This window comes from Eufriesea mexicana, unplaced genomic scaffold (assembly GCF_001483705.2).
Source record: "Eufriesea mexicana isolate 0111107269 unplaced genomic scaffold, ASM148370v2 scaffold1864, whole genome shotgun sequence".
NCBI lineage: Eukaryota > Metazoa > Arthropoda > Insecta > Hymenoptera > Apidae > Eufriesea > Eufriesea mexicana.
Window position 1 is genome coordinate 220534 of NW_016910005.1, and position 144179 is coordinate 364712.

Consider the following 144179-nt stretch of genomic DNA (forward strand, 5'->3'; position numbering starts at 1 on the left):
TTGGTTAGATTTTGCTAGATTAAGTATATTTGTGTTTGTTGGGGATATCTTCGACTTTTGTGCTATACAGTGCTATTCGGTGGATTTCTGCGCTCTTCGCTGCTCTACTACATTCTGCTCGACTCTCGGGCAGAGGTTTGTTATTCTACGTTTTGTTAGGTTAGGCTAAGCCTGGTTTGGTTGGGATGGCATTGGCTTTTGTGCTATAATCTGCTAGTCGGTGGACGCCTGCGCCCTGCTGATATCTGATATTTCCTGCTTTGCTCTGGAGAGGCCAGCAATATTGGTCTCGTCACGTTATGTTCGGTTACACTACGTTTGGGTTGGTTAGGTAGGGTCAAGTTAGGTCAGGATATGTTAAACTCCTGTACTCCACACTGCGATTCTATGGGCTCCTGCGCTCTACTGTCCTCTGGTGAGTTCTGCCAAAATCTGTGGAGGCCAGCAATAGTGGACGTGGCACGTCATGTTGTGCTATGTTACGCTTGGTTAGATTTGGCTAGGCTAAGAATGATCAGGATAACTTTGTCTTTCATGCCATACACTGTTATTCGGCGGATTTCTGTGATCTAGTGTGCTCTACTACATGCCGCTTGGCTCTGAGGAGGCCAGGAGCAGTGGGCGCGGCACGATATGTTGAGCTACGCTACGTTTTCTTAGGTTAGGTTAGGACAGGATATATTGGGTTATCTTCTGCTTCTGCGCTATACACTGCTATTCGGTGGATTTCTGCGCTCTAGATTGCTCTACTATACTCTTCTCGATTCTGGGGGCGAGAAATGGTGGCCATGGCACGTTAAGTTGTGTTATATTATGATTTGTTAATTAAGGTTAGCCTACGTATGGTTAGTGTTATTTCGACTTGCGTGCTATACACTAGCATTCGGTGGATATCTGTGATGTACTGTGCTCTACTAAATTCTGCTTGGCTCTGTGGAGGGCAGCAATATCGGCCTCGTCACGTTATGTTGGGTTACACTACCTTTGGATAGGCTAGGTATCTGCAATGCGGTGGACTTCTGCGCCCTTCTGTGCTCTAGTATACTCTGCCAGGCTCTCGGGATGCCAGCAGTAGTGGTCTCGGCACATTAGTTGTAGTTAGGTTACTATTGGCTTGGCTAGGTTATGATAGGTTTGGTTAGGATACCTTTGACTTTTAAGCTACACACTGCTATACAGTGTATTTCTGCTCTCTACATCGTCCTACTAAACTATACTCGACACTTGAGAGGCCAGCAATGGTGGTTGCTGCACGTTAGGCTGTGTTAGATTACGTTCGGCTATGTGAGGTTACGGTATGTCAGGTTAGAGTAGCTTTGACTTTTGCGCTACACGCTACTGTTATATGGACTCCTGAACGTGCGCCGTCGCACTCTGCTTGTCTCTGCGGACGCCAGGGTTACTGTTCTCGGCCTGTCAGGTTGAGATATGTTACGTTCGGTTATGTTACGTTTGGCTACGTTCGGATAGGGTAACTTTGTCCTTTGTGCTGTACACTGCTGTTCGGTGGATTTCTGTGATCTAATGTGATCTAATATTCCCCGCTTTACTCTGTCTATACCAGAAATAGTGGCTACGGATCGTTACGATGTATTAGGTTACATTTGGTTTGGTTAGGTTTGTCTTGGATAGGTTGGGATATCATTGACTTTCGTAGCATACAATTCCGTTCTATGGACATCTGCGTCCTATTATCCTCTAATACGCCCCGCTTTGCGACGTGGAGGCCAGGAGTGGTGGGCTAGGCACTTTAGGTTTTGATTGGTTGCTTTTGGTTTCGTTAGGTTAGGTTAGGTTAGATTAGGATATCTTTTACTTTTCCGCTTTACACTCCTATGCGGCGGTTTTCTACGGTCTACTGCGCTCTAGCATATTCTGTTTGGTTCTATGGAGTGCAGCAATAGTGGTGTAGGTAAGTTAGTTTGAGTTTGGTTACGTTTGCATTTCTTATGTGTGGATCGGTTAGGATAGGATAGCTTTAAATTTTGCTCTGTACGCTGCTGTTCGGTGGATTCCTGCGCTCTACTCTGATCCAATATTCCCTGCCCTGCTCTGGGATTTCCAGAAATAGCGGCCGCGGCGCGTTTGGTGGAGTTAGGTTGCTCTTGGTTAGGTTAGATTTGTTTGTGCGTACCTGGGACAACTTTGACTTTCGTACTATAAACTGACGTCCTATGGACCACTGCGTTCTACTCTCCTCTGGTATACCCTGTTTGGCGATTGGGAGGCCAGCAATAGTGTGCTAGGCACGTTAGGTTGGGATGGGTTACGTTTGGTTGTGTCTGATTAGGCGAGGTTAGGTTGGGATGCCTTCCGCTTTCCTGCTTTACACTTCAATGCGGCAGATTCCTACGCTCTACTGTTCTCTAATATATTCCGCTTTGCTCTGGGGAGGCCACCAATATTGGGTTAGGCTCGTTACGTTTAGCTATTCTACGTTTTGTTAGGATAGGTCAAGGCAGGTTAGTTTGGGGCATCTTCGACTCTTGTGCTATGCACTGCTATTTGGTGGCTTTCTGCGCACTACTATGCTATAGTATCTTATGGTTAGCTCTGGGGAGGCCAGCAATAGTGTTCTCAGCACGTTAGGCAATGTTAGGTTGCGTTTGGTTATACTTTGTTCGGATAGGGTGGGATAGAGTACCATTGACTTTTGTGATATACACTGCTATTCGGCGGATTCATACGCTGTGCGTTGTTCTACTATGCTCTGCTCGACTCTGCGAAGCCAGTAATAGTTGCCTCGGCCCGTCACTTTGTGTTAGGTTACGATTGGTTACGTTGCGTTGGGTTGGGTTAGGTTTGGATAGATTTGACTTTCGTGGCATACACTGCCTTTCGATGGACTTCTATGCTCTCCTGTGCTCCAGTATTTTCTGCCTGACTCTGGGGGAGCCAGTAATTGTGGCCTCGACACGTTTGGTTTTCGAATTAATCCTCCCCTAACCTGATCATACGTGGCATAACCAAACGTAATGTAACTCAACGTGGGGTGCCACGACCTCTTTCGCTGGCCTCTCGAGAGCCAAGCTGCGTATAGCAGTGCAATGTAGGACGCTGAAGTCGACAGAATAGCAGCGTATAGCACAAAAGCCATAGCCAGCCCAAACAAGCCTAACCAAGCTAACCAAACCAAACGTTACATAACTCAAACCAACATGCCGAGAGCATTGTTCCTGGCGTCCACAGAGACGAGCAGTGTGTGAAAGCGAACTGAAGAACGCAGAAGCACATAGAATAGCATTGTGTAGGACAAAAGTGGAAGCAATCCTTACCTAAGACATCCTAACCGAACCAAACCAAACGTAACATATCCCTACCTGACGTGCTGCGACCAACATTGCTGGCCTCGTGGGAGTCGAGCAGAGTTTGGTAGAGCAACGTAGAGCGCAGAGGTCCACCGAATTGCAGCTTACAGCGCAAAATTCTAAGCTATGTTATCCTAACCTAATAAATCGTGACATAACTAAACGCAACATAGCTCGGACCAGCGAGCCGAGACCTGTAATTCTGGCCTCCACGTAGCCGAGCAGGATATACTGGAGCGCAGTAGAGCGCAGAAATCCTCCGAATAGCGGTGTATAGTACAGTGGTCAAAGATATCCTAACCTTACCCAAACAAACCAAACCTAACGAAACGTAACATAAATCAACCTAACGCGCGGCGGCCAGCATTTCTGGTCTCGTCAGATAAAATCAGGGCATATTAGATTACAGGAGTGAGCAGAAATCCGCCGAATAGCTGTCTACAGCGCAAAAGTGAATGTTATCCTAGACTAACCTATCCAAACCTAACGTAAGCAAACGTAACATAGCCAAACGTAACTTAACCAAACGGAGCATACCTAGACCAATATTGCTTACAACCCTAGAGCAAAGCAGAATGTACTAGAACACAGTAGTGCGCAGAAAACCGCCCCATTGCTGCGCCAAGCACAAAAGTCAAGGATATCCTAACCTAACCTGTAGGAACCTAATCTAACAGAATGTAGCCTAACTGATCGTAACGTGCCGAGACCACTATTCCTGGCTTTCTCTGGGCCAAGCTGAACATATTAGAGCTCACTAGAGCGCAGAAATCCATCGAATAGCCGTGTATAGCTCAAAAGTTAAGGCTACCCTATCCTACCTTAACCAAACATAACAAAACCGAACGTAGCCTATCTCGAAATAATGTGACGAGACTACCATTGCTGGCCTCTCCAGAGCCACGCAGAGCATATTAGAGCAGAGCGGAGCTCAGAAGTCCACCGAAGAATAATGTATGGCAGGAAAGACAAAGTGTATCCAAATCTAACCCAAATTAACGTAACCTAACCGAACGCAGCATGTCCCAACATAAAGTGTCGCGACCACCATTCCTGGCGTCACCGGGGACTAGCAGTGTGTGGTAACACACAGTAGAGCGCACAAGTCCATTGAATACAGTGTGTAGCACAAAAGTCATAGCTATCCCAACCTAACGAAACATAGCCCAACATAACCAAACGTAATCAAACTCAACCTAACGTGACCAGACAACTATTAGCTGCCTCCCAAACGCCAAGCTTAACATATTAGAAAAGAGTAGAGTGCAGGTGTGCATAGAATGGCAGCGTATAGCTCAAAAGTCAATGATACCCTAACCTAACTCAAACAAACATAACCAAACCAAACGTAACATAACTAAACCTAACGCGCGGCAGCTACTATTTCTGGCCTCCCCTGAGCAAGGCAGAGAATATTAGATCACAGTAGAGCGCAGAAATCCACAGAACAGCAGTGTATAGCACAAAAGTCGAAGACATCCTAACAAAACGACACCTAACATAACCAGCCGAGACATCCATTGCTGACCTCCCCAGAGCAGAGCAGAGCATATCAGAACACAGTAGGGCGCAGAAATACACCGAAGAGCAAGCTACAGCACGTAAGTCTAAGCTACCCTATCATATCGCAACAAAACGTAACATAACCGATCGCAACCTAACTCAGACTATCGTGCCACGGCCGCAGTTGCTGGCCTCCGCAGAGACAAGCAGAGGCTTGTAGGGCAATGCAGGTCGCAGATACCGACCGAACAGCAGTGAATAGCGCAAAAGTGAAAGCAATCCTAACCAGACCTTGCCTTACCTAGCCAAGCCGAACGTAACATGTCCGAACCTAACGTGCGGAGCCCGCTATTGCTGGCCTCCCCAGTCACAAGCAGAACACATGAGATCACAGTAGAGCGCAGAAATTGACCGTATAGCATTTTGCAGCACAAAAGTCAAAGCTATACTTCCAAACCTTACCAAACATGGCGTAAACAAGCGTAACATAACTCAACCTAAGGTGCCAAGACCACTATTGTTGGCCACCCCATCGCAAAGTGCATATCAGAGGAGAGTTGGGCGCAGTTGTCTATAGAATGTATGTGCATGGCACAAAGGTCAAAGATTTCCGAAACGAACCCAAAGAAGTCTTACCTAACCAAACGTAACTCAACCCAATCAAACGCGCCGCAGCCACAACTACTGGCCTCCCGAGGGCAAAGAGGAGAATATTTGACCACAGTAGAGCGTAGAAATCCACCAAGTAGCAGCGTATTGCACAAAAGTAAAAGCTATCCCAACCAGACAAAACCAAACCAAGCCTAACCAAGCGTAGCATGACTCAACTCTACGTGCCGCGACCACCATATCTGGCGTCCCCAGTGACAAGCAGAGCGTGAAAGCACACAGTGGGGCGCAGGGGTCGAGAGAATAGCAGTGTATAGCACAAAAGTCAACGTTATCCCAGCCTAACCTAGCATCACCCGACCTATCCAAACGCAATCGAACCCAACCTATCGTGCAGCGACCACTATTGCTGGCCTCCCCATGGCCAATCAGAATATGCTAGTGCACAGTAGAGCTCATAAGTGTACCGAATAGCAGTGTATAGCACAAACGTCAAAGCCACCCTAACCAAACTTAACCTACCCTAACCAAACCAAACTTTACCTAACTCAGCCAAATGTTCCACGACCACTATTGCTGGCCTCCACACAGGCAAGCAGAGTCCAGAAGAGCAATGCGGAGCGCAGAAATTGCCCGAATAGCAGCGTATAGCACAAATGTCATAGACATCCTAGCCAAACCTAACCCAGCCCAGCCAAGCCAAACCAAACGTAACTCAACCTCACGTGCCGAGACTGCAATTGCCGGCCTACCCAGAGAAATGCAGAACATATTAGAGTACGGTATATCGCCGAAATCATCGGGACAGCGGTGTAAATTGCGAAAGTCAATGCTATTCTATCCTAACCAGGCCAAACGTAACATAACTCAGCTTAACGTCACGTGACCACTATTGCTGCCCTCACCTGAGCCGAGCGGAACATATTACAAGGGAGTAGTGCGCAGAAATCGATAGAATCGCAGTGCGTAGCACAATAGTCGAAGCTACCCTATCCGAACATGGCCGCACGTAACGTAACCGAACGCAGCTCAACTCAACCTAACATGCCGAGACCACAACTGCTGGCCCCACAGGTCCAAGCAGAGCATACTAGAGGAGAGTAGAGCGCAGAAATCCATAGAATCGCAGTATATAGCGGAAATGTCAGAGCTATACAGGCCCAACCTGTAGTAACCTATCATAACCTATCGTAGCCTGACTCAACATAACGCGCCGGGGGCGCTACTGCTGTAGTCCCTAGAGCCAAGCAGAACATACTAGATCAGATTAGAGCGCAGAAGTCCAAAGAATAGCAGTGTACAGCTCAAAAGTCAAAGCTGCCCTAGACTAACCTCACCACGCATAGCATAATCAGACGTAACCCATCTCCACCTAACCGTCCTACACCACTATTGCTGACCTCTTCTGCGCCAAGCAGAATCCACTAGAGTACAGTGGAGCGCAGACATCCGCCGCATTGCAGTTTATAGCGCAAAAGTAGTTGCTAGCCCCTCCTAACCTGACAAAGCGTAACATACCCAAACGTAAGCTATCTCAGCCTAACGTGCAGCGACCACTATTGCTGGCCTCCCCAGAGTCCAGCAGCGTGTAAGAGAGCAGAGTAGAGCGTAGAAGTCCATCGAATAGCAGTCTATGCAGGAAAGTCAAAGCTATCCGTACCTAACCCAAACACAGATTACCAAACCAAACGTAACCTAATTCAAACTGACGTGCGAAGAACAATATTTCACGCCTCCACAGATCCGAGCAAAGCATACCAGAGCACAGAGGAGCACAGAAATCAAACGTACAGCAGTTGATATCACGAAAGACATAGCTACCGTAGCCTAAACTAACCAACCATAGCATGACCATACATAATCTAACTCAACGTAACGTGCATCGACCACGATTGCTGGCTTCCCAAGGGTCGAATAGAGTATAGTAAAGCAGAGTAGAGCGCAGAGATCCACCAAATACCTGTCTTTGCCATGAAAGTCAAAGCTATCCAAACCTAACCCAATCAAACGTAACCTAACCAAACGTAACTTAACCCTGGCTATCTTGTCGATACCACTATTGCTGGCCACCTGGAGCCACGCAGAGCACATTGTAGCACGGAGGAGTGCAGAGATCCACTGAGTGTCAGTGTATAGTGGAAAGGTCAGATCTATCCGGCCCTAAACTACCCATGCGTAACATAGCCAAACGTAACATAACTCAACCAAACGTACCGAGACCACTATTTCTGGCCAACGTAGGACCACGAAGAATATATATGAAAACAGTAGAGCATAGAAATCTACCGCATTGCGGTGAATAGCACAAAGGTCAAAGGTATCCCATCCAAACCTAACCTAACCTGACTTTACCATATGTAACAGTGCTCAACCTAACGTCTCGTGACCGCTGCTCCTGGCGAACCAAGAGACCAGCGGAATATGATAGAGCACAGTAGAGTACAGAAGTCCATAGGATATCTATGTTGAGCACAAAGGTCAAAACTGTCCTATCCAGACCAAACTGAACCTAAGGCATCCGAACGTAATCTAACTCATCCTAACGTGCCGAGAACACTGCTGCTGGCCTTGACAGAGTCAAGCTGAGCATATTATGGTAGAGCAGAGCGCAGAAATCCATGGAATCGCTGTGTAGAGCAGAAAAGCCTGAACTATCCAATCTCAACCAAAACTAACAAAACATATCCAAACTTACCCTATCTCAACCTAATTCGCCGAGACCGCTATTACTGGCCTCCCCAGAGTAGATCAGAGTATAGTAGAGCAAGGTAGAGGGTAGAAATCCAGCGAATAGCAGTGTATAGCGCAAAAGTCAAAGTTATGCTTTCCTAACCTAACCAAACGAAACACAGCCAAACGTACATAACACAACCTAACCGGCCTAAGCCACCATTGCTGACCTCCCCAGATCAAAGCAGAACATATAAGGTGACAGTAGAGCATAGAAATTCACCGAATAGCGGTGTAGAACGCAAAAGTCATAGCCATCCTAACCAAACGTGAACTAACCTTACCTATTCGAACGGACCTAACTCAACATATCGTGCCGCGACCGCTACAGCTGTTCTCCCCTGAGTCGGGCAGAGTACAGTACAGCTATGCAGCGCATACAGGTCCACCGAATAGCAGTGTATAGCACACATGTCAAATCATTCCTATCCTAACCTAGCCGAACGTAATATAAGCCAACGTAACATAGCTAAACCTATCGCTCCGAGACAACTATTGCTAGCCCCCCCCCCCCCAAACCAAAGGAGAATATACCAGAGCAGAGCAGAGCGCTGTAATCCACCGAATCGCTGCGCTTAGCGCGAAAGTCAGAGATATCGAGACCAAATATATCTTCACCTAGCCTAACCAAACGTAACGTAGCCCAACCAAACGTTCCGCTGCCACTACTGCTGGCATTCCCAGAGACTAGCAGAGTATGGTAGAGCACAGTAGGGCACAGAAGTCCTTAGAAGACGAGTGCTCAGCGCATAAGTCAAAGCTAACCTAACCTAGCCCTACCTAACCTAACATAACCGAAGCAATTAAACCCAGTCTAACGTGCCGAGAGCACTATTGCTTGCCCCCCCAGAGTGAAGCAGAGCATATTAGTGCAACGTTACGCTCTTTCGGGTTAGGTTTGGATATCATTAACTTTCTTGCCATAGACTGTTGTTCGGTTGATTTCTGAGCCGTACTGTGCTCTACTGTACTCTGGTCGACTCTGGGGATGCCAGAAATAGTGGTCGCAGCAAGTTAGGTTGAGATGGACAATGTTTGGTTCTGACAGGTAAGCTTGGGTTAGGTTAGGACAGCTTTGACCTTTGTGCTCCACCCTGCTATCCTTTTGATTTCCGCGCTGCACTGGAGTTTATCATACTCTGCATGTCTGTGGGGACGCAGGCAATTGCGGTCGCGGCACGTTATGTTTTGTTACGTTATGCCTGGTTAGATTAGGTTGGGACATGCTTGGTCAGTATAGCGCAGGCTATTGCTCCATACGCTGCTATTCCGTCGATTTCGGCGGTCTGCATTGGTATATTATGCTCTGCATGGTACTGCGGATGCCAGCAAGAGTGGACTCGGCTCGTTAGGTTGAGTTATGTTACGTTCGTTTGTGTCAGGTTCGTTTGAGATAGGTTAGGATAGCTTTGACTCTAGCGCCGTACACGGCTTTCTCATGTATTTCTGCGCTCTACTTCCCTCTATCGTATTCAGCATGCCCCTTAGGACGCCAACAATATCGGTTGCGGCGCGTTATGATGGGTTACGTTATTTTCGGTTTAGTTAGGTTAGTTTGGGTTAGGTTAGGATAGCCTCGACTTTATGCATTATACTGCCATTCTATGGATTTCTGCACACTGCACTACTCTAATATATTCTGCCTGGCTCTGGCGAGGCCACCAGTAGTGGTCGTGGTACGTTATGTTTAGTCAGATTACGTTCTGGGTGCTGCGTTTGGGCTGGGTTAGGTAAGGACAGCTTTGACCTTTGTCCTTTACAATGCCATTGTATTCATCTCTGCCGTCTACTGTCCTCTAACATGTTCTGCTTGGCTCCGGGAGGCCAGAAGTAGTTATCGTGGCGCGCCAGGACGGGTTACGTTACGTTTGGCTATGCTCCGCTTGGTTGAGTTCGGTTAGGATAGCTTTGAGTTTTGTTCTAAATACTGCTACTATATTAACTTCTGCGCACCACTCTTGTCTAACATATCCTGCATATCTGTGGGTACGCCAGCAATAGTGGTCGCGACAAGTTAGGTTGTGTTATGTTACGTTTGGTTAGACTAAGTTAGGACCGGTTTGGTAACTACGGCTACGGTATTTTTGCTTTACGCTGCTATTCGGTCGATTTCTGCGCTCCACGTTGCTCTAGCATATTCTGCTTCGTACTGCTGAGGTCAACGTCAGTGGTCTCGGCACGTTACGTTGTGCTTGGTTATGTTTGGTTGGGTTAGGTAGTTTTTGGTTAGGTGAGGATACCTTCGGCGTTCGTGCCGTACGCTGCTATTCTATGTATGTCTGCGCTCTACCCTCCTCTATTCTGCTGTGCTTGGCTCCCCGGATGCCAGCAATAGTGGTCGCGTCACGTTAGGTTGAGTTAGACCACGTTTGGCTTTGATAGGTTAGGCTGGGTTAGGATAACATAGCTTTGACTTTCGTGCTTCATACTGCTATTCTACTGATTCCTACACTCCGCTGTGTTATATCATATTCTGCATACCTGTATGGACACCAGCAGTGGTGGTCGCGGCACGTCAGGTTGAGTTGGGTTACGCTTTGTTAGGTAGGCTAGGATAGGTTTGGGCATTACAGCTGTAAATTTTGTGCTGTACGCAACTATCAGGTCGATTCTTGCGCTCTGCATTGATCTAATATATTCTGCTTGCCTCTGGCGACGCCAGGAACAGTGGTCGCGGCACGTTAGGTTGGGTTAGGTTACTTTTGGCTACGTTACGTTTGGTAAATTTTGGGACAGGATGGATGTGACTTTTGTGTTAGACACTGCTATTCGGTGGATTGCTGCGATCCAATGTGCTATAATATGCTCTTGTTGGCTCTGAGGAGAACAGAAATTGTGGTCTCGTCACGTTAGGTGGAGTCAGGTTACGCTTGGTTAGGTAAAGTTAGCTGTGTTTGGACAAGATAGCTATGACTTTCTACTATACACAGCAAAGCTATGGATTCCAGTGTTCTACTCTTCTCTAACATGTTCTGTATGTCTCTGGAGACGTCAGCAGTATCGGTGGCGGCGCGTTAAGATGAGTTATGTTACGTTCGGGTAGGTTTAGTTAGCTTGGGCTAGGTCAGCGTAGCTTTGACTTTTCTCCTGTATACTGCTACTATATGGATTTGCGCGCTCTGCTCTCCTCTAATATGTTCTGCTTGGTTCCGGCGAGGGTAGAAATAGTGGTCGCGGCACGGTTGAGTAAGACAGATTACGTTCGGCTCTGATAGGTCAGCTTGGGTTAAGATAGGATAGCTAAGACTAGAGTGCCGCGCTGAATGTCGTGCGAGACGGACGTGTCCTCGACGCTCCAAAAATTGGGAGGTATTTTCGGCGGAAGAGTGCGTTTTCTGGCGCGTGGGTTAGTGCCATCCTGTGCGTGTGGTGCGTGGATATAGGTAGCCGGGCACTTGCGTCGCGGAGTGTGTCGTGGTGCTGTTAAAAAGTGATTTTGTTTGGAACCTTTCTTTTCCTGTCGTCGACGAAATTGTGGACGCCGCTACGGCGCAGGTAGGAGAACGACGGCGCTCATTGCCTTCCGCGGCGCCGCGCGCCTGCCCAGCGAGGTGTACCTGGGCCGCGGGTCACGTCGCAATGCAAGCGGCGGAGCAGGGGCTACCAACACGCGCAGTGGCACTCATTCCGCGGAACCCGGACAATTTAACAGAGGTAACAGGTGCTGTTATTGTTAGTGGCGTCGACGCGGCTCCAGTAGAACCTTCCTCATTGAATGACAGGGCACTTAGCCCTGCTGCATTTGCTACGAGGCGCGTGACTGCTAGCACCGAATTGCGTATGGCGTTGCCGGCGGCCCCCGAGAGGGAGTGCTTCTCCTCCGTTGGTGCCGTCAGCAGCACGGGTAATGGAGAAACGTCGTTTTCGTGGCTGTCCTCCGCGAAGACGGCGAAGCGCCCGCGGAGGAAGGTCGTGCGGGAAACTGACCCGCTCGAATGTTTGGAGGATATTGAACTCGCCCCGAGACCCACAAGCATAAGTCGGGAGAAGGCGACCGTCCCCACCCGGGAGGAGATCGCCATTGTGCACATTCCGCTGTCCGTTGTGTAACTGCCTGCCGTCATATCCGAGAATTGCGCGAGGATAGAGACGGTGGCAGACAAATGTAAAAATCTGCATGGCCCCTACGTCCGCGCATTCCGTATGTGCGCCAGGGTGGAGGACTTGGCCGGCTGGGAGATGAGTCTCCAAGTAACAGCCGGTCGTGCAGGAGACGATGGCGGAGGTGGTCCTCGTGCTTATGGCGGAGATCGCCAGCCTGCGGGAGAAGGATGCCTCCCAGCATGAGGTGATAGACCGCTTGCGGGAGAAGGATGCCTCCGAGCAGGTGGTGGTCGCCTCCTTGCCCGCGGAGCTGGCTCTGGAGCGGAGGCCGGTAATCGTCGACCCCGCGGCCGCCAGACATGTGCATGCGACCGCGGGCGCGGGAGCAGCGGCACTGGCGCCCGTGTTCGGTGTTTAGGCAGCCCTCGCGGCACTCAGCCTCCGAATCGACGCAAAGATCGGGGAGATCGTGCGGTCGCACCCCGTGACGGCCGGGCGGGATGCGCCTGCTTGCACGCTGGTGCAAGCGAGCTCCACCGCCGTCCTGCGCGCGCGGCCTGGACCGGTGGAATCGGCGGAAACTGTCGCAGGCGCTTCCCGAGGCGAACCCGTTGACGTCCCGGCGATGGCGCCGGTCACGACACCGGTCGTAGCCGGGAAGTTCGCAGTGGCCAGCTGGTCCCTCGTCATCGCTAGGCGCGGGAAGCGAACGCAGCGGTAGGCGGCCGCTGCCCCGCGACTGCCCGAGATAGTGCCCGCAAGTGCGCCGAAGAGAGCCGGCGGTAAGACGGGGGCGCCGCACACCGGGACGAGCTCGGCTCGCGTTGCTCCCGCGACCGCCGCGAAGAACGGAGCGATGCACGGTCACGACAAGAAGAAGAGAGGCGACAAGCAGGGACCCACCCTTAAGCGGCCGCCGTCGCGGGCTGCCGTCGCGGTTTGGGTACACGAGGGCTCGAGGCTCTCTTGCGCGGAGGCAATCTCCGCAATAAGAGGAAGAATAAATCTCGCCGACCTCGGGACCGAGGACTTGCGCCCCCGCAGTGCCGCTTCCGGTGGTCTCCTGCTGGAGATAGCTGTACCCGAGGGCGCACAGTGAGCCCCTGCTCTCGCCCGGCGAATGAGCGAAGCCTTGGATGTATACGGCATGCGGGTTACGGTTCCCACCAAAAAAGCGGAACTGAGGGTGACAGGTCTCGACGACTCCGTCACTCCCCGCATGGAGGCCGCTGCCCTCGCCACGGTCGGTGATTGCACCGGGGCGGAAATAAGAACCGGAGTGATCCCTTCTTCCGTGTCGGTGCTGGGCTGTGTATGGGCCCAGTGGCACCTCGCGACAGCGAGAGAGGCCGTCGATTGCGAGCGGATCCGCGCCGGCTAGACATCGGCCCGTGTCGTAGCTTTGGATGCACGGCGCCACCAGTGCTGCGTTGCCTTGCGCCCGGTCAAGCTAGGAGCGGATGCTCTAGCGCGCTGGACCGCAGAGACACCTATTTCTTGTCTGGCGCGGCGGGCCACCGTGCCGGTGGGTGTAGTGGTCCTGCACCCATGTGCCCGCTTTGCGCCGCGATCGGCCGCTCTACCAAGCACCAGCTGGGCAGCAAGGCGTGCTTCCCGCCAATGGCGAAATGCTCGGCTCGCCAGGCGCCTGCATGCGCCGCGTTCGCCTTGGTGCCCGCGAGCGCCAATTCGAAAGCTGCGTCCGGGAATACCGTCTCCGCGACCGCTACCGCGATGGGCCCGCCGCCCGGCGGAACACACGGCCCGCAGTCGGCCCGAAAGTAGGGCGGCCCGGAGTAGGCCATGGACGCGGCCTAAGGAAAACGTCGTCCATGGTGCTGCAGGCCTACCTGAACCACTCGCGGGCGTCGCCCGACCTGCTCATGTAGACGCTCGTTGAGCTCGGTGTCGGGCTGGCAGTTACCGCAGAGCCGTACCGTCTCCTCGATCAAGACTGTTGCTTCGGGGATCGGGACGGCTTCGTGGTGATCAGCGCAAGGGCGCTACAGTCGACACCCGCACCAATGCTGCTTCACAGCGGTGAGGGATTCGAGGCGGTCTCCTGGAACGACGTAGTCGTGGAGGGTGTTACGTCTCCGACAACCGTGGCATCTCGTCTTGCGAGAGGTACCTGGACGAGCTCAGAAGTACCCATAGCGGACACATGGCTCGTCCGGTTCTCTTCCTGGGGGACAACAACGCCCACTCCGTGGTGTGCGGTTCTCCGCGAACAGACGCTCGGGGCGAGGTCCTGCAAGATTGGTAGGCGTGGTTGGATCTCCGGTTGCTCAACCGGGGATCCGTAAGCACGTGCTTCCGGTGGAACGGCACGTCCATCGTGGACATGTCGTTCGCATCGCCGGCAGCTTTTCGGCGGGTCTCCGGCTGGAGGGTGGCGGTGGATGTGGAAACGCTAAGCGACCACCGCCACATCACAACGATGCCTGCCGTCACTCCTCGCACCGATCTGGAGCCACCCAGCGGGAAGCACGCCATCGCGGTGCGATGGGCGCTCGGGCACCTAGACCGCGACCTCTTGGCCGCGGTCGTCGATGTCGTCGCCTGGACGGATAGCGCCGTCGGGCGCAAAAACGACGAAGCGGGGTTAGGGGTGGAGCTGCTAAGGGCGGCGATGACGAGCGCTTGCAACGTCGTCATGCCGCGGGTGAGGGAGCCACCTTCGAGGGGTGCAGTGCACAGGTGGTCGGCCGAAATCGCGCAGCTCCGCGAGCCCTGCGTGCTCGCCCGGCGCCAGTACACCAAGGCGCGACGTCGACGACGCGCGGTGTCAGCCGAGAATATCGCGCGCCACTATCGCGAGTACCGGTCCGCGGTGGGCAATCTCCGGATGGAGATTCGCGGAGCCGAATCTCGGCAATGGGACGAGCTCCTCGCGACGCTCGAAGTTGATCTGTTCGGACACGCCTACAAATTAGTAATGGGCACGTTAAGAGCATGGGCGCATCGCGTGAACGATCGTATGGACCCCGAGCTCCTGCGGCGGGTGGTCGACACCCTCTTCCCGACGGTGGTGGAGGAGGGGGTGCAACCCGTTGTAGTGCGATCGGTACTGGTTGGATGGTCCGTCGAGCTGGGGGATCTCGCGCGAGGAGTTGACCTGTGCGGTCGGAGTGTTCCGCTTTCGAAGTGCAAGCGCTGTGGGAGGCCTGTATCTACGGACTGCTACACTCCGGCGGAGGCGGTTTTCCTGAAGAAGGGGCCGTTTCGTGGAGGCGAAGGGTCCGACAGTCTCTGATGATCGCCCGGAGAGCTCGGCTGAGGAAGCCGAGCAGCCGGCGGCACCTGGCGATCGAGGATGTGCTCCCTGTGCTGGATGCATGGGCGCGCAGCGGCAGCCGGCACACTTTCCTACACAGGTGCTAATCTGGCACTGGTGCTTCGGGGAGTACCTGTGTCGTATTGGGCGGGAATGTGAGACGCGGTGTCATCACTGCGGGGAAGGGCGTGACCTGGCGCAGCACACGCTGGAGGAATGTCCGGCGGGGCTCGCGAGCGTCGAGTACTTTGTCGCGTGGTTGGCCGGGACCCTTCACTCTCAGTCGTCGTGGCGCGGCTGACGGAGAGCTTAGGTGCGTGGCGTGCGGTGGCCTCCTCCTGCGTGGCAGTTATGTTACAAAAGGAGGCCGCGGAGAGAGCCCGCCAGCGTAGTGCGTGCTCCTCGCGCGTAGGGCGACGGAGGCTGCAAGCGCGGCGCCAGGGGGCGCCGCGCGCACTGCCGGATGTGTTAACTTGTTAGACCTCCGCCTGCCCGAGCGACCATGCACCTACGGCCGGGGAGACCGTCTCTCTCTCCCGTTGTAACCTAGGTCAGGGTGACCACGGGCTGGCGAGTGGCGGCCCGTCTGTTCGAGAGATCGTGGCCCGGGCGTGCGGCGCCGCGTGATGGTCTCGCGCCGTCCGCAGGGTATGCGTGCGTTGCGGTGCGGTGGTATGCGTGTTGTGTATGTCTGTAATCGACTAGTCTCGCGTGCATGGACATGGACGTTTCGGGTGCGATTTCCCGCCGCGCCTGGAGGGAACTGCGGTTGCCTGGCGGCGGCTTCCTGGCAATTGCTTCGCCGCGAAGTCCAGGGCGTACCGAAATGCTTTGGGCTGGACATCGTGGGGGTTTTAGTGCGTAAGAATCCCGCATAACTCCGTCCCCACCCCTGAGGTTGCGGGTATCTTTGGAAGACTTCCCCCAAGTGAAAAAAAGGTAGTGTAGCTTTGAATTTTGTGCTGTACACTGCGATTGTATGGATTCCTGCGTTGTACCCTCCTTTCATATGTTGTGCTTTGCTCCGGGGAGGGTAGCAATAGTGGTCTCGGCACGCTAGGATGCAACACGTTTCGCTAGGATACGTTACGCTTGGCTTGGTTAGGACAGGAAGGCTTTGACTTTTCTGCTATACACTGCATGTGCTCCAATATCTTCTGCTTGACTCTGTGGAGGCTAGCGATATTTGTCTCGGCACGTTACGTTGAGTTCTGTTACGTTTGGTTAGGTGTTGTTTTATTTATTTCGGTTAGTCTAGCTCTGGCTTTCGTGTTATACACTGCTATTCGGCGGAATTCTGCGCTCTGCTGTGCTCTACTTCATTCTGCTTGGCCCTGGGGAAGCCAGTAATCGTGTTCGCGTCACGTTATGTTGAGTTATGCTTCGTTTTGGTAGGTTATATTAATTTATGTAAGGTCTGTATAGCTTTGGCTCTTTTCCTGTACACTCGGATTCTATGGATTTCTGTGCTCTACTCTCCTCTAATATTTTCTGCTCGGTTCTGCGGTTGCAAGCAGTACTGGTCGCGGCACGTTAAGTTCAGTTACATTACGTCTGGTCATGTTCCGATTTGTCATTTTAGGAGAGGGTAGCTTTGACTTTTTTGCTACACTCTGCTATGCGGCGCACTTCTGCGCTCTACTCGGCTCTAGTACGTTCCGCTTGGCCCTGCGAAGACCGGCAATAGCGGTCTCGGCACGTTGTGATGAGTTAGGCTACGTTTGGTTATGTTATGTTTGCCTGGGTCAGTTTTGGAGAGCTTCGTCTCCTCCACTATACAATGCGGTTCAATGGTTTTCTGCGCTCTACTGCCCTCTAATATGTTGGGCTAAGTCCTGGGGTGGTCAGCAGTAGTGACCGCGTCACGTTAGGCTTTGCTAGGTTTCGTTATGTTGTGCTACGCTTGGCTAGATTAGGAGAGGATATCTATGGGGCCTGTGGTGCACAATGCTGTTCGGTGGATACCTGCAATCTTAGGTGCTCCAATATGTACAGCTTGTCTCTGCGATTGCCAGCAATAGTGGTATCGGCACTTTATTTTGGCCTAGGCTACGTTTGGATGGGATAAGTTAGGTCAGGTTAGACTAATGTATGCTTGACTCTTGTGCTCTATACTGCTACAAGGCAGATATCTGTACTCTACTGAGCTCTAATTTGTTTAGCCTGCCTCTGGGAAGGGTAGCAATAACGGTATCGGCATGTTATGTTGAATTATGCTACGTTTGGTTAGGTTAAGCTAAGTCAGGTTAGGTTAGGATATCATGGGCTTCTGTGCATTATACTGCAATGCGGCGAACTTCTGCTCTCTACTGTGCTCTAGTATAGTCTGCTTTGATCTATGGAGTTCAGCAATAGTGGCCTAGGCACGTCAGGTTTAGTTTGCTTACGGTTGGATATGCTACCTTTGGTCTGGTTAGGCGAGGGCAGCCTCTCCTTTTGTTCTATACACTACTATTCGTTGGATTCCTGCGTTCTACTGTTATCTAGAATGCTCAGATTGGCAGGAGGAATGTCAGCAATAGAGCTCTCGGCATGATATATTATGTTTGCTAACGCTCGGTTAGTTAAGGTTAGGCTATGCTTAGTTAATACAGCTTCTACTTCTGAGCTATGCACAGCAATTCTATGCATTTCTGCGCTCTCCTCTGCTCTAATATGCTCTGCTTGGCTCTGGGGTGGGCAGCAGTAGTGGTTTAGGTACATTAGGATGAGACTTGTTACGTTTGGATACGTTACGCTTGGACAGGATAGTGTAGAAAAGCTTTGGCTATTGCCCAGTACCCTGCGACACGGTTGATCTCTGCGCTCTACTGTGCTCGAATGTGTTCTGCTCGGCCCAGCGGAGTCCAGCAGTAGTGGTCTCCGCACGTTAGTTATAGTTACGTTACGTTTGGCATGGCTGGGTTATGCTAGGTTTTGCTAGGGTGGCTTTGACCTTTGCGCTATACACAGGTATACGATCGATACCTGCGCTCGGCATTGCTCTACTAGCCTCTGCTTGTCTCTGGGGTGGCCAGCAATTGTGGTCGTGGCACGTTCGTCTGAGTTAGGATAGGCTTGGTTTGGTTAGGGTAGGTTAAGTTCGGTAAGAATGGCTCTATCGTTTGTGCTATATACTGCTATTCGGTGTATTTCTGAGCTCCACTGTGCTCCAGTGCATTCTGCTTGGCTATGGGGAGGCCAGTGGTAGTGCTCTCGGCTCGTTAGGCTGAGTTATGCTGTGTCTGGTTATGTTAAGCTTGGTTAGGTTAGGATAGAATAGCTTAGACTTTTGTGCTATAGACTGCCCTTCGGTGGATTCCTACGCTCCACTGTGCTCTAGTATGTTGTGCTTGGTTCTGCGGAGGCCTGCAATACTTGTCTCGGTACGTTACGTTTTGATAGGCTACGTTTGGTTACGTTAGGTTAGGTCAGGTTAGGCTAAGATATGCCTGACTTTTGTGCCATACACTGCTCTTCGGCGGATATCTACCCTCTACTGTGACCTCATATGTTCCGCTATTCTCTGGGAGGCAAGCAGCAGCGGTGTCGCTGTGTCATTTGTGCAACGCTATGTTTGGCTTTGATGGGTTTGGAAGGGTAAGGTCAGGGTACCTTCGGCTTTTGTACTACACACTGCAATGCGTCGGGCTACTGCGCACTACTGTGCTGTAGTATATTCTGTTTGTCTCTGTGGTGGCTAGCAATAGTGGTCTCTGCACGTCAGTTTGAGTTATGCTACGTTTGTGTATGTTACGTTTGGCTAGCTTAGGATATCCTAGAACGACTTTTGTGCTCTACACTGCTATTCGTTGGATTTCTGTGATCTACTGTGCTCTACTGTATTCTGCTTGGCTCATGGGATGCCGGAAGGAGTAGTCCTGGCTCGTTATGTTGAGTTATGCTACCTTCGGTTAGGTTGGTTTAAGTTAGGTTAAGTTAGGTTTCCCTCGACTTGTGTGTTATACGCTGCATTTCAGTGGACTTCTGAGCTCTGCTGTGCTCTAGTAAAATCTGGTTGCATCTGTAGAAGCCAGCAATAGTGGCCCCGTCATGTTAGGTTCGGTTAGGCCACATTTGGTTACGTTACGATTGGTTATGTTTGGATAGGGAATCTTTGACCTTTGTGCTGTGCACTACAATGTGGCGGATTTTGCGCTGTACTGTGATTCAATATTTTCAGCCGGGCTCTTGGGAGACTAGCAATTGTTGTCTCGGCACGTTAGCTCAAGCTATGTTATGTTATGCAAGGCTAGGTTTGATTAAGCTCAGACAGGTTACTTCCAACTTTCGTGCTGTACATTTCTATTCGGAGGATTTCTGCGATCTACTCTGCTCCATTATATTCTGCATGGCCCTGAGCATGCCAGCAATATTGGTCTTGGCACGTTAGGTTGAGTTAGATTACGTATGGTTAGTTTAGGTTAGGCTAGGTTCTGTAAGGGTAGCTATGACTTTCGTGCTGTATACTATTGTTCGTTGGACTTCTGCGCTCGACTGTGCCTTATTATATTCTCCATCGCTCTGCGGAGGCCAGCAATGGCGGTCGCGGTACGTTAGGCTGAGTTATGTTAGGTTTGTTTATATTATGGCTCTATATATTGGGTCAGAGTAGCTCCGACCCTTTAGCTATACACTGCTGTTCGCTGGATTTCTGCGCTCTGCGCTCCTCTAATATGCCCTCCTTGGCAGCGGGGAGGCCAGCAATTGTGGACTAGGCACGTTAGGTTGGGATTGGTTGCGTTTGATTATGTTATGTTTGGTCAGATTAGGTTAGGACATTCATTACTTTTCTGCTATACACTGCTACTCGGTGGGTGTCTGCGCTCTTCATTGCTCTTCTATACTCTACCCGACTGTGGGGAGACCAGCAATAGCGGTCATGGCAAAACAGGTTGCGTTAGGTTACGTTTGGTTAGATTAGGTTATGGTACGTTTGGATAGGATGGCTTTTGCTTTTGGGTTACACTCTGCATTCGGTGGATTTCTGCGCTCTACTGCTCCCTAATATATCCTGCTGTGCTCCGGGGAGGCCAGCAATGTAAGTCTCGGCTCGTTACGTATAGATATTCTACGTTTGGTTAGGTTAGGTTAGATCAGGTTACGTTATTATAATTTTTACTTTTGTGCTGTACATTGATATTTGGTGCCTTTCTGTCCTATACTGTGCTCTACCATACCCTGCTCGACTCTGTGCAGACCAGCGTTAGTGGTCATGGCTCGATAGGTTGCGTCAGCATACGTTCAGTATTGTTGCGATCGGTTAAGTTAGGATAGGGTAGCCTTGACTTTTGTGCTATACTTTGCTATTCGGAGTGTTTCTACGCTCTACATTGCTCTACTGTACTCTGCTCGACTCTTGGGAGGCCAGCAATAGTGGTCTCGGCGCGTTGGGTTGAGTTAGGTTACGTTTCGTTCTGTCAGGTTAGGAAGGTCTGGTCAGGGTTCCTACGTGTTTTGTGCTGTACTCTGTTATTCGGTATATTTCCGCCGTCTACATTGCTCTAGAATACTCTACTCGACATTGGGGACGAGAGAAATGTTAGTCGTGGCAATTTGGGTCGAGTTATGTTATGTTCGGTTAGGTTAGGTTAGGTTAAGCTCGGTCAGGTTTCCTCTGATTTTCGTGCTATGCACTTCTATTCGGAGGATATCTGCGCTCTACTATGCTGCACTATATTCTGCGTGGCCCTGAGAGTGCCAGCAGTATTGGCCTTGGCACGTTAGGTTGGGTTATATTAAGGTTTTATATATTGCGACGGGGTAGCTTCGACTTTTGTGCCATTCACTGCAATGCGGTGGATTTCTGCGCGATACTGCGCCCTAGTACGTGCGGCTTGTCCCTGCGGAGGCCAGCTGTAGTGCCCTCATCATGTTAGGTTGAGATATGTTGCGCATGGTTGTTACGTTTCTTTATGTTAGGGTAAGCTACTTTAACTTCTGTGCTGTACACTGCTATTCGGTGGATTTCTGCGCTGTAATGTGCTCTAACATGCTCTGGTTGGTTCTGTGAAGGCCACCAATAATTGTCGCTCCTCGTTATGTTGAGTAAGACTACGTTTGGTTAGTTTAGATTATGTCAGTTTGAGTTGGGTTATCTTTGACTTTTTCACTATACATTTCAATGCGTTGGATTTCTGAACACAACTGTGCTCTGGTATATTCCGCATGGCTCCGTGGACGCCAGCAATATTGGTCTTGGCACGTTAGGTTGAGTTATGCAACGTCAGCTTATGTCACGTTTGGACAGGCTAGGATAGATTGTATTAGAATTTTGTGCCATACACTGCCACTCGGCGAATACTTGCACCCTACTGTACCCTAGTATGTCCTGCCTGGTTCTGGAGTGGAGAGTAATGGTTGTCTAGGCACGTTACGTTGAGTTAGGCTTCGTTTCGTTAAGTTAGGTATGGAAGGCTTGGTTAGGATTTCTTCGACGTTCGTGCTCTACACTGCTATTCGGTGGATTTCTACGCTCCACATTGCTCTACTAAACCCTGCTCGACTCTGGGGAGTCCTGTAATAGTGGTCTCGGTCCGTTGGGTTAAGTTAGGTTACGTTTGGTTAGGTTACTTCAGTTTGGGTTTGGCTTGGATAGATTTGACGTTCGTGATATACGCTTCTATTCGGTGCATTCGTGTGCTCTACTGTATTCTACCATGTTTTGCTTCGTTCTGGGGATGCCAGCGATCGTGTTCTCGACACGTTAGGTAGGATTGAATAGTGTTTGTTTGTGTAACGTTTCGTAAGGTTAGGGTATGATAGCGTTGACTTTTACGAAACAAACCGCTATTCGGCGGAATTCTGCGCTCTACTGTGCTCTAGAATATTCTGCTAGGTTATGCGGAGGCCAGCAGTATTGGTCTCGGCACGTCAGTCTGTGTTAGGTTTCGCTTGGTTATGTTACGTTTGGTTAGGTTAGGATAGGATACCTTTGACTTTTGTGCCATACGCGGCTAATCGGTGGATTTCTGCGCGCTGCGTTACTCTACCGTACTCTGCTGGATCCTGGAGAGACCAGCAATAGCGGTCGCGGCGAGATAGGTTGCGTTAGGTTACGTTTGGTATGGTCATGGCAGGCTACGTTCGGCAATGATGGCATTGGCTTTTGTGTTATGCACTGCTTTTCGGGGATTTCTGCGCTCTATTGTTCTCTAATGTTTGCCGCATTTCTCTGTGAGGCCTGCGATAGGGGTCCCGGCTCGTTAGGTCTAGTTATTCTACGCCTGGTTAGGTTAGGTTGGGTCATGTTAGGTTAGGATAGCTTTGACTGTTGTGCTATCCTCCGCTATTTTGTGGCTTTCTACGTTCTACTGCGCTCTAGTATATTCCGCTTGGCTTTTGGGAGGCAAGCAATAGTGGCCTCGGCACGTTAGGTTGCGCTATGCTGCGTACGGTTGTGTTACGTATGGTTACGTTAAGGCAGCGTAGCTTCCACTATTGTGCTGGGAACTGCGATTCTATGGATTTCAGCGCTCTACTAGCGTCTAATGTGTTTTACTTTGCTATGGGGTCACGTTTGGTCAGGTTACGATAGGGTAGACATAGCTTTTATGCTATACACTGATGTTCGGTCGACATCTGCGCTCTGCGTTGCTCTACTAGCCCCTGCTTCTCTCTTGGGGACAGAAATAGTGGTTGCGGCACGTTTGGTTGCGATAGGTTACGCTTGGCTTGGCAAGGGTGGGCTATGCATGGTTAGGATGGCTTTGACGTCTGCGCTTTACACTGCTATTCGGTTCACTCCTGCGCACCACTGTGCTCTAGCATATTCGGCATGCCTATGGTGGGGCAAGCAGTAGTGCTCTCGGCACGTTGGACTGAATTAAATGGCTTTTGGTTACATTAAGTTTGGTTAGTGTAGGATAGGATAGATTCGACACCTGTGCTGTGCACTGCTATTCGGCGGACTTGTACGCTCTACATAGCTCTACTATACTCTGTTCCACTCAATGGAGGCCAGTAATTGTGGTCTCGTCATGTTGGTTTGAGCTTGGCTACGTTTGGTTTCTTCATGTTTGCAAGGGTTAGGTTTGGATGGCCTTGTCTTTCGTGGTGTACACCGCTCATCGGAGTACTTCTGCGCACTACTGCGCTATACTATACTATGCTTGGCCCCATGGGGATCAGCAATAGTGGTAGCGGTGCGTTATGTTGAGCTACGCCTCGTTTGGATAGGATACGTTGGTTTGGGCTAGGTGTGTATAGATTTGACTTTTCTGCTATACATGGCGATTCTATGGATTACTGCGCTATGCGCACTGTAATATGTTCTGCTTGACCCTGCGGTGGCCTGCAATATTGGTCGCGTCACGTTAGGCTGAGTTATGTTGCATTTGTTAACGTCACGATTGGTTAGGTTAGGAGAGTATAGCTTTGCCTTTTGCGATATGCACTGCTGTTCGGTGGGATCCTGCGCTCTACAGTGCTGTACCATGTTCTGCTTGTCTCTGGGGAGGCCAAAAGGAGTGGTCTCGTTATGTTATGTAAAGTTATGCCGAGTTTGGTCATGTTATGTTGGTATGGTTTAGGTTTGGATACCTTTGACTCTTCTGCCATACACTCAGATTCTATTGATTTCTGCACTCTACTACCCCCTAGTATGCTCTGCATGGCCCTGGGGAGGCCAGCATATAGTGGCCTCGGCACTTTAGTTTGAGTTAGGTTACGTTCGGTTAGGTTAGGTTAGCTTTGGTTTGTCAATGGTGGCTATGACTATTGTGCTATACACTGCTATTCGGTGGATTTCTGCGTCATACACTGCGCTTTTATACTCTGCTTGACTCTGCGGAGTCCGACAATAATGGTCGCTGCACGCTGGTTGAGTTAGGTTAGGTGTGGTTATGTTGCGATTGGTTAGGTTAGGAGAGGAGGTCTTTGCCTTTTGTGCTGTACGCCGCCATACGGCGGATTGCTGCACTCTACTGTGGACTAATATGTTCGGCTTGGCTCTGGGAAAGCCAGAAATACTGGTCGCGGCACGTTAGGTATAGTTAGATTACGTGTGCCTATGCAAGGCTAGGTTCTGCTGGGTTAGGACAGCATTGACTTTTGTTCCCAACACTGATATTCTATGGACATCTGCCCTTCACTCTGCCCTGTCATTCGCCGCTTGTCCCTGGGGACGCCAGCAATAGCGATCTCTATTGTTTTACGTAACACAACTCAATCCAACGAGTGAGACCACTGTTGCTGGCATTCCCAGGTCTAAGCAGAAAACAGTAGAGCAAAGTGGAACGCAGAAATCCACCTAATAGCAGTGTATAGCACGAAAGTTAGAGCTATCCTTACCGAACATAGCCTTACCTACCCCAACCGAACGTAACATGTCACAACCTAATGTGCCGAGGCATCTATTGCTGGCCTCTCCAGAGCCAAGCAGAAAATATTGGAGGACAGTAGTGCATTGAAATCCACCGAATAGCAGTGTATAGCACAAAAGTCAAAGATATCCAAACCATACCTGGTCTAGCCTAACAAAGCCAAGCGTAACATAACAGAGCAAAACGCGCCGAGGCCACTTTTTTGGCCTCCACAGAGCCAAGCATAACACACTGGAGCACTGTAGGGCGCAGAAATCCACCGGAGAGCAGTGTATAGCACGAAAGTCAATGCTAACCTGTCCTAACGTATCCAAACGTAACATAACCAAACGCAGCCTAACTCAGGCAAACGTGCCGAGACCAATACTGCTGGCCTCCCCATAGTCAAGCAGGGTATACAGGAGCCCAGAAGAGCGCAGCCATCCTAACCTGACTTAACCCAACCTAAACTAACCGAACGTGTCCTAACTGAAGCAAATCTGCCACGACCGCTATTTCTGGCCTTCCCAGGGACAAGCAGATGCTAGTAGAGCAATGCAGGGCGCAGATACCCACCGAATAGAAGTGTTCTGCACAAGAGTCAAAGCTATCTTAACCAAACCTATCCTAACCTAGCCAAGCAAAACGTAACCTATCTCAACCTAACGTACCACGAACATTACTTATGCCCCCCCACCCAGAGACAAGCAGAACACATTAGAGCACAGTAGATCGCGGAAATCCGACGAATGGAAGTGTATAGCACTAAACTTAAAGCTATCCTTTCCTAACTTATCCGTTCGTAACATAACCAAACGTAACATATCACATCCAATCGTGCCACGACCGCTACCGCTGGTGTCCCTGGGGTCGAGCAGGGTATAGTAGAGCTATGAGGAGCGCAGAAATCCAACGTATCGCAGTGTATAGTACCAAAGATAAAGCCGTCCTTTCCTGATATAACAAGTCGCGACATAAACAAACGTAACATGGCTCAAAATAACCTGCCGGGAACACTACTACTGTCGCCCCAGAGACAAGCAGAAAATACTACAGCACTGTAGAGCGCAGAAATGCACTGAATAGCAGTGTATGGCACAGAAGCCTAAACTATACGGCCCCAACTTAACCATACGTAACATAAACGAGCGCATCCACACTCAGGCAAACGTGACGAGGCCAATACTGGTGTCCTCCCCATAGCAAAGCAGAATGTAGTAGAGCACAGTAGAGCGCAGAAAGCCGCAGAATTGAAGCGTATATCACAAAGGTCAAAGGTAACCTAACCAAACTTGTTGTACCCTAACCAAGCCAAACGTAACGTAACTGAACAAAACGAGCCACGAGTACTATTGCTGGCCTCCCGGCAGACAAGCAGCGGCTAGTAGACTAATGCAGATCGCAGATAGCGACCGAAACGCAGTGCATAGAGCAAAAGTCGCTGCTATCCTAACCATACCTAACCAGACATAGCCGAGCCATACGCAACCTAACAAAACCTACCGTGCCGCGACCACCATTGCAGGCCTCCCCAGAGCCAAGCGGAACATTTTTGTGTGCAGTAGGACGTAGAAATCCATAGAATCGCCGTGTACACCACTGAAGTCCGAGCTACCTGACCCTAACCAACTGGACCTAAACATAGCCTAAATCAACATAACGTGCCGCGACCGCTATTGCTGGAATCCAGGGGGCCAAGGGGAGTATAGGACAGCACAGTAGAGAGTAGAAATGCACCCAATGACAGTGTATACCACGAAAGTCTAATCTATCCATTCTTAACCCGAACCAACGTAACGTCACCAAACGTAGCGTAACACAACCTAACGGGACGAGACGACTATTAGTGGCTACCACAGAGTCGAGCAGGGTATGGTAGTGTATTGGAGGGCGCAGAAATCCATACAATAGTTGCGTATATCAGAAAAGCGAAAGCTACACATACATCACCTAAACCTATAGTACCTTGCCGAACATAGTGTAGCACAGCGTAACGTGCAGCAACAACTATTGCTGGGCTCCCCAGATCCAAACAGAAGGTAGTAGAGCACAGTAGAGCGTAGAAGTCCGCCGACTACCGATGTATAGCGCAAAGGTCACAGCTATCCTATCCTAACCTATCCAATCGTAACACTACCACACGTAGCCTAACAAAACCTATCGTGCCACGACCCCCATTGCTGGCCACCCGATAGACAAACAGAATATGATAGTGCGCATTAGAGCACAATGGTCCATAGAATATCAGTGTTGAGCACATATATCAAGGATATCCTAACCGAACCCAACAAAGCCTAACCTAACCAAACGCAATCTAGCTAAACCTAACGAGCCGCGACCAGTATTCCTGGACTCCACAGAGCTAAGCAGAGGATAATAATGAAGAGCAGGGCGCAGAAATCCATAGAATCGCAGTGTATAGCAGAAAAGCTGAAGCTAACCAAATCTAGCCAAAGCAAACATAACCTATCAAAACGTCACCTGCCTCAACGTAACGTGCCGAGTCCACAATTGCTTGCCTTCCCAGGGCGTGCAGAGAATACTAGAGCACACTAGAGCCCTGAAATCCACCGAACAGCAGTGTATAGCACAAAAGTCATAGCCATCCTGGCCAAACGTGACCCAACCTAACCTAACCAAACGTAACTAACTCAACCTATCGTTCGACGACCGATATTGCTGGCCTACCCAGAGTCGAACAGCGTATAGGAAAAGCAATGGAGAGCGCACACGTCCGCCGAAAAGCTGTGTATAGCGCAACAGTGAAACATATGCTATTGTAACCTTACCAAACGCAACATAAGCGAACGTAACATAACCGAACCTAACGTGCCTACAACACAATTGCTGACCTCCACAGATCCAAGAAAAATGTACTGGATCACAGTAGAGGGCAGAAGTGCGCCGCATTGGCGCGTAAAGCAGAATAGTAAATGAAATCCTAGCCTAACCGGACCTAACCTCACCTAACCAAGCTTAACCAATCCCAACCTTACGTATCTAGCCAATTATTGCTGGTCTCCCCCTCACCAAGCGTGGCGTACTAGGGAAGAGCAGAGCTCGGAGGTCCATAGAATGCGACTTTATAGCACGAAAGTCAAAGACAACCTAACCCAACACAAACAACCTTACCTAAATAATCGTAACCGAGCGCAACCTAACGCACCGCGGCCGCTATTTCTGGAGCTCCCATAGCAAACCAGGGAGATTAGATTACACTATAGCGCAGAATTCCAACGAATAGGAGCGTACAACACAAAATTCATAGTTATTCCAGCTGAACCTAACCAAACATAAGACAGCCAAATGTATCCTGACCAAACCTAACTTGCCTAAACCACTATTGCTGACCTCGGCAGAGCAAAGCCGAATATACTACAGCACTGTAGAGCACAGAAATCCGCCGCATTGAAGTGCAAAGCAGAAAAGTAAGAAATATCCTAACCTAACCTCACCTAACCTAACAAAACCAAACGTAGCCAATCCCATCCTAACGTGCCTAGCCAACTATTGCAGTACCCCCCATCGCCAAACAGGGCATATTAGGGGTGAGTAGAGGGTAGAGGTGCACAGAATGGCAGTGTGTCGCACGAGAGTCAAAGATATCCTAACATATCCCAAATAAACCTAATATAACCAAGCGTCACTTACGAGCTTAAAGCGGCGCCGCCACTATTTGTGGAATTCCCAAAGAAATCGACCTCATAACAGTGTATACCACGAAAGTCAAAGCTACCCAAACTTCACCCAAACAAACATTACCCAATCAAACGTATCATAGCCCAACCTATCGCTCCGAGACCAGTACTGCTGTCCGCCCCAGAGCCAAGCAGACCATATTAGAGCACAGCAGAGAGCAGGAATCCAACAAAGAGCAGTGTATAGCATACGAGTTATAGCAACCATATCCTAACCGAACCAAACGTGACACAACCGAACGTAACATAACTCAACACAATATTCCGAGACCGCTATTGCTGGCATTCCCATTGTCAAGCTGCACTTGCTAGAACACTGCAGAGCGCCGATAGCCACCGAATTGCAGTCTATAGCACGAAAGTCGAGACTATCACTAATCAGACTAACGTGCCGAGACCGATACTGCTGGCGTCCCGTAAGCCAAGCAGAATATACTAGAGCACAAGACAGCGCAGGTATCCACGTAATAGCAGTGTATAGCACAGAAGTCAAAGCAATCCCGTCCTAATATTACAAAACTTAACGCAACCAAACGTAACCTAAACCATCCTGATGTGCCGCGTCTGCTAATGCTGCCCTCCCCAGAGCCAGGTAGGACATATTAGAGGAGTGTAGATCACAGAAATCTATAGAATCGAAGTTCATAACGCAACAGTCGAAGTTACCCTGTCCTAACGTAACCATACGTAACACAACCGAACGAAGCTTAGCTCAGCCTAATGTGCCGAGACCACTATTGCTGGCCTCCACAGAGCCAAGCAGAATATACGAGAGCACAGTAGAACGGAGTAGTCCACCGCATTGTTGTGTATAGCACAAAAGTGTGCGGTATCCTAACACAACCTATCATAAACTAACCTAGCCGAACGTAGCCTAACTCAATACAAAGTGACGAGACTAGTGTGGCTGGCATTCGCAGAGTCAAGCAGGGCATATTAGATCAATGTAGGGCGCAGAAATCTAACGAATGGCGGTGTGTCGCACAAAGGTCAAAGATTTCCTATTCTAACCCAACCAACCGAAACAGAACCATACGTAATCTATCTCATACTGACGTGCCGAGGGTGCAATTGCTGGCCTCCCGCGAGTCGAGCTGATTATAGTAGAGCACAGCAGAGGGCAGAAACCCAACGAACAACAGCGTAAACCACGAAAGTCGTAGCATTCCATACCTAACTCAGACTAACACAGTCTAACCGAACGTGGCATATCTAACCTATCGTGCCAAGAGCACTATTACTGGACACCACATAGTCGAGCGGAGTATAGTAGAGCAGCGTAGGGCGTATAAATCCACCGAATAGCAGTGTATAACACGAAAGGCAAAGCAAACTGTACCTATACCAAACTAATGTAACGTAACTAAACGTAGCATAACTCAACCTAACGTGCCATATCAGCTATTGCTGGCCTCACGGAAGCTAAGCAGAGTACAGTAGAGCAACGTAGAGTGCAGAAACGCACAGAAGATCAGTGTACCGCACAAGAGTCAAAGATACCCTAACCTGGCCCGACCTAACATAACGTAATCAAACGTACAACATCTAAACCTAACGAGCAGAGACCTCTATCGCTGGCGTCCTCAGAGCAAAGCAGAACATATTAGAGCACAGTAGAGCGCAGAAATCCACCGAATATAATTGCATAGCACAAAAGTCACAACTATCATATCCTAACCTATCCAAACCTACCCTAACCACACGCAGCCTAACAGAACCTAACGCGCCGAGACCGCTATTGCTGGCCTCTACAGAGTCGAGCAGAGTGTGGTAGAGCAATGGAGAGCGCAGGAACCCACGGAATTGCAGTGTATAGCGCAAAATTCAAGGTTACCCTATCCTAACCTAACCAAATGTAAGATAAACGAACGTAACGTAACGTAGCCTAACGTGCGTACACCAGTACTGCCGACCACCGCACAGCCAAGCAGAATAAACAACAGCAGAGTAGAGCGCAGAAGACCGCCGCACTGATGTGCAAAGCGGGAAAGTAGTAGAAACCCTGACCAAACCTGACCTATCTTAACGTAACCAAACGTAACCCACCCCAACCTAACGTGCCTAGCCATGTATTGCTGGAGTCCACATCGCAAAGCAGGGCATGCTTCGGGAAAGTAGAGCGCAGAGGTCCATACGATGGCAGTGTATGGCACGAAGGTCGAAGATATCCTAACATAATACAAACAGTCCCAGCCTAACCAAACGTAACCTAACACAGCCCAACGCGCCACGGCCACTATTTCTGGAATTTCGGGAGCGAAGCAGGGAATTTTAGATCACAGTAGAGCGCAGAAATCCACCGAATAGCAGTGTACAGCACAGAAGCCACAGCTATCCTAGCCTAACGTAACAAAGCTTAATAGAGCCAAACGTAGCATATCTCAACCTAACGTGCCTGTACCACAACTGCTGACATCCACAGAGCAAAGCAGAAGAGACTAGAGCGCAGGAGAACACACAAAACCGACGCACTGTAGTGCAAAGCGCAAAAGTCAAAGATATCCGGACCTTACATGGCTTAACATGACCTAGCCGAACGAAGTCTAACTCAACATAACGTGCAGAGAACACCATTGCTGGCATCCACAGCGCCAAGCGGAGCATATTAGAGGAGGGTAGAGCGCAGTGGTCTATAGAAACGCAGTGCATAGCACAATAGTCGAAGCTACCCAATCCGAACATAGCCAAAGGTAATAAAGCCGAGCGTTGCTTAACTCAACCTAACGCGCCGAGACCACTATTCCTTGCTTCCCCAGAGCGAAGCAGAGTATGCTAGAGCACAGTAGAGCGCAGTAATCCACAGCATTGCAGTGTTTAGCACAAAAGTCAAAGGTATCCTAATATAATCTGTCCTAACCTAACATAAGCGAACGTAGCCTAACTGAACATGACGCGCCGAGACCACAATTACTTGCCTCTCCAGAGCCAGACCGAAGACATTGGAGCAATGTAGAGCGTAGAAATACAGCGAACTTTAGTGTATACTACAAAAGTCAAAGCCATCCTAACCAAACGTAGCCTAAAGTAACCAAACCAAGCGTAACCTAAATCAACCTATCGTGCAACGACCTATATTGCTGGTTTCCCCAGAGTAGGGCAGAGCATAGTAGAGCAATGAAAAGCGCAGGAATCCACCGAAAGTCTGTGTATAACACCAAAGTCAAAGCTACCTTATCATTGCCTATCCAAACGCAATATAACCAAACGCAACGTAACGTAACCTTGCGTGCAGAGACCACTATCGCTGGCATGCCCAAATCCAAGCAGAACATATCAGAGCACAGTAGCGTGCAGAAGTTCATAGAATATCAGTGTATAGCTCAAAAGTTGCAGCCATTCTTTAATAACCTAACAAATCGTAACATAACTCAAAATAACGTGCCGCGACCACTACTGCTGCGTTCCACAGATTCGTGCAGAGTATAGTAGTGCACAGTAGGGCCCAGAATTCCACCTAATAACATCTTATATCGGAAAAGTCAGAGCTACCCTAACTTAACGCAACGAAACCTAACGTAACCGAACGTACTCTAACTCAACCTGACGTGCCGCGAACACTATTGCGGCACTACCGAGGGTTCAGTATAGTTTGGTAGACAAATTTATTGCGCAGGTATCCACCGAAGAGCAGGCTATAGCACAAAGGACTAAGCTGCCACATACTAACATTACAGAACTTAACCTGACCAAACGTATCCTATCTGAAACTAACGTCCGAGACCAGCACAACTGGCTTCCACCGTGCCAAGCAGAACATACTAGAGCACAGCAGAATGCAGAAATCCACCGAAGCGCAGTGTATACCGCGAAAGTCAAAGCTGTCCGAACCTAACCCAAACTAACATGACCCAACCAAACGTAGCATAGCTCAACCTAACGTACCGAAAGCAGTATTGCTGGCCTCCACAGAGAGAAGCAGAACATATTAGAGCGCAGTAGAGCGCAGGAATACACCGAACGGCAGTGTACAAGCACATAAGATATAGGCACCGTTTCCTAACCTAACAAACTGTGACATAACAGAACGTAACGTGACCCAAGATAACGGGCCGCGAACACTATTGCTGGCCTCCCGGGACTCCAGCAGAGTATAGTAGAGAGCAGTAGAGCGCAGGATTCTACCAAACAGCAGTGTATAACTCGAAAGACGGGGATATCCATGCCTAACCTAAACAAACATGTCCTAACCAAACGAAGCACAACTCAACCTAACGTGCCGGGACCACTATTGCTGGCATCCCCATAGCTAGGCAGGATATACTAGAGCACAGTAGAGCGCAGAAATATGCCGCACTCTAGTGCAAAGCACAAAAGTCGGAGGTATCGTAACATAACCAGACATAACCTAACCTATCCAAACGAAGCATAACTCAAACTACCGTGCCGAGACCACCATTGCTTTAATCCACAGCGACAAGCAGAGCATATTAGAGGAGGGTAGGGTGCAGAAGTCCATAGAATCGCAGGACACAGCACAAAAGTTGAAGGTACCCCATCCTAACTTAGTCAATCGTAGCACTACCGAACGATTCATAACTCAACCTAACGCGACGAGACAATTACTGCTTGACTCCTCAGAGTAAAGCAGAATACTCTAAAACACAGTAGAGCGCAGAAATCCACCGCATTGCAGTGTGTTGCACAAAAGCCAAAGATATCCTAGCCTAACATGTCCAAGCCTAACCTAACCGATCGTAGCCTGACTAAACATAACGTACCGAGAATAATATTCCTGGCCTCCCCAGAGACAAGCAGAATATTCTGATGCACAGTAGAACGCAGGAAGCCACCGAATGGCGGCGTATAGCAAAAAAGTCAAAGCCAATCTTACCAAACATACACAAACCTTACCTTACCGTACATAACCTTACAAAACCAAACGTGCCGCAACTACTATTGACGGCCTCCGCGGAGAAACGCGTATGCTAGTAGAGAAACGCGGATCGCAGGTATCAACCGAACAGCTGTGTATAGCACGAGAGTCAAAGCTAACCTAAGTAAACACATCCTAACGCAGCCAAGCCAAACGTAGCTTTTCGCAAACAAACGTGCGTCGAACATCATTGCTGGCCTCCCCAGAGCCAAGCAAAATATACTAGAGCACAGCAGGGCGCAGAAAGCCACCAAATAGCAGTTGATTGGTTAAAAGTCAAAGATATCTTGACCTAACATAACCGTAGGTGGCCTAACTGAACGGAACCTGCCGAGAGTGCAGTTGCTGGTCTCCCCAGAGCCAAGCAGAGCATATTATGGCAATGTACAGCGCTGGAATCCATCGAATAGCGGTGTAAGGCATAAAAGCCGGGGCTATCCTATCCTAACCTAACCTAGCGTCACATAACCAAACGCACGTTTTCTATTTCAACCTTACGTGCCGTGACCACTATTGCTATCCTCCCCAGACCCAAGCAGAACATGCTACAGCACGGAAGAGCGCAAAAGACCACCGAACAACAGCTTATACCACGAAAGTCGAGGCAATCCGAACCTAACCCAGACTAATATAGACTAACCGAACGTAGCCTAACACAAACAAACGTGCCACGACCGCTGTTGCTGTCCTCCTCGGAGGCACGCAGATGCTAGTGGAGCAATGCAGTGTACATATAACGACCGAATAGCATTGCAAAGCACAGGAATCAAAGCTAACCTAACCGAAGCTATCCTAACCTAGTCAAGGCAAGAGTAACCGAAATCAACCTAACGTGCCGACACCACTGCTGCTGGCCTCCCCAGCGCCAAGCAGCGCATATTAGGGCGCAGTAGAGCGCAGAAATACATCGAAAAGCAGTGTACAGCACAAAAGTCAGGGCTATCCTAACCAAACATAACTAAACCTTACCTAACCGAACGTAACCTAACTCAACCAAACGTTCCACGACCACCATTGCTGGCCTCCTGAAAGACAAGCGGAAGATAGTAGAGCAACGCATACCACGGATATAAACCGAATAGCAGTGTACAGCGCAAAAGTCAACGCTATCCTGTTCTAACATAACCAAACGTAACACAAACCTTCCTAACGTACCGACACCACTATTGCTGCGCTCCTCAGAGCCAGGCAGAGCATGTTAGAGGAGAGTAGAGCGCAGATGTCTATAGAACCTCACTGCACAGTGCAATAGACGAAGCTACACTATCCTAAAGTAGCCAAACGTAGCATAACCGAAGGTTGCTTATCCCAACCTAACACGCCGCGGCCACTATTGCTTTCATCCGCAGAGCCAAAAAGAATACACTAGAGCAGAGCAGAGCGCGGTTATCCAACTAATTGCTAAGTGTACCACAAGGGCCAAAGATATCCTGGCCTGACATGTCTTAACCCAACATTACCGAACGTTGCCTAACAAAACGTAACGTGCCGAGACTACTATTACTGGCCTCTCCAGCGTTTAGGAGATTATTGCAGAGCAATGTATTGCGTAGATATCCACCGAATAGCAGTCTACAGCGCAAAAGTAAATTCCATCCTGTAATAATATATATTAGCATAGTATAAACGAACGCATCCTAACTTAACCTAACGTGCCGAGACCACTGCTTCTGGCCTCCCCAGAGTCGAGCTGAGTATAGTATAGCAATGAAGAGCGCTGAAATCCGCCGGATAGCAGTGTATAGCGTAAAGGTGAAAGTTGTCCTATACTAACCTAGGCAAACGTAACATAGCTCAACCCAACGTGCCTACACCACTATTGCTGACATCCCCAGAGCAAAGCAGAATATACAGGAGCGCAGGAGGTCGCATAGTACCTCCGCACTCTAGTTCAAAGCACAGAGGTCAAGGATATTCTGACATAGGCTGACATAACCTAACCCAGACGAACAAAGCGTAGCTCAGCATAGCGTGCCGTGACCACCACTGCTGGCACCCACAACGACAAGCGGTGCACATCAGAGGACAACAAAGCGCAGAAATCTACCGAACAGCAGTGTATAGCACAAAAGTCAAAGCTCTCGTGTCCAAACCTAACCAAATATAACATAGATAGACGCAACGTAACCCAACCGTTCGTGTCACGAACGCTGTTGCTGGCCTCACGAAAGCTAACCAGAGTACAGTAGAGCAATGTAGGGCACAGAAATCAACCGAATATCAGTGTACAGCACAAAGTTCTATGCCATCCTGTCCCAACCTAACCAAACGTAACATTACAAAGCGCAACCTAACCAAGACTAACGAGCAGAGGCCAGTACTGCTGGCCCCAACATAGCCAAGCAGGGCATACTAGAGAACAGTAAAGCAAAAGAAAGCCTCCTCATGGCAGTGTATAGCATAAAAGTCAAAGCCGCCCCAACCAAACTTATCCTAACCATACTAAACCACACGTAACCTAACTCAACGAAACGGGCCACGACCTCACCTACTGGCCTCCCCGGAGACAAGCAGATGATAGTAGAGCAGTGCAATGTACAGGTACCTACCGAAGAGCAGTGTAGAGCACAATTATCAAAGCTATCCTAACCAAACCTATCCTAACCCAGCCAAGCCAAGCGTAAACGAACTCAGCCTAGTGTGCCGAGCCAAACGTTGCTGGCCTCTCCAGAGATAAGCAGAACATATTAGAGCAGAGTGGAGCGCGGAAATCCACCGTAAAGCAGTTTATAACACAAATGTCGAAGTACCCTATCCTAACTTGACCAACTTTGACATTAGCAAACGTAGCATAAAAAAATCTATTGTGCCACGAACACTATTGCTTGCCTACCTAGAGGCTAACGGAGTATAGTAGAGAACCGTAGAGCGCAGAAAGCCTCCAAATAGCAATGTGTATCAGAGAGGTCAAAGAAGTCCCAACCTGACATGGCATAACCTAGCGCAACCAAGCCTAGACTAACTAATCCTTCCGAGTCGAGTCCACTGTTGCTGGCCTCGCCACATATACGCAGTGGCCAGTAGAGCAATACAGAGCGCGGGTATCGACCGAGTAGCAGCATATAGCTCAAAAGTCAACGCTAACCTAACCAAACTCAGCCAAACCTCACCAAACCGAACGCAACCTAAGTCAACGTACCGTGCCGAGACGACTATTGCTGTGCTTCCCAGTGCTAAGCTGAACACACCAGAGGACTGTAGAGCGCTGATATACGCAGAATACCAGTGTATGGCACAAAAGTCATAGCTATCACCTAACTTAGCCGATCGTTACCTAACAAAGCGTTACGTAACGGAACATGTCGTGCCACGACCGACATTGCTGGCCTCCTAGGGTCGAGTATGGTATAGTAGAGCAATGAGGAGGGCAGAAATCCCCCACATAGCTCTGTATAGCAGAAGAGCCAAAGCTATCCTAACCTGCGATAACCAAACGTAGCACAACCGCAGGCAACGTAACCCAAACCAACGTGCCTAGAGAACTGTTACTGAGATCCCCACAGCAAAGCAGAACATATTAGAGCACAGTAGAGCGCTGAAATACACCGTCATAGTAGTGTATAGCACAAAAGTTCAAGGCGTCGCCTCCTAACCTAACAAATCTTGAAATAACCAAACGTAACATAACTCAAAACCACGTGCTGCGGCAACTACAGCTGTGCTCCCCAGATACGAGCAGAGAATATTAGAGGGCAGTAGGCTGCAGAAATCCACCGAAAAGCAGTCTACAGCACAGAAGTCAAAGCTATGCTCTACCAACCTAACCGAAGATAACATAACCGAGCGTAGCATAGCTCAAACGGACGCGGTGAGGCCACTGCTGCCGTCCTCCCAAGCGTCAAGTAGAACATACTAGGGAAAAGTGCAGGGCAGATACCCGCCGCATTGCGGTGCATAGCACAAAAGTCAAAGATATCCAAGCCTTACCTGAGCTAACCTAAACTAACCAAATGTAGCACAGCTCAACGTAACGTGCCTGGACCACTACCGTTGGCCTACCCAGAGCCAAGCAGAGCATATTATAGGCCAGTGGAGAGCAGAATTCCACAGAATTGCAGTGTACAGCACAAAAGCCAAAGCTATTCCTTCCTGACCCAACCAAACGTTACAAAACCAAACGTAACCAAAGTCAAATTATTGTGACGAGGCCCATATTGCTGCCCTACACAGAGCCAAGCAGACAGGTTGGAGAAGAGGAGAGCACCGAAGTAAATAGCATCGCAGTGTATAACAGAAAGGTCAAAGAGTCCCGAACCCAATGCAACCAAATGTAACCTAACCAGACGTATCCTAACACAACATAACATACCTCAACAACTATTACTGGGCTCGCCAGGGCTAAGCAGAACATATCAAAGCACAGTAGGGCGCCGAAATCCACCGAACTGCGATGTATAGCACAAAAGTCGAAGCTACACAATCTTAACCAACCCAAACGTAACGTAACCAGACGTCACCTGGCACAACCCTCGTGCGAGACGTCTATTGCTGCCCTCCCTGTAGCCAAGCATTACATAATAGCGGAGAGTATAGCGCAGAAATCCATAGAATCGCAGTGTGTAGCACGAAAGTCAAAGATGTCCTATCCTAACGTAGCCAAACATCACATATCCAAGCTAACGTAGCAAAACCCAACGTGCCGAGACAGCCATTTCTGTCCTCCTCGTAGCCAAGGAGAACATACTAGGGAACAGTAGAGAGCAGAAATCCACTGAATAGAAGCGTACAACGCAAAAGTCAAAGCTCTACTGTCCTAACATAACCAATCGTATCACAACCGGACGTAACGTAACACAATCTAACGTGCCGCGACAGCTGTTGCTGGCTTCACCAGCGCCAAGCGGGGCATATTAGAGCAGAGTAGAGCGCAGAAATACACTTAATAGCAGTGTATAGCACGAAAGTCAAAGCTATCCTAACCAAACCTAACCAAGCGTAACCTAACCGAACCTAACTATCCGAGGCCACTATTTCTGGCCTCCCCAGTGCCAAGCAGGAAGTATTAGGGCACAGTAGAACGCAGTAGTCTACCGAATAGCAGTGTAAAGCAGAAAAGTCAAAGCTACCCTGTCCAAACATGACAAGGTGTAACGCAACCGAACGTAGCATAACTGAAAATTACGTGACGAGTCCTTTAATGCTGCCATCGTCAAAGCCAGTCAGAACATGTTAGGTGAGAGTGGAGCGCAGGGATCCTTAGATTCGCAGTGTACAGCACAAAATTCAAAGCTATCCAATCCTAACCTAACTAATGATACCACAGTCAGACGTAACCCAAGTCTACCTAACGTGCGGCGGCCAATATTGCTGGCCTCCCCAGAGCAGTGCAGAACATAGTAGAGGAGAGTGTTGTGTCGAACTTCAAAGAATCGCCGTGAATAGCAGGTAATTAAAAGCTATACGAACCTAAGACAATAGAGCATAACGTAACCAAACGTAGCACATCTCAACATAACGTGCCGCGACTACTATTGCCGGCCTCGCCAGAGCCAAGCAGAGTATAGTAGAGCCCAGTGGGTCGCAGATACCCGCCAAAACGGTGTGTACAGTACGAAAGTCAAAGCTACCCTGACCGAATACAGCAAAGCCTAACCTAACAGTACGTACCATAACTCAACCTAACTTGCCGACACAACTATTGCTGGCCTCACCAGGGCCAGCAGAACATACTAGATCACAGCGGAGCGTGCAAATCCGCCGCAATACAGTGTATTGCGCAAAAGTGAAAGGTATCCACACCTAACCAGAGCAAAGCTAAACTAACCAAACTCAGCTTGTCACAAGGTAACAGGCCTAGACCACTATAGCTGGCCTGCCCAGGCCCTAGCAGAACATAATAGGTCACAGCAGGGCGCAGAAGTCCACCGAATAGTATTGTACGGCAAAAAAGTCAAAGCTATCCTACCTTGGCCTAACCAATCGTAACATAGCCAAACGCAACCTAACTCAACCTAACGTGCCGCGAACACCATTTCCGGCCCTCTAAGCGCCGAGCAGAACATTTTAGAGGCGCGTAGAGCGCAGGGATCCGTAGAATCGCAGTGTACAGCAGAAAAGCCGAAGCTATCTAAACCTAGCACAAGCAAACGTATCCTATCCAAACGAAGCCTAACTCAACATAACGCGCTGCCACAACTACTGCTGGACCCCCAGCGCCATGCAGTGTATAGTAGAGCACAGTAGAGCGCAGAAATACACGGAATAACCGTGTATACCACGAAAGTGGGAGATATCCACGCCTAACATAAACAAGCATAATCAAACCAAACGAAGCCTAAACCATCCTAACGTGCCGTGACCGCCATTGCTGCACACGCCAGAGCCATGCAGCAGATATCAGAAGAGTGTAGAGCGCAGAAATCCGTCGAATCGCAGTGCACAGCGCAACAGTCCAAGCTACCCTATCCTAAAATTCCCAAACGCGACATTAGCCTAACCATAGCTGACGTGCCGAGACCACTATTGCTGGCCTCACCAGAGTAAAGCAGAATATATTAGATCACAGTATAGTGCTGATATCCTTCGTATAGCAGTGTATAACACTAAAGTCAAAGCCACCCTAGCCAAACGTAACCAAATTTAAACAAACCGAACGAATCCTAACTCAATCTATCGTGCCACGACCGCTATTGTTGGTCTTACCAGAGTCGAGTAGAGTATAGTAGAGCAATAAAGAGCGCAGAAATCCACCGAATAGCAGCGTACAGCACAAAAGTCCATGTTACCCTATCCTATCCTAACCAAACGTAACCTAAACAAACGTAACATAACTAAATCCAAAGTGCCGAGAGCAATATTGCCGGCCTCCCCAGCGCCAAGCAGATTATATTGGAGCAGAGTAGAGCGCAGTAATCCACCGAATATCAGTTTATGCCACAAAAGTCAATGCTATCCTCTATTAACCTAACCTAACGTAACAAAGCGTAACATAACTCAATCTATCGAGCCGAGACCCCTATTCCTGGCCACCCCAGGGCGAAGCAGGGCATATTAGAGCGCAGTAGAGCGCTGAAGCCCACCGCATTGCAGTGAATAGCACAAAAGTCGAACATAGCCTGACCTAACTTTGTCTAACCTAACCTACCCAAACGCAGTGTAATTCAACATATCGTGACGAGACCATCATTGCTGCCCTTCCAGAGCCAAGCAGAGTATATTAGAACACATTAGAGAGCAGAAATCCGCCGAATAGCAGTGAATAGCGCAAAAGTCAAAGCAGCCTATCCTAACCTAGCGAAACGTAACACATCCAAACGTAACAGAACTCAACCCGACAGGACGAAACCACTATGGCAGGCCTCCACAGAGACAAGCAGTATGTACTAGAGCACAGTAGAGTGCTGATATCCACCGTATTTCAGTGAATAGCGAAAAAGCCGTAGATATCCTAGTACAACCTGTCCTAACCGGACCCAACCAATCGTAGCATATCTCAACATAACGTACAGCGACCACTGCTCCTGGCCTCCACAGAGCCAAGCAGAATGCAGTAGAGCACAGTAGATCACAGAAATCCACAGAAAAGCAGTGTACAACACGAAAGTCAAAGTCATCCTAACCGAAATTAGCCTATCCTAACCGAACCAAACATAACCTAACTCAACATAACGTTTCACGAACACTATTGCTCGCCTAGCCTGGGTCCAGCAGAGTATAGTAGAGCAATGTAGAGCGCGGGAATCCACCGAATAGCAGTGTACAGTACAAAAGTCGAGGATACCCTAACCTAACCTGGCATAACCTACCCTAACCAGACGTAGTCTAACCAAACATTACGTGCCGGCACCGCTATTGGTGGCCTTCGTAGAGCCAACCAGAGCACATTAGAGCACATTAGAACACATTAGAGCGCAGAATTCCACCGAACAGCTGTGTGCAGCACAAAAGTCTAAGTAGCATATCCCAACAATGCCAAGCGTGGTATAACCAAACGTAACTTAACTCAACCTATCATGACGGGACCACAGTCGCTGGCCTCCACAGAGGCAAGCCGAATGTCCTTGGGCGAATTAGTGCCCTGAATTCCACCGCATTATGATGAAAGCGCAAACGTCGCAGTCCTCCTGACCAAACCTGATCTCACCTGACCGAACCGAACGTAGCATAACCTAACATGACGTGCCGCGACCACTGCCGCTGGCGTTCCCAGAGCCATGCGGAATATAATAAAGCGCAGTATGTCACAGCAATCCACCGGACAACAGTGTATAGCACGAAAGTCAAAGCTATCTTGAACAATCATAACCCAACCTAATCAAACCAACGTAGCTTAACTCAAACTATCTTGCAACGACCACGAATGATCACCTTCCCATAGTCGAGCCGAGTATAGTAGAGAAATGTAGAGCGCACGAATCAACCGGGAAGCAGTGTACATCGCAATAGTTAAAGTAATTCTGACCAAACCTTCCTTACCAATCATAACGAATCGAAATTTAACTCAAACAAACGTGTCGAGGCAACTATCGCTGGCCACCCCAGAGCCAAGCAGAACAGATCACTGCAGAATAGAACGCAGGAAAGCATAGACTCGCAGCGTATATCAGAAAAGTCAATGCTACACAAGCCTAACCCAAAACAATAGAACATAGCCGAACATATCCTAAATCAAACTAACGTGCCGAGACCGCCTTTGCTGAGCTCCCCAGAGCCACAGCGGGCATAATAGAGCACAGTGGAGCGCAAAAATCCACCGGATAGCAGTGTACATCACAGAAGTTGAAGCAACCCTATCCAAACTTAGCCTAACCCTACCTAACCGAACGTAGCCTGACTCATCATAACGTGCAGATACCACTATTTCTGGCCTTCCCAAAGCCAAGATGATCTTATTAGAGCAATGTAGGCCGCAGAGATCCACCTAATAGCAGGACATGGCGCTACAAACCAAGCTAACCGTCCCTAGCCTAACCAAGCGTAACATAACCTAAGGTAACGTAGCATAATCGAACGTGCAGTGACCGCTGTTGCTGCCCTCCCCAGAGCCACGCAGGACACAGTGGAGTACAGTAGTTGACAGAAATCCACCGAATAGCAGTGTACAGCACAAAAATTGAAGCTACCCTAACCAAACTTAGCCTAACCTAACATAACCGAACGTAACCTGACTCAACATAACGTGCCGAGACCACTATTGCTCGCCTTCCCATGGCCAAGCTGAAAACATTAGAGCACTGTCGGGCCCAGAAATACACATGATAGCAGAAAATATCACTAAAGTCAGAGACACGTCTCCTACCCTAACGAAACGTAAAATACGCAACCGTAACCTAACTCCATCTAACGTGCCGCGACCGCTATTGCTGACCGCCCCAGAGCTAAGCAGTACATACTAGAGCACAGCAGAGCCCACATTCCCAACGCAGCGCGGTGTGCAGCACAAAGAGCAGAGGTATCCTAACCAAACTTTGCCTAACCCAGCCCAGCCGAACGTAACCTGACCCAACACAACGTGCCGAGACAACTATTACTGGCATTCGCAGAGCCAAGCAGAAAATATTAGAGCAACTTTGGACGTAGAAATCCATCTAATAGAAGGCTATTGCACTAAAGTCAAAGCTAGCCTCCCCCATCGAATCCAATCGTAACATAGGCGAGCGTAACATAACACAACCTAACGTGCCGAGACTACTATTGCTGGCCTCCTCAGAACCAGGCAGAAAATATTACAACATAGTAGAGTGCAAAAGTCTGCGGATGTCAGTGTATAGCCCAAAAGCCTAAACAATCCGATTCTAGCCTCAACAAACGGAACATAACCGAGCGTAGCATAGTTCAGCCTAACGTGCCGGGATCACTATTGCTGGCATCCCAAGAGCCAAGCAAGATATATTAGTGCACAGTAGAGCGCAGAAATCGACCACATTGCAGTGTATAGCACAAGATTCTAACGTACCATGACATAACATGACAAAACCTAAGCTGCCCAAACGTAGTATAACTCAACATAACGTGGCGTGGCCAATATTGCTAGCCCCGCAGAACGCAGCAGAACATGTTAGGGTACAGTAGAAAGCAGCAGTTCACCGAATAGCAGTGTACTGCATAAAGTGGAAGATACACTAACCTGAACTCTCCCAACCTAACCTATCCAAACGTAGTGTAACTCAGCATGACGCAATGAGACCAATATTGCTGGACTCCTCTGAGCAAAGCAGAGCGTATTGCAGCACATTAGAGCGCAGAAATCCAGCGAAAAGCAGTGTAAAGCGCAAGAGTCAAACTAGCCTGTCCTAACCAAGCCAAAGGTAACATATCGAAACGTAACCTATCTCGAACTAGAATGACGAGACCAGCACTCCTGGCCTCCACATAGACAAGCAGATTATACTAGAGCACAATGTAGTGCAGGAATCCGCGAATAGCAGTGTATAGTACAAAAGTCCAGACTATCCTATCTAACCTCACCAGACGTAACATATCAAGCGTAGCATAACTCAACCCAACGTGCCGAGGCCACTATTGCTGTCCACCCCATATCTAAGTAGAACATACTAGAGCACAGCAGAGCGCAGAAGTCAATCGTATTGCAGTGTACAGTACAAAAGTCAAAGCTACACTGTCCTAACGTAACGAATCGTCACATAACCGAAGGTAACACTACTAAACCCGACGTGCCGTGGCCACAGTTGCTGATCTCCCCAGGGTTAAGCAGAAATAGAAGAGCACTGTAGAGCGCAGAAATCCACCCAATAACGGTGTATAGCACGAAAGTCAAAAGCTACACTTAGCGAAATAGACATAAGGTAACACAACCGAATGTGAAATAACTCATCCCGACGTGCCAAGGCCACTATTGCTATGCTTCCCAGAGCAAAGCAGAACGTATGAGATGAGATTAGAGCGCAGAAATCTATAGATTCGCAGTGTATAGAACAAAGGTCAAAGTTACCCTATTCTAACCTAACCAAGCGTAACATAACCGAAAGTAACATAACTGAACCTAACGTACCACGAACACTATTGATGTCCTCCCCACCTTCGAGCAGAGGATAGCAGAGCACAGCATAGCGCAGGAATCCGCTGAATTACAGTTTACGCCAAGAAAGTCTAAGCTATCCATACCTAAACCAAGCAAACGTCACCATAACCAAACGTATCCTTACTCAGCGTAACGTGCCGCGGCCAGTACTGCTGGCCTCCAAATTGTCAAGCAGAGCATGTTAGAGGAGGGTCGAGCCAAGAAATCCATGTAATCGCTATGTATACCAGAAAAGTCGAAGCTATCCAAACCTAACCTAAGATAACATAACATGACCGAGCGTATACCACCTCAACCTTATTTGCAGAGACCACTATTACTTGCTCCCAAGAACCAAGCAGAACATACTAGAGCACATCAGGCTGCAGAAATCGGCCGCATTCCAGTGTACAGCGCGGAAGTCAAAGATAACCTAACCTAGCACAGGCAAACCTAACCTAAGCAAACGAAACCTAACCCAACCTAACGCGCCGCGGCCACTATTTCTGGCCTCCACAGAGCAAAGCATAGCATACTTGATTACAGTAGTGGGCACAATTCCACCACGTAGCTGTGTGTAGCACAGAAGTCGAAGCTATCCTTGACTTGCCTGACCGAACCTAGCATAAGCATACGTAACATAACTCCACCTAACCGACCATCACCACTATTACTGACCTCCCCAGAAACAAGCAAAATGTACCAGAGCGCAGTAGATCAGAGAAATCCGCGGCGTTGCAGTGTACAGCACAGAAGTCAAAGAAAGTATAACGTAGCCTTACCTAACCTAACCAAGCCATACGTAGCATAACTCAGCATAGGTGGCCGAGACCGCTGTTGCTGTCCTTTCCAGAGCCAAGCTGAACATATCAGACCGCAGTGGAGCGCAGATATCCACCGAAGAGCAGTGTTTAGCATAAAGTCAAAGCTATCCCCTCCTAATCTAACCAATCGTAACATAGCCAAACGCAACCTACGCCAACCTGTAGAGCAGCGACCTCTATTGCTGGCCTCCCCAGAGTCGAGCAGAGTATAGAAGAGGACAGTAGAGCGCAGAAACCCAGGGAATAGCAGTCTATGACAAGAATGTCAAAGCTACCCGAACCTAACCCAAGCGAACATAATCTAACCAAACGTAGCCTAACTCAACCTAGCAAGCAGAGACTACTATTGCTGGCCTCCCCAGAGCCAAGCGGAGCGTATTAGAGCACAATACAGCGCAGAAGTCCACCGAATAGTAGTATATAGCACAAAAGTCAATGCTACGATCTCCAAACCTGACCAAACGTAGCATGAACAAACGTAGCATAAATAAAGCAAACGTGCCGGAACCACTATTACTGGCCTCCCAAGAGTCGAGCAGAGTATAGTAGAGCATCGTACGGTGTGGAAATACACCGAATGGTGGTGTATAGCACAAAAGTCAAAGCCAACCTCTCCTAACACATCCAAACGTAATGTAATCGAATGTAACCTAACTCAACCTAACTTGCCGAGACCACTATTGCTGGTCTCCACATGGTCGAGCGGAGTACAGTGAAGCACAGTGGAGCACAGAAATCCACCAAGTAGCCGTCTATGCCGAGAAAGTCAAAGCTACCCAAACCTAACCCATAGAAACATAACCTAAACAAACGTAATCTAACACAACCTAAAGTGCCGAGACGATAATTGCTGTCCTCCCCAGAGCCAAGGAGAGCATATTATAGCACATTAGATCGCGGAAATGCACCGAACAGCAGTGTATAACACAGAAATCAGATCTGTCCTGTCCCGAAATTTACTAAACGTAATATAACTAAACGCAACCAAACACAACCTAACGTGACGAGACCACTATTTCTGGCCCCCGCAGAGCCAAACAGAAAATAATGGAGTGCAGTAGAGCGTAGCAGTTGACCGCATTGCAGTGAATAGCACAAACGTCGAAGATAACCTGACGAAACCCTGCCTAACCTGAACTAACATAGCGTAACGTAGCTCAACCTAACGTGCCGGGACCACTACTGCTGGCGTCCCCAGAGACAAGCGGAAAATGATAGAGCACAGCAGAGCACAGAAGTCCATAGTACATCCGTGATGAGCACAAAAGTCAAAGGTACCCTAACCTAACCCAACTTAACCCGACCAAACCGAACGTTATCTATCTCAACCTAACGTGCCGCGACCAGTATCACGGGCCTCCGCAGGGTCAAGCGGAGGATATTTGAAGCGAGCAGAGCACGGAAATCCATAGGTTAGCAGTGTATAGTGGAAATGTGGTAGCTACACTATCCTAACCCAAACCAACCTAACGTTACCAAACATGAACTAGGTCAACACAACATGCCGAGACAAACGTTGCTGGCCTCCCCAGAGCCGAGCAGGATATATTTCAGGACAGAAGAGAGCAGCAATCCATAGAATAGCAGTGCTCTGCAGAGAGGTCAATGTTGTCCTAACCTAACCCAAACCAGCCCAACCTAACCGAACATGACGTAACTCAGCATAACGAGCCGCGATCACTATTGATGGCGTCCCGAGAGGCATGCTGAGTACGAAAGAGAACAGTACAGCCCTGAAATCCATAGAGCAGCAGTGTACAGCACAAATGTCAATTCTATCCTAACCAGACTTATCATAGCCTAACCCGATCAAACGTAACCTAGCTAAACCTGACGTGCCGCGACCGCAACTTTTGGCTTCCACTGTGCCGAACAATACATATTAGAGGAGAGCAGAGCGCAAGAAATCCATAGAATAGCAATGTATAGCGGTAAAGTAGAAGTTACGCTAGCCTAACCCTAACTAACCTGAACTTTCGGAACGTAACACAAACCAACATAGCGTGCCGCGACCACTACCGCTGTCGTTCCCAGAGACATGCAGAACATGTTAGAGGAGAGCAGATCGCCGAAAGACGTGTTTAGCGGATCATAGTGGAAAAGTCAGAACTGTCGCTGCCTAACTCAACCTAACCGAACTCAGCCAAACGTAACATAACTCAGACAAACGTACCACGACCACTGTTTCTGGCCTCCCCAGATCTGTGCAGAACATAGTAGAGGGGATAAGATCGCAGGAATCGACAGAATAGTAGAGAACTGCAGAAAGGTCACGGTTATCCTAACCTAACACAAACCAGCCTAACCTAACAGAACGTAACTTAACCATTATTACGCTACGCCACCGCGATTTCTGGCCTGCCCGGAGCTAAGCAGAACAAACTATAGGAGAGTAGAGCGCAGAAATTTATAGAATAGCAGTGAAAAGAGCAAAGGTCAAAGTTACCCTAACCTAACCCTACCTAACCGAACCTAGCCAAAAGGAAGCCTGACTAAATCTAACGTACCACGACCACTATTGGTGGCCTCCCCAGAGCCAGGGAAAATATACTGGTGCAATGTAGAGCACAGGAATCGACCGCATGGTAGTGTATAGCACACAAGTTGAAGATATGCTAATCAAACCTATCCTAACGTAACCTATCCGAACGAAACGTAACGCAACCTATCGTGCCGCGACATCTATTGCTGGCGTCCCAATATAGACGCAGGATGAGATAGAGCACAGTGGGCCGCAGAAATTAATATAATTGCCTTTGTTTGGTGCAAGTGTCAAAGCGATCCTAACATGACACAACCTAACCGAACCTAACCAAACGTCATCTAACTCAACCTAACATGCCGCGAACACTGTTTCTGGCCTCCCCAGATACGACCAGAACATATTAGAGGAGGGTAGATCGCAGAAATGCATATATTAGCGGCGTATGGCAGAAAGGTCGAGGCTCCTAAGCAAACACAAACCAACCTAACATACCCGAACTTAACGTACCTCAACACAACGTGATATTGCTGGCGCCACCAGAGACATGCAGGACATATCAGAGGAGAGCAGAGAACAGGAATCCATAGAATAGCAGCGTATAGAAGAACAGTCAAAGTTACCTTAGCCCAACGCAAGCTAACCTGAACCTTCCGAAAGTAACACAACACAACTCAACATGCCGCGACCACTATCGCTGACGTCCCCAGACAAATGCAGGATAAGTTAGAGGAGAGTAGACTGCCGAGACCCGTGTATTAGGAGTGCACAGTGGAAAAGCCAAAGCTGTCCAAACCTAACCCAACCGAACTGAGCATAGCCAAACGTAACATAACTAAACCCTACGTGACACGACCATTATTTCTGGTCTCCCCGGAACCAAGCAGAACATATTAGAGGAGAGTAGAGCACAGGAATACATTGAAACGCAGTGTATATCAGAAAAGCCGAAGCTACCCTAACCTAACCAGAACAAACCTGACCTGACCGAACATAACACAACTCAACCAAACGTGCCGTGACTATTATTGCTGGCGTCCATACAGATATGCGGACATGGTAGACCACACTGGAGCGCAGAAATCAATATAATAGCAGTGTGTAGAGCAAAGATCAAAGATATCCTAACATAATTAACCCAGCCGATCCTAGCCAAGCGTAACGTACCTCAACCAGCCGCGCTGTGACCACTATTTCTGGCCGCTGCAGAGCCGAAAAGGGCATTTTAGAGAAGAGCGCAGCGCAGGAATCCATAGAGTAGCTGTGTATAGAAGAAACGTAGAAGCTACCCTAGCCTGAGACTAACGAACCTAGCCTATCCGATCGAAAAACACCGCAGCATGGCTTTCCTCGACCACTATAGCTGTCGTCCACAGAGACATGCTGAATACGATAGAGAACAGTAGAGCGCAGGAATCCATAGAATAGCAGTGTATAGCACAAGAGTCATATCTATCCTAACCAATCCTAACTTACCTTAACCCGACCGGCCGTAACCTAACTCGACCTAACGCGCCGCAACCCCCATTTCTGGCCACCCCGTAGCTGACTAGAAAATACTAGAGCAATGTAGAGCGTAGAAGCGGACCGAAGAGCAGTGTACGGCACAAGAGTCAAAGCTAACCCATCGAAACTTGTCCTAACCTAGCTTAACCAAACATAAGTTATTACAAACTAACGTGCCGTGACACCAATTGCTGGCGTCCACAAAGACGTTCAGGATATGACAGATAACAGTGCAGCGCAGAAACCAATAGGATAGCAGTGTAGAGGACAATAGTCTAAGCTACATTTTCTTATCTTTTTTCTCACGTGGGGGAAAACTTCCAAAGGTACACGGCAACCATAGGGGAGGGGGCGGTGTCATGTGGGACTTTAACACACTAGAACCCCCACAATGGCCAGCCCTCCACATTTCGGTGCGCCCTGGACATGGCGGCGACGCAATTGCCCGGACGCTCCGGCGATGCAACCGTAATTCCCTCCCGGCGCGATGGGATGTCGCACACGAAAAGTCCATGCCCATGTGCGCGAGACGGGCCGATTAAAGGCACACACAACATGGATACCACCGCACCACAACTCACGCACGCCCTGTCGACGCCGCGCGAACATCACACGGCGCCGCGCGCACGGAGCACAGTCTCTTGAATTGACGTTCCCCCATCCGCCAGCCTGTGGTCACACTGACCTAGGTTGCAACGGGAGAGGGAGACGGTCTCCCCTGCCGTAGGTACATGGACGTTCGCGAAGGCGGAGGTCCAACGCGTTAACACATGCGGCTGTGCGCGCGGTGACCCCGGGCGCAGCGCTTGCAGGCTCCGCCGTAATACGCGCGAGGAGCACGCGCTACTTTCGCGGGATCTCCCCGCGGCCTCCTTCTGTAACGTAACCACGTCGCAGGAGGTGGCCACCGCGCGCCACGCACCTAAGCCCTCTGTCATCTGCGCCACGACGACGGAGAGGAAAATGTCCCGACCGACCACGCGACAATGTTCTCGGCGCTCGCGAGCACACGCCGGTCATTCCTCCAGGGTGAACTTCGCCGTATCCCGCCCTTCCCCGCAGTGACGACACCGCGTCTCACGTTCCAGCCCGACACGGCACTGGTACTACCCGAAGCACCCGTGCCAGGCTAGCACTTGTGCCAGGCGGAAACTGTGCCGGCTGCCGCTGCCCCCCCCCCATGCATCCAGAACGGGGAGCACAGCCCCGATAATCCTGTGCCGCCGGCTGCTCGGCTTCCTCAGCCGAGCTCGCCAGGCCGTCATCACGGTCTGTCGGTCCCTTCCCCTCAACGAAACGTCTCCTTCTTCAGGAGCACCGCCGCCGCCAGGGTGCAGGAGACCGTAGATGCGCGCCTCCCCCTCCGCTTGCAGTTTGAACGGCGGAGCACCAGCCAGGACCATCACCGCCTCGTGGTAAATCTTGCAGTAACCGCGCGCTACCATGATCGCTATCCTGCGAGCGTCTCGCTGGAGAATCGCCCGACTGTGCTGACTAGGGACCAGGTCGTTCGCCCAGATCGGAGCCCCGTAAAGTGCCACCGAGCGAACGACTCCCGTGCAGAGGCGGCGCACCCTCCCTTCTGTCCCACCCAGGTTAGGTAGCAGGAGACAGAGCGCCTCCGTCATACATTCCAGGCGTGGTTCTAGCGCGAGGACATGCTCGTCGTACCACCAGTGGCTATAGAGGATGTGACCGAGATATTTCATCTGGAACCAAAGCACGACCACGACGTTCTCCACGCGCATCAGATACTTGGGCGGCTTCCCGTGGTACCGATGGCAAAGCAACATTGCCTTGGTCTTCTCGGGGGAGATTCTCAGCCCCAGCCGCTGGATGCTATTCGCAACGAGGGCCACGCCGCTTTCCGCGCGCAGCGTGGCCACCTCCCAACTCGACCCAGCGATCATCACCCACGTGTCGTCCGCGTAACACGTCAGGCTCAGGCCGCGGGTGAAGGGAGTGCGCAACACGACGTCGTACGCGAGGACCCAAAGGATCGGCCCGAGTACCGATCCGTGTGGAACCCCGCAGTTGTTCGCCCGCACGACAGTCGAGTATCGTCCGGGATACTCGATCAAGCGCTCTGCTGAATAGCCGACGATCACCGCCATCATGTACTGGGGCACCCTGTGGTACAACAGGGCATTCCGGATGGCGGTCCAGGGCAGGGTGTTGAAGGCGTTGGCGTTATTCACAACGACCGCCAGCACCACCCCGCCCCGTTCAACGGCAGACTCCGACAGGGTACGAACGCGCTTAATCGCGTCCATCGTCGACCGACCCTGCCGGAATCCGAACTGGCTGACGCTGAGATCAGGACACACGTCCGTTAAGTTCTCTCGGAGGCCGGCAGCTAGAACGCGCTCGAGGACCTTGCCCGCCTCGTCGAGCAATCACATCGGCCGGTATGACTTCGGAGAGACCGGAGGCAACCATGGATTCGGGATCAGAACGACCATAGCTCTCGTCCAACATGCCGGGAAGCCACCTGTCCTGAGGCAGCTGTCGGACAGCAGCCGCACACGGTCACCCCACGCCTCCAGTGCCAGTGCAAAGGTTTGGCCTGGAATCCCATCCGGTCCGGGGGCGGTGATCCTCGCCACCACCATAAAGACCGCACGGCCCGACCCCACCGACTATACGACCAGATCTGATCGCACTGCAACGGGTTGCACCCCTCCTCCACCACCAGCGGGAAGAGGGCGTCGACCACCTGTCACAGGAGCTCGGGGTCCATACGCTCGGTCACGGGGGGCGCGCATGCCCTTAACTTCCTCATTACAAATTTATAGGGGCGTCCCCACTGATCGCAACCGAGCGTCGCGAGGAGCTTGTCCCATTGCCGAGACTTGGCTCTGCGAATCTACCTCCGGAGATTGCTCACCGCGGACCGGTACTCGCGACAGTGGCGCGCGATATCCTCTGCGGACACCGAGCGTCGTCGACGACGCGCCCTGGTGTACTGGCGCCGGGCGAACACGCAGAGCTCCCGGAGATGCGCGATTTCGGCCGACAACAAGTGCACTCCACCTCTCGAAGGTGGCTCCCTCACGCGCGGCATGGCGACGTCGCAAGCGCGCGTCATCGCCGCCCCTAGCCGCTCCGCCCCTAACCCCGCCACGTCGTTTTCGCGACCGACGGCCGCATCCGTCCAGGCGACGTCGTGGTCGGTCGCGGCGAATTGGTCGCGGACGAGGCGCCCGAGCGCCCATCACGGCGCGTGGCGTGCTTCTCGCTGGGTGGTCCCAGACCGGTGCGAGGCCTGACGGAAGGCATCATGGTGATGTGGATGTGGTCGCTAACCATTTCCACATCCACCGCCACCCTCCAGCCGTTGACCTGCCGCACAGCTGCCGGCAATGCGAACGACAAGTCCAGGATGGACGCGCGGTTCCACCGGACGCACGTGCTTACGGATCACCAGTTGAGAAACTGGTAATCCAACCCCGCGTCCCAATCTTGCAGGACCTCGCCTCGAGCGTCTGCTCGTGGGGAACCCCACGCCAGAGAGTGGGCGTTGAAGTCTCCCATGACCAGAACCGAACGAGCCTTGTGTCCACTAAGTACACTTCCATGCTCGTCCAGGTGCCTGTCGCAAGATGAGAGGCCGCGGTAGTGTGAGACGTAACACGCCACTACGACTACGTCATACCAGCGGACGGCCAAGAATAACTCACCCCTGTGAAGCAGCGTTGGTGCCGGTGTCCGCAGTAGCCCCTGACGGCGATCGCCACGGAGCCGTCCCTATCCCCGAACCAACCGTATTGACCAAGGATACGGTACGGCTCTGCGGTAGGAGCCAGCCCGACACCCAGCTCAACGAGCGTCTGCAGGAGCAGCTCCTGCGACGCCCGCGAGTGGTTCAGGTTGGCCTGGAGCACCATGGGCGGCGTGAAACTTAGGCCGTGTACGTCGCCTCCTCCTGGCCCCCCTTCTTTCCGGCCGGCTGCGGACCAGGTGATCCGCCGGTCGGCGGGCCCTTCGCGGCAGCGGCCGCGGAGGCGGAATTCGCGGTAGCGGATTTCGAATTGACGCTCGCGGGCGCGAAGGCCGACACGGCGCATGCAGGCACCTGACGAGCCGCGCATTTCGCCTTTGGCAGGGAGCAGGCATTGCTGCCCAGCCGGTGTTTGGAGGAGCGGCCGAACCCGGCGCAAACCGGGCACATGGGTGCAGGCGCACCATAACCACCGGTACGGTGGCCCGCCGCGCCACACCTGAAACAGGTGTCGCCGAGGTCCACCGCGCTAGAGCATCCGCTCCTCGCGTGACCGGACGCAAAGCAACGCAGTCACTGGAGGCGCCGTGCCCCAAAGGCGACGACAAGGGCCAGAGTCCAGCCGACGCGAAGCGGCCCGCAATCGACGGCCTTCCTCGCTGCCGCGAGGGGACGCTGGGCCTACACAGGGCCCAGCCCCGAATCGGAAGACCGGATCACCCGGGTTCTTATTTTCGCCTCGGTGCAATCACCGACCCAGCGACGGCAGCGACTACCTCGCGGGGTGTGACAGAGTCGTCGAGCCATATCACCCTCAGATCCGCTTTCATGGTGGGAACCGTAACCCGCACGCCGTGTCCCTCCAAGACTTCGCTTATTCGCCCGGCGAGAGCGGCGGCTCGCTGTGCGTCCTCAGCTCCAGGGATCTCCAGCAGGTGACCGCCGGAAGCGGCCCGACGGAGTCGCAAGTCCTAGATCCCGAGGTCGGCGAGATTTATATTTCCTCTTGCAGCGGAGGTTGCCTCCGCGCAAGAGAGCCTCGAGCCCTCGTGTACCCAAACCGCTACTGCGGCCAGCGCCGGCGGCCGCTCAAGGGCGTGGCACTGCTTGTCGCCGCTTTTTTTCTTGTCATGACCTGGCATCGCTCCGGCCTTCGCGGCGGTCGCGGGAAGAGCGCGAGCGGAGCTCGTCCCGGGGCGCGGCGCCCCGTCTTACCGCCGGCTTTCTTCGGCGTTGCGGGTCAACGGCCGCTTGCCGCTGCGCTCGCCTATCGCGCCTACCGGTGACGAGATACCAGATGCCCTCTGCGTCCTTCCCGTCTACGAGGGCGCCGCGACCGGCGCCTTCGCCGGGGCGTCAGCGGGCCCGCCAGGCGCTTCGCCCGCGACAGCGTCCGCCGAGGCCACCAGTCCAGGCCGGGCGCGCAGACCGGCGGTGGATCTCGCTTGCCCCGGCGCGCGGGCAGGCGCATCCCACCCGTCCGCCACGGTGAGCGTACGCACGAGCTCCTCGAACTTGGCGTCGATTCGGGGACTGAGTGCCGCTGTGGCAACCACCATACCGAACTCGGGCGCCGGTGCCGATGCTCCGGCGCCCGCGGACGCACGCACGATTCCAGCGGGCACGGGCTCGACGATTACCCGCCTCCGCTCCTGAGCCAACTCCGCGCGCAAGGAGGCGACCACCGCCTGCTTGGAGGCATCGTTCTCCCGCAAATCGGCAATCACCGCCTTCTGGACATGCTTCTCCCGCAGACGGGCGATCTCCGCCATCAGCACGCGGACTCTCTCCGCCATCATCTCCTCTGCACGACCGGCTGTTACTTGGAGGCTCATCTCCCAGCCGGCCGAGTCCACCACCCTGGCGCACATACGGGAGGCGCGGACGTATGGGCCGTGCAGACTTTTACTCTTGTCTGCCATCGTCTCGATCCTCGCGCAATTCTCGAGTATAACAGCAGACAGTTCCACAACAGACAGCGGAATGTTCACACTGGCGAGACCCTCCCGTGTGTGGAGGGTCGCCTGCGCCCTGCTTATGCTCGTGGGTTTCGGTGCGAGTTCCATATCATGCAAACCTTCGAATGTGCCAGATTCCCCCACGCCCGCCCTCTGCGGACGTTCCGCCGTCGTCCGTGACGCTGACGACTCCAGCGAAGGAGTAGCAGTTCCCCTCGAGTTCCGCCGGCAGCGCCTTACGCAATGCGGTGCTACGAGTCACGCGCCTCGTAGCACGTGCAGCATGGCTAAGTGCCCTGTCATTCGACGAGGAAGGCTCCACTGGAGCCGCGCCGACAAGACTAACTATAACCATACCATCCCTCCTAGGTATTCGTCCGGCTTCCCCTGGATGACTGCCACTGCGCGGGTTGCGAGCCCCTGTTCCGCCGCTTGCATTGTGACATGACCCTCGACCCTGGTATCCTTCGCTGGGCATGCGCGCGGCTCCGCGGCAGACAGTGGGCACCGTCCCTCGCCTACATGCACTGTAGCGGTGTACACCACTTCGTCGATGCCAGGAAGGAAGAAAAAACGGCTACCAAACAAATTCAACCTCCAGCAGCACCACGACGCACTCCGCGACGCGAGTCACCGTCCATGTGCACCCACGCACCACTCACTCAGAATGGGACTAGCACACGCGCCAGAGATCGCACTTTTCCGCCGAAAATACCTCCCAAACGTAGGAGCCTCGTATGTCCGGCTCGCTCGAAATTCAGCGCGGCACTCCTCTACCGAGCGTAGCAATCTACCGAATAGCAGTGTACAGCACAAAAGTCGAAGCTATCCTGTCCTAACCTAACCAAACGTAACATAACGAATCGTAACACAACTCAACCTAACGTGCATAGACTACAATTGCTGAACTGCCCTGAGCAAAGCAGAACATGATAGAGCACACTAGAGCGCACAAATCGACCGAATTGCAGTGTACAGCGCAAAAGTCAAAGCCATTCTTTGCTAACCTAACGAAACGAAACATAACCAAACGCAACATAACTCAAGATAACGTGCCGCGACCACTATTGCTGTGCTCCGCAGATCCGGGAATAGTATATTAGTGCAGAGTAGAGCGTCGGATTGCACCGAATAACAGTTTATAACAAGAAAGTCGAATCTTTCCTAATCTAACGCAAAGTACCCTAACATACCTGAACATATTCTAACTAAACCTTACGTGCCGCGGCCACTATTGCTGACACGCCCGGAGGCTAGCAGGGTCTAGTAGAGCAATGCAGACCGCATATATCGGCAAAATAGCAGTGTATACCACAAAATTCAAAGCCATCCTGGCCAAACCTATCCTAACCTAGACAAGCCAAGCGTAACCTACCTCAGCCTAACGTGCAGAGGCCACCATTGCTGGCATCCCGAGAGCCGAGCAGCTCATATTAGAGCAACGAAGGGTGCAAAAATCCACAAAATGGCAGTGTACAGCACCAAAGTGAAAGCTATCCTCTCCTAACATGACCAAATGTAACGTAACCAAGCGCAACCTAGCATAATCTGACCAGTCGGGACCAGTATTGCTGACCTCCCCAGAGACAAGCAGAATGTACTAGATCACAGTAGAGCGCATAAGTCCACCGAATAGCGGTGGGTAGCAAAGGAGTCGTAGCTATCCTTACCTAACCTGTCCTGACGTAACCTAAGCGAAGGTAGCCTGACTAAACGTAACGTACCGATAATACTATTGATAGGACGCAAGAGTCAAGCAGGGCATATTAGAGAAATATAGGGCGCAGAAATCCATCGAATAGCGGTGCATATCGTAAGAGTCGAAGGTATCCTGCCTAACCTGATCAAATGTTATCTAACTCAAACCTACGTTCCGAGAAAACTATTGCTGGCATTCACAGAGCTAAGCACAACATACCAGAGCACGGTAGAGCGCAGAAGTTCACCGAATAGCAGTGTAAAGCGCAAGAGTTAAAGTCATCCTTTCCTATCCTAACCAATCGTAACATAACCGAACGTAACATAACTCAAGGTAACGTGCCGCGAATAATATCGCTGGGCTCCCCAGATACGAGCATAGTATGGTGGAGCACAGTAGTGCATCGCATTCCACCTAATAACAGTTTATAACGAGGAAGTCGAAGCTAACATAATCTAACGCAACGCACCCGAACCTAATCGAACATATTCTAACTCAACCAAACGTGCCGAGACCATTATTACTGGCCTCCCGGGAGGCGTGCAGAGCGAAATAGATCAATGTAGAGCGCAGAAATCCACCGAGTCACGTGGTATGGCACAAAAGTCGCAGATACACTATCCTAACATAACCAACCGTAATATTACCAAGCGTTACCAAACAAAATCAATCGGGCCGCTAGCACTATTGCTGGCCTCCGCAGAGACGAGCAGAGTATATTAGAGCCCAGTAGTGCGCAGAAAGCCACCAAACAGCAATGTATTGCACAACAGTCCGAGATATTCTAAACGAACCAGGCACAACCTAACCTAACCAAACGTAGAATAACTAAACCTAACGAGACGAGGCCACCAACCCTGGCCTCCGCAAAGCAAAGCAGAGCATATTAGAGCACAGTAGGGCGGTGAAATCCACCGAAGATTAGTGTATAGCACAAAAGTCTAAGCCATCGTATCCTAACCCAACTAAACGTAACATAACCAAACGCAACATAACGCAGCCTAACGTGACGAGAATGCTATTTCAGCCCACCTCGGAGCTAAGCAGAACATATTAGAGGAGAGGAGAGCATAGAAATCCATAGAACCGCAATGCATAGCACGAAATTCAATGATATGCTAACCTAACGATAACAAACCAAACCTAGCCAAACGTAACGTACTAAAACCTAACCCGCCGCGGCCACTATTTCTGGAATTCCCGGAGCAAAGCAGGGAATATTATACGAGAGTACAGCGCAGAAACCCACCGAACAGCAGTGTTCAGCACAAAGGTCATAACTGTCCTAGCCTAACCTAACAATACATATTTCAGCCAAATCTAACCTAACTCATGCTAACGCGCCTAGACCACTACTGCTGACATCCCCAGCGCAAAGCAGAATATATTAGAGCACAGGAGAGCACAAAAATCCGCGGCACTGAAGTGCACTGCACAAAAGTCAGACATATCCTAACCTAACCTGATGCAAACTAACCTAGCCAAACGAAGCGTAACACAACCTAACGTGCCGAGACCATAGTCGCTGGCATCGACAGCAACACGCAGAGCATATTAGAGCACAGTAAAGTGTAGAAATCCACCGAATAGAAGTTTATAGCACGGAAGTCAAGGCTATCCTGCCCTAAACAATCCAAACGAAGCCTAACCAAATACAGCCTAACTCAACCTAACGTGCAGAGACCACCATTGCTGGCCTCCCCAGCGCCAAGCAGAGCATACTGGAATGTAGTAGAATGCAGAAGTCCACCGAATATCAGTGTGTAGCACAAAAGTCGCAGATGCCCTAACCAAACATGAACAAACCTTACCTAACCAAACGTAACCTAACTCTTGAAACGTGCCGCGACCACTATTGCAGGCCTCCCCGGGGACAACTGGTTACTAATGGAGCAATGCAGTGCACAGATATCGACAGAATAGCAGTGTGCAGCGCAAAAGTCAAACCAACCCTGACCAACCCTATCCTAACCTAGTCAATAGAAGCGTAACATAACTCTAGCGTGCTGAGACCACTATTGCTGGCATCCCCAGAGGCAATCAGAACATACTAGAGCACAGTAGAGCACAGAGATCCACGGGATAGCAATGTATAGCACAAAAGTCAAAGCTACCATATCCTAACCTATCCAAACGTAACATAAGCTGACGTAACGAAACCCAACCTGATGTGCCGCGACCGCCACTGCTGGCCTCACGAAAGCTAAGCAGAGTATAGCAGGGCAATGTAGAATGCAGAAATATTCCAAATAGTATTGTATAGCACAGAAGTCATAGCTATTCTAACCAAACCTAACCATAACCTAACCTACAAAAACGTAAACTAAATAAACCATACGTCCCACGACTGCTACTGCTGGCCTCCCCAGACACAATCAGGTGCTAGTAGGCATTGCAGTGCACAGACGTCTGTCGAATTGCAGTGTTCAGCAGAAAAGTCTATGATATCCTCTCCTAAGCTAACCAAACGTATCCTAACAAATCCTAACGTGCTGAAACCACTATTGCTGCCCTCCTCAGAGACAAGCAGAACATATTCGAGTAGAGTAGAGCGCAGAAATCCATAGAATCGAAGCGTACAGCAGAAAAGTCGAAGCCATCCAAACCTATACAATGCTAACGTAACATAACCGAACGTACCCAATCACAACCTAACCAGCCGAGGCGAACATTGTTGGCCTCCCGGTCGCCAAGCAGAGCATATTAGATCACAGTAGTGTGCAAATGTCCACCGAATAGCAGTATACAGCACAAAAGTTAGAGCTACCATGTCTTAACCTAACCAAACGTAACATAAGCTGACGTAACGTAACAAAATCTGACGTGACACGAAAGATATTCCAGGCCCAACGAGAGCTAAGCAGAGCATAGCAGAGCAATGTAGATCACTGGAATCGCACGAATAGCAGTGTATAGCAAAAAGTAGTAGATATCCTAACCTAATGTGACCTAACCTGACATAATCGAACGTAACCAATCGCAACCGAACGTGCCTAGCCCACAGTTTCTGGCCACCCCACCGCCAATCAGGGCATACTAGATGAGAGTAGGGCACAGGAATCCGTCGAACAGCGGTCTATACCACGTAAGTCAAAGCAACCCAGACCTAACCCAAACTAGCATAGCCTAACCAAATGTAGGCTAACCCAACCTAAAGTGCCGAGAACACTATTAATAGGCTCCCCGGAATCGAGTAGAGTACGGAAGAGCTAGGAAGGGCGTAACAATCCCCAGAATAGCGGAGTAGAGCACAAAAGTCAAAGCTACCCCATCTTAGCCTAAGCAACCCTAACATTACTTGACGAACCGTAACGCAACATATCGAGCCATGCCCAATAGTGCTGGCTTCCGCAGAGTCGAATAGAGTATAGTACAGCACAGTGGAGCGCAGAAAGCCACCAAATAGCAATGTTTAACACAAAAACCAAAGATACCCCAGCCAAGCCTAACCAAATCTGTCCTAACTGAACGTAACATAAATCAAAATTACGTGCCGGGCGGAGTGCGATAGCGAACAGAAGAGCGCAGAAGTCCATATTATAGCAGGGCGCTGCACAAAATTCAAAGCTATGCAAACCCAACACAACGCAATCTAACCAAGCCAAACGTAATAGGACTCAACCTAACGTGCCGCGGCCACTATTGCTAGTCTCCCCAGAGCCGAGCAGAGTATAGTAGAGCAATGTAGAGCGTAGAAATCCACCAAATAGCGGCGTATATCATAAAAGTCATATCTATCCTTGCCTAACCTGACCAAGCTTAATAAAACCAAACGTAAGCTTAGTCAACCTAACGTGCCTACCTACTATTCCTGTCCTCTCCAGAGCAAAGCAGAATGTACTAGGGCACACAGGAGCGCAGAAATCCGCCGCAATGTAGTGCAAAGTACAAAACTCGTAGATATCTTAGTCTAACCTGACACAACTTAACATGACCGAACGCAACATATCTCCAGGTAACGTGCCGAGGAAAATACTGCTGTCCTTCCGATAGCCAAGCAGAATATATAAGAGCACATTAGAGCGCAAGAAGCCACCGAATAGCAATGTATTGCACAAAAGTCAAAGCCACTCTAGCCAAACTTATCCTAACCATACCTAACCAAGCGTAAAATTACTGAACAATACGTGCCATGACCACTATTGCTAGTCACCCCGGAGCCAAGCAGAACATACAAGAGCATAGTTGAGCGCAGAAGCCCACTGAACAACAATTTATACCACGAAAGACAAAGCAATCCGAACCTAATCCAAACTAATGTAACGTAACCAAACGCAGCCTAACACAGCCTAACGTGCCGAGACTACTATTGCTTGCCTCCTCAGAGTCGAGCAGAGTATAGTAGAGCACAGTAGAGCCCTGAGAGCCACCAAATGGCAATATATATCTCAAATGTCAAAGACAACATAACAGTACCGGACATAACGTAACTTAGCCAAACGTAGAATGACTAAGCCGAACGTGCCGCGACCACTATTGCTGGCCTCTCCAGGGACAAGCAAAACATATGAGAGCGCAGAAGACGGCAAAAGTCCGCCGAATGGCAGTGTACAACGCAAAAGTCGAAGCCATCCTAACCAAACTTAACCTGGCACAACCTATTGTGCACCACCGATACTGCTGGTATCCCCAGAGTCGGGCAGAGTACAGTAGAGTAATGAAGAGCGCAGAAATCCACCGAATTGCAGTGCATGGCGCAAAAGTTAAAGCTATCCTATCCTAACCTAACCAAACGTAAGATTACCAAACGTAGCATAGCAAAACCTGCCGTGCCACGACCACTATTTCTGGTCTTCCGAGGGCAGAGCAGAGCATAGTAGATAATTGCAGAGCGCAGAAATCCACAGAAGGGCATTGCATACCACAAATGTCTAAGGTATCCTATTCTAACCAAGCCAAGCGCAACATATCTAGACTAACGTGCCGAGAGCACTACTGCTGGCCACCCCATATTCAAGAAGAATGTACTAGAGCACAGTGGATTGCAGAAATTCACGGAAGTGCATAGCACAAACTCAAGGCCGGCCTGGCCAAACATAACCTAACATAACCTAACCAAACGTAACCGCACCAAACCTATCGCGCCACGACCTCCATTTCTGGCCTTCCCAGCGTCTAGTAGAGTGTAGGAGAGCAACGAAGGGCAGAGCAATCCACCGAATAGCAGTGTATAACGCAAAAGTGAGCGGCATCCTTCACTAACCTAACCAAACCAAACCCAACCAAACGTAACATGACTCAACCTAACTTGCGGAGACTACTATTGCTGGCCTCCACAGACCGAAGCAGGAAATATTAGGACACAGTAGAGCGCAGAAGTCCGCGGATAGAAGTGTATAGCACCAAAGTCTGATCTATCCGATCCTAACCTCCAAAACTTAACGTAACCGAACATAGCGTAACTGAAACTAAAGTGCCGAGACCACTATTTCTAGCCTCCACAGAGACAAGAAGAAAAGACTAGAGTACAGCAGAGAGCAGAAATCTAACGCATTGCAGTGTATAGCACAAATGTCAAACATATCCTGACCCAACTTGGCCCAACCTAACCAAACCAAACGTAGTGCAACTCAACACAACGTGACGAGACCAGCGCTACTGGCTTCCCACTGCAAAGCAGAGCATATTAGAGCTTATTAGAGCGCAGAGATCCACCGAATAGCAGGGAATAGCACAAAGGTCAAGGTAGCCTATCCTAACCTAGCCAAACGTAACATATCCAAAATCATTGCTGTGGATAGTACAAAAGCCGTAGATATCCTAGCATAACCTGGCCTAACCTAACGTAACCAGTCGTAGCATATTTCAACATAACGTGCAGCGACCGCTGCTGCTGGACTCCCCGTAGCGAAACAGAATGTAGTAGAGCACAGTAGATCACAGAAATACACCGATTATCAGTGTACAGCGCCAAAGTCAAAGTTAGCGTAACAAAACTTAATCCATCCTATCCTAACTAAACGTAACCTAACTCAACCTAACGTGCCTAGACCACTATTGCTGACATCCCCAGAGCCAAGCAGAGCATATTAGAGCGCATTAGAGCGCAGAAATCAGCCCAATAGCAGTGAATAGCACAAAAGTCGAAGTAGCCTCAACTAATCCCGCCAAACGTGACATACCGAAACGTAGTCTAGCACAACCTATCATTGCTAGACCACTATTGCTGGCATCGACAGAGACAAGCAAAATGTACAGAGCACATTAGAGCGCAGAAATCCACAGCACTGCTGTGAACGGCACAAAGGCCACCGATAACCTATCCTAACCTGACATAATCTAACCTAACCGAACGCAGCATAACCCAACATGACGTGCCGCGACTACTGCACATGGACTCCCCAAAGCAAAGCAGAATGTAGTAGAGCGCTTTAGATAACAGAAGTCCGCCGGAAAGCATTGTAAAGCACAAAGTCAAAGCTGCCTATCCTAACCTATCCAAACTTTGCATGTCCAAACGTAACATAACTCAACCTAGCATGACGAGACCACCATTGCTTGCCTCGAAAGAGACAAGAAGAATGCTCCAAAGCACAGTATAGATCAGATGTCCACCGCAGTGCAGTGAAAAGCACAACAGCCGCAGGTATTCTAGCAGAGCCTGACCAAACCTAACCTAACCAAGGGTAGCGCACCTCAAGAATACGTGCAGCGAACACTGCTCCAGGCTTCCCGTAGCCAAGCAGAATGTTGTAGAGCACAGTAGATCACAGAAATACACGGAATAACAGTCTATAGCGCGAATGTCAAAGCAACCCCGACCAAACTAAGCCTAACATAACTTAACCAAACGTAACCTAACTAAAGCAAGCATGCGGGGACCCCTATCGCTCGCCTCCACAGAGACGAGCAGAGTATAGTAGAGCAATGAATATTGCAGGAATCCCCCGAATAGCAGTGTATGGCACAAAAGTCAATGAAATCCTAAACATACCTTCATGACCTACCCTAACCTAACCTAACCTACTCCACCTAACGTGCCGATACCACAATTACTGGACGCCCAGAGCCAAGCAGAGCGAATCAGAGCATAGTAGAGCGCAGAAATCCGTCGAATAGCGGAAATTAGCACAGAAGTCAAAGTAGCCAGTCCTATCCTAGCCAAACGTATCATAACCAAAGGAAGCCTAACTCAACCTAACATTACCAGACCACCACTGCTGACATCCACAGAGACAAGCAGAATGTACTAGGGCGCAGTAGAGCGCAGAAATTTAACGAATTACAAGGAATAGCACAAAGGCCGTAGATATCCTAACACAACCCGTCCCAACCTAACCTAGCCGAACGTAGAATAACTCAACGTGACGTGGCGCGACCACTGCTTCTGGCCTCCCCAGAGCCTCGCGGAACGCAGTAGAGCGCATTGATCACAGAAATTCAACGAACAGCAGTGTAAAGCACAAAAGTCAAAGCAGCCTGTCCTAACCTAGCCAAACGTAACGTATCCGATCGCAGCATAATACAACCTAACATAACGAGACGACTATTGCAGACATCCACAGAGACAAACAGAGTGTACTAGATCACAGTAGTTCACACATATTTCCGCATTGCCGTGAATAGCACAAGGGTCGAAGGTATCCTAGCATAACATGACCTAAACCAACCTAACCAAACATAGCGCACCTCAACAGAGTGTGCCGCGGCCACTGCTGCCGGACTCCACAGAGCCAAGCAGAATACAGTAGAGCACAGTAGATAACAGTATAACGCCGGATAATAGTGTATGGCGCGATAGTCGAAGCCAACCTGACAAAGCATAAATTAACGTAACATAATCAAACCTAGCCTAATTCAACGTAACGTGCCCCGACTATTGCTGGACTGCCCAGGGCCAAGCAGAATATCGCAGAGCACAGTCGAGCGCAGAAGTTCTCCGAATAGCAGCGCATAGGACGAAAGTCAAAGACAACCTGTCCGAGCTTGATATAACATAACCAAATCAAACGTAATATAACTCAAACGTACGGGCCGAGGGTTCTGTTGTTGGCCACCCCAGAGCTAGGCAGGACATACTTGAGCACAATGGAGCGCAGGAGTCCACCGAATAGCAGTGTATAGCGCAAAAGTCATAGCTATCCTGCCAAAATATGTCCAAACTTAACGTAACCACACCTAAGATTGCTCAACCTAACGTGCCCCGACCACTATTGCTGGTCTCCGCAGGACAAAGCAGAATGTAGTAGAGCTCTGCGGAGCGCAGAAGTCCGCCGAACAGCAGTGTAAGGCGCGAAAGTCAGAGCTACGGTTACCGAACAAAACACAACATAAACTGACCAAACGTAACATAACTCAACCTAACGTGCAGAGAGAAACACTGCTGGCACCCCGATGACTAAGCAGAAGATACTAGAGCACAGCGAACGGCAGGCATCCCGCGCATTGCAGTGTATAGCACAAAAGTCAAACACATCCTGACAGAACTTGGCCTCACCTAACAAATTCAAACGTAGTGTAACTCAATATTACCTGACGAGACCAATATTGCTGGCCTCCCAGAGCCAAACAGCGCATACTAGAGCGCAATAGAGCGCCAAAGTCCACCGAATTGCAGTGAACAGCACAAAAGCCAAAGTAGCCTATCCCAACTTTGCCAAACGTAACATATCCAGACTTAGTCCATCCCAACCTAACGTTACGAGGCGACTATTGCTGGCCTCGACAGAGAGGAGGAGAATGTAGTACAGCAGATTAGAGCGCAGAAATCCACCCCATTGAAGTGAATGGCTCAAAGGCCATATACACCATAACCAAACCTGACATAGTCGAACCCAATCAAACGCAGCATAACCCAACATGACGTGTCGGCACCATTGCTCGAGGCCTCCACTGAGCCAAGCAGAGTGTAGCCGAGCATAGTAGATCAGAGAAATCCACCGAATAAGTGTGTATAGTACTAAGGACAAAGCTGCCCTTACCAAACTTAACCCAACCTAACCTAACCAAACGAAACCTAACCCAACCTGACGTGCCACGACCTCTATTGCTCGCCTCCCCAGAGTCGAGCAGAGTATAGTAGCGCTATCTAGAGCGCAGAAATCCACCGAATAGCAGTGTACAGCACAAAAGTCAAGGAAATCCTAAACAAGCCTTCCTAACATAAACTAACGTATCCTCCCTCAACCTAACGTGCCGAGACCGCTACTACTGGCCACCCCAGAGCCAAGTAGAGCATATAGCACATGGGAGCGCAGAAACGGACCGAATAGCGATGTATAGCACAAATGAGAGTATATCCCATCCTATCCTAGCCAAACGCAAAATAACGAATGGAAATCTAACCCAACCCAACATGGCGAGACAACTCTTTCTGGCCTCCACAAAGACAAGCTGAATGGACTAGAGCACAGCAGTGCGCAGGAACCCACCGCATTGCAGTGGATAGCACAAAGGACGTAGATATCCTAAGATAATCTGCCCTGACCTTACCGAACCATGCGTAACATACTTCAACCTAACGTGCCGAGATAACTATTGCTGGCATTCCGAGGGCTAAGCATGAATCAGTAGAGCACAGCACTTGTGTATAGCAAGATAGTCTGAGTTACCTGGCCGAGCTTAACATAACCTTGCAAAGCAAACGTAAACTAACCAAAACTAACGTGAGGAGACTACTATTGCTGGCCTCCACAGACACAAGCAAAAGGTACGAGAGCACAGTGGAGCGCAGTATTCCGCGGATAGGAGTGTATAGTTCAAAAGTCGAAACTATACTGCCGTAACATCCCAAACTTAACATGACCGAACGTAGCATAGCTCAACCTAACGTGCCGAGACCACGATTGCTGACCTCCAAAGAGCCAAGCAGAACATACTAGAGCACAGCATTGCGCAGAAATCCACCGCATTGCAGTGTATAGCACAAAAGTCAAACATACCCTGACAGAACTTGGCCTAAACTAATCTTTCCAAACGTAGTGTAAGTCAACATAACGTGACGAGACAAATATTTCTGGCCTCCAAGAGCCAAGAGGAGCATACTAGAGCGCATTAGAGCGCAGAAATCCACCGAAGGGCACTGTAAAGCACAGAAGTCTGTGTAGCCTCTCCTAACATAGCCAAACGCGTCTAGACCAAACGTAACATAACACAACCCAACTTGACCAGACCACCGCTGCTCGCCTCCACAGACACAAGTAGTCTGCTCCAAAGCACAGTATACCCAGAAATCCACCGCATTGCAGGTAATAGCACAAAAGCCGTAGATATCCTTGCATAACCTGGCGTAACTTAGCCTAACCAATCGTAGCACAGCAAGACATAACGTGCAGCGGCAACTGCTCCTGGCCTCCCCGGAGCCAAGCAGAATGTAATAGAGCGGCGCAGATCACAGAAATACATCGCATAACAGTGTACAGTACGAACCTCAAAGCTACCCTAACCGAACTTAACCTAACCTAACCTAACCGAACGTGACCTAACTCAAGCTAACGTGCAGCGACCGCCATAGCTCGCCTCCCCAGAGTCGGGCAGAGCATAGCAGACAAATATATAGCGTAGAAATCCACCGAATAGCAGTGTATGGCACAAAATTCAAAGAAATCATAACCATGACTTCCAAACCTACGCTAACGAAACGTAACGGAACTCAAACTCACGTGCCGATACCACAATAACTAGCCACCCCGAAGTCAAGAAGAACATACTGGAGCGCAGTAGGGCACAGAAATCCACAGAATTGCTGTGAATGGCACGGAAGCCTAAGTTATTCTCTCGTAACATAAGCAAACTTGTCATATCCAAAAGTAGCCTAACTAAACCTAACGCGCCGTAATCAATATTTCCGGCCCCAACGTAGCCAAGCAGAGAATATTAGAACGCAGTTCAGTGCAGAAGTCGCAGGATAGCAGCGTATAAGCAGAGTTGTCAAAACTATCCCGTCCTATCCCCACCAAACTTAACAGAACCGGACTTGGCGTATCTAAACCTAACATGCAGCGACGACAGCTCCTGGCCACCCCAGAGACAAGCAGAACGCTGCAGAGCGCAGAAGATCACAGAAACTCAAGGAATAACGGTGTAAAGCGCAAAGCTCAAAGTAGCCTAACCTAGTCTTACCAAGCGTAACATATCCAGACGAAACCTAACTCAACCGACCATGACTAGAAAACCATTGCTGACCTCCACAGAGACAAGTAGAGTGCACTAGAGCACAGTAGTTCGCAGAAATCCTCCGCATTGCAGTGAATGGTACAAGAGCGGTAGATATCCTAACCTAACCTGTCCTAATATAACCTATCCAAACGCTGCTTTACCCAACACGACGTGTCGCGACGACTGCTCCTGCCCCCCCGGAGCAAAGCAGAATGTAGAAGAGCATAGTAGATCTCAGAAATACACCGAAAATCAGTGTACATCACGAAATAGAAGCGTCACTAACCAAACGTAGCATAACTCAACCTAGCGTGCCGCGGCCATTATATCTCGCAACCCCATAGTCGAGTAGAGTATAGTAGAGCAACGTAGAGCGCAGAAATTCACCGAATAGTAGTGTATAGCACAAAAGGTGAAGATACACTAACCTAACCTGACCTAAACTAACCTAAGAAGACGCAGCGTATCTCAACATGACGTGCCGTGACCACTGCCCCTGGCAACACCAGAGCCAGGCCTAATGTATTAGAGCACAGTGGATCACAGAAGTCCACCGGATAGCAGTGTATAGCACGAAAGTCAAGGCTGTCGTTAACAATCTCAGCCAAACCTATCCTAACCGAACATGGCCTAACTCAAAATAACGTGCCACGAACGCTATTGCTCGCATCCCAATAGACCGGCACAGTAATGCAGAGCAATCTAGAGCCCACACGTCCACCGAATAGCGGTATATGGCTCAAAAGTCAAAGACATCCTAACCGATCCTTCCTAACTTAACCTAACGAAACGTAACCTAACTCAACCTAACGTGCCGAGACCACTATTACTGGCCTCGCCGGAGACAAGCATGAAATATTGGAGCACAGTAGAACGCAGATTTCGGTGGATAGCAGTGTATTTCACAAATGACTAAACTATCATATCTTAACCTCACTAAACGTAGCATATCCAAACGTAACTCAATTCAACCTAGCATGACGAGACCGCTATTGCTTTACCCACAGATGCAAGCAGAATGCCCTAGAACACAGTAGTGGGCAGAGACACACCGCATTGCAGTGGATAGCACAAAAGTCATACATAGAGTAGCACAACCTTACCCTGCCAAATCTATCCAAACGTACTGTAACTAAGCATGACGTGGCAAGAAAAATATTTCTGGCGTCCCCAGAGCCAAGCATGGCGTATTAGAGAACAACAGAGCGCAGAAATCCACCGAATAGCAGCGAGTATCGCAAACGTCAAGGTAGCACATAATAACCTAACCAAACGTAACACATATAGACGTAGCCAAACGCAACCTAACACAACGAGACAACTATTTCTGGCCTCCACAGAGAGTAGCATAATGTACCAGAGCACAGTATAGCACGAAATCCACCGCATTGCAGGGAATAGCGCAAAAGCCATAGATACCCTTGCATAACCTAACCCAACCAAGCCTAGCCAAACGTTGCGTAACAAAACGTAACGTGCAGCGACCACAGCTCCTGGCCACACCGGGGCCAAGCAGAATGTAGTAGAGCACAGCAGATCACAGGAACAGACCGACTTACAGTGTACAGCACGAAACTCAAAGCAATACTAACCGTACTTAACCTAACTTAACGCAACCAAAAGTGACATAGCTCATACTATCGTGCCGCGACCGCTATTGCTCGCCTCCTCAGAGTTGGGCAGAGTATAGTAGAGAAATGTGCAGCGCAGAAATCCACCGAATAGCAGTGTATGGCACAAAATTCAAAGAAACCCTACACGTGAGTTCCTAACCTACCCCAACGAAACGTAAGGTAACTCAACCTAACCTGCCAATACCACAATTACTGGCAACCCCAAAGCCGGGCAGAACATACTGGAGCCCTGTAGGGCTGAGAAGAACACAGAATTTCTGTGAATAGAACGAAAGTCTAGGATGCTCTCTCCTAACGTGGCCAAACTTGTCATATGCAAACGTAGCCCAACAAAACCTAACGCGCCGAGACCACTATTGCTGGTCTCCCCAGAGCCGGGCAGAGCACACTAGAGCACATTAGAGCGCAGAAATCCGCCGAATAGCAGTGAACAGCATAGAAGTCAAGTTAGCCTATCCTAGCCTAGCCAAAAGTAACACAGCCAAACGTAACCTAATTCAACCAAACATGAGGAGACAGGAATTCCTGCCCTTAACAGAGAAGAGTAGAGTGTACTAGAGCACAGTAGGACGCAGAAATCCTCCCCATTGCAGCGTACAGCACAAGAGTCGAAGATATCATAACATAACCTGACAATCTTACCTAACCAAACGCAGCGCAACTCAACAGAGCGTGCCACGGCTAATGCTGCCGGGCTCCACAGTGACAAGCAGAATGCAGGCGAGCACAGCGGAACGCAGAAACCCGCCGCATAATAGCGTATAGCACGAAAGTCGAAGCCATCCTAGCAATACATAGCTTAACATAACCTAATCAAGCGTAGCCTAACTCAACGTAAGGTGCCGCGGCAATTGCTGACCTCCCCAGGTGCAAGCAGTATATAGCAGACCACAGACGAGCCCGGAATCCTCCGAATAGTAGTGTATAGTACGAAAATCAAGGATAACATGACCGAGCTTGTCATAACCTAGTCTAACCAAACGTTGCATATCACAACACAACGTGCAGCGACCACTGCACCTGGCCTCCCCATCGCTCAGTAGAAAACAGTTGAGCGCAGTAGAGCACAGATATCCACATAATAACAGTGTATGGCGCGAAAATTAAAGTTATCATACCCAAACTTAGCCTAACCTAACACAAACAAACGCTGCATATGCCAACATGACGTGAAGCAGCCACTGCATCTGGCCACCCCGGAGCAAAGCAGAATGTGGTAAAGCGTAATAGATCAAAGGAATACGACGGGAAGCAGCGAAAAGCACAAAATCCAAAGTTGCGTCTCCTGACCTAGCCAAACGTGACATACCCAATCGTAGCCCAGATCAACTTAACACGACGAGACCACAATTTGAGGCCTCCACAGGGACATGCAGACTATACCAAGGAACAGTAGTGCGCAGAAATACACCACATTCCCGTGAATAGCAAAAAGCCGTCGATATCCTAACCTAACTTGACCTAACCAAACCTACCAATACGTGGCATTGCTCAACATAGCGTGCCGCGACCACGGCACCTGCCCCCCACAGAGCAAAGCAGAATGTAGTAGTGCGCTGTATATCACAGGAATACACCGAACAATAGTGTAAAGCACGAAAGTAGAAGCTGTAATTGCCAAACGCAGAATAACCTAACCAAACCAAACGTCGCCCATATCCACCTGACGTGACACGGCCATTATTTCTCGACACCCCAGAGACGAGCAGAGTATAGCAGGGCAATGTAGAGCGCAGGAGTACTCCGAATAGCAGTGCATAGCACAGAAGTCAAAGCTATCCTGTCCTAATAAGTACAATCGTAATAGAGCCAAACGTAATATAACTCAACCTTACGTACCACGACCACTATTTCTGGCCTCCACAGAGTTGATCAGGGCTTACTAGAGGACAGTAGGGTGTACAAGTCAATGGAATCGCAGTGTGTCACATGAGTCATATCTATCCAGACCAAACCCAAGCTAACGTAACCTAACCAAGCGTAGCCTACATCAACGTAACGTGACGCGACCGCATTTGCTCGCCTCCCCAGGGCCAAGCAGAATGTAGTAGAGCGCAGTCGGGCGCAGAAATCCACCGAGCATCAGTGAAAAGCACGAAAGTCAATGCTACCCTTACCGAACCTATCCCAACCTAAACTAACCGAACGTAACCTAACTCAACGTAACGTGCCCAGACCAATATTGCTGGCACTCCCATGGCTAAGCATAATATAGTAGAGCACAGTAAAGCGCAGGAACGCTCCGAATAGAAGTGTAGAGCACGAAAGTCTAAGTTAACGTGACCGAGCGTAACCTAGTCTAACTTAACCAAACACATCCTGACACAACCTAACGTGACGAGACATACATTGCTGGCCTCCCTGATCCAAGCAGAGTACATTAGAGCACAGTAGAACGCAGGAATCCACCGCAATGGCGTAAATAGCACAAAATCCGTATATGCCCTGGCATAAGCGGACCTATACTAACCTAACCAAACGTAGCATAACTCAACATAACGAGCAGCTACCGCTGCTCCTGGCCTCCCCATAGCCAAGCAGAAAGTAGCAGAGCACAGTAGATGGCAAAGGTGCACCGAATTATAGTGTACAGCGCGAAAGTCATAGCTATACTGAACAAACATAACATAATCTTACCCAACCAACCAAAACATAACCCAAATAACGTGCCACGATCACTAATGCTCGCCTCCCCGGAGTCGAGCAGAGTGTAGTAGAGCAATGTAGAGCGCAGGAGACATACGAATAGCAGAGAATAGCGCAGATGTCAAAGTAGCCTGTCCTAATGTAGTCAAACGTTGCATGTAAGGACGTAACCCAACTCAACCTAACATTACGAGACATCTATTGCTGACCTCCACAGAGACAGATAGAGTGTACTAGATCACAGTAGTTCGCAGAAGTACTCCGCATTGCCGTGAATAGCGCAAGAGTCGAAGATATCGAAACATAACCTGACCTAACGTAACATCATCAAACGTAGCGTAATTCAACAGAGCGAGCTGCGACCACTGCTTCCGGGCACCACAGAGACAAGCACAATTTACTAGAGAACGACAGAGCGCAGAAATCCGTAGAATCTCAGTGTACGTCACAAAAGTCAAAGCTACCCTACCCTAACGCAACCAAACCTAACATAACGAAGCGTAAACTAATTCAACCTAACGTGGTGAGACCACTGTTGCTGGCATCCACAGAGCCAAGCAGAATACGCTAGAGAAGAGTAGAGCGCAGAAATTCGACGAACAGCAGTATATAGTGCAAAAGTGAAAGCTGTCCTAGCTTAACTCGACTAAACGTAACATAAACGAACGTAACTTTTCTCCACCCATCAGACCTCCACAACTATTGCTGATCTCCCCAGAGGCAAGCAGAATATACTACAGCACAGTAGGTCACAGACACGCGCGGCGTTTTTGTGCATAGCGCAAAAATCAAAGGTATCGTAACCTAACCTGACCTAACCTAACCTAACCAAACGGACCCCAACTCAACGTAACGTTCCGATGCCATTAATGCTGTCCCATCCAGAAACAAGCTGAGCATATTACAGCACATTGGAGTGTAGAAATCCGCCGTACAGCAGTGTATACCGGAAAAGTCAAAGCTAACCCCTGCTAACCTAACCAATCATGACGTACCCGAACATAACATAACTCAACCTAACGTGCCGCGACCACTATTACTGTCCATCACAGGGTCGAGAAGAGTATGGTAATGCTACGCAGAGCGCAGAAATACACCGCATTTCTGTGTATAGAGCAAAAGTCGAAGATACGCTATCACAACACAAACAAACCTAACCCAACCGAACGTAACCTAACTATACCTAACGCGCCGCGACCGCAGCTTCTGGCCACCACGGAGTAAAGCGGAGCACGCTTGGTCACAGTATAGCGCAGGAATCCTCTGTATAGCAGTGTGCACAGCAATAGTCAAAGGTATCTTTTACAAACCTTATCAGACGTAGCATGACCAAACTTAACGTAACAAAACCTACGGAGCCGCGACTGCTATTGCTCGCCCTCCAGAGTGGAGCAGAGCATGGTAGAGCGCAGGCAAACACCAAATATCTGTGTATACCGTGAAAGTCAGAGCTATCCAAAGTTAACCCAGATAAACATAACCTAACCAAACGTAGCATAACAAACCTAACACGCCGAGCCGTCCATTGCTGGCCTCGTCAGAGACAAGCAGAGCATATTAGAGAACAGTAGAGCGCAGAAATCCACCGAGTGGCAGTTTATAGCTCTAAAGTCAAAGCTATTCTCTCCTAGCCTGACCGATTGTAACATAACCAAACATAACATAACTCAACCTAACGTGCAGCGACCTCTATTGCTGGCCTCCCCAGGTTCGAACAGAGTACAGTAGGGCACAGTAGAGCGCAGAAGTACACCGAATAACAGTCTATGCCAAGGAAGTCAAAACTATCCAAACCTAACCAATTCGAGCATAACCAAACCAAACGCAACCTAACACAAACTGACGTGCCGGGACTAGTATTATTGGTATCCACAGGTCCAAGCGAAGCATGATAGTGGACAGCAGATGGCAGAAACATATAAAATCTCCGTGTAAAGCGGAAAAGTCAAAGCCAACATGTCCCAGCAGTGCCCATCTTAGCATGACTAGGCCCAACGTGCGGCGACCAGTATTGCTCTCCTCCACAGGGACGAGCAGAGCATAACAGAGGAGAGTAGCGTGCAGAGATCCATGGAAACGCAGTGTATAGCAGAAAAGTCGAAGCCGTTCAAACCTAACCAAGGCCAACGTAACCTAACCAAACGTAACCTATCTCAATGTAGCGTGCCGAGACCGCCATTACTGGCCACAACGGAGGCATGCAGGACATACTAGAGCACAGCCGAGCGCAGAAATCCGCCGAATAGATGTGTATGGCGCGAAAGATTAAGCTATCCTGTCCAAACTTAGTCTGACCCAACCTAACGGAACGTAATCTGATTCATAATAAGGAGCCGTGCTCACTATTGCTAACCCTGCGAGAGGCAAGCTGAAAATATTAGAGCAATGTATGACGCCGGAATTCACCTTATGGCAGGCTATAGCATTACAGTCGAAACTATCCTCTCCTAACCTGACTAACCGTTACATAAGCAAACGTAAAATAACTCAACCTAACGTTCCGCGGCCACTATTGCTGGCCACCACAGAGCCAAGAAGAACAGGTTAGTAGAGGGTAGAAGGCAGAAAACCGTATAATCGCTGTGTATATCAGATAACTGAAAGCTACCCGAACCTGACCCAAGCCATCAGAACACAACCAAACACAGCATATATGAACCTATCGTGACGAGACCGCTATTGCTGTCCTCTACAGAGCCAAGCAGGACATACAATGGCACAGTACAGCGCAGAAATCCACCGAGTAGCAGCGTGCAGCGCAAAAGTTAAATCTACCCTGACAAAGCATATCCTAACCCAACCTAACCGAACGTAGACTGACACATCATAACGTGCCAGGACCACCCTAGCTGGCCCTGACAGAGCCAAGCTGAAAATATTAAAGCACTGTAGGGAGTAGACATCCACCTTAAATCAGACTATAGCACAAAAGTCAAAGCTATCCTCTCCTAACCCAACCAACCGTATCATTGCCAAACGAAACATAACTAAACCTAACATGCCGAGACCGCTATTGCTGCCATCCGCAGTGCCAAGCTGGCGATATCAGAGCTCCCGAGGACGCAGAAATCCGCCTAATAGCAGACTATAGCACTAAAGGCAAAGCAAACCCTTCCTAACGCGACCAACCGTAACATAACCAAACGTAACATGACCCAACCTAACATGCGCCGGCCTATATTGCTGGCCTCACCAGACCCAAGCAATGCATACCAGAGCACAGCAGGGCGCAGGAATTCAACGTATAGCAGTGCATAGCACGAAACTCAAAACTACCCAGACCTAACACGAACTAACATAGCCTAACCAATCGTAACCTAACACAGTCTATCGAGTCGAGACCACTATTACAGGCTTCCCCAGAGTCGAGCAGAATATGATAGAGCACAGTAGAGCACAGAAGTACGTAGGATACCAGTGTTGAGCACATTGGTCAAAGATATCCTAGCCTAACCCAACCATACCTGACATATCCAAACGTAACCATTCCCAACCTAACGTGCCGAAACTGCTATTGCTGGACTCCACAAAGCCAAGCAGAATATACCAGAGCACAGTAGAGCGCAGAATGCAACCAAATAGCAGTGTATAGCACAAACGTCAAGGATTACCTAACCTAACCTAACCTAACGCAGAAAAACTAAATTAAAAGATGCGAGACATCTATTGCTGTCCTCCACAGAGCACAGCAGAACATATTACAACACAGTAGAGCGCAGACGTCCACCGAATAGCAGTGTATAATACAAAAGTCAAAGCCACCATAACCAAAAGTAACCTAACCTATCTTGACGAACGAAGTTTAACTCAACCTATCGTGCCACGAAAGCTATTGCTGGCCTCGCCAGAGTCGAGCAAAGAATGGTAGAACTATGAAGAGCGCATAAATGCGCCGAATAGCAGTGTATAGCACGAAAGTCAAGGTTATCCTATCCCAAACAAACAAAGCGTAACCTGACCAGGCGTAACATAACTCAACCCAACGTGCCGAGGGCACTATTGCCGGCCTCCCCAGAGACAATCAGAGCATATTGGAGAAGTGTCGAGCGCAGAAATCCACCGAATAGCGGTGGATAGCAGAAAAGTCGAAGCCATCGAAACCCAACCATGGCTACCATAACCTAACCTTGCGTATCCTATATCGACATAACATGCCAAGAAATCTATTGCCGATATCCACGTTGCCAGGCAGGGCATATTAGTGGAGAATAGAGCGCTGAGATCAATAGGATGGCAACGCATAGCACGAAAGCCAAAGATATCCCAACCTAACCCAAACATACCTAACCTGACCATACGTTACCTATCCGAAACTATCGCGCAGCGGCCGCCATTTCGGGAATTCGCAGAGCAAGGCAGGGAACATTAGATCACAGTAGAGCGCATAAATCCACCGAATAGCGGTGTGTAGCGTAAAAGTCAATGCTGTCCTATCCCGACCTTACAGAACGTAACATAGCCGAACGTTATCTATCTCAAACTATCGTGCAGAGATCACTGTTGCTGGCCTCATCAGAACCAAGCGAAACATACAAGAGCACAGTTGAGCGCAAACACCCGCCGAACAACTGTCTATACCGGAAGGGATACAAAGCAACACAAGCCCAACCCAATCTAACGTAACCAGACCAAACGTAGCCTAACTCAACCAAACCTGCCAAGAATACAGTTACTTGACCCTGGATTCGAGCAGAGTACAGTAGAGCGATGTAGAGCATGGAAATATTCCGAATAGCGGACTACAGCACAAAAGTCGAAGCTACCCTGTACAAACCTAACCAATCTTAACACCACTAAACATATCCTAACGCATCCAAACTAGCCATGACCACTAATGCTGGTCTCCCAGGGTCAGGCAGGGCATAATGGAGCACAGTAGAGCGCAGAAAGCCACCAAATAGCAATGTGTCGCATAGAAGTCTAAGATATCCCGACCTAACCATAACTAACTTAACATAACCGAACGTAGATTAACTAAACCTACCGAGCCGCGAGCACTACTACCGGCTTCCCCATAGACAAGCAGAGCATAATAGGGGAGAGCAGATGGAAGGAGTCCATAGAGTCGCAGTGTATTGCGAAAAAGTCGAAGCTATCATAACCTAGACAGAGCTAACGTAATTTAACCAAACGTATCCTATCTCAACCTCTCAGGACGGGACCACCATTACCGTCTTCCACAGAGCAAATCGGAGCATACTAGAGCAGAGTAGAGCTGAGAAATCCACCGAATAGCAGTATATAGCGCAGAAGTCAAAGCTATCCAATCCTAACCTAACCAAACGTAATCTAACTGAAGCCGACGTGCCGCAACTACTATTGCTGGCCTCCCGAGAGCCGAGCAGAGCATATCAGAGCAATGTAGAGCGCACAAATACACAGAATAGCAGTGTATTTGTACAAGAGTCAAGGCTACCCTTTGCTAATCTAATCAAACGTAACATAAGCGGACGTTACGAAATCCTACATGACTTGCCACGACCACGGCTGCTTTCCTCCACAGATACAAGCAGATGCTGGTACAGCAATGCAGAGCCCAGATATCGACCGAATAGCAGTATATAGCGCAGAAGTCAAAGCTATCCAATCCTAACCTAACCAAACGTTATCTAACTGAAGCCGATGTGCCGCAACCACTATTGCTGGCCTCTCGAGAGCCGAGCAGAGCATAGTAGAGCAATGTATATCAGTCTATAGCACAAAGCACAAAGCCATCTTAACAAAACTTGACCTAACCTAACCTGACCCAGCGTAACATAACTAAACAAACCTGTCGCTACTGCTACTGCTGGCCACCCCGGAGACAAGCAGACGCTAGTAGAGCAATGCATTGCACAGATATCGACCGAAAAGCAGTGCATAGCACAAGAGACAAAGCTACGCTCACCAAACATATCCTAGACCAGCCAAGCCATGCATAACCTAAGTCAACGTAGCCTGCCGAGGCCACCACAGCTATCCTCCCCAGAGCCAAGCAGAAAATTCTAGATCACAGTAGAACGCATTAATCCACCGCATTGCCGTGTGTGGCACAAAAGTCAAAGATACCATAACCTAGCCAAGCCAACCGTCACATAGCTGAACATAACGTGCCAAGAATAATATTGCTGACCTCCCGAGGGATATGCAGGGCATATTAGAGCACTGCACAGCGCTGAAGTCCACCAAATAGCAGTGTATACCATAAAAGTCAAAGCTACCCTATCCTATCTCAAAGATACGTAATTTAACCGAACGTTATGCGCCTCAACTTAACGAGCCGAGAAATCTGTTGCTGGCCCCTACCACGACAAAGTGAGCATATTAGAGGAGAGTTTCACGCAGAGGTCCGTAGAACGGTAGTGTATTGTACGAAAGTCAAAGATATCCCAACATAACACAAACAAACATAACCTAACCAAACGAAACCTCTCTCAACCTAATGCGCCGCGGCCACAATTTCTGGAATTCCCAGAGAAAAGCAGGAAACGTTAGATCACAGTACGACGCAGAAATCCACCGAATAGCAGTACAAGGCACAAAAGTCAAAGCTACTCCAGCCTAACCTAACCAAATAAAACACAATCAAACGTAACATGACTCAACCTAACATGCCTAGACCACTACTGCTGACCACCCAGAGCAAAGCAGAACGTACTACAGCACAGCAGAGCGCAGAAACCCAGCGATAAACGGTCCACACCATGAAAGACAAAGCAACCCATACCGAACGCAAACTAACATAGCCTCACCAAACGTAGCACAGCTTAACCTATCGTGTCGAGACCACTATTTCTGTCCACCACAAAGCCAAAGAGAGTGCACTAAAGAGCAGCAGAGCGCAGAAATCCGCCAAATTGCCGTCTATAGCACAAAATTCAAAGCAAGCCCGCCGTAACCTAACCAAACCTAGCACAACCAAGCGTAATCCGACACTACCTAACTTGCAGCGACCACTATTGCTGGCCTCCCAGGGTCATGCAGAGCATACAAGAGGATAGTGGGACGCAGAAATCCATATAATGGCAGTCCACAGCAGAATAGTCATAGGTATCCAAACTTACACCGAACTCTCATAACCTAACCTAACGTAGCCAAGCTAAGCGTATCGTACCTTGACCAATATTTCCGGCCTCCGCAAGGTCTAGCAGACTAGAGTAGAACAAATTGGAGGGCAGCAATCCACCGAATAACTGCGTATGGCACGAAAGTCAAAGCAACCCAAATCTAACCCGAACAAATGTAACGGAGTCAAACGCAGCCTAACTCAAACAAACATGCCGAGAACACTATTACTGGACTCCCCGGAGATGAGCAGAATATAGTAGATCAAAGAAGTACGCAGAAATCCACCGATTCGCAGTGTATAGCAAAAAAGCACAAAAAAGCCGAAGTTATCCTATCCTAACCTGACCAAACGTAACCTAACCAAACGTAGAATAACCAAGCTTAACCATCAGAGACCTCTATTTCAGGCCTCCCCAGAGCCAAGAAGCACATATTGGACAGCAGTAGAGCGCAAATATCCCCGAATAGCCGTGTATAACTCAAAAATTGGTGCCTTCCTAGCCGAACCTATCCAAGTGCAACCACACCAAATGCTACCTAACTCGACCTAACGAGCCGAGACGACTGTTGCTGGCTTCGCCAATGTCAGGAGGAGCATATCAAAGCACAGTAGAGGGTTTCAAATCCTCCCAACCGCTGTGCGTAGCACAAAAGTCAAAGGTACCCTAACCTGGTATAACCAATCGTAACATAACAAAACGTAACCTAACTCAACCTAGCTTGCCTACACCGCTATTGCTGACCTCTCCAGAGCCAAGCATAATATACTAGAGCACAGTAGACAGCAGAATTCCGCCGCATAGAACGTAAATGGGAAAGGTAGGAGATGCGCAAGCAAAACCTGGCCTCACCTAACCAAACCAAGCGCAACCTATTCCAACCTAACGCGCCTAGCCTACTGTTGCTGACCTCCACGTCACAAACCTGGTCATATTAGATGATGGTAGGACGCACAGGTCCATAGAACGGTAGTGTATGTTACGAAAGTCATGACATACCAACCTAACCAAAACAAACCTATCCAAATCGAACGTAACCAAACACAACATAACAACCCAACCTAACCGAACCTATCTTAAACTATCGTGCCACGGCTATCATTGTTGGCCTGCCCAGTGTCCAGCAGAGTACAGTAGAGCAATGTAGAGCATAGAAGTCCTCCGAATTGCGGTGTAAAGCATAAAATACAAAGGTACCCTACCCTAACCTAACCAACCGGAACATTACCAAACGTCGCATAACACAACCTATCGTGGCATGACCACAAATGCTGGCATCCCCAGAGTCGAGCGGAGTGTGCTAGAGCACAGTAGAGCGAAGAAGGTCACCAAATTGCATTCTACAGCGCTAAAGTAAAAGCCATCCTCTCTTAACCAGACCTAATCGAACCTAGCCAAACGTAGAGTAACTAAACCTAACGTGCCGCGACCACAATTGCTGCCTTCCACTGAGACAAGCAGAGTATGTTAGAACACAGTAGAGCACAGTAGTCCATAGGATGTCAGTGTTGAGGACATATGTCAAAGCTATCCTAACCTAACCCAACCAAACCAAGCCCAAGGTGCCGCGACCATTATTGCGGGCCTCCACAGAACCAAGCAGAGCATAAAAGAGAAGAGGAGTGCGCAGAAGTCCATACAGCCGCAGTGTATAGCAGAAAATTCGAAGTTATGCATACCTATCCAAAGCTAACATAACATAACAAAACGTATCCTACCTCATCCTGTCGTGCCTAGACCTCTATTACTGATTTCCCCAGAGCCAAGCAGATCATACTAGAGCACAGTAGAGATTAGAAGTCCCCCGAATAGTAGCATTTGCGGCGTAAGTCAAATCTATCCAAACCTAACCCGATCTAACATAACGTAACCAATCGTAACCTAATTCAACGTAACGGTCCGAGACAACTATTACTGGCTTCCCAGAGCCGACCGAAGTATAGTAGGACAACGCAAAGCGTAGAAATCCGCCGAATAGCAGTGTATAGCACAAAGGTCAATGCTATCCTATTCTACCCCATCCAAACATAGTGTAACCAAACGCAACCTAACATAACCAAACGTGCGGAGACCACTATGGCTGGCCTCGCCAGAGCCATGCAGAATAAGCTAGAGCACAGCAGACGGCAGAAAGGCGCCGAATAGCATTGTACAGCCAAAAGCCAGAGATATCCTGACACAATATAGCCAGACGTAGAAGAACTGAACGTAACTAGCCGAAACCTCAATTGGTGTCCACCCCAGAGCCAAGCAGAACATACTAGAGCACAGCAGAGACAAGATGTCCACCGAATAGCATTGTATAACACAAAAGTCAAATCCATCCTAAACAACCGTAACCTAGCCTGACCGAACGAAGGTAATGTAACTCAACCTATCGTGCCACGAAAGCTATTGCTGGCCTCCCCAGAGTGGAGCAAAGTATAGTAGAGCAACGGAGAGCGCAGAAATCCGCCGAATAGCTGTGTACGGCACAAAAGTCAAAGTTATTCTATCCTAACCTAAAGAAACGAAACCTAACCAGACGTAACGTAACTCAGACTAACGTGCCGAGAGCACTATTGCCGGCCTCCTCTGAGCCAATCAGGGCATATTAGAGAAGCGTACAGCGCAGACATCTACCGAATAGCAGTGTGTAACATAAAAGTCCAAGCCATCCAAACCCAGCCATGTCTAGCATAACCTAACCCAACGTATCCTATCCCAACCTAACGTGCCGAGACATCAATTGCCGGCATCCCTGTCGCCAAGTGGAGAATAGAGCTCTGAGGTCCATAGAATGGCAATGTATAGCACGAAAGTTAAAGCTATCACATCCTAACCCAAACATACATAACCTAACAATACGTAACATATCTGAACATAACACGCCGCGGCCACCATTACTGGAATTCCCAGAGCAAAGCAGGGAATGTTAAGTCACAGTAGAGCGCACAAATCCACCGAATAGCAGTGTATAGCACAAATGTCAAAGCCGTCCTAAGCAAACATAGCCAAACCTAACCAAACTGAACGTAACCTGGCTAAACCAAACGTGCCAAGAACGCTATTGCGGGCCTCCCCAGACACACGCTGATACCAGTAGAGTAATGCAGAGAGCACATGTCGACCGAGTAGCAGTATATAGCATAAAGGTCGAGGCAACACAGCCCAAACCTTACCTAACCTAACCTGCCCAAGCGTAACATATCTGAACCAAACCTGCCACGACCGCTACTGCTAGCCTCCACACAGACAAGCTGATGCTAATGGAGCAATGCAGTGAACAGAGATTGACCGAAAAGGAGTGTATAGCGCAAAAGTCAAAGCTATAATAGCCAAACATATCCGAACCTAGCCATGGCATGCGTAACTTAACTCAACATTGCGTGCCGAGGCCGCCATTGCTGGCCTCCTCAGAGGCAAGCAGATCATAGTAGAGGACAGTACGGCGCAGAGATTCAACGTATAGCGGGGTATACCACAAACATCAGAGATATCCATACCTATCACAAAATAACATAACTTAATCAAACATAGCATAAATATAACTCACGTGCCGAGACCACTATTGGTGGCCTCCCAGAGTCGAGCAGCGCCCATTAGAGCAACGTATAGCGTAGATACCCTCCAAATAGCGGTGTATAGCATAAAAGTCAAAGCTACCATAACCTACCCTAACCAACCGTAACATTGCCAAACGCAGCCTAACAAAACCTATCGTGCCTTGACCTCTCTTGCTGGGCTCCCCAGAGTCGAGCAGAGAATTGAACGGCAGAGTAGAGCGCAGAAAGCCAACAAATGGCAATGTATAGCACAAAAGTCAAAAATATCTTGACGACGCCAGGCCTAGCCTGTCCTAACCAAGCGTAGAATAATTGAACATAACGTGCCGCGACCACTATTGCAGGCTTCCGCAGAGCCAAGCAGAACATGCAAGAGCGCAGTGGAGCGTAGGAATGCACCGAATAGCAGTGTAAACCACGAAAGTCGAATCTACCCAAACCTAACCCAAGTTCACATAACGTAACCAAACGTAGCCTAACAGAACCTAGCCGGCTGGGACTACTATTACTGGCCTCACCATGGATGAGTAGAATACACTAGAGAACAGTGGACAGCAGCTATCCGCCGCAATGGATTGTAGTGCAGAACAGTAGAGTACATCCCAACGTATCGTGGCCTAACCTAACCCAACCAAACGTGACCAGTCCCAATCTAACGTGGCTATCTCACTATTGCGCGCCTTTCCATCGCCAAGCAGGGCATATAAGAGGAGAGTAGAACGCAGTTGTCCATATGATGACATTGTATGGTACGAAAGTGAAAGATATACTAACCTATCCCAATAAAACCTAATCTAACCAAACGTAAGCTAACCGGAATTTTGCGCGTCGCGACCAATATTTCTGGTATTCCCAGAGCAAACCATGGAAAATTAGATCGCAGTGGAGCGCAGAAATCCACCGCAGAGCAGCGAAAAGTGCAAAAGGCGAAGACATCCTAACTAAACTTAACCTAATCGAACCCAGCCAAAGGTAACGTAACTCAAACAAACGTGCCATGACCAACATTGCTGGTCTCTCCAAAGACATGCAGATGCTAGTACAGCAATGCAGATCGCAGATATAGACAGAATAGCGGTATACAGCACAGAAGTCAAAGCGATCCTAACCAAATATTACCTTACCTAACATAACCAAACGTGACATATCTCAACCAAACGTGCCGAGACCACACTTGCTGGCCTCTACGGAGAGAAGCAGAACATACTAGAGCACAGCAGAGCGCAGTATTCCACGGCACTGCACTGTGAGGTACTAAAGTCAATGCCATCGTAACCAAACGTAACCCAACATAATATAACCAAACGTAACCTAACACAACATATCGTGCCACGACCGCTATTGCTGACATCCCCAGAGACGGTCGGAGTATAGCAGAGCAATATAGAGGGCAGAAATCCACCAAATAGCAGTTTATAGCGCAGAAGTCATAGTTTCACTGCATAACCATGCCTAACATGGCATTACCAAGCGTAGAATAACTAAACCTAACGCGCCGCGACCACTATTGCCGACTTCTCGAGTGACAAACAGAATATGATAGAGCACATTACAGCACAGAAGTCCATAGAGTATCAGCGTTAAGCACATATGCCAAAGCTAGCCTAACCAAGCCAAACATACCCTAACCTATACAAACGTAATCTAACTCCACATAACGTGCCGAGGCAGCTATTACTGGATTCCCCTGAGCCAAGCAGAACATACTAGAGAATAATAGAGCGCAGAAATCCGCCGAATAGCCGCTTTCAGCACGAAAGTCAGAGTCATCCAAACCAAACCCAACCTAACCCTACTCAAGTGAACGTAACCTCACTCAAGCTGTCGAGACACGGCCGCCACTGCTGATCTCCCCAGAGACGAGTAGAGCATAGTGTAGCAATGTAGAGCGCAGGAACGCTGCGAATAGCAGTGTATGGTGCAAAAGTCAAAGCTATCCTCTCCGAACATAACCAAATGTAACATAACCATTCGCAATGTAATTCAGACTAGCGTGCCGAGACCACTACAGCCGGCCTCCGCATAGCCAATTAGAATATACTAAACCTCGGTAAAGCGCAGGAATAGAATGCACAGAATAGCAGGGTATAGCACAAAAGTCAAAACCGTCTTGACCTGACTTATCCTACCCTAACCAAAGCGGACGGAACATAACTCAACCAAGCGTGGCACGAACATCAATGCTGGCCGCCCCAGGGACAAGAAGAATATATTAGGGCACAGTAGAGCGCAAACGTCAAACGAATAGCAGTGCATAGCGCAAAAGTTAAAGCCGTCCTTTCCTAACTTAACGAATCGTGTCATAGCCGTAAATAACCTATCCCAAAGCAACTTGCCTAAACCGCTACTTCCGTCGCCCCAAAGCCAAGCACATTACATTAGGGAACAGTAGAGTGCTGAAATCCACCGAATAGCAGTGTATAGCACAGAAGTCTACGCTATCCTAACCGAACCCAACCTGACCAAACATAGCCAGACGTAACCAGTCAAAACCTTTCGTACCAAGACCTCCATTGCTGGCCCCCCAGAGACGAGTGCAGTATAGTAGAGCAACAAAGAGCGCAGAAATCCTCCGAATAGCAGTTTATAGCACGAAATTCAGAGTTATCCTATCCTGCCCTAACCAAACGTAACATAACTCTTCGTAACCTGACAAAACCTAACGTGTCGCAACCGCTATTCCTGGCGCTCCAGGAGACAAGCAGCGCGTGATTGCGCTCAGTGCATCGCAGAAGTACACAGTAGCAGCGTGCAGCACAAAAGTCACAGCTAGCCCAATATAATCCAAAATAACCTAGCCTAACCAAACGTAAGCTAACTAAACCAAACGTGCCGCGACCACTATTGCTGCCCCCCCCCCCCCAGAGCCATGCAGAGCATATTAGGGGAGTGTACGGCGCAGAAATCCATAGAATGTCAGTGTACAACAGAAATGTCTAAGATATCATTGCCTAACCCAAGCTAACATAACCCAACCTGACGAAGTCAGACACGACATAACGTGCCACGACCACTATTGCTGGCCTCCTGAGAGTCTTGCAGATTAGAGCAGAGCACAGTAAAAGGCAGGAACACTCCGAATAACTGTGCATAGCACAAAAGTCAAAGATATCCTCTCCTAACCCATCCAAACGCTACATAATCAAACGCAACATGACACAGCCTAACGTGCCGAGACAACTACTGTTGGCCTCCCTATAGCCGAGTTGAATATACTAGAGCAGAGTAGAGCGCGGAAAACCCCCGAATTGTCGTGTATAGCATAAAAGTCAAAGACATCCTGACAAAACATTACCTAACGTAACATAATCAAGCGTAACCTAACACATACAAACGAGCCACGACCACTATCACTCTCTTTCACATAGACAAGCGGAAGTCAGCAGATCTATGCAGATCACAGGTATTGGCCGAATTGCAGTGTACAGCACAAATGTCGAAGTTAAACTAACCAAACCAAACCAAACCTAACCAAGACGAACGTAAAGTAGCACAACCTAACTTGCCAAGAACAGAGTTGCTGGCCTCTCCAGAGCCAAGCAGAGGGCACTAGAGCACAGCAGATTGCAGAAGTCTGCCGTATAGCAGCGTATAGCACAAAAGTCAAGGCAATCCTATCCCAACCAAACCAAACGTAACGTAACAGAGCGTAGACAATCTCATCCTAAAGTGTGGAGTCCACTATTGCTCGCCTCCTAAGAGCCAAGCAGGACGCACTAGGGCAACATAGAACGCTGTAATCCACCACATTGCAGTTTACAGTGCAAAGGTCAAAGATATCCTAACCAAACCTAACCAAACATAACAAAACCAAACGTAACCTAACTCAACCTAATGTGCTAGCAAACTATTGCTCACCTCCCCAGCGGAAATCAGGTCGTATTAGAGGAAAGCAGGGAGCAGAAATCCTTAGAGTCTCAGTGTACATGAGAAAAGTCAAAGATATCCAAACCTAACCCAAACAAACATAACCTAACCTGACGTAGCCGAACACAACGTAACGTGCAGCGACCACTATATTGGCATCGCAAGGGACTAGCAGGTCAGAGTAGAGCACGGTAGATGGCAGGAATCTTCCGAATGACAGTGTAGGGCACGAAAGTGAAGGCTATACTGGCCAAACCGAGCCAAACCTAACCTTACCGGACTTAACCTAACTCGGCCTAACGTGCCACGACCACTACTGCTGGCATCCCGAGATTCGAGCGGAGCATAGTAGAGATATCTAGAGCACAGATATACACCGAATAACAGTGTATAGCACAAAAGTTAGAGCCATCCTAACAGAACCAACCCTAACCAAACCTAACCGAGCGTAGAGAGACTAAACTTACCAGGCCGAGACATCTACCGCTGGCCTCCCCAGAGCCGAGCAGAACTTATTAGAGCACAGATGATCGCTGAAATCCACAGAATAGCCTTGTAAAACACAAAGGTCAGGGCCGCCTTAACCAAACGTAACATAAACTGACCAAGCCAAGCGTAACCTAACGTAAGCGAGCGCGCCACCATCACAATTGTTGGCCTCCCGAGAGTAGAGCGGAGTACAGTACAGCAATGTAGAGCTCAGATATCAACTGGACAGTAGTGTATAGCACAAGGGACAAAGCTACCCTCTCATAACCTAACCAAACTTAACATAAACGTACGCAATCTAATTCAGGCTAAGGTGCCGCGCCCACAATTTCTGGCCTCTCCATAACCAAGCAGAGAATGTTATATCACAGCACAGGGAAGAAATCGACCGTATAACAGCGTATAGCACAAAAGTCAAAGCCATCCTGTCTAAACCATACCGAACCTAGCCCAACCATACGTAGAATAGCAAAACCTAACGAGCCGAGACCTCCATTGCTGCACTCCCCAGAGCAAAGCAGAACATATTAGAGAACAGTAGACCGCAGAAGCCCACCGAATAACAGCGTGCAGCGCAAAAATCAAAGCCATCCTGGCCAAACCTAACCCACCCTAACCAAAGCTTACGTCACATATCCAAACATATCATGTCACGATCGCCATTGCTGGCGTCCCCAGAGTCGAGTGGAGAATAGTAGAGTAGCGAAGAGCGCAGAAATCCTCCGAATAGCAGTGTATACCACAAAGGTGAAAGTCATCCTGAACTACCCTAACCAAACCTAACGTATCCAAACGTAACCCAACACAACCTAACTTGCCGCGGTCACAATTTTTGTCCTCCACAGAGCAAAGCATGGCATATCAGAGCGCAGGAGGGCGGAGAAATCCACCGAATATCAGTGTATAGCGCAAAAGTCATGGCTATCCTAGCCTAACCTAACGAATCCGGACCTTACCATACGTAACCGAACAAAGACTAACGTGCCGCCACCAATATTTCTGGCCTCGCCAGCGCCAAGCAGAGAATATTAGATGAGAGTAGAGCGCAGAAATCTATAGAATTGCGGCGTACAACAGAAAAGTAGAGGATACCCAAGCCTAGACCGAACTAATGTAACATAACCCGACACAGCCATACTCAAAATAACGTGCAGCGGCCACTATTGCTGGCCTCCCCAGTGCCAAGCAGATTAGGGTAGAGCACAGAAGAGGGCAGGTAACCAGAGAACAGCAGTGTACACCTCGAAAGTCAAAGATATCCTAACCAAACATTACCTAACCGCATCAAACCAAACGCAACATATCACAACCTTACGTGCCAAGACCACTGTTGCTGGCATCCTGAGAGTCGAGCAGAGTATAGTAGAGCAGAGTAGATCGCAGAAGCTCGCCGAATAGCAGTGTGAAGCACAGAAGTCAAAGCCGCCCTAACCAAACATAACCTAACCTAACCTAACCAAACGTTACCTACCTACAACTATCGTGCCACGACCGCCATTGCTGGCCTCCCCAGATTCGAGTAAAGCACAGTAGAGCAACGAAGGGCGCAGGGATCCACCGAATTATAGTGTATAGCACAAAGGTCAAAACTTACCCTACCCTAACCTGACCAAACGTAACATAACCATACGCAAACTAAGGCAGACTCACGAGCCGCGGCCACTATTTCTGGCCTCTTCATCGCCACGTAGAGGATATTAGACCACAGTAGATCGCAGAAATCGACCCAATACCGGCGTATTGCGCAAACGTCAAATCCATCCTAGAAAGACCAGACCGAACCTAACTTAACCAAACCTAGAATAGCTAAACTTATCGGCCCGAGACATCTATTGCTGGCCTCCCCATAGCCAAGCAGGACATATTAGAGCACAGTAGAGCGAAGAAGGCCACCGAACAGCGGTGTATAGCGCAAAAGTCAGAGGCATCCTAACCAAACATAACCTAACATAACCCAAGCATACGTAACATGCCCGAAACTATCGTGCCACGACCGCCGTTACTGGCGTCACCAGAGTCGAGTAGAGTATAGTAGAGCAATGGAGAGAGCAGAAATCCACCGAATATCAGGGCATGGCGCAGAAGTCAAGGTCATCCTATCCTAGCTTAACAAAGCTTAAAATATAACGAAACGAAACGTAACTCAAACTAACGTGCCTACACCACAATTGCTGACCTCCCGAGAGCCAAGCAGAGCATACTAGAGCACAGGAGAGCGCAGAAATCCGCTGCGCTGAAGTGCAAGGCACAAATGTCAAAAATACCCTAACCTAACCAGACCTAACCTAATATATCCAAACGTAATCAATCGCAACCTTAAGTGCCTGGCCCACTGTTGCTGGCCTCTCCATCGCCAAGCAGGGCATACTATACGAGGGAAGACCGCAGAGGTCCATAGGAAGGCAGTGTATAGCTCGAAAGTATAGGATATCCCAACCCAACGTAAGCAAGCTTAACCTAACCAATCGTAGCCTAACTCAACTTGACATACCGAGAACACTATTACTGGAATCCCCGGAGTCGAGCAGAGTACAGTAGAGCAGTGTGGAGCGTAGACACCATTCGAACAGCGGTATATAGCACAAAAGTCAAAGCTATCCACTTCTAACCTAACGAATGGTAACATTACCAAACGCAGCGTAACGCAAACTATCGTGATATGACAGCCATTCCTGGCCCCCCCAAAGTGGAGCAGAGTAGAGTAGAGCACAGTAGGGCGCAGAAAGCCTCCAGATAGTAATGTATACCTGAATGGTAAAAGATATCCAGCCTAACTCAACCAAACCCAACATAACCGAACGAAGCATAAGACAACCTAACCTGCCGAGACCAATATTACTGGACTCTCCAGCGCGAAGCGAGGCATATGCGGACACAGTAGAACTCGGAGGTCGTCTGAATAGCAGTGTATAGCAGAAAAGTCAAAGGTATCCTAACCATACCAGAACTAACGTAACCTAACCAAGCGTAGCATAACTAAACGTAACGTGCCGGTACCACTGTTGCTGGCCTCGCCAGAACCAAGCAAAACGTACTAGAACACAGTATAGATCAGAAATCCGCAGAAAAAGAGTCTATACCGCGAAAGTCAGAGCAATCCAGACCTAACCCAGTCTAACATAACCTAAACAAAGGTAGCCTAACCCTACCTATCGTGCCGCGAAGTCTATTTCTTGCATCGCCAGGATCGAGCAGAGCGCAGTAGAGCAATGGAAAGCGCAGAAATTCTCTCAATAGCAGTGTTTAGCACAAGAGTCAAAGTCATCCTGTCCTAACTCAACCAAACGCAACATAACCAAACGTAATCTAACTCAGCCTAACGTGCGTACATCACTGTTACTGACCTCTCCAGAGCTAAGCAGAATATACTGGAGAACAGTAAAGCGCAGAAATCCGCCGCACTAAAGTGTAAAGCAGAAAAGTAGAAGATATCCTAACCTAACCTCACAGAGCCTAACCTAGCCAAACGAAGCATAACTCAACCTAGCGTGCCGAGACCACTACAGCTGGCATCCCCAGTCCCAAGCAGGGCATACTAGATCACAGCTGAGCGCAGAATTCCACCGAATCGCAGTGTATAGCACAAAAGTCAATGCTACCCTCTCCTACCATAACCAAACGTGACAAACTCAAACTTAGCCTCAAACAGCCTAATGTGCAGCGACCACTATCGCTGGCCATCTCAGAGTCGAACGGAGTATTGTAGAGCAACGTAGAGAGCAGATATTCACAGAGAAGCTGCGTATAGCACAAAGGTGAATGGTACCCTGACAAACCTGACCTAGCCAAACCTAACCAAACGTAGCATAACTCAAAGTAACGTGCCGATACCACTATTTGTGGCCCTCCAAAGCCAAGCTGAACATGTTAGAGCAGAGTAGAGTGCAGAAATCCGCTGAACAGCAGTGTATAGAGCAATAGTCAGAGCTATCCCATCCCAAGCTAACCAATTGCGACGTAAGCAAACGTAACTTGACTCAACGTAGCTAGCCGACAATAATATCTCTGTCCCTCCCAGAGTCAGGTGGAACATAACAGAGGACGGTAGAGCGCAGAAATCCACCGCATTTCAGTGTAGAGCACAAAAGTCGAATGTATCCTATCCTAACCCAAACGAACCTAACCTAACGGTACGTAACCTTACCACACATAACGCGCCGCGGCCACAGTTACTGGCCACCCTATAGAAAAGCAGAGCATATTAGATCACAGTAGAGTGCAAGAGTGTGCCGCGTTGCAGTGGACAAGTACAAAAGTCAAAGCTATCCTAACCTAACCAGAACTAACATAACCTAACCATGCGTGGCATAACTAAGCGCAAAGTGCCGATACCACTGTTGCTGGCACTCGCAGAGACAAGCTGAACATATTAGAGCACATTAGATGGCAGAAATCCGCCGAATAGCAATGTACAGCAAAAAAGTCAATGTCATCCTATACTAGCCTAACAGAACGTAACCTAACGCAGCCTAATATGCCTAGACGAATATTGCTAGCCTCCCCATCGCCAAGCAGAACATGTCGCAAGAGAATGGAGCCCAGAAGTTAATGGAATGTCATTGTATTGCAGAAAGGTCACAGCTCTCCGAAAACAATCCATGCTATCATAATAGAGCCAAACGTATCATAACTCAACCTAACGTGCCGCTGCCATCATTTCTGTCCTCCCCTGAGCGTAGCATGGCATATGAGAGCACAGTAGAGCGGAGAAATCCACCAAATATCTGTGTATAGCACAAAAGTCAGCTATCTTCTCCTTACCCAGCAAATCGTAACATTACCATTCATAACAGGACACAACCTAACGCGCCGCCACCGCCCTTACTGGCCTCGCCAGAGCCAAGCAGAAAATATTAGACGAGAGCAGAGCGCTAAAATCCATACAATCAGGGTGTACAGCAGGAAAGTCGAGGGCACCTAAACACAACCCAAACTAACAAACGTAACCTGACACAGCTGTACACAAAATGACTGGCCGCGACCATTATTGCTGCAGGCCACAAGGTCAAGCAGAATACAGTAGAGCACAGCAGAGCGCAAAAGTCTAGAGAATAACAGTGTATACCACGAAAGTCTAAGCTACCCTAACTTACCACAAACAAACGTAAGCTAACCAAACGTAGCCTAATTCAGCCTAACGTGACGAGACAACTATTACTGGCCACCGCATAGTCGAACAGAGTATGGAGAAGCAGTATAGACCGTTGAAATCCACCGAAGTGCAATGTGTACCACAAAAGTCAAGGATAACCTGACCAAACGTAGCCGTATCCAACCTAACCAAACGTAACATAACACAACCTAACGTGCCGAAACCGTTATTGCTGGCCTCCCCAGAGACAATCAAAATATACTAGAGCACAGCAGAGCGCATAAGCTGACCGAATGGCAGTATGCAGCGTAAGAGTCAAAGCCATCCTGACCTCACCTAACAACACGTAACATGGCCAACCGTTATATATCTCAAACAAGCGTGACGAGACCACTATTGCTGTCCTCGCCAGAGCCTATCGGAACATACTAGAGAGCAGAGGGGCGCAGAAATAGACCGAGCAACAGTTTGTAGCACGAAAGGCAAAGCTATCAGAACCTATCCCAAGCTAACGTAACCAAACGGAACGTAGCATAGCTCAACCTATCGAAACGAGACCGCTATTGCTGGGCTCCCCAGAGACAAGCAGATTAGAGTAGAGCATTGCAGAGGACAGAAATCCACCGATTAACGGTGTACAGCACGAAGGTCGAAGCTATCCTATCCAAACTTAACCTAGCGTAACCGAACCATACGTAACAGTACTCTAGCTAGCGTTCCACGGCCATTATTGCTGGCCTGCCTAGAGAAAAGCAAATGCTAGCAGAGCAATGCATAGGGCAGACGTCGAACGGATAGCAGTGTATAGCACAAAAGTCCAAACACTCCTAATCAAGCCTAAACTAAGCCAGCCAAGCCAAGCTAACATAAATAGTACTAGCATGTCGAGACGACCATTGCAGGCCACCCCAGATCCAAGCGGAACATACTAGATCTCAGTAGTGCGCAGAAATCCAACGTATAGCAGTGCATAGCACAAGAGTCAAAGATATCCTAACTTAACATGTCCTAACCTAACCTAACCGAACGTAGCCTAACTAAACATAACGTGCCGAGAATAATATTGCTGGCCAGCCCAGAGGCAACCAGGGGATGTTAGAGCAATGTAGAGCGCAGCAATCCACCGTGCATATGTGTACCGCATAAAACTCAAAGCTATCATGACCCATCCTAACCATACGTAACGTAATAGAACGTAACGTAGCCCATGCTAGCGTGCCGGGAACACTGTTGCTTGCCTCCCCAGAGCCAAGCTGAATATACTAAAGCGCAGCAGGTAGCAGAAATCCACCGAAGAGCAGCGTATGGCACAAAGGTCATGGCCATCCTAACCAAACGAAGCATAACCTAACAAAGCCAAGCGTAACCTAACGCAACATAGCGCTACACGATCACAATTGTTGTCCTCCCGAGAATAGAGCGGAGTGGAGTACAGCAATGTAGAGCACAGATATCCACTGAACAGAAGTGTAGAGCACAAAACTCAAAGCTACCCTCTCCTAACATGACCAAACGTAACATGATCATACGTATCCTAATTCAGGGTAAGTTTCCGCGGCCACTATTTCTGGCCTCTCCATAGCCAAGCAGAGAATGCTAGGTCACAGTACAGGGCAGAAATCGACAGTATATCGGCGTATTGCACAAAAGTCAAAGCCATCGTGTCCAAACCATACCCAATCCAGCCTAACGAAACGTAGAATTGCTAAACCTAGAAAGCCGAGACCCCTATTGCTGCACTCCCGAGAGCCAAGCAGGACATGTTAGAGCACAGTAGAGCGCAGAAATCCGCCGAATAGCAGTGTGCAGCGCAAAAGTCAAAGACATCAAAACTAAAATTGACCTAACCTAACCTAACCTTACGTTACATACCCAAACGTAAAATAGCACAGCCTAACGTGCCTAGACCAATACTGTTGGCCTCTCCATAGCAAACCACGGCATATTAGATAACAGTGGAGCGGAGAAATCCATCGAATATCCGTGTACACCACGGAAGTCATAGCTATCCTGTCCTAGCCTAACAAACCGTAACATTACGAAACGTAACCAAAATCATCCCAAAGTGCCACCACTATAGCTGGCATCCCCAGAGCTCAGCAAAGCATACTAGAGTACAGTAGAGAGCAGGAGTCCACCGAAGCTCAGTTTATACCACGAAAGTCATAGCAATACAGACCTAACCCAAACTAATATAGCCTAACTAAACGTGGCCTAACTAAACCTGACGTGCCGATGCCACCATTACGGGCCTCCCCTGAGAGGAGCAATGTGTAGTAGAGCAGTGCAGAGCGTAGAAATCCACCGAATAGCAGTGTATAGCGATAAAGTCGAGGCTAACATAACCTAACCTAGCACACCGTAATATTACCAAACGTAGTGTAACACAGCATATCGTGACACAACAACGATTGCTGGCCCCCGTCGTGCATGGAATAGTAGAGCGCAGTCGAGCACAGAATGTTACCAAATAGCAATGTGCGGCACAAAAGACAAAAGTATCCTAACCTAACCAGACACAACCTAACCTACCCTAACTTAGAAACACTAAATCTAACGTGCGCCGGCCGCCACTGCTGACTTCCGCAGGGACAAGCAAGACATGATAATGCGGAGTAGAGCACACAGGTCCATAAGCTATCAGTGCTGAGCACATGAGTCAAAGCCATCTTAAACTTACCCAACCAAACCTAGCATAAGCGAACGTAATCTAATACAACCTAACTTTCCGCAAGCAGTGTTGCTGGCCTCCGCAGAACATGCAGGGCATAATAGAAGAGAGTACAGCGCAGAAATCCATCGAATAGCAGTGTATAGCGCAAAAGTCAAAGCCGACCTGTCCAAACCGTACCCAACCTAAACTAACCAAACGAAGAATAACTAAACCTAACAAACGGTGAACTCTGTTGTTGGCCTCCCCAGAGCCAAGTAGAACATATTAGAGCACAGTATAGTGCGTAAATCCACCGAATAGCGGTATGCAGCGCAAAAGTCAAGGAAATCCCAACCAAACCTATCCTAACCTAATCTAATCGTACGTAACATAACACAATCAGTCGTCCCACGACAGCCACTGCTGGCCTACCCAGAGTCGGGTAGAGTTTAGTAGAGTAGCGAAGAGCGCAGAAATCCTCCGAATAGCAATGTACAGCACAAAAGTCGGAGATATCCCATCCTGACATATCCAACCGCAACATAACTCGTGCTATCCTGCCGAGACCGCTATCGCTGCCCTCTCCAGAGCCAAGCAGAACATATTAGGACAATGTGGAGCGCAGCAGTCCGTCGAATAGCGGTGTACAGCACAGAAGTCAAATATGTCCTATTCTTACCTAACCGAACGTAACAAAGCCAAACGTAACGTAACATAACCTAACGTGCCGAAACCACTATTGCTGCCCTCCCCAAGGACAAGCCGAATATACTAGAGCACAATAGAGCGCATAAGTTCACCGAATAGCAGTGTGTAGCATAAGAGTCAAAGCCACCCTAACCAAACTAAACCTACCGTAATCAAGCCAAACGTAACTTAACTCAACCAAACCTGCCACGTGCGCTATTGCTGGCCTCCTCAGAGACAAGCAGAGGATAACAGGGCGATGCAGAGCGCAGGTATAGACCAAATTGCAGTGTGTACCATGAAAGTCAAAGCTACCCTAAGCAAACATGGCCCACCCTAGCCAAGCCAAGCGTAACCTGCCGCAGCTAACACGCCGAGGCCACCACTCTTGGCCTGCCCAGATCCCAGAAGAACGTATTGGAGCACAGTAGTGCACAGAAATCAACCGTATATGGGTGTATAGCACAAAAGTCAAAGCAATCCTATCCCAACCTGATCAAACGTAACGTAACCAAACGTAACCTAACCTACACTAACGTGCCGATGTCACTGTTGCTGACATCGCCAGAACCAAGCAGAACATATTAGGGCAATGCAGAGCGCAGGAGTCCACCGAATGTCGGCCTATAGCGCAGAAGTCAAAGGAACCCTTACCTATCCTGGTCTAATCTAACCAAGCCAAACGTAGCATAACTCAAACTAACGTGCCGAGAACAATTTCTGGCCTCCACACAGTAGAGCAGAGTATAGTAGAGCAATGCACGGCGTAGAAATCCACCGAGTATTGGTTTCCAGCACAAAAGTCAAAGCTATTCTCTCCTAAATTGACCAATCTTAACACTACCAAGCGTAACCTAGCTCAGCTAAACCTACGACGAGCACTATTGCTGGCCTCCACATGGAAAAGCAGAGGCTAGCAGAGCAATGCAGAGCGCAGGTGTCGAACAACTAGCATTCTATTGCACAGATGTCAAAGCTACCCCCTCCCAACGTGACCAAACTTGACATAACCGAACGTAACTTAACTCAACCTAACGTGCCGGTACCATTGTTTCTTGCCCCCCAAGGGCCAAGCAGAGTATACTAGAGCACAGTACAGCGCACTGATGCATCGCATTGCAGTGTATAGCACAAAAGTGAAGGATACCCTATCCTACCATGTCCTATCCTAACACAACCGAACGTATTCTAACTTAGCATAAGGTGCCCAGACTACTACTGCTGGCCTCCCCAGAGCGAAGCAGAATATATTAGAGGAATGTACAGCGCAAAAATGCACCGAATGCCGTGGTAGATCACAGGAGTCAATGCCAGCCTATCCTAACTAGGTAGGTCAGGTTAGGTTAGGCTATCTTCGAATTTTATGCCTTACACTGCAATACGGCGGACCTCGCCAAACTAGTAAGCTCTAGTATATTCTCCTTCCCTCATGGGAGGTTAGCAACATTGGTGTAGGCACGTTGGGCTGAGTTAGGTACGCTTGGTTATGTTATGCTTTGCTCGGTTAGGTTAGGACGGCTTTGACCTTTGTGCTATACACTGCTATTCGGTGGACTTCTGCGTTCTTCTCTGCTATAGTGCTTTCTGCTTGGCTCTGTGGAGGCCAGAAATGGTGGCCTCGGCACGTTACGTTGAGGTAGGCTACGCTTGGTTATGTTACGTTTGGTTATATTAGGACTGGATAGCTTCGACTTTTGTGCTCTAGACTGCTATTCAGTGGATTTCTGCCATTTACTGCGCTCAGGTCTGTCCTGCTTCGCTCTGTGGATCCCAGCAGAATTAGTCTCGGCACGTTAGGTTTAGTTACGTTGCGTTTGGCTTGGTTAGGTTATGTTAGGTTTGGCTACGGTTGCTTCGACTTTTGTGCTATAGGCTGCGGTTCTATGGATTTCTGCCCACTACGCCCCCGCCCCCCAGTATGCTCTGCTTGGCTCTGTGAAGACCAGCAAGGGTGTTAGCGGCAGGCTTGTTGTTTTTACATTACGCTCCGTTGGGTTAGGTTATGTTAAGTTTGGTGAGGATAGGATTGACCTTCGTGCTGTACTCCTTTATAAAGTGGATTCCAGCGCTCTACTCTCACCTACTATACTCCGCCTGGCACTGGGGACGCCAGCAATCGTGGTCGCGACACGTTATTTGCAGTTATGTCACGTTCGGCTGTGTTATGTTAGCTTCGGCTAGGTGTGGACAGCTTTGACATTTGTGCTACACAGTGCTATTCTATGGCCCTCAGTGCCCTACTGAGTGCTGTAGTATATTCTGCTTGGCTCTGTGGAGGCCACCAATAGCGGTCTCGGCAGGCTAGGTTTAGCTACGTTACATTTGGATATGTTTGGTATGGATAGGCTAGGATGGCATACCTTCGAATTTGTGCTACAAAATGCTACTCGGCGGATATCTCCGCCCTAGAGTGCTCTACTATTTTCAGCTTGTATCTGGGGAGGCTAACATCAGTGGTCTCTGCGTGTTAGATTCTGTTACGCTACATTTGGTTAGCATAAGTTAGGACCAGTTAGGTCAGGATATCTTTGACTCTTGTGCTGTACGCTGCAATGCGGTGGATTACTGCGCTCTACTCTGCTCTAGTATGTTCTGCTTGCCTCTGGAAGGCCAGCAATAGTGGTCGCCTCTCGTTAGGTTTTGTAAAGTTACGTTTGTTTTCGTTACGATTAGTTAGGTTATGAGGGGCTATACTTGACTTTTGCGCTGTACAATGATGTTCGACGTATTTCAGCCCCCTACTGCACTCTAATGCGCTCCATTTTCCACTGGAGGGGGGTGGCAATGGTAGTGGCCTAGCCTCGTTAGGTTTAGTTATTCTACGTTTGGTTAGGTTAGGTTAGGTCACGTTAGGTTGTGATGTATTTGACTCTTGTATCATACGCTGCTACTTGGTGGCTCTCTGCTCTCTACTGTGTCCTAGTGTAGTCTGTTTGCCTCAGCAGATTCAGCAATTGTGGTCTCGACGTGTTAGGTTAAGTTAAGTTGCGATTGGTTGTATTACGTTTGGACGTGTTAGCTGAGGGTAGCTGTGACTTTTGCGGCTATACACAGCTATGCGTAGTACTTCTACGTTCTATATTCCTCTGCTATACTCTGCTCGACTCTGGGGAGGCCAGTAATGGTGGTCGCCGCATGTTAGGTTGAGTTACGTTTCATTTGGTTAGGTTATGTTGGGTTAGGTTAGGGTAGGATAACCTTGCATTTGAGCTTAGCACTGCAACGCCGCGTATTTCTGTGGTCTACTGTGCTCTAGTAGATTCTGCTTGGCTATGGTGATATCAGCTATAGTGGTGTAGGTCGGTTAGGTGGTGTTATGTTATGTACGGTTATGCTCCGGTTGGATAGGTTAGGAGAGGATAGCTTTGACTTTTGCGCTGTACGCTGCTATTCGGTGTATTTCAGCGTTCTGCATTGCTCTACTATACTCTGCTCGACACTGCGTAGGCCAGCAATGGTGGTCGTGGCACGAAAGGTTGAGTTCGGTTTCGTTTGGACACGTTGGGTTAGGTTAGGGTGGGGTAGGGTAGCTTTCACTTTTGTGATATACACAGCTATTCTGTGTACACCTGCGCTCTACTGTGTTCTACTGCATCCTGCTCGGCCCTGGGGCGTCCAGCATTGGTGCGTGTGGCTCGCTATGTTGAGTTAGGCTTCGTTAGGTCAGGTTATATTTTTTTGTGTTAGGTTTGGACAGCTTTACCTTTTCTGCTATACATTGGGATTCCATTGATTTCTGCCCACTACGCTCCTCTGATATGTTCTACTTGGCTCTGGGGAGGCCGGCAATAGTGGTCGGGTCACGTTAGGTTGAGTTAGGTTACGCTTGGTTACGTAACGATTGGTTAGGTTTGGCTATGGTAGCCATCACTATTGCGCAGTACACTGCTTTTCGGTGGATTTCTGCGCTCTGCTGTGCTCTAATATGCTCTGCTTGGCTCTCGGGTGGCCAGAAAGTGTGTCCTCGGCACGTTAGGATGAGTTCGGTTACGTTCGTGTATGTTATATTTGGAGAGGTTAGGATACGTCAGCTTCGACTCGTGCCCTTTACACTGCAATGCAGTGGATTTCTGCGCTCTAGTTTGCTCTAGTATCTTCTGCTTGGAGCTGGGGAGGCCAGAAATGTAGGTCGCCTCTCATTAAGTTGCGTTAGGTTACGTTTGATAAGGTTACGTTATGCTTATTTCGGTTAGTATTACTCTGACTTTCGTGCGATACACTGCACTTCGGTGCATTTCTGCGTTCTACCCTGCTCTACTACCTTCTGCTTGGCCCTGTGTATGCCAGAAATAGTGGTCGCTGCACGCTACGTTAAGATAGGCTACGTTAGGTTAGGTTAGGTTAGGTCAGGTTCTCTATGGGTGGGGGAGGCCCGTGTATATGGACTACTCCACCGGGGCGGGGACGGTGCACCTGAAGCCGTTTAGGCTGTTCAGTTGGGACGAATGCTCCGACAGACCGTAATGACCGCCTGACGAGCTCGGCTGAGGGATCCGTGCAGCCGACGGCACCGGACGATCGGGGCTGTGCTCCCCGTCCTGGATGCATGGGCACGCAGCGGCAGCCGGTGCTATCCTAACCTAACCTAGCCATACGTAATCTAACTCAACCTAACGCGCTGCGACCAGTATTGCAGGCCTCTACAGCGCCAAGCAAAGCATGTCAGAGGCGAGTAGAGCGCAGGAAAACATAGAATTGCAGTGTATAGTAGAAAAGACGAAACTATCCAAACATAACCGAAGCTAACATTGCATAACCAATCGTGTCCTGCATCAACGTAATATTCCAAGACCACTATTGCTGGCCTCTCCAGAGCCAAGGAGAATGTACTGGAGCACAGTAGAGCGCAGAAATCCACTGAATAGCAGTTTACAGCTCATAAGTCAAGGCTATCCTCTTTTAGCCTAATCAAACGTAACACAGACGAACGCAGAATAACTCAATCTGCCGTGCCTAGAACACAGTTGCTGACCTCTCCAGAGGAGAGCAGAGTATACTGGAGCATAGGGGAGCGCAGACATCCACCGCACTGATGTGTAAGTCACAAAAATCAAAGATAACCTTACCTAACCTGACAAAGCCTAACCCAGCCAAACGAAGCCTACCTCAACCTGACGTGCCGAGAACACTATTGCTGGCATACACAGCGCCAAGCAGGGCATATTAGAGCACAGTAGTGCATAGAAATCCACCGAATAGCAGTGTACAGCCAAAAGTCAAATATACCCACTCCAAGCCTGGCCAAACATAACACAACCAAACGCAACATAACTCAACCTAACGTGCCGAGGGCCCTAATCCTGGCGAACACAGAGACATGCAGATTCTGATACCGCGCAGAAGAGCGCCGAAGTCAGTAGGATAGCAGTGTGTAACACAATAGTCAGAGCGATCCTAACGTAGCAAAACGTAACCTAACGTAACCAAACATAATCTTTGTCAACCTAACGCGTGGCGACCAGCATTGCTGGCTTCCCGATAGCCGAGCAGGGAATGGTAGAGTAATGTAGCGTACTGCACAAAAGTCAAAGCTACACTCTCCTAACCTAACCAAACGTAACATAACCGAACGAAGCCTATCAAAACCTAACGTGTCGGGACCACTATTGCTGGCCACCGCAGAGCCAAGCAGAGCTTAATAGAGAAGAGTAGAGGGCTGAAATCCATAGAAACGCAGTGTATAGCAGAAATGTCGAAGCTGTCCAAACCTAACCAGGGATAACGTAACCTAACCAAACGTACCCTATTACAACATATCGTGTCGAGGCCACCATTACAGTCTTTCCCAGAGTTGAGCAGAACATACTATAGCACAGCAGAGCGTAGAAATCCACCGAATAGCAGCGTATACCACGAAATTCAAATGTATCCAAACCTTCCCAAAGCTAACATAACGCAGCCAAACGTAACCAAACTGAACCTAACGGGCCGAGACCACTTTTACCGAGCTCCTCAGAGACGAGCAGTGTATAATAGAGCAACGGAGCTCGTAGAAATCCGCGGAAGAGCAGTGTATAGCACAGAAGTCGAAGCTATCATATCCTAAGCTGTCCTAACCTTGCCAAGCCAAGCTGAACATAGGTAAACTTAACGTGCCGAGGTCAATGTTGCTGGCATCGCCAGAGACAAGCAGAACATATTAAAGCACAGTAGATCGCATAGATCCATCGTGTAGCGTTGTATAATACAAAAGTCAAAGCCATGCTAACCAAACGTAGCCTAACCTGACACAACCAAACGTAACCTATCTCAACTTTCCGTGCCACGACCGCTATTGCTCGTCTCCTCAGAGGCGAGCAGAGTACAGTAAAGCATCGAAGAGGGCTGAAATGCAGCGAATGGCAGTGTATAGCGCAAAAGTCATAGTTATCCTAACTTAATGTAACCAAATGTAACATAATCTAACATAACGTAACTAAACCTAACGTGCCGAGAGAACTATTGCTGACCTATCCAGCGCCAAGCAGCGCATACCAGAGGAGAGTGGAACGCAGAGGACCATAGAATGATAGTGTATAGCACGAAAGTCAAAGATACACTGACCAAACCCAAAAAAACATAACCTAACCAAACGTAACCTACCTAGTCCTAACGTGACGCGACTAGCATTGCTAGCCTCCACAGAGCCCAGCCGAGCATAATAGAGGAGAGTGGTGCGCAGAAATTCATAGAGCCGGCGTGTATAGCAGAATAGTCGAAGCTATACAGACCTAACCAAGGCTAACACGCAATAACCAAACGTACCCTATCTGAACCTAACTTGCCGGGAACACTATTGCTGTTCTCCCACGCGCTAAGCAGAGCATATTACAGCACAGCAGAGTGCAGGAATCCACCGAGTAGCGGTGTACAGCTCAAAAGTCAAATCTGCCCTAACCATGCCTAACCATGCATAACCCAATGAAACTTAATATAACTCAGACTAACGAGCCGAGACAAATACTGCTGGCCTTCCTGGAGCCAAGCAGGACATTCTAGATCACAGTAGAGCGCAGAAGTCAAACGAATTGCAGTGTACAGAATAAAAGGTAAAGCTGTCCTGACCAAACATAACCTGATCCGACCTAACCGAACGTAACCTCACTAAGCGTAGCGTGCAGTGGCCACTATTGCAGGCATTCCCAGAGTCGAGCGGAAAATATTACAGCACTGTAGGGCGCAGAAATCCACCAAATAGCAGCCTATAGCACTAAAGTCGAAGCTATCTCCTCCGAACCTAACCAATCGTAACATAACCAAACGTAACATAACTGATGCTATCGTGCCGCGACCTCTATACCTTACCTCCCCAGAGCCAATCAGATCATATTAGTGGAGAGTAGGACGGAGAAATCCATTGAATCGCAGTGTATATCTGAGGAGTCAGAGCTACCTAAACCTAACCCATACTAACAGAACATAAAGGAACATGGCCTAATGCAACCTAACGTGCCGAGACCGCCATTGCTGCCCTTCCCAGAGCCAAGCAGGACATACTAGAGCACAGTAGCGCGCAGGAACGTACAGCACAATAGTTAAAGCTATTCCAACAAAACATTGCCTAACCCATCCTAACCGAACTTAACTTGACACAACCTAACGTCCCGAGACCACTATTGCTGGCCTTCCCAGAGCAAAGCTGAAAGCATTAGAGCACTGTAGGGCGCAGAAATCCACCTAATAGCAGACTACAGCTCTAATGTCATAGAAACCTCTCCTGACCAAACCAATCGTAACATAACCAAACGAAACCCATCTCAACCTAACGTGCGGCGACCACTATTGGCGGCCTCCCCAGAGCCAATCAGAACACATTGGAGGAGAGTAGGGCGCATAAATCCATAGAATCGCAGTGTATATCAGAAAGGTCAAAGCTACCCAAGCCTAACCCAAACCAAAAGAACATAACCAGACGTAGTGTGAATCAAGATAACGTGTCGAGACCGCTATTGCTGCTCTCCCCAGAACCAAGAGGAACACATTAGTGGAGAGTAGAGCTCGGAAGTCCATAGAATCGCAGTGTAGGTCAGAAAAGTCATAGCTGACCAAACCTGACCTAAACCAACAGAATTCATCCAAACGTAGCCTAACTCAAGCTGACGTGCCGAGACCGCTATTGCAGCCCTCCACAGAGCCAAGCTGGACATAGTGGGGCACAGCAGAGCACAGAAATCCACCGAATAGCTGTGCAGAGCGCATAAGTTAGAGATACGATGACCAAACATTTTCTGACTCAACCTATCCGAACGCAACATGACGCGACGTAACGTGCACAGGCCACTATTTCTGGCCGTCCCGGAACAAAGCTGAAAGCCCTACAGCACTGTATAGCGCAGAAATCTATCTAATAGCAGACTACAGAACTAAAGTCGAATCCACCCTCTCCTAATTCATGCAATCGTAACAAAACCAAACGTAACCTAACTAAACCTAACGGGCCGCGACAACTATTGCTGGCGTGCCCAGTGCCAAGAAGAACTGGTTAGTGGAGAGGAGACCCCAGACATCCATAGAATCGCAGTTACGTCAGAAATGTCAATGCTACCCGAACCCAACCGAAACCAACAGAACACTGCTAGACATAACGTAGCTCAAACTAACTTGCCGGGGCCGTTATTGCTGCCCTCCCCGGAGCCAAGGAGGACTTACTAGCGCAGAGTAGAGCGCAGGAATCCACCGGATAGCAGTGCACAGCACAGAAATTATAACTACCCTAACCAAACATATCCAATCCCAACCTAACCTTGCACAACCTGACACTACATAACGTGCCGAGACCACTATTGCTGGCATGCCCAGAGACAAACTGAAAGCATTAGAGCTATGTATGGTGCAGGAGTCCACCTAAAAGCAGAGTATAGCTCTAAAGTCAAAGCTGTCCCCTCCTAACTAAACCAATCGTAACATGAACAAATATATCACAACGAAGCTGAATGTGGCGATACCGACATTACTGCCCTCCCCAGAGCCGCGCAGGAATTACGAGAGGTCAGCCTAGGGCAGAAATCCACAGTATAACAGTGTACAGCACAAAAGTTGAACCCATAGCGACCAAACATATCCTAACCCATACTAACAGAGCGTAACTTGCTACACATGACGTGCCGAGAACACTATTGCTGGTCTCCCCAGAGTCAAGCAGAACACCTTAGTGGACAGTGGAGCGCCGAAGTTCATAGAATCGCAGTGTATATCGTAAAAGTCATAGCTACCCAAACCTAACCCAAACCAACAGAGTATACACAAACGTAGCCTTGCTCAACCTATCGTGCCGAGACCGCGATTGCTGCCCCCCCCCCCCTAGCAAAGCAGGGCATACTAGGGCACAGCAGAGCGCAGAAATCCACCGGAAAGCAGTGTACAGCTTAAAAGTTAAAGCTACCCTGTCGAGACATAGCCTGATCCAACATAACCGAACGTAACCTTACTCAACATAACGTGCAGAGGCCGCCATTGCTGGCCATCCCAGTGCGAAGCCGAAAGCATTAGAGCACTGTATGGCGCAGGAATCCACCTGACAGCAGAATACAGCACAAAATTCGAAGCCTTCCTCTCCTAACCTAGCCTACTGTAACATAGGCAGACATGGCCTAACTCAACCTACCGTGTCTGACCGCTATTGCTGCCCTCCCCAGAGCCGAGCAGGTCATACTAGAGGTCAGCTGTGCGCAGAAATCGATCGTATAGCAGCGTACAGCGCAAAAGTTAGTCCTATACTGACCAAGATTTGCCTAACCCAACCTAACCGAACTTAACCTGGCTTAACATAACGTGCTGAGACCACTATTGCTGGCCATCCCAGAGCCAAGCTGAAAATATTAGAGCACAGTAGGGCGCGGATGCGCACTTTATAGCAGACAATAGCACTAAAGTCAAAGCCATCCTCTCCTAACCTAACAAATCGCAACACGAACGAATGTAACCTAACCTAGCCTAACGTGCCGCAACCGCTACTGCAGGCATCCGCAGAGAAAAAGCAGGGCACATTAGAAGTGAATAGGACACAGAAATCCATAGAATCGCTGTGTATATTAGAAGAGCCAATGCTGCTCAAGCCAAACCCAAACCAACAGAACATAACCAGACCTAGCGTAACTCAATCTTCACGACGCGACCGCTGTTTCAGCCATCCCCAGAGCCCTGGAGGGCATAGTAGAGCACAGTAGAGCGCAGAAGTCCGCGGAAAGCGGAGTACGTAACAAAAGTTAAAGCTATCCTTTCCAAACTTAGGCTAACCCAACCTAACCGAACGTAACCTGGCTCAACATAACCTGCAGAGAACACTCTTACTAGCCTCATCAGAGCCAAGCTGGAAGCATTAGGGCACAGTAGGGCGCAGAAAACAACCTAACGACAGATTATATCGCTAAGGTCAATGCTACCTCTCCTAACCTATCCAAATGTAACACAACCAAGCGGAACTTAACTCAACTTAACGTGCCGCGACGGCTATCGCTGGCCTCCACAGAGCCAAGCAGAACACATTAGTGGAGAGCAGAAAGCAGAAATCCATAGAATCGCTGTGTATAACCGAAATGTCAATGCTACACAAGCCTAACCCGAAACCAACAGAATTTAGCCAAGCATAGCATAACTGAACCTAACGTGCCGAGACCGCTATTGCTGACATTCCCAGATCCAATGAGGACATACCAGAGCGCAGTAGAGCGCAGGAGGCCACCACATATCAGTATACATAATGGAAGTTATACCTATCCTAACCAAACGTAGCCTAACCCATCCTAACCGGACGTAATATGTCTCAATATAGCGTTATGAGGACACAATTTCTGGCCTTACCTGAGCCAAGCCGAAAGCGTTAGGTCACTGTTGGGCGCAGAGATCCACCTAACTGCAGACTATGACACTAATGTCACATCTATACTCTACTAACCTAACCAATCGCAACTTAGACGAACATAGCCTAACTGAACCTTACGTGCCGAGAACTGTACTGCTGAGCTCCACAGAGCCAAGCAGTACATACTAGAGGTCAGCGGAGCGCAGAGATCCACCGTATAGCGGTGTACAGCACAAAAGTTAAACCTACACTGACCACACTTAGCCCAACCCAACATAACCGAACGTCACTCGACGCACATAACGTGCTGAGGCCACTATTGCTGGCCTTCGCAGAGCCAAGATGAAGATGCTAGAGCACTGTAGGTCGCAGCAATCCACCTACTGGCCGACTATAGCACTAAAGCCGACACCAACTTCTCCTAACCTAACCAACCGTAGCATTCCCAAGCTTAATCTAGTACTACCCACGGTGCCGCGACCACTATTGCTGGCCTGCCCAGAGCCAGGCAAGACGCACTAGTGGAGAGTAGAATGCAGAAGTCCGTAGCACCGCATTGTGTATCAGAAAAGTCAAAGCCATCCAAACCAAGCCCAAACCAACAGTGCATAGCCAAGCATATCTGAACTCGAACAAACGTGCCGAAACCGCTATTGCTGCCCCCCCCCCCCCCCCCCGCCAGGGCCATGCCGGACATACTAGATCACAGCAGAGCGCAGAAGTCCTCCGAATAGCAGTGTACAGCACGAAAGGTAAAGCTATCCTATCCAAGCCTAGCATAACCCAGCCTATCCGGACGTACCGTGCCTCAACAAAACGTGCCGAGGCCACTATTACTGGCCTTCCCAGAGACAGGCAGAAAATATTAGGGCACTGTAGAGCGCAGAAATCCAGCTGATATGAGTCTATAGCGTTAAAGTCAAAGCTACTCTACCATAACATAACCATGTGTAACATACTCTAACGTAACCTTACTTAACCTATTGTGCCGCGACCACAATTGCTGGCATGCGCAGAGCCAAGCAGAACACATTAGTGTGGAATTGAATGCAGAAATCCAAAGAATCGCTCAGCATATCTGAAAAGTCGAAGCAACCCAAACCTAACCCAAACCAACAGATCATAACCAAACATAGCCTAACACAACCTGGCTTGCCGAGGACGCTATTGCTGCCCTCCCCAGAGCCAAGCAGGACTTACTAGAGCACAGGAGACCGCAGAAATCCACAGAACAGCAGTGTACAGCAAAAAAGTTAAAGCAACCTTTACCAAACTTAATCTAACCCAACATTACCGAGCTTAACATGACTCAACATAACGTGCCGAGGCCACGATTGCTGACCTTCCCAGTGCCAGGCTGTAAACATTGGAGTACCGTAGGTCGCAAACATCCACCTAATAGGAGACTATGGCGTTAAATTCAAGGCTACACTCTCCTAACCTAACCAATCCTAACATATCCGAACATAACATAACTATTCCTAACGTGCCGTGACGGCTATTGCTGGCCACCGCGAAGCCAAGCAGAACAGATTAGCGGAGAGCAGATCGCAGTAATCCATAAATCGCAGTGTATATCCGAAAAGTCAAAGCTACGTAAGCCTAACCCAAACCAACAGAGCATAACCAAATATATACTAACTCAACCTAATGTGCCGAAACCGGTACTGCCCCCCCCCCACAAAACCAAGCAGGACATACTACAGCACAGCAGAGCGCAGATGTCCTCCGAATAGCAGTGCACAGCACAAAAGTTAAAGCTATCCCAACCAAGCTTAGCCTAACCCAACCTAACCGGACATAACTTGACTCAACGTAACGAGCGGAGAGCACTATCGCTGTACTTCCCGCAGCCGTGCTGAAAACAATAGAGCACTGTAGTCCGCAGAAATCCACCTAATAGCAGGCTATAGCACTCAAGTCGAAGCAACACGCTACATACCTAACCAATCGTAGCATATCCAAGCGTAAGCGAACTCAACCTAGCGTGCCGTGGCTACTATTGCTGGCCTCCACAGAGCCAAACAGAACACACTAGTGGAGAGTAGAATGCAGGAATCCGTAGAATCGCTGTGTATGTCAGGAAAATCGAAGCTTCCGATGCTTAACCCAAACAAACAGAACATATCGAAACGTAGCCTAACCCAACCTAACATGCCGAGGCCCTATTGCTGCCCTCCCCTGAGCCAAGCAGTACATACTAGAGCATAATAGAGCGCAGAAATCCACTGAATGTCAGTGTTTAGTACGAAAGTCAAAGCTACCCTGACCGAACATAGCACAACCTATCGCGCCAAGGCCAACATTGCTGCCCTCCACAGATCAAAGCAGAAAATATTAGAGCACAGTAAAGCGCAGACATCCAGCGAGCAGTAGTGTATAGCACAATAGTCAAAGCTATCCTACCCTAACCTAACCAAACTTATCGTGACCGTACGTAACACAACAGAAAGCAACGTGCCGAGACCAATCTTGCTGGCCTCACCAGAGCCAAGCAAAGCACTCTAGAGTAATGCAGAGCGCAGAAATCCATCGAAAAGCAGTGTATAGCGCAAAAGTTAAAGCCACCCTCTCCTAGCCTAACCAAACGCAACATAACCAAACGCAGCATAGCTAAATCCAACGTGGCGAGGACACTACTGCACTCCTCCCCAAAGGCAAGCAGATTCTACTAGATCACAGCGGAGCGAAGATATGCGAAGCATTGCAGTGTATAGCACAAAAGTCGAAGATGCACTAACATAACCAGATGTATACAAACCTAACCGAACGTTGCCTACCTCAACTTAGCGTTTCGCGAACTCTATTGCTGGCCTACACAGGGGCAAGCAGAATATAGCGGATCGCAGTAGAGCGCAGAAATTCACCGGATAACAGTGTGTGGCATGAAAGTCATAGCTACCGTAATCGAACGAAACCAAACTTAACTTAACCAAACGTAGCGTAACTCAGCATAACGTGCCAAGAACACTGTTGCTGTCCTCCCCAGAGCCGTGCAGGGCATATTAGAGCAATGTAGAGCGCAGGAGACGACAGAATAGCAGTGTAAAGTACAAAAGTCAATGCTACCCCATACAAACGTAACGAAACCTAGCATAACAAAGCGTACCCTAAATCAAATTAGCGTGGCGAGAAAACTGTTGCTGGCATCCCCAGTTCCAAGCAGGGTATACTAGAGAACAGTAGAGCGCAGAAATCTGCCGCATTGCACTGTATAGCACAAAAGTCAAATATATCCAAGCCATACTTCAGCTAACCTAAACTGACCAAACGAAACCCAACTCTACCTAACTTGCCGAAGACACTACTTCATTACTCCACAGAGCCAAGCGGTACATACTAGAGCTCAGCACAGCGCAGAAATGCACCGAATAGCAGTGTGTAGAACAAAAGTCAAAGCTAACCTATCCTAATCTAAACGATAGTAACATAAAAAACGTAAAACTATTGAACCTAATGTGGAGAGCCCAGTATCTCTGGCCTCGCCACAGGCAAGCGGAATATACTAGAAGACAGCAGAGCGCAGAAATCCACCGCAATGCAGTGCATAACGCAAAAGTTGAAGCTATCCTATCCTAATCTAACCAAACCTAACGTAACCAAACGTAGCATAACTCAACTTTGAGTGACGCTACCTCCATTGCTGCCCTCCCCAGAGCCATGCAGTACATACTAGAGGAGAGTAGAGCGCATAAATCCATAGAGTGCCAGTGTGTAGGACAGAAGTCAAAGCTACCATGCCATAACCTGATCAAACGTTACATAAGCGAAAGTAACCGAACTCAATCTAACGTGCCGAAGACGCTATTGCTGCCCAACCACTCCCCGAGTCAGAAAGAGCGTACTAGAGCCCATTGGAGCGCAGGAAACCGAATAGCAGCGTATGGCATAAAAGCCAATGCTATCCTGTCCTAACCTAACCAACCGTAACATAACAAATCGTAACCAAACCAAACCTAACGTGCCGCGACCACCACGGCTGACCTCCACAGAGCCGGGCAGAACATAGTAGAGGTGAGTAGAGCTCAGAAATCCATAGGATAGCAGTGTACAGCAGAAAAGAAAATGATATTCGAACCTAATCCAAACTAACGTAACCTAACAACGCGAAGCCTAACCCGAAATTACGTGAGGCTACCAATGTTGCTGGCCTCGCCAGCGCGAAGCAGAATATAGTAGAGCATAGTATATTGCGGGTATCCACCGAATAACACTGTCTACCACAAAAGTCAGAGCTACGCTGTCATAACATAGCCAAACGTAACATAGCCAAACGTATCATAGCCAAAAGTAACATAGCCAAACGTAACGTAGCCAAACGTAACGTAGCTCAACCTAACGTGCCGAGACCACTACTGCTGGCCAGCCCAGGGCCGAGCAGAATATAGTAGAGCACATTAGAGATCAGATATCGACCAAATAACAGTATATATCATGAAAGTCAAAGCTGTCCTATCCTTATCTGACCAAACGTAACATATGCAAAAGGAACCTAAATCAACTTAACGTGACGAGACCACAATTGCTGACCTCCCAAGGCCAAGCGGTATCTGCGAGAGCACAGTTGGACGCTGAAATCAACTGAATAGAAGTGTATAATAGGAAAGTCAGGGCTATACTGTCCTAACATTGCCAAACGTAACGTAACCGGACATAACGTTCCTGAACGTAACGTGCCGAGACCTCTATTGCTGCCATGCACAGAGCCAAGCAGAATACACTAGAGCATAGCAGAGCGCAGGAGTCCACCGAACAGTAGTGCATAGCGCAATGGTCGAAGCTGTTCTACCCAAACCTAATCAATCGTAGCATTGCCAAAAGTAACATAACTAAGCCTATCATGCCGCGGCCACTACCGCTGGCCTCCCTATCCTATGTTAGGACTCGATGGCTTCGACTTCTTTGACACAGACTGCTATTAGGAACATTGCTGCGCTTTGCTGTGCGCTAGGGTGTTCTATTTGAATCTGAGGAAGCCAGCAGTTGTGGTCTCGGCACCCTATGATGAGATAGGATACGTTAGGTTAGGATGGGTTAGGCAGTTTATGTCAGGATATCTTCGACTTTTGTGCTATACGCTGCAATGCGGTGTACTAGTGCCCTCTACTGTGCTCTAATATTTTCTGTTTGGCTCTGGAGAAGCCAGTAATGGTGGTCTCGGCACGCGAGGCGGAGAGCGGTTACGTTTGGCTTTGTTATGTTGTGTTACGTTCGCCTAAGATAGCATTGGCTTTCCCGCTGCACAGTGATATTCGTCGTATTTCTCCGCTCCACCGCGCTGTACTATATTCTGCTTGGTACTGGGGAGCCCAGCAATAGTTGTCTCGGCACGTTAGGTCGAGACAGGATGCGTTCGGTTATGTTAGGTTTTGTTATGTTCGGTCATGGAAGCTTTGGCTTTCGCACTGTACACTGCCTTTCGGCGCATTTATTTACTCCGCTGTGCTCTATTACATTCTGCTTGGTCCTGGCGAGGCCAGCAATACTGGTCGCGACACGTTATGTTGCGTTAGGCTACATTTGGTTAGGTTATGCTTGTATGCGTCAGGTATGTGTATCCTCGACCTTTCTGCTATACACAGCAATCTGTGGATTCCTGAGCCCTACACTCCTCTACTACGTTCTGTCCGCCTGCCTGGATCCCAGCAATAGTGTTTACGAGACTTTATGTTTATTTAGGCTACGTTTGTTTAGGTTACGCTAGGATGGATTAGGTACGGGTAGCACAGACGTTTTTGCTACCAGCAGCTTTCGTTACATTCCTGCGATCTACTGTGCTCCAGTATGTTCTGGTTGGATCTGGGGGGGGGGGCAGTATCAGTGGTCTCGGAACGTTATATTGAGTTAGGCTACGTTTGGTTAGGCTAGGTTAGGTCAGGTAAGGTTAGTTTATGCCTGACCTTTGTGCTGTACACTGCTATTCGGCGGATGACTGTACTCTACTGTGCTCTAATGTGTTCAGTTTGACCCCGGGAAGGGGAGCAGTAGCAGCATCGGCATGTTATGTGAAGCTAGGCTACGTTTGGTTAGGTTAGGCTTTGTCAGGTTATGTTAGGATATCTTTGGCCTTTGTGCATTACTCAGCAATTCGGAGGGCTTCTGCTTTCTACCGTGCTCTAGTATACTCTGCTTGCCTCTGGGAGGGCGAGCATTATCGGTATCGGCAAGTTATGTTGTATTAGGCTACGTTTGGTTAGGTAAAGTTAGGTCAGGTTAGGTTAGGATATCTTAGGTTTCTATCCATTGCACGGCAATGCGGAGGACTTTTGCGCTATACTGTGCGCTAGTATAATCCGATTTCTCATGGACAGGTCAGCAATAGTGACCTAGGCACGATAGGATGAGCTGGCTTACGATTTCTTATGTTATGTTTGGTCAGGTTAGGCTTGGGCTACTTTGACTTTTGTGCTATACATTGCTTTTCGTTGGATTCCTGCGCACTACTGCGATATATTATGTTCAGCTTGGCACAGGGATGGCCAGCAAAGTCGGTCTCGGAACGTTATTTTATGTTACGTTACGTTCTGTTGGGTTATGCTAGACGAAGCTTGGTTAGGGTAGCATTTATTTTTGCGCTGTGCGATGCTCTTCGGTGGATTTCTGCGCTTTACTGTGCTTTAATACGTTCTGCTTGGCCCTGGTGTGTGCAGCAATATTGGTCGCGGCACGTTATGTTGAGTTATGCTTCGTTTGGTTACGTTACGTTGGTTTGGGTTAGTTTTTGGTAGCATTGACTTTTGTGCTATACACAGCTATTCGCCGGGTTCCTGCACTCTACATTGCTCCAATATGTTCTGTCTGGCTCTGTGTAGTCCAGCAGCAGTGGTCTCGACTCGTTAGTTTGAGCTAGACTGCGTTACGCTACGTTTTGTTGGGTTAGGGTAGGATAGCTTTGAATTTGTGCTATACACCGCCCTTCGGTGGATTTCTGCGCTCTATATTGCTCTACTATACTCTGCGCGAGCCTCGAGAGGCCAGCAATAGTGGTTGCGGCACGATCGGTTGAATCAGAATACGTATGGCTGGGTTAGGTTACGTTGCGCTAGGTTATGATATATTTGACTTTTGTGCTACATAGTGCTGTTCCATGAACGTCTGCGTTCCACTTTGCTTTATCGCACTCTGCTTGTACCTGGCGTGGCAGGGATATTGGTCGCGGCAATTTATGTCGAGTTATGTTATGTTACGTTATGCTAGCTTTGGTTATGCTTGGTGGGGATAGCTTCGACTTTTGTGTTTTACGCTGCTGTTCGGTCGATTCCAGCGGCCTACGTTACTCCGCTACACTCTGCTTGATTCTCGTGTGGGCATCAATACTGGTCGTGGCATGCCGGGTTGTGTCTCGCTACGTCCGGTTATGTCACGTTTGGTCAGGTTAAGCAGGGGTAGCTTTGACTTTTGTGCTCTACACTACTACTCCGAGGATTTGTGCGCTCTACTCTGCTCTAGTATTCTCTGCTTGGCTATGGGGATGCCAGCAATAGTGGTCGCAGCACGTTTGGATGGGATAACGTACATTCGGTTAAGTGACGTTTCGATATGCTAGGATTGCCTTGCTTCGAATGTTCTGCTGTGCACTGCGGTTCCGTGTGTATTTGGACTCTGCTCAAATCTACAATGCTCTGCATGGCTCTGGGGAGGACAGCAGAAGTGGTCTCGGCACGTTAGGATCGGTAATGTTGCGTATGGTTGCGCTCCGTTTGGTCAGGTTTGGAGAGTATAGCTCTGACCTTTATGCTATACACTACTCTTCGGTGGATTACCGCTGCCTGCATTACTCTATTATACTCTGCTCGTCTCTCGGGAGGCCAGCAATAGTGGTAGTGGTAGGATAGGTCCAGTCAGTCTACGTTTGGTTGTGTTTAGTTAGATTAGGTTTGTATAGGACATCTCCGACTTTTGTGCTATACAGTGCAATTTGGTGGCTTTCTGCGTTCTACTATGCTGTAGTATATTCTACTTGCCTTTGGGGAAGCCAGAAATAGTGGTCGCGGCGCGTTAGGTTTGGTTATTCTACGTTTGGATAGGTTAGCTTAGGAACGGTTAGATTAGGATATGATTGACTTTTCTGCTATGGATTGCTATTTGATGGCTTTCTGCTTTCTACTGTGCTCTACTATAATGTGCTCGTCTCTGGGGAGGCCGGCAGTAGTGGCACGGCGCGATTGACGTTGCTATGCTACGTTTGGCAATGTTACGATTGGCTGGGGTAGGATAGGGTTTCTTTGACTGTTATGCTACGCACCGCTATTCGGTGGACTAATGCGCTATACTGTGCGCTAGTATGTTCTGCTTGACTCTGGGGAGGCCAGCAGTACTGGTCTCGGCACGTTAGGTTATGTTATGTTGCGTTATGTTACGTTACGTTAGGTCAGGTTAGGATAGGGAAGCTTCAACTTTTGCGCTGTATACTGCTATACGGATGCCTTCGGAGATCTACTGCGCTCTAATATGTACTGCTTGGTTCTGGGGACGCCAACAATGGTGGCCTCGGCACGTTAGGTTGCATTAGGTATCGTTCGGCTTGGATAGGCTTGGTCAGGTTTGGTCAGGTTAGCTTTGACTTTTCTGGTATACACTGCTAATCGTTCGATACCTTCGCCCTGCATTGCTCTACTACCCTCTGTTCGACTCTCGGGAGGCTAGCAATAGCGGTCGTGGCACGATAGGTTTTGCTATGCTACGTTTTGCAATGCTACGATTGGTTAGGCTGGGATAGGATTTCTATGACTCTTATGCTACACACCGATATTCGGTTGACTTATGCGCTCTACTGTGCGCTAGTATATTCTGCGTGGCTCTGGGGAGGCCAGCAGTAGTGTTCGCGGCACGTTAATTTACGCTTTGTTACGTTCGACTGTTACGATTTGTACTTTTGTGCTATACACTGCTATACGGATGTTTTCTGTGCTCTGCTGTCCTCTAATATGTTCTGGTTGGCCCTGGGGATGCCAGCAATTGTGATCTCGGCACGTTAGGTTGAGTTAGTCTTCGTTTAGTCAGGTTACGTTTGCTTGTGTTATGTTTGGATAGCTTTGACCTTTGTTATATACACTGCTGTAGGGTTGTCTTCTGTGCTCTGCTGTGGTCTAATATGTTCCGCTTGGCGCTGTGGATGCCAGCACATGTGGTCTCGACAAGTTAGTGTGGGTTATGCTTCGTTGGCTAGGTTAGATTACGTCATGTTAGGTAAGGATGTCTTTGATTTTTGTGCTTTGCACTTCAGTGCGGAAGGTCTCTGCGCTCCCATGTGCTATAGTACATTCTGGTTTGCTCTGTGGAGGTCAGCAATAGTGGTGTAGGCACGACAGTTTGAGTTAGGTTACGTTTGGTTAGCTTAGAGTAGGGTAACTTTGACTTTTGCCCTGTATACGGCTATTCGGCTGGTTTCTCCTGCCTTCATTGCTCATCTATACTCTGCTCGACTCTGGGGAGACGAGAAACAGTTGTCTCGGCACGTTAGGTTAAGTTAGGCTGCGCTTGCTTATATTGCGTTTGGATTCGTTATTATAGGTTAGAATTGACTTCTGTGCTCTAGACTGCAATTTGTTGTGTTTCTATGCCATATGTTGCCCTACTATACTCTGCTCTACTCTGTGGCCGCCGGCAATAGTGGTCTCAGCACGTTAGATTGTATTAGGCTTTGTTTGGTTAGGTTACGTTCGTTTAGGTTAGCATAGGATAGCATTGGCTTTTGTGCTATACGCTGATATTCAGTAGATTTCTGCGCTTCACTGTGCTCTAATATTCCCTGCTTGGCGCTGTTGAGGCCAGCATCAGAGGTCTCGTCCCGTTAGGTTTAGTTATTCTACGTTCGGTTAGGTATAGTTAGGTCATGCTAGGTAAGTATATCTTCGACTTTTGTGCTGTACGCTGCTATTTGGTAGCTTCTTGCGCTCTACTCGGCACTACTATACTCTGCACGTATCTGGGGAGTCCAGCAATGGTGGTCGTGGCATGATAGGTTTTGCTATAATACGTTTGGCAATGCTACGATTTGTTAGGTTAGGATAGGGTTTCTTTGACTCTTATGCTACACGCCGCTATTCGGAGGACTTATGCGCTCTACTGTGCCTTAGTATATCCTGCTTGTCTCTGGTAGGCCATCAATAGTGGTCTTGGCACGTAATGTTAAGTCATGTTGCGTTTGGTTATATTGCGCTTGGATAGGCAAGGATAGGGTAGCTTTGAGTTATGTGCTATACACTGCTATTCGTTGGGTTTCCACGCTCTACGATACTCCACAATGCTCTGCCCGACTCTGTGGAGGTAATATTGTTCTCGGCCCGTTAGATTGAGTTACGCTACGTTTGGTTACGTTAAGTTAGATTGGGTTAGGTTTGGATAGATTTGACTTTCACTGTATATACTGCCCTTCGGTGGATTCCTACGCTCTACTGTGATCTATTATAATCTGTTTGGCACTGGGGAAGCCAGCAGTAGTGGTCTCGGCACGTTAGGTAGAGATATATAATGTTTGGCTGTGTTACGTTTGGTTTGGTTAGGATTGGATAGCTTTGGCTTTTACGCTATACACACCTGTCCGTCGTATATCTGCTCCCTACGTTTTTCTAAAACGCTCCGCTTGGCTCTTGGGAGGACAGCAATGGTATTATCGGCGCGTTACGTTTATTAATGCTACGTTCGGTTAGGTTAGGTTAGGACAGGGTAGGTTAGTGTAGCTTTGACTTTTGTGCTACACACTGCAATGCGTAGGTTTACTGTGATCTAGTGATCTCCAATATGCTCTGCTTGGCTCTGGAGAGGCCAGCAATATTGGCCACGGCACGCTAGGCTCAGATAGGTTACGCTTGGCTCGGCCATGTAATGATAGGTTTGGTTCCGGTAGCCTTGAATCTTCGGCTACAGGCTGCTATTCGGTCGAAATCTGTACACTGCATTGCCATACTTGCATTTGCTTGTCTCTGGGGAAGCCAGCAATGGCGGTCGTGACACGTTTGTTTGAGTCAGGTTACGTTCGGCTAGTTTAGGTTCGGTTATGTTTGGCTGTGGCGGCTTTGACATATGTGCCTTACATTGCTATTCGGTCGATATCTGCGCTCTGCGTTGTCTACTAGCATCCGCTTCTCTCTGGGGAGGCCAGCAAAAGCGCTCGTGGCACGTTTAGTTGAGATATGTTACGTTAGGTCAGGTATGGTTAGGTTATGTTTGGTAAGCATGGCTTTGACTTTTGTGCTATACACTGCTATTCGGTGGCTTTCTGCGCTTTACTGTGCTCTAATATGCAGTGCTTGGAGCTGTGGTTGCCAGCAATGTGTTGCCGGCCCGTTAGGTTGTGTTATGCGCCGTTTGGCTAGGTCAGGTTTTGTAAGGTTAGGTCAGGATATATTTTGCTTTTTCAGCTTTACTCTCCAATGCGGAAAATTTCTGAGCTCTACTGTGCTCTAGCATATTCTACTTGGCAATGGGGTGGCCTGCAATGGTATCCGCGGTACGTTCTGCCGTGTTAGGCTACTTTCGGGTAAGTTAGGTTCGGCCAGGTTAGGCTAGGATACCTTAGACTTTTGTGCTGTACACCGCAAAGCGGCGGATTACTGCGCTCTACTGGGCTCTAGCATGTTCTGTTTGAATATGTGGAGGCAAGCAATAGTGGACTCGGGGTGTTGGGTTGATTTATGCAACGTTCCGCTGTGTTACATTTGGCTACGTCCAGGTAGGTTAGCTTCGACTATTGTGCTATGCACAGTTATACTATAGACTTCTGCACTCTACTCCCCCTATTATGTTCTGCTTGACTCTGAGGAGAACAGCAATAGCGGCTTCGGCACGTTAGGAGGGGTTGGGTTAACTTTGGTTGCGTTACGTTTGGTTAGGTTAGGACAGGCTTAGGCTTCTGCGCTGTCCACTGCTATTCGGTATATTCCTGCACTCTACATTGCTCTGATAAACTCTGCTCGACCCTGGGAAAGCCAGCAATAATGGTCGCTGCATGTCAGGTTGTGTTATGTTACGTTCGGCTATGTTGCGATCGGTTAGGTTAGAAGAGGGCAGCTTTGACTTTTGTGCTATACACTTCTATTCGGTGGACTTCAACGCTCCGCTGTGATCTGGTACGTTCAGCTTGGCTCTGAGAAAGACCGCAATAGTGGTCTCGTCACCATATGCAGGGCTAGCATACGTTTGGTTGGTTTACGTTGGGTCATGTTAGTTCATTTTATCCCTAATTTTGTGCTTTGCACTGCAATGCGGCCGATTTCTGTGAACTACTGTGCTCTAGTATATTCCGCTTGGCTCTGGAGAGGTCAGCAGTAGTGGTTTAGGGCTGTCAGGTGGAGTTAGGTTACGTTCGGTTATGCTATCCTTGGTTTGGTTAGGCTAGGACAACTTTGACTTTTGTTCCATACACTGTTATTCGGAGGATTTCTGCGCTCTATATTGCTCTATTACGATCTGCACTACTCTGGTGAGGCAAGTGATGGTGGTCCCGGCTCGTTAGTTTGATTTAGGCAACGATTGGCTGTGTTACGTTTGGTTAGTGTAGGAGAGGGTGGCATTGACTTTCGTGCTATATACTGTTATTCCGTGAACTTCTGCCATATACTGTAATCTAATATGCTCTGCTTTGCTCTGGCGAGGCCGGAAATAGCGGCCGCGGCGCGTTACGCTTGGTTAGGTTACTTGTACCTTCGTTCCGCTTGTTTGGGTTTTGTTAGGGTAACGTTGTCTTCTGTAATATACACTGTAATGGCGTGGACTTCTGTGCGCTACTGTATTTTAGTACGTTCTGCTCGGCTCTGAGGAGACCAACAATGGCGTACTCGTCCCGTTAGGTTTGGTTAGTCTACGATTTGTTGAGTTAGGTTTGGTTAGGTAAGGTTAGGGTAACATTGACATTAGTGCCATTCGCTGATATTTGGTGGCTTCCTGTCCCCTACTGTGCTCCAGTGTGTTTTGCTTTGCTCCGTGTATTCTGATAATTATGGTCTCGGCACATTAGCTTATGTCAGGTTACGTTTGGCTTTATTACGTTTGGATGGGTTAGGATAGAATAGCTTTGACGTATGTGTTATAAACTGCAATGCGGTGGATTTTTGCTCTCTAATGTCCTGTAGTACATTCCGCCCTGCTCTGGGGAGGAGAGCAATAGTGTCCTCGGCACGTTAGTATGTGTCCGGTTACTTTCGGTCGTGTTACGTTTGGTTAGCATAGTTTAGGGCGGCTTCGGCTTTTGTGCTATACACAACGATTCTGTGGATTTCTGTGCGCTGCTCTCCTCTAATATATTCTGCCCGGCGCTGTGAGGGCAGCAATAAAGGTCTCGTCGCGTAAGGATTAGTTATGCTACGTTCGCTTACGTTACGTTTGTCTTTATGTGGATATCATTTTGTGTTATACACTGCCATTCAGTGGATTCTTGCGCTCTACGTTGCCCTACTATATTCTGCTTGGCCTTTGGGCGGCCATCATAAGTGGCCTCCGCTGGTTGGGTTGGGATACTTTACGCTTGGCTATGTGACGGTTAGTTATGTTAGGACAGGATTGGTTCGACTCCTACGCTATACACTGCTATTCGGCGGATTTCTGCGTTCCACTGCGCACAAACATGTTCTGCTTGGGTTTGTGGGGGGCAGCAATGGCTTCCGCGGCACGTTAGGTTGGGTTAGGTTACTCTTGCTTACGTTATGTCTGGTTAGGTTAGGATATGATAGCGTTGAGTTATGTGTTATACACTGGCATTAGGTGGATTCCTGCGCACCACTGTTCTACAGTATGTTCATCTTGGTAATGGGAAGACCAGCAATATTGTCCTCGGCGCGTTAAGTTCAGTCGGTTACGTTCGTTCATGTCACGTTTGGTCATGTTAGAATAGGGTAGCTTCGACTATTGCGCTATACACTGCTATTCTATGGTATTCTGAGCTCTACTCTCCTCTAATATGTTCTGCATGTCTCTGTGGGGCAGCAGTAGACGACTCGTCACGTTTGGTTAGGTTTGGACAGAATAGCTTTGACTTTTGTCCTATACACTGCTATTCCGTGGACTCCTGTGCTCTACTGTGCTCTAGTATGTTCTGCTTGACTCTGGGAAGGCCAGCAGTGGTGTTCTTGGCACGTTAGTTTGACATATGTTACGTTTGGTTAGGTCAGGTTAGGTTAGGATAGGATGCGATAGCTTCGAGTTTCGTGCTATCCACAACTATTCGGCGTATTCCTGAGCCCTACTGCGCTGCAACATTTTCTGCTTGGCTCTGGAGAGGCCAGCAATTGTGGACGCGGCAGGTTGGCTTGAGTTATGTTACGTTTGGTTATGAGACGATTGTCTATGTTTGGAGAGGACAGTATTGACTCTTACGCTACAGACTGCTATGCGGGGGATTTCTGCGTTCCGCTGTACTCGAATACTCCCTTATTGTGTCTGGGGATGCCAGCAATGGTGGTGTCGGCTCGTTAGGCTGAGCTACGTTACGCGTGGTTGCGGTAGGTTTGGTTAGCTTTCGCGCTTTACACTGTTTTTCGGTGGATTTTTGCGCTCTACTTTGCTGTATTATATTCTGCTTGGCCCTGCGAAGGCCAGCAATTGTGGTCGCCGCAAGTTATTTTGAGTTAGTTTACGTTCGTTTATGTCACGGTTAGTTATATTAGGATAGGATTGCATTGACTTTTCTCCTACTCACTTCTATTCGGGCCATTTCTGCGCTCTACTGTGCCCTAGTAAGCTCTGCTTATCTCTTGGGAGTCCAATAAAGAGGTCTTGGCACGTTACTTTGTGTTAGACTACGTTTGGTTTGGCACAATTTGGTCAGGCTATGTCAGGTTATCTTCGACTTTCGTGCTATAACCAGCAATGCGGTTGGTCCCTGCGCTCTAATCTGCTCTAATGATTGGACCTTGGCTCCGGGAGGCCAGCAATACTGGTCTTGGCGTGATGGGTTTTCTTCGGTTACGTTCGCCTGGGTTAGGCTAGTTAAGGATAGGGTAGGTTTGCTTCAACTTTTGTGTCATACACTGCAATCCACTGGATGTGTTGGCTCTACTCGCTTCTAATATGTTCTGCTTGGCTCTGGGAATGGCAGCAATATAGGTCTCGTCGCGTAAGGTTGAGCTATGTTGCGTTCGGTTACGTTAGAGTACGGTAGCCTTGACTTTCATGCAATACACGGCTGGACGGTGGATTCCTACTATCTAGAGTGCTATAATATCTTCTGCTTGTCTCTGAAGTGCCAACAATACTGGTCTCGGCAAGTTAGATTGACTTATGTTACGCTTGGCCAAGTTATGTTACGTTAGGTTAGGTTTGGATAGGGTAACAATGACTTTTGTGCTATACACAGCTATTTGGTGGATTTCTGCGCTCTAATGTGCCCCAATATTTTCTGCTTGGATGTGGGCAGGACAGCAATACTGGTCTAAGCTCGTTAGGTAGAAACAGGTTACACTTGGTTACGTTACGTTTGGTTAGTTTAGGGTAGGATGGTCCTGACTTTTCGCTATAGACTGATATTCGGTGGACTTCTGAGCTCCACATTGCTCTAATATACTCTGCTTGGCTGTACGGAGGACAGCAATAGTGGGCTGGGCACGTTAGGCTGTGTTACGTTACGTTTGGTCTGGTTAGGGTAGAATTGCTACGTGTTTTATGCTGTGCACTGCTATTCGGCCGACTTCTGCACTCTACTACAATCCAATATTTTCTGCTTGGTACTGGGGAGGCCAGCAATAGCTGCCTCGCCACGTTAGGTTGTAATTGGTTCGTTTGGTTATGTTACTGTTTTCTAGGTTAAGATATGATAGCTTTGACATTTGAGCTACACCCTGATGTGCGGCGGATTTCTGTGCTCTACTCTCCTCAAATATGCTCTGCTTGGTTGTGTGGAAGGAAGCAATGGACGTCTCGTGACGCTAGGTTTTGCTATGATACGTTCCGTTACGTTACGTTTGGTCATGTTAGGGCAGGATTGCTTCAACCTTTATGCTATATACTGATATTCGGCCGACTTCTGCGGCCTACTGCGGTCCCGTATCTTCTGCTTGGTTATGGGGAGGCCTGCAATTGAGGTCTCGCCACATTAGGTTGAAATAGGGTACGCTTGATTATGTTAAATCTGGTTAGGTTAGGACGGGATAGCTTTGTCTCTTGCGCTATACACTGCTATTCGGTGGATTTTGCGCTCTACATAGCTCTAGTATTCTCTCCTTGGCTTTGGGGATGCCGGAAATAATGGTCGCGGCACGTTGGCTTGTGCTATGTTACGTTCCATTACGTGACGATTGTCTATGTTATGATAGGATAGCTTTGACTTTCGTGCTACACACTACTATTAGATGGATTTCTGTGATCTACTGTACACTAATATGCTCGGCTTGCCTGTGGGGAGGCCAGCAATAGTGGTCTCGGCCCGTTAGGTTGAGTTATGTTACGCTTGGTTTCCTTACGTATCGTTGGGTTAGGATAGAATAGCCTTGACCTATGTGCTAAACACATCTGTTCGGTGGACTACTGCCCTCTAGTATGTTCTGCTTGTCTCTGGCGTGGCCAGGAGAGGTGTTCCATCCACGTTAGCTTGAGTTACGTTATGTTCGTTTATGTCACGTTTGGATAGGATAGTATAGAGCAGCTTTGCCTTTTGGGCTATACACTATTCTTGTGTGGATTCCTGCTCTCTGCCGTGCACTAATATTTTATGCTTGGAACTGGGGAGGCCAGCAGTAGTGGTATCGGCTCCCCCGGGTGAGTTTAGTTACGCTTGCATTCTCTAAGTTTGGTTAAGTTAGGATGGAACAGCATCTACCTTTGTGCTATACACCGCTATTCGGTGGATTCCTTCGTTCTAAATTGCTCTAATGCGCCCTGCATGGCTCTGGAGTGGCCTGGAATAGCAGTCTCGGCGCGTTATTTTGACTCAGGCTACGTTGCGTTAGTTTATGTCAGTTCATGTAAAGAATGGATATCTTTGACGCCTTTGCTATACAATGCTATGCGGCGGGACTCCGCTCCCCACTGTTCTCTATTATATTCTTCACGTCTCTGGCGAGGCCTGCAATAGTGACCTCGACACCTTAGCTTGAATAAAGTTACGTAATTTTGTTTTACGATTGGCTATGTTAAGATAGGGTAGATATGACTTTTGAGATGTACACTGCCGTTTGGTGGATTTCTGCTCCCTACTGTGCTCTAGTATGTTCTGTCTGGCTATGGGGAGGCCAGCACTGGTGGTCTCGGCACGGTGTGTTGAGGTACGCTTCGTTTGCTTAGTTTATGTTAGTTCAGGTAAGAATTGGATATCTTTCACTCTTGTGCTAGTCGCCGCTGTTCGGCGCATTGCTGCGCTATCCAGTGCTCTAGTATGTTCTGGTTGTCTCTGGAAAGGCCAGCGGTATTGCTCTCAGCACGTTAGCTTTAATTCGGTTACGTTCGTTTGTGTTAGGTTTGGGTAGGGTAGGATATGGTAGCTTCGACTTTTGTGTTATGCACTGTTAATCTAAGGATTTCTGCGCTCTACTCTCCTCTAATATGTTCCGCTTGTCTCTGGGGTGGGCAGCAATAGGTGTCTCGTCACGTCAGATTCAGTTATGTTACATTTTGTTACGTTACGTTTGGTTAGGATAGGACAGGATAGCTTTGACTTTTGTGCTAGATCCTGCTGTACGGTGGATTCTTACCATCTACTGTGCTATCATATGTTCTGCCTCACCCTGGAGAGAACAGCAATGTTGGTCTCGGCACGCTAGGTTGGGTTCGGTTACGTTCGGCTAGGATAGGTTACGGCTAGATAGGTTAATTGCAGTAAGGAAAGCGTCGACCTCCTTGAGATACACTGTTATTCGGTGGATTTCGGCGTCCTGCTGTGCTCTACTATATTTTGCTAAGCCCAGTGGAGGCCAGCAACAGTGGTTTCGTCACGTTGTGTTGAGCTATGCTACGTTCGGTTACGTTACGTTTGGTTAGGATAAGGAAGGATAGTTCTGACTTTTGTGCTATACACTGCTATTCGGTGGATTTTTGCGTTCTACTGTGCTCTAATACGTGCCGCTTGGCCCTGGCGTAGCCAGCAACATTTTTCTCGCCACGTTATGTTGAATTAGGTTACGTCCAGTTATGTTACGTTAGGTTAGGTTAGGATGGAGTAGCTTTGCCTTTCGCGCTATGCAGTGCTATTCGGTGGACCTCTGAGCTTTACATTGCACTAATATGCTCCGCTTGGCTATCGGTAGGCCAGAAATAGTGGCCGCCGCACGTTAGATTGTGTTATGCTACGTTTGGTTGTGTTCAATTGGACAGGTTACGACAGTGTAGCTTTGACTTTTGTGCTATAAAGTGCTATTCGGCGGATTTCTGCTCACCGCTGTGCTCTGGTATGATCTGCTTGGCACTGGGGCAGCCAGCAATGGTGGTCACGGAACGCAATGACGAGCTAGGCTACGTTTGCTTTCTTTATGTTAGTTCAAGGAAGCATTGGATATCTTCGACTATTGTTGTGGACACTGCAATGGCTTGGAATCCTGGGCTCTACTATTCGCTAGTATTTTCTGCATGACTCTGCGGAGGCCAGCAAAAGTGATTTCGCCGCTCTTGGTTGAATTATGTTACGCTTGGTTATGTTACTATTGGTTAGGTTGGAATTGGATAGCTTTGACTTTTCCGCTATACTCTGTTTTTCGACGGATTCGTGCGCCCTACTGTCCTGCAGTATATTCTGCACAGCTCTGGGGAGGCCAGCAATTATGCCGTCAGCACGTTAGCTTCAGTCCGGTTACGTTCGTCCTTTTTACGCTTGGTTTCAATAGGATAGGGTAGCTTTGCCTCTTTTGCTATGCACTGCTATTGTATGGATTTCCGCGCTCTACTCTCCTCTAATATGTTCTGCATGGCTCTGGGGCGTGCAGCAATAGACATCTCCTCACGTTAGGTTGAGTTATGTTACGTTCGGTTACGTTACGCTTGGTTAGGTTGGGAGCGGGTAACTTTGGCTTTTGTGCTATATACTGCTATTCCGTGCATTTCTGGTCTCTACCGTGCTCTTTTATGTCTTGCTTTATGCTTGGACGGACAGCGGCAGTGGTCTCTGCACGTTATATTGAGATATGCTATGTTTGGTTAGTTAAGGATATTTCAGGTAAGGTTTGGATGTCTTTAACTTCTGTGCTGTAAACTGCAATGCGGTGGATTTCTGCGTTCTGCTGTTCCCTAATATGCTCTCCTAGGGTCAGGAGAGGCCAGCAAAATTGGTCTCGGCACGCTAGGTTGTGCTTGGTTACGGTGGCTTGGTTACGTTATGTCATGTTTCGTAAGGGTAGCTTTGACTTTCGAGTTTTACACCGCTATTCGGGTGATTCCTTCGCTCCACTGTGGTCTAATATATTCTGCTTGTCTCTGGGGATGCCGGCAACTGTGGCCCCGGCACGTTGGGTTGAGTTATGACACGCTTGGTTTCATTACATTTGGTTCGGTTAGGATAGAATAGAATCGACCCTTAAGCTATACACTGCTCTTCGGTGGATTTCAGCGATCTACTGGGCTACAGTATGTTCTGCATTGCTCTGTGGAGGATAGAAGTAGTGGCCACGACATGTTACGTTAAGTTAGGCTACGTTTGGTCAGATTAAGTTAGTTCAGGTAAGGTTTGGATATCTTTGACTATTGTGCTGTACACTGCAGTGCGGTGGACTTCTGCGCTCTACTGTTCTTTAGTATATTCTGATTGGCTCCGAGGAGTGTAGAAATAGACGTCTCATCGCCATAGTTTGAAGTAGGTTACGTTCGGTTATGATAGTTTATGCTACTTTCGATATGTATAGCCTCCACCTTCGTGCTGTACACTGTTGCTCGGTGGATTACTGCGCTCTACTCTGCTCTACTACATTCTGCTTCAGCCTGGCGAGGCCAACAATAGTGGACGCGGCACGTTACCTTGAGATATGCTACGTTTGGTTAGGTTACATTTGTTTGGGTTAGGTTAGGATAGCATTGGCCTTTCTGCTATAAACTGCGAATATATGGACTTATACGCTCCCCTCTCCATCAGTGTATTCTGCTTGGCTCTGTAGAGGGCAGCAATAGCTGTCTCGGCACGTATGGTAGAGTTCGGTCATATTTGGTTAGGCTACGTTTGTTTAGGTTAGGATAGGATTGCTTCGACTTTTGTGCGATACACTGCTGTTTGGTCGATTTCTGTCCTCCACTGTGCCCTAATATTTTATGCTTGGCTCTGGAGAGGCCAGTAATGGTGGTCGCGCCATCTGATTTAGAGTTGTGCTACGTTTGGCTAGGTTACCTTAGCTTGGGTTAGGTTCGAATACCTTTAGCTTTTCTCCTATAAACTGCGATCCTATGGATTTCTGCGCTCTACTGTGCTCTAGTATATTCAGCCCGGCTCTTGGGATGCAGGCAATAGTGGATGCGGCACGTTATGCTCAGTTATGCAACGTTTGGATATGTTACGATAGTTTGGGTTAGGTATGGGTGTCCTTGTCTTTTATGTCCTATACAGATATTCGGTAGATTCCTGCTTTCTACTGTGCTCTAATCTGTCCTGTTCTGCTCTGGGGATGCCAACAATATTGGTCTCGGAACGTTATATTAGCTTAGATTACGCATGGTTATGTTAGCCTAAGAGAGCTTAGGGTAGGGTACCTCTGACGTTTGAGCTATACGCAGCAATGCAGGGATTTCTGCGCCCTGCTCTGCTCTAGTATATTCTGCTTGGCACTGGGGAGGCCAGAAATATTTTTCTCGGCACGTAAGGTTGGGTTAAGGTATGTTTGGTTACGTTATATTTGGTTATGTTGGGACAGAATAGCTTTGATTTTTGTGCTATACACTGCTATTCCGCGGATTTCTGCGCTCTACTGTGCTCTGGTATGTTCCGCTTGCCCCTGTGGGGGCCAGTAATAGTGGACTCGGCTCGATATTTTGAGTTTGGCAACGTTTGGTCGGTGTAGGTTGGTTCAGGTAGGGATTGGATATCTTAGACTTTTGAGCTGTTCGCTGGTACTCGCGGCATTTCTGAGCTATCCTGTGCTCTAATGTGTTCAGATTAGCTCTGCGGAGGCCAGCAATTGTGGCCTCTGCACGTTGGCTTCAAGTCGGTGTCGTTTGGTTAGGTTTGGAGAGGATAGCTTTGACTTCTGTGCTGTACACCGCTTTTCGGTGGATTGCTGCGCACTACATTGCTCTAATATACTCTGCTTGGCTCTGGGGATACAAGGAACGGTGGTCTGGGCACGCTAGGTTGCGTTATGTTACGATTGGTTACGTTACGTTTCGTTTGTTTAGGGTAGAGTAGATTTGACTTTTGCGTTACACATTGATATTCGGCGGATTTCTGTGCTCTACTGTTCTCTAACGTCCACTGCTCGGATATGTGGAGGGCAGCAATAGTGGTCTCGACAGGTTAGGTTGGGTTTGGACAGTATAGCTTTGACTTTTGCCCTATACACTGCTATTCCGTGGACTCCTGTGCTCTACTGTGCTCTAGTATGTTCTGCTTGACTCTGGGAAGGCCAGCAGTGGTGTTCTTGTCACGTTAGGTTGACGTATGTTACGTTTGGTTAGGTCAGGTTAGGTTAGGATAGGATGCGATAGCTACGAGTTTCGTGCTATCCACAGCTATTCGGCGTATTCCTGCGCCCTACTGCGCTCCAACATTTTCTGGTTGGCTCCGTGGAGGCCAGCAATTGTGTTCTCGGCACGTTAGGTTTAGTTATGCTATATTTCGTTAGGTAGGGCTAGCGTAGCTCCGACTTTCGTAGTACTCGCTGCTATTTGGCGGACTTCCGCGCAACAGTGTGCTCTGATATATTCCGCTTGGCCCTGTGAACGCCAGCAACAGTGGTCGCGGCATGTGTGTTCTTGTTATGTTACGCTTGGTTATGTGACGGTTGGTTATGTTAGGGTAGGATGACTTCAACTTCTGCGCTATACACTGATACTCGGTGGACTTCTGCACTCTACAGTACTCTACTATATTCTGTATGGCCCTGGGTAGGCCAACAACAGTGGTCTGGGCATGTCGGTTTGGGTTATGCTACGTTTGGTTAGTCTAGGTCAGTTCAGGAATGGTTTGGATACTTTCGAATGTTGCGCTGTACACAGCAATGCGGCGGATTTCAGCCCTCTACTGCATCCTAGTATATTCTGCTTGGTTCTTCGTAGGCCAGCGATGGTGATCTCGCTGCGTTGGGTTGAATACCGTTACGCTTGGTTTTGTTAGGGTAGGGTAGCTTTGACTTTTGTGCTATGCACTGCTACTGTATGGACTTCTGTGCTCTACTCTCCTCTAATACGTTCTGCATGGTTATGGGGAGGGCAGAAATAGACATCTCGTTACGTTAGGTTGATTGGGTTACGTTTGGTTAGGTTAGGACACAGTACCATTGACTTTTGTGCTGCACACCGCTATTCCGTGGTTTTTTGCTCCCTACTATGATCTAGTATGTTCTGCTTGGCTCTGGGGAGGTCAGTAATAGTGGTATCGGCACATTGGCTTGCGGTAAGTAACGTTTGGCAAGGTTTGGTTGCGCTAGGTTCGGTAAGTTTAGCTGCGACTTTAGTGCTACACATTGATACTCGGTGGATTTCTGCACTCTACTGTGCTCTATTATATTAAGCATTTCCCTGTGGCGGCCAACAAGGGTGTTCTCGGCACGTCGGATTGAATTATGCTACGTTTGTTTGTGTGGGTTAGTTCAGGGAAGGCTTGGATGCTTTTAACTGTTGTGCTATACCCAGCAATGCGTCTGTATTCTGCGCTCTACACTTCTCTAGCATATTCTGCTTGGCTCTGTGTATGGCAGCAACAGTGGTCTCGCCACGACAGGTTGAATTATGTTACGCTTCTTTGTGTTATCATTAGTTAGGTTAGGACAGGGTATCCCTCACTTTTGTGTTATACGCCGCTACTCACTGTATTTCTGCTCTCTACTCTCCTGTAATGTGGCCTGCATTGACCAGGTGAAGGTAGCAATAGGCGACATATCATGTTAGTTTGAGCTATGTTATGCATGGTTACGTTAAGTTTGGCTAGGTTCGTATAGGCCACTTTGGCTTTTGTGCTGTACAATGCTTGCGTTGGAATTCTGCGCTCTAATGTTCTCTAATATGTTCTGCTCTGCTCTGGTGTGTCCAGTAATGGTGGTCTCGGCACGTTAGCTTAAGTAATGCTACGATTCGTTCGGGTAGGTTTGGAAAGATTGGATATGTTTTCATTGTCTTTTGTGCTATACACTGCTTTTCGGTAGATTTCTGCGCTCTACATTGCTTTACTATATTCTGCTTGACACTGGTGTTTCCAGCAGCAGTGGTTGCGGCTTTATGTTCACTTATGCCACGTTTGGTATTACTAGGTTTGACGAGTTTAGGTTAGGTTATCCTCGACTTTTGTGACATACACTGCTATTCGGTGTATTTCTGCGCCCTATTGTGCTCTAATATGCTCTGCTTGCCTCTGGGGTGGCCAGTGATTGTGGGCCCGGCACGTTAGGTTGAGTTAGGTTACGATTGGTTCGGTTAGGTTAGGCTACGTTTGGTCAGCATAGCTTCCACTCTCCTGCCATACAATATTATTCGGTGTATTTCTATGATCTACTGTTCTATAGTACATTCTGCTGGTCCCTATGGACGCCAGCAGTAGTGGTCTCGTCATGTTAGGTTGAGATATGCTAAGTTTGGATGTGTTAGGTTTGGCTAGGTCAGGATAGGCTTCTTCGACTTTTGTGCTGTACACTGCTATTCGGTTGATGCTTGCGCTCTAATGTGTTCTAATATGCTCTGCTCGGCTCTACGAAGGCCATAAATAGAAGTCGCGGCACGTTATGTTGGGTTACGCTAAGTTCGGTTAGGTTTGGTTATGCCAGGTTATGTTAGTATATCTTTGACTTTTGTGCTATTCACTGCAATGCGGAGGCTTTCTACGAACTACTGTGCTCTGATACACTCTACTTGTCTCTGCGGAGGTCAGCAATAGATGTCTCGTCCTGTGGGGTTGAGTTAGGTTGGGCTAGGTTTGGTTACAGTAGCTTTGACTTTCGCGCTGTACTCTGATATTCGGTGGATTTCTGTGCTATACTCTGCTCTACTATATTCTACTTGGCTATGGGGAGGCCAGGGGCTGTGGTCGCGGCAAGCTATGTCGGGCTATGAAGCGTTCGGTTAGGTTAGACTAGAACAGGTTATGTTAGGATAGCTACGGCTTCTGTGCCATTCACTGCAGTGCAGAGGATTTCTGCAAACTACTGTTCTCTAGTACACTCTACATGTCCCTGTGGAGATAAGCAATACTTGTCTCGTCATGTTAGGTTGAGTTAGGCTACGTTTGCGTATGTCACGCTTGGCTAGGTTTGGGTATGCTATTTGACTTTTTTGCTCTACACTGCTGTGCGGTGGATTTCTGCGCCCTAATGTGCTCTACTATACTCTCCTTGGCACTGGGAGGCCAGCAATATCTATCTCGTCACGTTATGTTGAGTTACACTACGTTAAGATATGTTAGGTGAGGTCATTTTCTGTCGGGATACGCTTAACCTTTGCGCTATACACTGCAATGCGGTGGATTTCTGCGCTTTGCTGTGCTTTAGTATTTTCTGCTTGGCTCTGCGCAATCCAGCAATAGTGGTCTAGTCGTGTTAGGTTGAGTTGGGCTACGTTTGGGCATGTTACGTTTGGTGAGGTTAGGATGGTATAGTTTAGACCATTGTGCTATATTCTGCTATCCGCGGATAGCTGCACTTTACTTTGTTCCAATATTTTCTGCTTGACTCTGGCGGGGCCAGCAATAGTGGCCTCGGCTCATTGGGTTGAGTTATGTAACGTTTGGCTAGGCTAGGCTATGTCAAGCTCGATCTGGATATCTCTGACTGTCGTGCTGTACTCTGCTATACGCAGGTATTCCGCGCTCCAATATGTTCTAATATGCTCTGCTTGTCTGCAAGAATGTCATCAATAGCGATAACCGCAGGTTATGTTGGGTTAAGCAACGTTTGGTTAGTTTGGGTTATGCCAGGTTTGGTTACATTGTCCTCGACTTTAGAGTCGCGTTTATACGCTGCCATTCGGAGGATTTCTGCTCTCCAAATTGCTGCACTATTCTCTGCTCGACTCTGCGGAGGCGAGCAATAGAGATCGTGACACGTTACGTTGATTTATGTTACATTCGGTAAGTTAGATTAGGTTATGCTTGGTTAGGGTGCTTCCGACATTCGTGCTCTACATTATTATCCGGCGGGTTCCTGTGATCTAATGTGCTCTACTGTATTCTGCTTGGCTCTGTGGAGTCCGGCAGCAGTGGTCGCGGCACACTCAGTTGAGTTATGCTACGGTTGGGCAGGTTACGTTAGGGCAGGTTATGCTAGTATATCTACAGCTTTTCTACTGTTCACTGCAATACGTCGGAATTCTGCGCTGTTCTGTGCTCTGGTACATTCTTGCTGTCTCTGTGGATGCGAGCAATGGTGGTCTCGCCAAGTTAGCTTTAGTTTTGTTACGTTTGGTCATGTCACGTTTGTCTAGGCTACATTGACTTTTGTGATTTACACTGATATTCGGTGGATTTCTGTGATCTACGGTGCTCTACTACGTTCTGCTTTGCTCCGGGAGGATAGGAGCAGTGGTCACAGAACGTCGTGTTGGGTTACGCAGTGTTAGGTTAGGTTAGATTAGGTCAGGTTGCGTCAGGGTATGACTGGCTATTGTGCTATACACTGCAATGCGGTGGATTCCTGCGTCCTGCTGCGGCCTAGTATATTCTACTCGGATCAGCGGAGGCCAGCAATAGTGGCCTCGGCGCTATATTTTGAGCTATGCAACGCTTTGAAATGTTACTTCCGGTGGACTAAGGATAGAACCGTCTATACTTTTGTACCATACACGGCAATCCGCAGACTTCTGCGCTCCACTGTGCTCTATTATATTCTGCTTGGCTCTGTGGAGGCCAGAAGTAATTGCCGCGGATCGTTAAAATGTGTTAGGTTACGCTTTTTTGTGTTACTTTTGGCTAGGTTTGGGTAGGATAGCTTAGGCTTTCGTGCTATGTAGTGCATTGTGGAGGATATCTGCGCTACACTGTGCGCTAGTATATAGTGCATGGCGCTGTTGGGCCTGCAATAGTGATGGCGGCACTTTTTTGCGTTAGGATACGTTTGGTTAGGTTAAGTTTGGAAATGATGGGATAGAATACCTTAGACTTTTGTGTTATACAATGTAATGCAGTGTTTTTCTGCGCTCTGCTGCACTCTAATATGTTCTGCTTGGCTCTCGTGGGGCCAGATGCGGTGGTCGCGTTACGTTACGTTGAGTTAGGTTACGTATGCCTATGTTACGTTTGGTTAGGTTAGGATAAGGTAGCCTCAACTTTTGTGCTATACGTTGATATCCGGAGGATTACATCTTTCTACTGTGCTCCACCACGTTCTGCTTGTTTCTGGTGCTTCCAGCAATATTTGCCTCATCGCTTTATGCTGTGCTACGCTACGCTTGGATAGGTTAGGTTGGGTCATGTTAGGTTATGTTATCTTCCACATTTGTGCTTTGCACTGCTATCCGATGGACTTCTGCGCTCTTCAGTGCGCTATCACACATAGCTCGTCCCTGTGGACGCCAGGAATAATGCTCTCGGCTCGTTAGGTTGAGTTATATCACGTTTGGTTATGTTATGTTTCGTTAGGTTAGACTAAAACGGCTTTGTCTTTTGTGCTGTACATAGCAATTCAGACGATTTCTGCGTTCTAGATTGCTCTGCTATACTTTGCTTTGCTCTCGTGCGGCCAGCAATAGCGGTCGCTACAGGTCAGTTTGGGTTACATTACGTCTGTTCAGGTTACGTTTGGTTAGGTTGGTTAGGGTAGGGTACCTTCCACACTTGTGCTATACACTGCTATTCGTTGGATTTTCGCTCTCTACATTTCGGTACTACACTCTGCTCGTCTCTGGGGATGCGAGCAATAGCGGCTATGGCACGTTAGGTTGAGTTATGGTACGACAGATTATGACAGGGTAGGCTATATTCGGTTAGGGTAGCTTTGACCTTCGTGCTGTACACTGCTATTCGGTGGATATCTGTGACATACAGTGCTCTTCTACATTCTGCTTGGCCCTGGGGACGCCAGGAGCAGTGGTCGCGGCATGCTCTTTTGAGTTACGCTACGTTTCGCTTGTTAATGTTAGGTCAGGTTATGTTAGGTCGCCTTGGTCTTTTGTGCTATTCACAACAATGCAGAGAATGTCTGCGCATGACTGTGTTCTAGTAAGCTCTACTTGTCTCTGTGGAGGCCAGCAATAGAGGTCTCGTCATGTACGGTTGAGTTAGGTTACGTTTGGATATGTTACGTTTGGCCAGGCTAGGATAGGCTACTTTGACTTTTTTGCTTTACCCTGCTATTCCGTGGGATTCTGTTATCTGCAGTGCTCTACTATATTCTGCTTGGCTACGGTGATGCCAGCAGCAATGGTCGCAGGACGCTCTCTTGTGTTACGCTACGTTTGGTTTTGTTAGGTTAGGTCAGGCTATATTAGGATATCGTCGACTTCTGTGCTATTCACTGCAACGCGTTGTATTTCTGCGCACTAATGTGCTCTTGTGTATTCTGCTTGCCCCTGTGGAAGTCAGCGATAGTGGTGTCGTCATGCTAGGTTGAGTTGGGTTACGTTTGTATATGCTTCGCGTGGCGAAGTTATGATTGGATGGTCCAGGCATCTGTGCCATAACCTGCTATACACCGATCCCTGCGCTCTACTGCGTTATAATATCTTCTGCTTGGCTCTGGGCTTGCCAGGTATAGTGGTGATGGCACGTTAGGTTGAGTTATGTTACGTTTCGTCAAATCAGGCTAGCAAGGCTTGGTCAGGATTTCTATGACTTTTGTGCTATGCACTGTTATACGGTGAATTCCTGCTCTCTAGGTTGCTCTAGTATTTTCTGCTTGTCTCGAGGGATGAAAGCGGCAGTGGTCGTGGCTTTATGTTCTGTTATGCAACGTTTGGTTGGGTTAGGTTAGGCCATGTTAGGATGCGAGCAATAGCGGCTATGGCACGTTAGGTTGAGTTATGGTACGACAGATTATGACAGGGTAGGCTATATTCGGTTAGGGTAGCTTTGACCTTCGTGCTGTACACTGCTATTCGGTGGATATCTGTGACATACAGTGCTCTTCTACATTCTGCTTGGCCCTGGGGACGCCAGGAGCAGTGGTCGCGGCATGCTCTTTTGAGTTACGCTACGTTTCGCTTGTTAATGTTAGGTCAGGTTATGTTAGGTCGCCTTGGTCTTTTGTGCTATTCACAACAATGCAGAGAATGTCTGCGCATGACTGTGTTCTAGTAAGCTCTACTTGTCTCTGTGGAGGCCAGCAATAGAGGTCTCGTCATGTACGGTTGAGTTAGGTTACGTTTGGATATGTTACGTTTGGCCAGGCTAGGATAGGCTACTTTGACTTTTTTGCTTTACCCTGCTATTCCGTGGGATTCTGTTATCTGCAGTGCTCTACTATATTCTGCTTGGCTACGGTGATGCCAGCAGCAATGGTCGCAGGACGCTCTCTTGTGTTACGCTACGTTTGGTTTTGTTAGGTTAGGTCAGGCTATATTAGGATATCGTCGACTTCTGTGCTATTCACTGCAACGCGTTGTATTTCTGCGCACTAATGTGCTCTTGTGTATTCTGCTTGCCCCTGTGGAAGTCAGCGATAGTGGTGTCGTCATGCTAGGTTGAGTTGGGTTACGTTTGTATATGCTTCGCGTGGCGAAGTTATGATTGGATGGTCCAGGCATCTGTGCCATAACCTGCTATACACCGATCCCTGCGCTCTACTGCGTTATAATATCTTCTGCTTGGCTCTGGGCTTGCCAGGTATAGTGGTGATGGCACGTTAGGTTGAGTTATGTTACGTTTCGTCAAATCAGGCTAGCAAGGCTTGGTCAGGATTTCTATGACTTTTGTGCTATGCACTGTTATACGGTGAATTCCTGCTCTCTAGGTTGCTCTAGTATTTTCTGCTTGTCTCGAGGGATGAAAGCGGCAGTGGTCGTGGCTTTATGTTCTGTTATGCAACGTTTGGTTGGGTTAGGTTAGGCCATGTTAGGTTAGGATATCCTCGACTTTTTTAACATACACTGATGCACGGTGGATGCCTGCGCTCTGCATTGCTCTTCCATACACTGCTCGACTTTGCGGAGGTGAGCAATAGTTGTCGTGGCCCGTTAGGTTTTGTTAAGTTACGTTTGGATAGGTGAGATTAGGTTAAGTATGGTCAGGATGGCTCTGGCTTTAGGCCGTACACCGTTATTCGGTGGATTTCTGTGATCTACTGTGCTCTACTACATTCTGCCTTGCTATGGGGAGGACAGGAGCAGTAGTCGCGTCACGTTGCGTTGAGCTATGGTACGCTTGGTTAGGTTAGGTTAGCTCAGGTCAGGTTAAGGTGTCTTCGACCTTTCTGCTATTCACTGCAATCAGGTGAATGTCTGCGCACAACTTCTCCCTAGCACATTCGGATTGTCTCTGTGGAGGCCAGCAATGGTGGTCACGCCCTGTTAGGTTGAGTTATGTTACGTTTGTATGTGTTACGTTTGGCTAGGTCAGGACAGGCTACTTCGACCTCTGCGATATTCACTGCTATTCGGTAGATTTCTGCGCTCTAGTGTGCCCTAATTTTCTTTGCCTGGCCCTGGGGATGCCAGTAATATTGGTCTCGTCACGTTATGTTTAGATACGTTACGTCTTGGTAGGTAAGGTAGGGTCAGGTTATGTCAGGATATGTTTGACTTTTGTACTATACACTGCAATGCTGTGGATTTCCGCGCTCGGATGTGATCTACTATATACTGCTTGGCTCTGGAGTGGCCAGCAACAGTGGTCTCGGTACGTTAGGCTGAGCTATGCCACGTTTGGCTATGTTTCCTCTGGCGAGGCTGGGATATTATAGTTTAGACGTTTGTGCTATACATTGCTATCCACCGATTTCTACGTTCCACTGTGCTCTCTTATTTTCTGTCTTTCACTGGGCATCACAGAGCTGGTGATCTCGACACATTAGGTTGTTTTATCTTACGTTTGATTAGGTTCGGTTATGTTATGCTCGGTCAGGTTATATTTGAGTTTCGTGATATAAACTGCTATTCGGAGGATTTCTGAACTCGACTGTGATCTACTGTATTCTGCTTGGCCCCAGGGGATGCCAGCAATAGTCGCGGCACTTTATATTGTATTAGGCTACGTGTGATTAGGTTATGTTAGGCTATATTTGGTTAGGATGTCTTCGACTTTCGAGCTGTACACGATTTTCCGGCGGGTTCCTGTTATCTACTCTGCTCTAGCGTATTCTGCTTGGCTCTGTGGTGCCCGGTAGCACTGGTCGCAGCTCGCTCTGTTGAGTTACGCTACGTTTGGTTAGTTTACGTTAGGTCAGGTTATGTTTCGATATCTTCGTCTTTTGTGCTGTTCACGGCAATGCGGAGCATTTCTGCGAACTTCTGTGATCTAGTGCACTCTATCTGTCCCTGTGGAGGTCAGCTATAGTTGCCTCGTAATGTTAAGTTGAGTTGGGTTACGTTTTTATGTGCTACGTTTGGCTATATTAGGACAGGCTTCTTTGACTTCTTCGCTATTCTCTGCTATTCGGAGGGCTCCTGCTCTCTACATTGCTCTACTATATAAGCTCGACTCTGCGGAGGTGAGCAATAGTGGTCGTGGCTCGTCAGGTTTTGTTAGGTTACGTTTGGATAGGTAAGTTTGGGATATGCTTGGTCAGGGGAGCTTTGACCTTCGCGCTATACCTTGTTATACGGCGGAATTCTGTGTTCTACTGTGCTGTACTACATTCTGATAGGCTATGGGCAGTCCAGGCGTTGTGGCCGCGGCACGGTATGTTGCGAGATGCTACGTTTCGTTATGTTACGTTGGGCTAGCATACCTTCGACCCTTGTGCTATTCAGTACAATGCGGTGGATTTCTGAGCACAACTGCTCCCTAGTACATTCGGCTTGTCTGTGTGGACGTCAGCAATAGTGGTCGCGTCCAGTTAGGTTGTGTTACGTTACGTTCTGTTATGTTACGATTGGCTATGTTAGGATAGGCTACTTTGACTTTTGTGCTATACGCTGCTATTCGGTATATTTCTGCGCTCTATTGTTCCCTAGCATGTCCTGCTTGGATCTCGGGAGGGCAGCAATAGTGGTCCCGTCAGGATAGGTTGTGCTAGGCTATACTGAGTCCTGTACAGTTTGTCTGGGCTAGGTTTGGGTAGTTATGACTCCTGTGATATATACTGCGATTCTGAGGATTTCTTAGTTCCACTCTCTATAATGTGTTCTGCTTGGCTCTGGGGCGGCCAGCAATAGTTGTCGCGGCACGTATGTTTGAGCAATTTTACGTTTGTTGATGTTACGTTCTGCTATGTTTGGAGAGGCAGCTTTGACCTTAATGCTAAAGTCTGCTATTAGGTGGATTTGTGCGTCCCGCAGGTCTCTAATGCTTTCAGCTTGGCTCCGGGTACCCCAGCATTAGTGGTCTCGGCGCGTTAGTATGAGTTAGGTTACATATGCTTATGTTACGGTTGGTTAGGTTTGGAGAGGATAGCTCTAACTTTACTGCCAGAGCCTGCTATTAGGTTCACTTCTGCGCCCTATGGTGCTCCAATATTATCGGCTTGGCTCTGCGAAGGCCAGCAATGGTGGCCTCAGCACGTTATTTTGGGTCAGGTTACGATCGGTTGGTTTCGGTTAGGATAAGTTTTGTTCGGATCGCTTTAACTTTTGCGCTGTACACTGCTGTCCGGTAGACTTCTGTGACCTACTGTGCTCCAGTACGTCCTGCTTGGCTCAGGGGAGGGCAGCAATAGCGATCTCGGCTCTTTAGGATAAGTTACGCTATGTTTGGTTGTGTTCTGTTGGTTTGGGTTAGGATTTGGTAGCTTCTACTTCATTGATATACACTGCGATTCTTTGGATTTCTGCGTTCTACTCTTCACCCATGTGTTCTGCTTGGCTCTGGGGTGGCCAGAAATAGTGGTCGCGGCGCGTTTGTAACAGTTAGGTTACGTATGGTTATGTTACTATTGGCTGGGTTAGGAAAGGATAGCTTTGACTTCAGTGATATAGTCTGCTATTAGGCCCAATTCTGCGCGCTATAGCGCTCCAAAACTTACGGCTTGGGTCTGGGAAGGCCAACATTGGTGATCTCAGAACGTAATGTTGGGTCTGGTTACGTTCGGTTGATTTTGGTTAGGATAAATTTTGTCAGGATGGCTTTAACTTTTGTGCTGTACACTGCTATTCTGTAGATTTCTGCGCTCTACTGTGCTCTGGTATGTCCTGCTTGTCTCTAAAAAGGGCAGCGATAGCGGCCTCTGCTTGTTATGTTGGGTTAGGCTTTGTTAGGTTATATTCCGTTGGTTTGGGTTAGGTTTGGCATGCTTTGACTTTCCTGCTATACACTGCTGTTCTATGGTTTTCGGCGTTCTACTGTCCACTAATATGTTCTGTTCGTCTGTCGGGAGACCAGTAATAGTGGCCGCTGCACGTTAGGCTGAGTTAGGTTACGTTTGAGTATGTTACGCTTGGTTAGGTTTGGGGAGGATAGCTTTGACTTTAGTGCTTTAGTCTGATATTAGGATGATGCCTGCGACCTAGAGTGATCTAATATTTTCGGCTTGACAATGGGAAGGCCAGCAATAGTGGTCTCCGCAGGTTATGTTGAATCAGGAATCGGTCGGTTAGGTTTGGTTAGGGTAAGCTTCGTTAGGATAGCTTTAACTTTTGTGCTGTTCACTGCTCTTGGGTGAATTTCGGCGATCTACTGTTCCCTAGTATGTCCTGCTTGGCTCCCGTGTGGGCAGCAAAAGCTGTCTCGGGACGTTAGGTTGAGATATGCAATGTTTGGCTGTGTTCTGTTGGTTTGGGTAAGGTATGTGTAACTTCCACATTTCCGATGTACCCTGCGATCCTTTGGATTTCGGCGTCCGACTGTTCACACATTTGTTCTGCTTGGCCCTGGGTAGACCATCAATAGTGGTCGCTGCACGTTAGGCTGAGTTAGGTTACGTTTGGTTATGTTACGATTGGACATGTTAGGAGAGGGTAGCTCTGACTTTAGGGCTGTTGTCTGCTATTAGGTGGATTTCTGTGCTCTACAGTGCTCTAATATTTTCAGCTTGACTCTGTGAAGGACAGCAACAGTGGTCGCAGCACGTCAGCTTGAGTTTTGTTGCAATTGGCTAGGTTAGGGGAGAATAGCTTCGACTTTAGTGCTATAGTCTGCAGCTGCGTGGATTTCTGCGCCACGCAGTTCTCCAACGTCTTCAGCTTGGCTCTGGGAAGAAAAGCAACAGTGGTGCCGGCTCGAAATATTGTGTTAGGTTACGTTCGATTAGGCTGCGTTGGGCTAAGGTTTGTTAGGATAGCTTCAACATTTGTGCTGTACTCAGATATTCGTGGAGTTTCTGCTCTCTACTGTGTTCTAGTATTTCCTGCTTAGCTCTGCGGAGGGTAGCGATAGCGGCCTCCGCACGATAGTTTGGGTGGTTATGTTCTGTTTGCTTGGGTATGGCTAGGATAGCTTGACTTTTCTGACATACACTGCGATTCTATGAACTCCTGCCTTCTACTCTCCCACTAAGGTGTTCTGCTTTGCGCTGAGGAGGCCAGCAATAGTGGTCCCACCACCTAAGCTTGAGACATGTTCCATCTGGTTGTTGTTAATGTTGGTTATGTTAGGAGAGGATAGCTTTGACTTTAGCGCGGTTGTCTTCCACTGGGTGGATTCCTGCGACCTACAGTGCTCCACTATCTTCTGCACGGCTTTGGGAAGTACAGCAATAGTTGTATCGGCGCGTAATGTTGAACCATGTTACGTCCAGTTACGTTTCGTAAGAATAAGTTTGGATAGAATATTTTCATCTCTTTTGCTGCACATTCCTATTCTGTGGATGTCAGTGCTGTACTGTATTTTAGTCTATCCTGCTTGGCTCTGGGAATGGCAGCAATAGCGGCCTCGACACGTTAGATTGTGTTAGGTTACGTTTGGTCATGTTACGTTTGCTTAGGTTAGGAGAGGGTATGATTGGCTTTAGTGCTATAGTCTGCTATTATTTGGATTCCTGCTCCCTACATTGCTCTAATATTTTCAGCTTGTCTCTGGGAAGGCCAGCAATAGAGGCCTCGGCACGTTTCGCTGGGTCAGGTTACGTTCGGCTAGGCTGGTGTAGGCTAAGTTTGGACAGGGTAGCTTTAGTTTCTGTGCTTTACAATGCAGTCCGGTGGATTTCTGCGATATACTGTGCTATAGTGTGTCCTGCTCGGCTATGGGGATGGCAGCAACAGCGATCCCGGCACGTTAGGTTGAGTTAGGCTATGTTTGTTTAAGTTCTGGTGGTTCGGATTAGGTTTGGGTAGCTATGAATTTCCTGATATACACTGCGATTATATGGATTTCTGCGGTCTACTCTCCACTAGCCTGTTCTAGTTGGCACTGGGGAGGACAGCAATAGCGTTCGCGGCACGTTGGATTGAGTTAGGTTACGTTCGCTTATGTTATGATTGGTAAGGTTAGAGGAGGGCAGTTTTGACTTCAGTGCTTTTGTCCGCTATGCGGTGGAACTCTGCGAGCTACAGTTCTCTAATCTAATCGGCATGGCCCTAGAAAGGCGAGCAATAGTGTTCTCCGTACGTTATGTTGAGTCAGGGTACGTTCGGTTAGGTTGGGGTTGGCTAAGTTTGGTTAGTGTGGCTAAAACTTTTGTGCTGTACACAGCTATTCGGAGTATTTCTGCGCCCAACAGTGCCCTTCTCTTTTCAGCTTGGCTCTGGGAAGGACAGCAGTAGTGGTCTCGGCACATTATGTTGAGTCAGGTTAAGTTTGGTTTCGTTCGGATAGGCTAAGTTTGGTCAGGGTTTCTTCAGCCTTTGTGCTGTCCACTGCTGTTCGAAGGATTTCTGCGCTCTACTGTGCATTAGTACGTCCGGCTTGGATATGGGGAGGGCAGCAATAACAGTCTAGGCACGTTAGCGTGGGTTAGGCTACGTTTGGTTACGTTGTGATGGTCTAGGTTAGGTTTGGGTAGCTTTGACTTTTCTGATGTTCGCTGCGTTTCTTCGGATTTCCGCGTTCTACTCTCCACTGATGTGTTCTGCTTGGCTCTGAGGAGGACAGCAATAGTGGTCGCGGCAGGTTAGTTTGAGTTATGTTACGTTCGTTTATGCTACGTTTAGCAAGGTTTGGAGAATATGCCTTTGACTTTTGAGCTATAGTTTGCTATTAGGTGGATTTCTTCGACCTGCGTTGCTCCTATATTTTCAGCCTGGCTCTGGAAATTCCAGCAATAGTGGTCTCAGCACGTCAGGTTGTGTTATGTTACGTTTCGTTAGGTTAATTTAGAATGGTAAGGTCTGGACATCTACGGTTTTTGTGCTGCACATTGCAATGCGGTGGATATCTGCGCTCTGCTGTGCTGTAGTATATTATACTTGACGCTGGGGAGGCCAGCAATACTGGTATCGGCTGGTTACGTTGAGTTAGTCTAGGTTTGGTTGTGTTGGGATAAGTAAGGTTATGTTAGGATATCATCTACTTTTATGCTATTCACTGCACTGCGAAGGATTTCTGCGTACTACTCTGCCCTAGTACACCCTACTTGTCAATGTGGAGGTATGCAATATTTGCCTCGTCATGTTAGATTGAATTAAGATATGCTTGTATATGTAACGTGCGGCTAGATTCGGATAGGCTACCTTGTACCTTTTGTGCTTTACACAGCTATTCCTTAGGTTACTGTGATCTACTCTGCTCTACTGCATTCTCCTTGGATCTGGGGTGGCCTGGAGCCGTGGTCGCTTCACGCCATGCTGTGTTATGCTACGTTAGGCTTTGTTAGGGCACAATATCTACGGCCTTTGTGCTATTCACTGCAATGCGGTGGATCTTAGCGCTATATTTTGCTCTACTAAACTCTGCCGTCTCTGGCGAGTCCAGCAATAGTGTTCTCGTCATGTCAGGTTGAGCTTGGCTACGCTTGGATATGTCACGTTTGGCTATTTTGGGATAGGCTACTTTGACGTTTGAGATATCTACTGATATTCGGCGGATTTCTGCGCCGTAATATGCCCTAATATGACCTGCATGGCTCTGCAGACGACACAAATAATGGTCTCGCCATGTCACGCTATGATACACTACGTTAGGATAGGTTAAGTAAGGTGAGATTAGGTTAAGGTATGTCTAACTTTTGTGCTATTCACTTCAATGCGATCGGTTCCTGCGCGCTACTGTGCTCCAGTAAAATCTGCTTGCCTCTGTGGAGGCCAGCAATAGCGGTCTCGTCATGCTAGGTTGCGTTAGGTTAGCTTTCATTGTGTTATGTTTGCCAAGGTTAGGGTAGGATACTTTGTCTTTTGTGCTGTACACCGCTATACGGTGTGCATCAGCGCTCTCATGTGCTGTAATAAGTTCTGCTTGGCTCTCGGGCGGCCAGTGATACTGGTATAGGCACGTTAGGTTGAGTAAGGTTACGTTTCGTTAGATAAGGTAAGGAAGGCTCGCTTAGAGTTTCATTGACTTTCGTGCTATACAGTTATTCGGCCTATTTCTGTGATCTATTATGCTCTGCTACATTCTGCTTGCCTCTGGGGAGGACAGCAGCTGGGTTCGCGGCACGTTGCGTTGAGCTGTGCTACGCTTGGTTAGGGAAGTTTAGGTCAGGTTATGTTAGGATGTCTTCGGCTTTTGTGCTGTTCACTGCATTGCGGAGGGTTTCTGCGAACTACTGTGATCTAGTAGACTCTACTTGTACCTGCGGAGGACTGCAATAGTTGTCTGGCCATGTTAGGTTGAAACAAGTTACGTTTGTATATGGTGCGTTTGGCTTGGTTAGGAGAGGCTACTTTGACTGTTGTGCTTTGAACAGCTGTTCCTTGTGTTTCTGTGATCTAATGTGCTCTAACACATTCTGCTTGTCTATGGGGAGGCCAGGAGCCGTGGTCGCCTCACGTCATTTTGAGTTGTGCCACGTTAAGTATTGTTAGGTTACGATATATACGGCCTTTGTGCTATTCACTGTAATGCGGTGGATTTCAGCGCTCCACCGTGCTCTAGTAAATTCGGCTTGTCTTTGTCGAGGACAGCAGTAGTGGTCTCGTCATCTTAGGTTGAGTTAGGTTACATTTGGCTGTGTTACGTTTGACTAGGTTAGGATAGGCTACTTGGAATTTTGCGATATACTCCGGTGTTCCGTGGATTTCTGCGCTCTAATGTGCTTTAATATGCTATGTTTGGCACTGGGGTAGCCAGCAATAATGGCCTCTGCACGCTAGGCTCAGTTAGGTTACGTCTTGATGGGTTAGGATAGAAACCTTCGGTCCGGATTTCTTTGGCTTTTGCACTGTGAAGTGCTATCTGAGGGTGTCTACGATCTACATTGCTCTACTCTTCTCTGCTCGAATCTGGTCTGGGAGCAATAGTGCTCGTGGCACTTTAGGTTCAGTTATGTTACGATTGGTTTGGTTAGGTTAAGTTGGTTTGGCTAGGATGGCTTCAACTTTCGTGCTATGCACTGTTATTCGGTAGACCCCTATGATCGACTGTGCTCTGCTACATTCTGCTTGGCTCTGGGGAGACCATGTGCCGTGGACGCGGCACGTTGCGTTGAGCAATGCTACGCTTGGTACTGTTAGGTTAGGTCAGATTATGATGGGGTATATAATGCTTTTGTACTATTCACTGCTTTGCGGCGGATTCCTTCTATATACTGTGCTCTGGAAAGTTTTGCTTGTCTCCGTGGAGGCCAGCAATAGCGGTCTCGTCGTGTTAGGTTGGGTTGGGCTCCGTTTGGATGTGTTACGTTTGGCTAGGTTTGGAAGTGATACTTTGACCTTTGCGCTATGCACTGCTATTCGGTGGATTTCTGGGCTCTAATGTGCTCAAATATGCTCTTCTTTGTTCTGCGAAGGCCATCAATAGCGGTCGCGGCACGCCATGTTGAGTTAGACTGCGTTAGGTGAGATCACGTCAGGTGAGGGTAGGTCAGGATATATTTGGCTTTAGTGCTCTACACTGCTGTTCGGAGGATCTTTGCTCTCTAATGTGTTCTAATATGCTCTGCTTGTGTCTACGAAGGAAATCATTAGCGGCCGCCGCACGTTAAGTTGAGTTATGCTACGTTTGGTTAGGTTAGGTTATGCCAGGTTTGGCAAGAGCATCCACGACTTTTGAGCCATATGCTGCTATTCCGTG